Source organism: Schistocerca nitens, chromosome 1 (assembly GCF_023898315.1).
Source record: "Schistocerca nitens isolate TAMUIC-IGC-003100 chromosome 1, iqSchNite1.1, whole genome shotgun sequence".
Classification (NCBI taxonomy): domain Eukaryota; kingdom Metazoa; phylum Arthropoda; class Insecta; order Orthoptera; family Acrididae; genus Schistocerca; species Schistocerca nitens.
The window spans coordinates 245,528,922-245,673,100 of record NC_064614.1 but is presented as its reverse complement, the minus strand read 5'-3'; the positions used below and the strand labels follow the sequence as shown (position 1 = coordinate 245,673,100).

The window sequence follows — 144,179 nt, the reverse complement described above, 5'->3', positions numbered from 1 at the left end:
AGCACTGTCAACATCTGAATGGAGAATATTGTCAAACTGACAATACTTGACGCCACAGTTTCAGCATGTATCGACTGTACTGAGAATATTTTGAGGGCCATCAATACTTACCATCAATATTTATAGTATTGACAATTAGTCAACACACACCCTCAGGCAGTCAATATACTGACGGTTTGAGAATATTATTGAACATCTGAGGGCCCCTTAGAGCTTAACCCTTTACTGGCCACAGGGCCATTTCTGTCCATCTGAGTGACCCAACTTGTCGCATCCTGAAGCATGCCACCTGCCATTGTTTACATTTTCAATACCTTCCCACTCTTCACTGCAGTTAGCGACCAGTGTGTTACCATCGTTCCTGCCAGTCACTGTCCAGTTGTTGTGAGCCTGCCTGACCCCATGGGCCTGGGAGTGCATCAAAAATGGTTCAAATGGCTCTGAGCACTATGGGACTCAACTGCTGAGGTCATTAGTCCCCTAGAACTTAGAACTAGTTAAACCTAACTAACCTAAGGACATCACAAACATCCATGCCCGAGGCAGGATTCGAACCTGCGACCATAGCGGTCTTGCGGTTCCAGACTGCAGCGCCTTTAACCGCATGGCCACTTCGGCCAGCTGGGAGTGCATCAATTGGTAAGAAGGTAAGTTGCAATTAGAATTGTAATTCGCCACAAAATTTGGTATAAATGATGTAATTGTTAATGAAGTATAATCACACACACACACACACACACACACACACACACACACACACACACACACATATATATATATATATATATATATATATATATATATATATATATATACTGACAACCTTCCAGTCGCTTTTTCATAGATTTGCCCTTTCTGAATCCAGAGTATATTGCACATTTGTATAAAATTTAATATTGTGTCTTTTATTATGGTTTCTATTATTTTAGAGAGTACAGATGTAATAACAGTTATATGTCTGTAATTTCCTGGGTCCTTTTTGGAGCCTCCTTTATGTATAGGGATTACTTTACTCGTTTTTGGGTATCACCGGACATATTCCTTTTTCTATAGACAAGTTTATCAGACAGGCTAATCGCTTTGCTACCCATTGTAAACAGCACTTAATTAGTTTAGTGGATATACCATCTAGTCCCTCAGTGTTTTTTGTTTTTGGACTATGTATTATTTTTACAATTCTGATTCATTAGTTGGGGTCAGGAATAAGTATTTTGTCTCATATGGATTGTTTATTATGGTTTTGTTTTGGAGGTATTATTTTGAGTTTTTAAATTGTCCATGACTTCAGTATACTGTTTGTTTAAAGTATTGCTGACATTTTGTGCATCCCTGAGTTCTCTCCCATGTTATGTTATGTGTTTTCCACACCTACAGCTTTCCTCTTTTCATTTATGAGAGACCATATGGTCTTTAGTGATATTTGTTGAGATTGCTACCTTGTTTTTCATAATATGTCGGTTTAGTCTCTTTTATCAGTTTGGTGTAAGTTTTCTTCTTTTCCCTATATGCATCCCTATTTTCTTGGGTTGGCCTTAACCGACAATTTTCATACATTCTCATGAGAGGTACAAAATGTGCCCTAGAAAAGGCGACAAAACCTTCTCAGAAATGCTCAAGATGCAAATCCTTTATTTGCAAAGCTCTTGCAAACATAATATGTGGAGTTTGTATAAATGATTTAGAATGAATTTATTACGAGTATTAGTATAAATTCTAAATATTACGTTTGTGTTAGTGTTATTTTCACGTGTATTCAAATAAATCATTCATGTTTCTTGTTACTAAATGATTGTTTGTTTTCCCTATCTGGAAGAATATTTCAAAGACCATACAGCGAAGATTATCATTACTGAAAGCACCTAAAGTATATGTTGTACGTAGAGACATAAATGACTCCAGGCGCCCGTAAGTGGACCTCCACCTTCGCGCCTACCTAAGGATGAAATACCAAAGAGTTGCATTGATTTACTTCATCTCGATGGGTTTCATGAAATGCGACGCTCGTGTTGTGTACTCTGTTATTGGATGCATTATTTTTTACAGAAATCGGCTCTATTTATTGTTAAAAATATGTGAAGCTGTTTCTGGCAGTAAACAACTTTGTGAGCTGGAGCACGTTGGCAGAAGCAACATCAATTAACTGTAATTAAGATTTTGAAGCAAATGTTTCATAATTAGTTTCCGTAGTCTACAGACCACTTTGTGGAGTGTCAAGGTATTAGACTTTGCAGAGTTCTATGTAACAGAAAAAAAACTTCAGTAAATCACTCATGACCAGAATCGGAAGTTAATGTTCTATGTAAATTTTCGAAATTAATGTTGAGGCCGAAAATAACATTTCTCTGTGGCTTAGTCACTATTCTTTGCGTTTAGAAGTAGAAGTAAATATTTTATTATGTGAAACACCGTGAGTTATACAGTCATGGATGCTATGAAGGCATTTATTTCGAGTGCACAGAATTATTCAAAATCATTTCAAGAAGAGGACATTAACGTAATGGAGGCGCAGTTGGAGGTAAGAATTTAAGAGCCTAATAACATTTATTTTATTCTTGGCGCTACCAGGAAGGAGGTGCATCTAGAAGGAAAACAACAAGACCTTACAATGTTGTAATTATCAGTGTTATTAGGGGCGATATTAAACATTACTGCAACACACGAAAACTGTTTCGAGTATGGTATGTGACAGCGTTGTCGGCCACTTGTAGTTGTTCTCGCATAACTTCAAACGGTAAAAGACAATTTGTAAACCTGATTGATCTGTGTCGCACGCTGAGATATATGATCCTCTTTGCAATAACCTACTTGTATTTGCGATGGACTATGTGATTAAATTACGACTTAACAGAGGAAAAATGTAAATGATGTTACTTACGAACGAGTATTGTCATTGACTGAAATACTGACGATTCAACGTATCAGTTTGTTCGTTGTAATGCTTACTCGGCATTGTTCCGAATATGTCTCGATTTACTATGTTTTGTTTCGCGATTTCCTAATATAAGGGGGAAGCATATTATTATTTGTGGGGACTCCAATGTAGATTCTCTGAAAGAGGGTAATAGGAAAAATGACCTTGAAGTATTATTCGGTTCTTTCAATTTGACACCCGTTATTGATTTTCCTACTCGGGTGGTAAAGGATAGCAGCTCACTGATAGATAACTTCTTTATAGACCAAGATAAGTTTAACCAGATAAATGCTCAGCCTGTTGAGAATGGTCTTTCTGATCATGGTGCACAGCTAGTTACAATATATGACATAGCTCCATTCAGCAATACTAAACAGTCCTCCAAAGTAGTACGTTCAGTCAACGATTTAACAATTGCAAATTTCAGGGAAAGCCTACAGCAGTTAGACTGGGATGAGGTGTACCGTGAACCTGATGCCAATTTCAAATATAATTTATTTCATGACATTTTTGTAAATGCATTTGAAAACTGCTTCCCCAAGAAAATAGTTAAATATACTCGTAAGAAACCTTGTAACAAACCATGGTTTACTAAGGGTATAAAAATATCGGGTCTAGTTTAGCAGGGGATACAACCCGTCGGCTTTGACCAATGACGTCATACATTAGTCATAGATAGTAAGGTCTTCACTTCGAGGCATAGATAATAAAACAGTTCTGTGTTCCGGATAAGCGCTATCATTGTACATTAAAATAATTATTCGTAATGATATTGAGGTAATTTGGAGTATTAGTTTGTTATTGTAGAACAATTTTTAGTGTCTTATTTTCGTTTATAGAAATGGATTTGCCTGTTTGTGGGTACGTAATTTTCGTTACTGACTGTCTAGACGAGCTTCGGTTATTCCTCGATATTTCCGTGTGGTAAGCTCACTTTTCCATTTGCTTCTTTCACTGTATTTCACAATTTTGACATATTTCACAGTTTTATTCCACCAATATGTGTGTTTTCGTGTCGTGAAGTACGTAATAGAAATTCCTCAGCTGTCGATCTTCTTTCGTTTCCCAGCACTAGTATCAGTTCGACATTTTCGAATGTGTACTTGCCATATTACAGGCGAAACCCCCGACAACTAAAATTTGTATCCCGTCCTTCACGTCGCCTTTACACTGACGACACAACTATAATTTGTATCCCGTCCTTCACTTCGCTTTTACACTGACACTATATATGTCAATTGGCGAGCAAGATACAAATGTTGCGTATAGCTATATAGCTCAAGTAACGAATGGGATACTATTAGCGTCTGTACCCCATAGTGAAGTACGGGATGCAAATTGTACATGTGTCGTCTTCTTGTCTCCGTGTAGTTCAATTGAGGTACAGGTTGTAAATGTAACGTACGTGTATTTCCACCTTTTCGTTACCAGTGTACATATATCGAGGTCAATGGAAGTCTGGTATACATATATTACATACGTAGGTCCTTCTGTCATCAGTAATACTGATATGTACGTAAGAAAAGACTGTTAGTAATAGCGGAGACGAAATAAACAGCACATCTACAATTTGTATCCCGTGTTCCACTTAGGGTTTACTGAAACGGAGGATACATCGTTCAGGTGAAAAAAAGGACAGTAATGCTAGTGAAAACGAAGAAATCGACTTACGACAAACTCGTATTCCGGACTGTACTTAAGCAACACACTTCGAATGAGCTTTTAATTTGTATCGGGTGTTTCATTTGTGGTTTAGTGAAGCAGGGGATACATAGTTCAAGTGAACAACAGGACAGCAATGCTAGTTGAAAGTAAGAAATCGACTACGCTGAACTTGTATCCCGTACTGCACTTAAGCAATACAGTTCGAAAGACTTTCGAGATACAACTGACATACATGTAACGTGATGTACTCTGTGCTAGTAACATATTTCATTCATTTCTTTCCATTGTATTTCGAGGAGAAATACTAAGATACAAACACGCGATATCGTTAACGTGAAAATACTACTGGCCCTTATATATGTGAAGTACAGTTTTTCTCTCTGGCATTCCTTTGTTTCTGTACATTCTTCTCAGCTCTTTCATCTTTGTAATACATGCGCTCTGGCGAATTCTGACGTCATTGGTCAAAGCCGACGGATTGTATCCCCTGCTAAACTAGACCCAAAATATCTTGTAACCGGAAAAGGGAAATGTATCTGACAGCAAGAAAGAGTAGTGACCCAGAAACTATCAAACATTATAAAAACTACTGTGTTATATTAAGAAAAGTTATTAAAAAATCCAAGAGTATGTGTATCATGTCTGAAATCAGCAACTCTGATAATAAAATTAAAACAATTTGGAATATTATTAAAAGAGAAACAGGTCAACCAAGAGCAGAGGAAGACAGTATTATCATAAAATTGAATGAAACCTTTACGAACAAAAAGTCAGAAGTTCAAAATATTTTTAATAATCATTTTCTAAATGTTGTGGATATAGTAGGATCCAGGTGTTCATTAGAAGATGCTAGGCTGTTAATGGAAGAGGCCATACCTATGCAATTTGATACAATTGAAATCTCACCAACTTCTCCCTCTGAAATTAGGAAAATAATAAACTTGCTTAAAAGCAAAAACTCACATGGAATTGATGGCATTTCCAGCAAAATACTAAAAGCTTGTTCTCAACAGATAAGTAAGATTCTCAGCCACCTGTGTAATAGCTCTCTGGAACAGGGCATTTTCCCTGATAGACTGAAATATGCTATTGTTATATCTTTGCATAAAAAGGGGGATAGATCTGATGTCAACAATTACTGTCCAATCTCCCTTCTAACAGCTTTATCCAAAATTTTTGAGAAAGTAATGTATTCAAGAGTAGCTTCACATATCTGTAAAAATGAAGTACTAACAAAATGTCAGTATGGTTTCCAGAAAGGTTTTCAACAGAAAATGCCATATATGCTTTCACCAATCAAATTTTGAATGATCTGAATAACCGAACACCACCCATTGGGATTTTTTGTGATCTCTCAAAGGCTTTTGATTGTGTAAATCATGAAATTCTGCTAGACAAGCTCAAGTATTGTGGCATGAGTGGGAGAGTGCACAAATGGTTTAATTCGTACCTAACTGGAAGAGTGCAGAAAGTTGAAATATGTAGTTCTCATAACATGCAAAGATCAGCACATTCCTCAAACTGGGGAACTATCAAGAATGGGGTTCCACAAGGGTCAGTCTTGGGTCCTTTGTTGTTCTTAATATATACTAATGACTTGCCATTCTATATTCATGAAGAGGCAAAGTTAGTTCTCTTTGCTGATGATACAAGTATAGTAATCACACTTGAATAAACAAGAATTAACTGATGAAATTGTCAATACTGTCTTTCAGAAAATTACTAAGTGGTTCCTTGTAAATGGACTCTCACTGAATTTTGATAAGACACAGTACATACAGTTCCGTACAGGTGAATGGTATGACACCATTAATAAATATAGACCTTAATCAGAAGCATATAGCTAAGGCAAAATATTCCAAATTTTTAGGTGTGTCCATTGATGAGAGATTAAATTGCTGAAACGTTTGAGTTCAGTTACTTATGCAATAATGGTCATTGCAAATTTTGGTGATAAACATCTTAGTAAATTAGCTTACTACACCTATTTTCACTCATTGCTTTCATATGGCATCATATTTTGGGGTAATTCATCACGCAAAAGCGTGTAATCAGAAGAATAGCTGGAGTCCACCCAAGATCATCCTGCAGACATTTATTTAAGGATCTAGGGATATTCACAGTAGCTTCTCAGTATATATACTCTCTTATGAAATTTGTTATTAACAACCAAACCCAATTCAAAAGTAATAGCAGTGTGCATAACTACAATACTAGGAGAAAGGATGATCTTCACTATTCAAGATTAAATCTAACTTTGGCACAGAAAGGGGTGAATTATACTGGCACTAAAGTCTTCGGTCACTTACCAAATAGTATCAAATGTCTGACAGACAACCAACAAGTATTTAAGAAGAAATTAAAAGAATTTCTGAATGACAACTCCTTCTACTCCATAGAGGAATTTTTAGATATAAAGTAAGAAAAAAAGAAAAAAAACAAAAAAATATTTAAAAAATAATAAATAAATAAATAAATAAATAAACACAAAAAAATAAAAACGTTGTTATATTAACTTAAGTATGTTGTTAAATTAACTCAATTATGTCATGTATTGGAAAATTTGACTCGTTCCACATCATTACGAAATATCGTATTCATGATCCATGGAACTAGTATTAATCTAATCTAATGTAAGATACACTTATTCGCGAAGTAAATAAAATTTCCAAGAATCTGATTGGCTGTTTATATGGAACTGATTCGCCGTGTTGACTTCCCCTCGTCGTGGCAGTCATTATTAACAACACCAGACTGGAAAAATAAGGAAACCGTAAGCGCATTTCTAGTTTACTTTTTTGTGATACTTTTGGCCTCTTTCGTTTGGTAACACGGTTTTATTAGTCACAAGGAGTGTAATTTTAGAAAATTAGTGTTTATTTCTTAGTTCGGTAGTTACTATCTTTTTCAACCAATACCGGTAGCGACAGTTTTCAGTTGTGATTTGATTTAGTGTTCAACAATTAATCTATAGTGTCTGTAGCCTAAATTTGCAATGAAATGTTCCTTTGACAGACATGTAATTGAAGCGTATTTTCGTATAGTTTCCATTTTTACCAGACTAATTTCTTTCTACTTTGTACTGTACGATCTGACATCCAGATAGCGGTAGTGTGTGTTTTTACGATACTCCATTAATTATTTCTACAAAAAAATTCCTTTCATTAAAATATTCTTAATTCGAAGTGTTTTTTTGCGACGAGGTAATTTTTTATTCACTGTTTCTGTTTATTACGTCCACGAAATCCACAATGATATGACGTCACATTCGGCATAATATTTACTGTGCGATGTTTGTCGCATGTTTCCAATGATACTCGCCACAACCGATGACTCGTATCCAACATTTCCAAGTACGGCATGTGCCCGCGTTGTCATGTAGCTTCAAAGACCAACGGCCACTTTCAGTAGCACTCCCATAATTCGAAATGTCGAAAGGCAATTCATGACCCACATAGCGGATAGCGTTATTTCGCGGCGAGATGTTTAATTTTTGTCACGACGGCAGCGAGAAACTGTGCACATGAGCGTCAAATGGACCCAGATTCCGATTTTTTTTTTTTTTTTAAAGCTTTGTGATACCAACATCCCCTATTCCACAGTTCAGTGCTGCCAGCCCGAAGCATTATAATTACCTGCTTAATAGTGTGTTGGTCCACCTTTTAGCGGCGCCGGCCGGAGTGGCCGTGCGGTTCTAGGCGCTACAGTCTGGAGCCTTGTGACCGCTACGGTCGCAGGTTCGAATCCTGCCTTGGGCATGGATGTGTGTGATGTCCCTCAGTTAGTTAGGTTTAAGTAGTTCTAAGTATGACCACAGCAGTTAAGTCCCATAGTGCTCAGAGCCATTTGAACCATTTTTTTCTCTTCTTCTTCTTCTTTTTTTTTTTTTTTTTTTTTTTTTAGAAGCGATCCTGCGCAGCTTTGATTAGACATGGCCTTAGTAGGTTTCCGGAGGTAGGCCTATACGGCACCAGATATTTACGCTTAGAACACGCATTTCGCGTAAATTACATGACGGTGGCAGTTGGACGCAGAGTTGGTGCTCCATAGCATCCTGGATGTGCCCTGCTGGAGTCAGATCAGGCGAATTTAGTAGCCAAGAAGTCAACATGAGTTTACTATCATGCTCCTCAAACCACTGTAGCACGCTTCTGGCCTTGTGACTTGGACAAGATAGCATCGCCTTCGGAGAACACATCAAGTAAAGTATCGAAGCAAGTGACCAAGCAACAAAATCGCTCAACAGAGGAAAGACCAGTGGATCTGACGGATACCAGTACGATACCACATAGCTTGTGCGAAAAAACTTGCCCCTCTTCTAGCAGCGTGTAGATATCTGGAGAGCGAAGTGTTCCTAAGGATAGGAAAAAAGCACAGTAATGACTGGAAAAAAGCAAAGGTCCTTCCCATTTTCAAAAATGGTCGTCGAACAGAAGCACAAAACTATAGGCGGTCTGTTGTTGAATTTTGGGACATGTTTAATGCTCGTTGTGTGTGTTATGACATTTCTGGGGACCAAAAAAATCCCCTCTGCAGGTATCAACATGGGTTTCGAAAACAAAGATAGTGTGAAACCCAACTTACTCTGGTGATACATGAGACCTAGGAAGCAGTAGATACCGGCGCACGGGTAGATGCTGTGTCCTTGACTTCAATGAGGCGTTCAGTACAGCTCGCAACTGCCGTCTAATCAACAAAATACGAGACGGGGGAATACGAGACCAGCTGTGTGATGGGACTGGAAAGTTTGTAGTACCGGGTAGCTGTGTGATTGGACCGAAAAGTTTGTAGAAAGCAAAGAATAGCATGTCATTCTCAACAGAGAAGTCTTCAGATGTAAAAGTAATTTCGGGCATACCCGAAGGGAGTGTTACCGTCCATTACTTTTCACAGTACATGTCGTATAAATGACAGTAGACAACGTGGTAGTTCCGTCAGCGCTTTTGCGGATGATTCTGTTGTATACAGAGAAATCTCAACGCTAGAAAATTGTAGCGAAATGCAGGAAGGTTTGAAGAGGATCGACACTTGGTACAGGGAGTGGCAGTTGACCTTTAGCGTTAACAAATTTAACTTATGGCGTGGGACGAGACCTATGTACACTACTGACCATTAAAATTGCTACACCACGAAGATGACATGCTACAGATGTGAAATTTAACTGACGGGAAGAAGATGCTGTGATATGCAAATGATTAGCTTTTCAGAGCATTCACACAAGGTTGGCGCCGGTGGTGACACCTACAACGTGCTGACATCAGGAAAGTTTCCAACCGATTTCTCATACACAAACAGCAGCTGACCGGCATTGCCTGGTGAAACGTTGTTGTGATACCTCGTCTAAGGAGGAGAAATGTGTACCATCACGTTTCCGACTTTGATATAGGTCGGAGTGTAGCCTAACGCGATTGCAGTTTATCGTATACCGAAATTGCTGCTTGCGTTGATCGAGATCCAATGACTGTTAGCAGAATATGGAATCGGTGGGTTCAGGAGGGTAATACGGAACGCCGTGCTGGATCCCAAAAAGCCTCGTATCACTAGCTGTCGAGATGACAGGCATCTTATCCACATGGCTGTAATGGATCATGCAGCCACGTCTCGATCCCTGAGTCAACAAATGGGGACGTTTGAAAGACAACAACCATCTGCAACAACAGTTTGATGACGTTTGCAACAGCATGGACTATCAGCTCGGAGACCATGGCTGCGGTTACCCTTGACGCTGCATCACAGACAGGAGCACCTGCGATGGTGTACTCAACAATGAACCTGGGTGCACGAATGGCAAAACGTCATTTTTTCGGATGAATCCAGGTTCTGTTTACTGCATCATGATGGTCGCAACCATGTTTGGTGACATCACGGTGAACGCACATTGGAAGCGTGTATTTGTCATCGCCATACTGGCGTATCACCATGTGTGATGGTATGGGGTGCCATTGGTTACATGTCTCGGTCACCTCTTGTTCGCATTGACGGCACTTTGAACAGTGGACATTACATTTCAGATGTATTACGACCTGTGGCTCTACCCTTCATTCGATCCCAGTGAAACCCTTCATTTCAGCAGGATAATGCACGTCCACATGTTGCAGGTCCTGTACGGTCCTTTCTGGATACAGAAAATGTTCGAACGCTGCCCTGGCCAGCACATTCTCCAGATCTCTCACCAATTGAAAACGTCTGGCCAATGGTGGCCGAGCAACTGGCTCGTCACAATACGCCAGTCACTACTCTTGATGACCTGTAGCATCGTGTTGAAGCTGCATGGGCAGCTGTACCTGTAGACGCCATCCATCCTCTGTTTGACTCAATTCCCAGTCATATCAAGGCCGTTAACTGCGTGAAAATGTAATCACATGTCAATTCTAGTATAATATATTTGTCCAATGAATACCCGTTTATCTTCTGCATTTCTTCTTGATGTAGCAATTTTAATGGCCAGTAGTGTAGGTATAACAGGTGCGCCGAGATATGGGTCAACTCGCGTTACCAAACCAGGATAACTCGAGTTGAGGAGGTTTCAAGTCAATCCGAGTTAGATTGTTACTAAAGTTAACGTTTTCCTAGCTGCTGGAATATCCCGCTGCATGCTGTGTGAAACACGTGCGAGACCGCTCTCCTTACTCGCACAGTGCAAACGTACCGTGCGATTTCCTACAGCATGTGCAATGCAGTGCCGCTGCGGGCTCGGGAAGCACTTGCGGGCTTCGGAAGGTAGCTGGCCCCATGTCGCGGCGATTTACTTGCTTGGATGAGTGGGGGAAGTCAGACTGAGCAGCAGCAACTATTAGGCGACACCTGTAGTGCGGTATTCGTTTCTCATGCACGGGCAGCAAGAGAATAGGTAATTCGTCCAATTTAATTATTGAAACATGCACTAGAAATGTCGGATGATCGCTTTGCTGCCTCAGAGGATGAGCAGCTTATAGACTTGGTATCCGAAGAGCATATCATGTGGAACATGGCTGACCTCGAGTTGAAAAACTAAATGCAGAAGAAGTTAATGTAAGCAGAAATCGTAAGAAAAATAAATTAAACATGTAAGAAAAAAGTCTTTGGTTACGTCCAATGTAATACATTTGTACTGAGCCTTTAACAGCATTTGTAACGAGTTTGTTATTATTATTAAGACAGCATTAAAATTCTGCTCATTGAAGTAATCAGTGAATCTTTTCCTCATAGTGAGTCACTCAGCTTTGGCGTAACCATCGACACCTACCAAGGATGTCATGTTGTCCGTGGGAACTGGCATTTCTCCGAATTGTCGAACAACCGTTTTGTTACTAAAATATTACCCGCTTGTTCTTCATGGTGTAACAACATTTGTGTGAACTGCTCTGTCCTTTCTGATTATTCTTCACAATGATATGCACTGTTCCCTCTCTTCCCTAACTTCCATTTACTTACTGAGTGCCACAATTAACAGGTTTTATATCGATCACTGCGCTGCATGTTTTTCCGTTGCTGTTTCTGCTAATACAGTCGCACCACACTGCACCGGGCCTATGATAACAACGCGCTAATGAACCATACAATGTCGTTCTCGTCTAGGGGAAACTGTAGAACCCACAGACTTCCAACAAATTGTAAAAATCAATTATTATTTTTCCGAAACCTTTAATCAGCTTGACCCCACACAAAAAGTGTAAAGAGAAAGAGTTTGTCTCTTACTACATTTTGAATATTGGTTTGCTAAAAAAAAAATCAATACTTGACATGTTAATTTATTACTTCACTCTTATTGACTCTACTGGCCAGAAAGCTTGGACCCGTTATTGACAAGTACTGCTGAAGCCAATTATATTGTTGTACGACACATAGTTTACGAGATGTGATGTGGTAAATATCGAGTAGCGCGAATAGCCGACTTTTCTTAAAAGTTTAAACATTTCTCTGTTTCAACAGCACAAACCTTTGAGTGAATTAAAAGAAAGTGTCAGAAGGTAATTCTCGTATCACTCTATCATGTACAGTTGTGAAATTATAAAAAGCGCCACTTTAACTTCTTACCTTCTGACACGCGCCACCCCGCGCCTAGGGAAATGATTTGGGCAGCGTCCTGCGGTCCGCATCGGATAGCGAAAGACGCAAGCATATTCCGCAGCACACTACAATAAATTTCTGCACCTAGAAACACGTAGCTTAACTGGAATTCTGTTCATGCGTTGTGCGGCTGCCACCGCTGTCCTGTCCTGACAGTTTCACGTCAGGTTGTTGTTCTACATCTGCACCTACATAGATACTTTGCAAGCCACCGTACAGTGCATGGGGGAGGGCGCCCTGTGCCACTCACAAATGGAGAGCGAGAGAAAAGCGATTCGTGGTCCTTACGTGCAGTGTATGTTGGCGGCAGTAGAATTGTTTGGCAGTCAGCTTCAAATGCCGGTTCTCTAAATTTTATCTGGAGAATTTGTCGAAATGAATGTTGCCTTCCCTCCAGGGATTCCCATTTGAGTTCCCAAAGCATCTCTGTAACAAACACGTGTTATTCGAACCTATCAGTAACCAAATCTAGCAGCCAGCCTCTGAACTGCTTCGGTGTCTTCTTTCAATCCAACGTGGTATGGATCCCGAACATTTGAGCAGTGTTCAATAATATGTCGCACCGGCGTCCTAAATGCAGTCTTCACAGGTGAACCACTCTTCTCTAAAATTCTCCCAATAAACTGAAGTCAGTCATTCGCTTTCTCTACCACAGTTCTCATATGCTCGTTCCACTTCAAATTGCTTTGCAACGTTATGCTCAGACGTGTAAACGACTTGACTGTGTCAAGCAGGACACTAGTAATACTGCATCTGAACATCAAAGGTTTGATCGTACTACTTGTCTGCATTAACTTACATTTTCCCACTTTTAGGGCTAGCTGCCATTCATCACACCAACTGGAAATTTTTGTCTATGTTATCTTGTATACTTCCTACAGTCACTCAACTTCGATACCTTACTGTACATCACGGCATCATCAGCAAACAAGTGCAGATTACTGCCCACCTTGTCCGGCAAATCATTTATGTCTATAGAGAACAACAGCAGTCCTATCACACTTTCTTGGCGCACTCCTGTCTCTGATGAACAGTTGTTGTCGAGGACAACATACTGGGTTCTGTTATTTAAGAAGTCTTCACATATCTGTGAACTTATTCTATATATGCTTGTATATTTGTTAACAGCCTGAAATGGGGCACAATATCAAATGCTTTCCGGAAATCTAGAAATGTGGAATCTGCCTGTTGCCCTCCATCCATAGTGCTCAGTATGTCATGTGAGAAAAGAGCAAGCTGAGTTTCGCACGAGCGATGCTTTCGAAAACTGTGCTGATTCGTGTGTATAAGCTTCTCAGTCTCAAGAAAGTTTATTGTATTCAAACTCAGAATATGTTCAAGGATTCTGCAGCAAACAGAAGTTAGGGATATTGATCTAATTTTGTGGGTACGTTTTCTTACCTTTCTTATATACTGGAGTCACCTGCTCTTTTTTCCGGTTGCTTGGGACTTTGCACTGTGTAAGAGATTCAGGATAAATGCAAGCTAGGTAAAGGGCCAATGCTGTAGAGTACTCTTTTTAAAATCAAACTGGGATTTGCTCCGTTTTTAAGAAAATAAACGTTCCATGCTTTTATACAGCTTAAAATTGACTTAGAATTGTAAAAGTACATCTTCAGTTAACACTACTTGCTATTAAAGTTCAGCCTGCCTCAAGTCTTTCATAGCTTGTATAAAAATTGCCTCATTCATATAAAAAGAGTTAAGTGGGAATTTGTGTTACATGTGTCTCTTGTTATATGACATACTGATGCAACTCGAAGCAGATAATAAATAAATAAATAATGAGTTTTAAAGTTGCGAAGAAAAGCATCTTGCACTTTTTATTTTCGTACAAGTATGTCAATCAACAGATAAGGAAAAGGCAATGGTGCAATAAATGAAGAATCCAAAATGTAATTTATACCAAGCTACATGCTGTAGGCCTAATTGGGGATCTTTTTGTTTCAAATTTATGAAATGTCAAACACAGACGAGGTGCCTTACGACAAGTTGTGAACGTATGGTTTCAGGTTTTGAGTGCAAAAGTAACTGTCGGACACAGCGGCTAACCGGAAACTTTAATCCATTCATTCTTGTCATGAGGAAATGGTAAATTCCTGGTGTCTCAATGAGTCTCTCAATCATTCTTCTTGTGCACCATTCACAGATAGAATAGGAAAGGGTTATAGTGTTAGTGGTACACACAATAGCCAATGCCACATACTCGCAAGGTCACTTGCAAAGTATAGATGTAGATGGGATGCAGATGGTCCTCAATGATGTTCATGTAGCTGTCTCAGTGTCTTCCATTACTGTCACAGGGCGTGGAAGCGCCAGTGAATGCCTCCCGTACCAGTGCTGAATTTCTGAAATTTTAGGTGCCAGAATGTACCTCTTCAACCATACAAAAGCCCTCCCCCAGTCATAAAAATCACAAGTTTCAATTTTTGAAAGTTGAGCATCCAACTTGCTCTACCGAGGGTGTGGGGTAGGGAAAGAGGAAAAGATATTGAATGCCATGAGCAAAGGGGTTTGAGAAGAAAGATATTTATGTATCGGGTCAGAAGGTTGCCAACTTTTAGCCATGCATGCACCATGCTCATGATTGATCAGCAGCTGCTGCATAAATTATGACATGGAAGAAACAAGATGTGTGTTCTCTGACAATGACACAGTGTTGTCAGTCCCTGCGCAGTTCCTCAACTATAGGTGCTGACAGAGGTGTGAGTCACTTGCCTCCCCTGGAATTTGGAAAGCAGGCTTCTTATTCACTATAAATTTCTCATAAACTTTTAGAAGTTGTTTCCCATGAGTGCACTACACTAGGGCCGGTCTGAGAAAATTTTTCCACACAGGTGACTTTTCATTTGATGCCCCTTTCCTGTCCCTGCCTTTTCCCTTGTACAGTTCACCTGTGTCACTTTTTGCTACTAACAATGAAGAACATTGTATCTTGTACATCTTGTACATGGGCACCTCTGGTACCCATCTCAGCTTGGCACCCCAAGGCAATGGCTTGTGTTGTGTGGCTCTTAAGCCTTTCGCACTAAACCTGCCGTTTAGCTAGCTGTAGCACAACGAGGCTGATCACAGTGAGAGAGTACTATGGCCTTTTAGCAATTGCTGTTTCATTTATATAAACATGGCAATTCTAGAGTGTTGCACCCCCCTTCCCTGCCACTGGATAAATTTCTGCTGACCCCATTGTTGCTGATATGCTTATTTTGTGAGAAGCAAGTTTGGCTCATTCCTTGTTGTGGCGCCCTATGTTAGCATCAGTTTGTCTGTTCAAAATCTCGATTTATGGTGCAAAATCTTTCTTTAAGAAATTCTTAATGGTAATGTCAATTACTGCAAAGCACGCTTTTCTAGTGAATTTTACAGCAAGGGGTAAGTTTATCCCATAGTCAGTGGTCTTACCTATGTCAGTCAGAATGATTCTGACGACTTCTTTGGGATAATAAATTTAAAAGTATGTATGTTACTCTGATCCAGTGATTGTAACTACAACGCAAGAATTAAGTGCAGTTGTTACAAAGGACAAAATGGAAAAGAACAGGCAACAGCCCCTACATCAGTGGCTCAGTGAGGCACAACAAATAGCCAGAACACATAGGAGCACATGCTGGGGATGCATTTAAAACAAGATTAATATATTTCCTGGTAAATAATGTCTGAATTTACTGAAAGAATTCTAAGCTCCATAAGTTCTCAGCTATAGACTGTAAAACCAGACTATAATTGATGGCAAAATCTGCAAGCTGCTATAGGATGTAGATCTTTTTGTATGCAGTGGAAGAAAGAATACAATAAGCTCCAGAGTGTGGAGTAATATGTGTTGGACAACAAAAATTGTAATTTGGTTCCTACTACTTTAGGACCAACTTAAGGCATGGTGGCAATTTACATCCACAATACTCTTACATTATGAGCCATAGATATAATTTAATAATGTATTGAGCATCATTTTTAATGCTGTACTGTCAGATTCAAACTGGAAACTCAGACCCTCATTAATAACAGGGCACCTCACATGTGGGAACCATTCAAAAGATCCTTTGCCAGGTAAAATAAGCTCTTACAAATCTTTAAAGGAATAACAGTAATATCATGGTATGCTTACATAGTGGTTTTAACAGTAATTTTCTTTCAAATAATAATCATCACATATTGTTGGAATCATTATTCACTTTCAACCTACTCCGTATGATTTGCTTCCCAACAAGAGTATATGGGCACAGCACGATCATAATGATAATTTGTTCCTGAACTCCACAGAATACAGTGACATGATGGTCAAATGACACACTTAAAACCTGCCTGCATAAAACAGTAAATGATCACACCCAAGTTAAACATACTAGAACAGTAAGTACTGAAGCTACTTGATTGCTTAGAAATAGTTTACATCAGGAACCATGAGAGGATGTACACCCAGAAGTCACAGTGAATGAGAAATTCAATTTATACTGTAACTTATTTCCCAATCACTTTGAATTCTGCTTCTCCAGAGACAGTCAAACCAAACTGAAGTGAAAGGAATGAGTGGTTAACAATTGACATTGAAATATGTGCCAAAAAGAGTGTTACAGTATGTGTACAGAACAGAGGATATGTAGAAACCTAGCAGTGAATTATATTTACAAGAAATACTCTAAAATCCTAATGTATGTAATCTGGAACGCCAGTCAGATACATTATGCACAAAAAATTAGGTCTAACAATAAAGTAAAAACCACTAGACCATTGTAAAAACTGAGATAAATATGAACATAAAATCAGAAAAAACTAGGATACTACAGTCTTCTGGTAATGGTACAGACCAGAATAATCAAAACGTTGCAGCCTCAAAATTCAGAATTTTTCTTACTGTAGCTGAAATATAAGGGAACCATAATAACAATCTCCCATAGTAGCCATAGAGCTGCTTAATCACCTACAAACTGAACCAAACATAAGACTTCTCTTTAAAAACATAACGCAAAAAGAAATTGTAAAAATCATAAAATTGCTCTGGATGTGATAGTGTATCAAGTAGGATTTTAAAATCATGTGCTATTTGTGTAACAAGTCAATGATAACTGTGGTATTTTCATATACTCTAAAGCATGCGGTGATGATGCAAATTCACGTAACTGGAGGGTGGCATGTAATATCAAACTATTGGCCCCCTCTCTATGCTGCCTTTGTTGTCAAAGGTATTTGAGAGCTTAGTGTATTACGCTTTGCACTGAGAATCATTTCACATTGTCAACAGAGAAATAATGTTGCACATTTCCATTCTATGGTCTCTTGTAGTATAGTCTTCTGGGGAAATACTGCAAGAGTTGAAAAAGTTTTCAAATTTTAAAAAGGGGATGTCATTTGAAGCCAATGACAAGTAATAGTGATTAAAACAGAGTGTGGCATAATAGGTCCTCCCCTAACTAAAATATTCAAGCAGTCTCTTGAACAGTGATACTTTCCTGATGATTTGAAGTAAACCAAAGACAGACCTCTGTGGGTTGAGGGAAGACATGGGAAACTGTCAGCCTGTTTCTGTTCTTCCAGTCATGTCAAAAGTGTTAGAGAAAGTAGCTGCAAACCAAATCAAAAACTTCATTGTAAAAATGATATTATTATAAGTAACCAGTCTGGATTTCAATCAGGAAAAGACACTCTGGATGCAGTGAATAACTTTATTGGAAAGATAAGCAAATCATTGGATCAGAGGAGTAAAGTTGCAGATATCTTCTGCCGTCTCACAAAAGCATTTGATCCATGAACCATGACTTGCTTATTTACAAATTATATAGACGCGGGATTAAGGACAATGCTCTGAATTGGCTAACATCGTAATGACACAACAGAAAACAGAGAGTAACTATCACCTCAGATGCAGTGAGTTGTTATTTTAAATGGAGTACAGTACCACAAGGTGTGCCTCAAGGCTCCATTTTGGGGCCAATCCTGTTTCTGCTCTACATAAATGACTTACCCATAAACATAAATTCCCATCAGTCCTGTTTGCAGATGATACTTCTCATTTAATTGAAGATAACAATGCAGAAAAAATTCAGAGCTCCATTGTAAGCACACTGGATGTCTTAGAACTGGTTCCGTTTAAATGTGTTGAAACTGAACATTGCAAATACCCATTTCAAAACCAGACATTCAAAATGTGTGAAACTTGAATATAGCATAACATCAATTATCTTATGAAAGAAGTTGACATGGTCAAATTCCTGGGACTAAGTGCAGACAAGAACTTAAGCTGGAATACACATATTGACTCCGTATCAAGTAAACTAATCAGTTTTGCATTTGCTCTGCATATATTAGCAAATTCCACTGACTTGAGTACACGAAAAATTGCATATGATAGTTATTTTGAATCTGTCATTAGAGATGGGATAATTTTCTGCGGGAGTTTAAGTAGAGTACCTCGAATACTGAAACTACAAAAGAAAATTGTCCAATACATATGTACTGCACAGCAAACAGAGTCTTGTTGCCCATTATTTTGGAAACTGCAAATCCTAACTTTCCTCCATATACATCATGAAATTATAATTTTCCTACACATAAGACAAGAAAAATTTGAGGAGAATCATTTTAACCATATATATAACACAAAAATAATTTTGTGCTACCCACAAACCAGTTGAAATTATATGCATGGACTCCACACTATATGGGGATGACAATATATGACGAGTTAATGAGCAAAAACGTATTCAATATGAAGCCAGAAATTATAAATATGACGCTACCGCTGATTCTATGGGAGAAGTGCTACTATTCAATAGAGGAATTCATAGAGGATGAAATGATCATTTGAGCAATGGGTAATTAAGTGTTAGATTTTGTTGTATGCATAACAAAATTGTATTATTATCGTGATGCTGTCTGTTAACGTGAGCCGTTCTTTGTTAATGGTGAAATTTTACTACCATTTGATGTCTCCTGTACCCGAATCAAAGGATTTCAATTATGTGTATTATGAGACAAATAAATTACAATTCACAAAAAACTCTTTCAGACAAATTGCAACATTCACAACCAAGATACAAGTCATGTGAAAAATTTCCACCATGGCTCTGAAACTCTCACGAATATGCACAAGAGAATAAATAAGTTGGCATAGAAAAGGGAATTATTATTTGAGAGGAAACTAAAAACATTCTTCACAGATCAAATTTTTTATAAAAAGTTGATAAAAAGTTGTTTAATTTATTTCAATTATAATTATAAAAATGTAAATTTATTTACATCAGTAGAATCAAAATGTGTAGACCTACTTTAATCTATTCTCCATGTTTAAGCACTCACTTAAACTTAATCCAGTAAACTGCAGGTTGTAATATTATATGCAACTAATTGTTCTTAGAAAATGGCTACAATAATATATTTATATGGTATCTAAAATGATCATGTAATACTGTCACACCATAACCACAATGAAGTCCAAATCTGAAAGCAAGTGCACCAGTGAAGTAGAATGCTTAGTAATAACACCACACTCATTACATATTCCACTCAAAATGATGGTGAATTATGGTAAAAATACATGTAGGTGCAAATTTTTTATGGCCAGTGGGATGTGAGCATGAGGGTAAGAGGCATTAAAAAGTAACTTATTTTTTACGTTTCTCTTGAATGTCTTGAAAACAGTGGCTTCCAATGAAAATATTTTCCAGTAAAAAATGTCCTACAAAGAAGTTCTATTCCTATTCATTTTTTTCTAGGACTAATAGCTTGCAGGTTGCAGTGGATGGGGTTACAGATTATTAAAAATAAAGTTCTAATGGTATAAAATTAATGTTTACTTTTGAAAGAAGTGGGCTAAGAACAAATATTAAATGTGTGTACCACATATGTGTGCAGTAAAGCCATATTAAGGGATGATCTGGTGGTGTAACAAGGTTGAAAGAGAAGGGGGGGGGGGGGCGGGAAGGTGATAGGAGCATGAGGGAAGGTAAACCGCTGGATTGTAGTTATGCACCACCTCCTTCATAGGTGTGCAATTTAAAGAGTGAGAAGGGATTCCCCATTCTTTCTCTATGTGACTACATCACAAGAAACAACTAAAGAGTGTTTCACAAAGTTATACTGACCCTTCTGCAACCCACCTTATAAATCACATGCAATGCAGTGCACAGAAATGCCCGTGAGGTGTTTATTTTGCACAAAGTGCATCAACACTACACAGAATATAGATACACTATGTGATCAAAAGTATATGGAAACCTGGCTGAAAATGACTTAAGTCCGTGGTGCCCTCCATCGTTAATGCTGGTATACAATATGGTTTTGGCCCACCCTTAGCCTAGATGACAGCTTCCACTCTTGGAGGCATACATTCAAGGTTATGTTGGAAGGTTTCTTGGGGAATAGCAGCCCGTTTTTCATGGAGTGCTGCACTGGGGAGAGGTATCGATGTTGGTCGGTGAGGCCTGGCACAAAGTCAGTCTTCCAAAACATGCCAGAGGTGTTCTATAGGATTCAGGTCAGGACTCAGTGCAGGCCAGTCCAATGCAGGGTTGTTATTATCATTTAACAACTCTGCCACAGGCTGAGATATGAACAGGTGCTAGCTGGTGTTGAAAGATGCAGTCGCTATCCCCGAATTGCTCTTCAACAGTGGGAAGCAAGAAGGTGCTTAAAACATCAGCCTAGCCCTGTGCTGTGATAGTGCCATGCAAAATAACAAGGGGTGCAAGCCCCCTCCATGAAAAACATGACCACACCATAACACCACCACTTCCGAATTTTACTGCTGGTAGATGACATTCACTGGGCGTTTGACATACCCACACACTACCATTGGATCGCCACATTGTATACCATGATTCATCACTCCACACAACGTTTTTCCACTGTTCAATCGTCCAATGTTTATGCTCCTTACACCAAGCGAGGTGCTGTTTGGCATTTACTGGCATGATGTGTGGCTTATGAGCAGCCAGCCGCTTGACTATGAAATCCATGTTTCCTAACCTCCTGCCTAACTGTCGTAGTACTTGCAGTGGATCCTGATGCAGTTTGGAAATCCTGTGTGATGGTCTGGATAGGTGTCTGCCTATTACACATTATGACCCTCTTCAACTGTTGGCAGTCTGTCAGTCAACAGATGAGGTTGGCGTGTACGCTTTTGTGCTGTATGTGTCCCTTTCATAAGGAGTACCTGGCAGTATGTGGCAGCACAATCCATCTAATATGAAAAACGTATGTTGTTGGGGGTGTCCAGATACTTTTGATCACATAGTGCATGAGTTACTAATAATACTAACAAGATAGTCTAATTTGGAAAGAATCCACATAAATCTCTGCACACTGTTCTACACTGCTATAGAGGAAATTAATTCTTTATAAACCTGTACAGGAGCTGTAACATTCTTCTGGGAAAGGTATCTTCCCCCACCAGGAGCACTGTTCACCTTTTAAATTACAGGCAGGCTACAACTCTCCAGCATTTCCTGTCCAGTTTCATATGTGAGTAAACAAAATAACTTCTCTGAGCTCTTGTTACTATAAGTGAGTACTTCACTGCAGTTATTAAGTGAGATATTATATAAGAGTCCAGCTGGAGCTGTCAACTGTCTAGTATGCTGAAGAGTCTGCCCCTAGTGTAAATTGCCAACACTGTATATTTGACAATTTCTTCATTGTCTTCACAACCTCTTGCTGGAATACGTTTCACAGCATGAGAAGTATCAGTCTCAGTTCTCCCAACATCTAGAGAGACCTATACAACCTTGGCATTTGAGGCAAATGTATTTGTTTGGATGCAGACTATTTACAGCAATACACCATCACTCTCACTTAAGCCTTCACTGTATGTAATTATCCCAACAGCATAAGCAGGTTTCCCGTGCCATCACATCCAATCCCGGTACTGGTGATACCTCTAAAAAACTACTTTGGAGCACACTGCTTGTCACCCAGTAATTATCATGGTCTTCAATGTATCACTCAGCTTTTCGAGAAAGCCATGACTTCGTAAAATCAAGCTCTGAAATGAGATCCATTCTGTCTGAGATTATGCCCACCACACCTAGAATAGCTTTTTGTCACCCTCCAAATCTCCGCAATATCCTTGTCAGACCCTATGCTCTTTCTGCACCCATCTCCATACCCTATGGCTCCTACCCTTGTGACGACCATCCCCACTGTAAGACTTGCTCTGTGCACCCTCCTACCACAACCTATTCCAGCCCTGTAACTGGCAAAACATATACTATCAAAGGGAGAGCCACCTGTGAAACAACATGTCATACACCAGCTGTTATGTAAACACTTTGACGTTTCACATCGGCATGACTACTGCCCAGTTATCAGTCCGGACAAATGGGCATAGGCAGAGGGTGTAAACAGGCAACACACAATATCCTGTTGCAGAACATGCTGCACAACATGACAGTCATGACCTTAGTGCCTGTTTCACCACAGGTGCCATCTGGATTCTTCCCCCCAGACACCAGCTTCTTAGAACTCTGCAGATGGGAACTAGCACTACAACATGTCCCTGGTTCCTGCCACCCACCTGGCCTTGATTTACATTAATTCCTTCCGTCTCAGAATTTATTCACAGTAACTACTTCTTTCTTCAGCCCATTTTAGTTTTCCATATCTTTTATTTTCTGAGTTGTCTATTTTTCGCCTTCCCCCATCCCACATCTGTTGCTCACCTAAGGGAACTGGATAGGAAATGTTGGGAAGGTATAGCCTGCCTGTAAAGTGAAAAGCAAGCAGCATTCATGGTGGGAGAAGTCACCTTCCCAGGAAGAACATTACAACTGCCTTACAGAGGACTGAGAATCAATTTCCCCCTCTAGTAGCATAGAACAGGGTACAGAGATTTTCATAGAATCCCTCATATACTTTTCTTGTGTCAGTATTACTTATAACTCATACCTGTATCCATGTAGTGTTAACACAGTTTGTGGAAAATAAAAATTCCCATGCATCTCTGCACACTGTGTTACCAGTCATTCACAAGGTGAACTGTAAGTGGGTTGGTATAATTTTGGGGTCAACTAAAGAATGGGTTACAACTCGTCAGCTTTGACCAATGAAGTCTTATTTAAGTCACAGATGATACGAGGGTTGTTTTTTAAGTAAGGGCTGTTTTTATTTAAAAAAAAAAGATACAAATACTTTTGTAAAAAAACTTTTATTTTCTGATTCTACACACTTTTACCTATTTTTCTACATAGTTGCCTTGTTTATTTAAGCACTTGTCATACCGTACAACTAAGTTTTTAATTCCCTCTTCAAAGAATTCGGCCGCCTGCTCCGACAGCCAAGAGTTCACGACCGCTTTCACTTCGTCGTCATTGAAGCGCTGCCCACCAAGATGGTGTTTCAGGTACCGGAAAAGGTGAAAATCACTAGGAGCAAGGTTGGGGCTGTGTGGTGCATGGTCCAAAACTTCCCAGCCAAAAGAATCAATCAAATCCTGAGTCTTTTGAGAGGTGTGAGGCCTAGCGTTATCGTGCAGGAGCAAAACTCCTTTTGTCAGCATGCCGCATCTTTTGTTTTGAATTGCTCTGCGGAGCTTCTTTAGAGTTGCACAGTAGGCATCTGAGTTGATTGTCGTTCCTCATGGCATAAAGTCCACTAGCAAAACACCGTCCTGGTCCCAGAACACAGTTGCCATAATCTTGCGCTTTGACAGCGTCTGTTTGGCTTTGACCTTGACGGGTGAGGTTGTGTGTCGCCATTCCATCGATTGTCGCTTGCTTTCGGGAGTGATATGGGATACCCATGTTTCATCTCCAGTGACAATTTGACTCAACATGTCATCCCCTTCTTTCTCGTAATGAATCAAAAGGCCAATGAAGTGGCAAATCTCTTCCCTTTGTGGTCCTCTGTGAGGAGTCTGGGTACCCACCGAGAACACAGTTTCTTAAAGTTTAGGTTTTCAGACACAATTTTGTACAAAACCGATCTTGTAACTTGTGGAAATTCCAAAGAAAGAGTGGAAATTGTGAATCTTCTGTCCTCACGAATCTTTGTTTCAACTGCAGCCACCAAATCATCAGTGATCACAGAGGGCCAGCCTGAGCGTTCTTCGTCATGGACGTTTTGACGGCCATTTTTAAACTCTCTAACCCATTGACGCACTTAACCTTCACTCATTGCATTCAAGCCATAAACTTCTGTTAACTGATGATGAATTTCTGCAGCTGATAGGCTTCTTGCGGTCAAAAAACGTATCACTGACCGTATCTCACATGCGGCGGGCGATTCAATAATCGTAAACATTATAAAGTAGCACAGCGATGCGTACACGTCAGCTACAGAGCTGCAACTTGCATCAGTGTGAACGGGAAGGATGCCGGCTAGTGGCGTGGTGGCTTGTTGTGGCGTCCGCGCGAACTACGGGGCAATACGCGCGAACGGCGCTTACTTAAAAAACAACCCTCGTATTTATTTAGTTCTGAACCAGAGACAATAAATTGGTTCTCTTGGAAAACAAAGCGTCAGTTCTTAAATTTATATAAATGAATTTAGCATTGAAAAAAGAAATTGTGTATGCATTTTGTTGTTGGTCATCATTTAAAAAAAAATTTCTTTACTATCATTTGCCCTGACAGTGAATGTTTGGAGTCTATTATGTAATCCTAAATGAATTTTAAGTGTCATTCTGAACAATTTTTAGGTATTTGAGTAGAGTTATTTTTCATTCTGGGCAATTTTGAGATGTTTGTTGATTGCTTGTAGCTAGGGATTTATCTTAACCAGTGGAGGAGGATTTCTTGACTGTTGTTACAGATGTAGATATGTTGTCAACAATTAGTTTTTTACAAATATCAGGATTAACTACTGAATTTGTTCGGTGGGGTAGTGGCCAAAATATGTAACTGATGAATGATTATGTAGTTCTTTCCATTGTTGATAATACTAGTATCTTGTTCTTTAGTTGACCTAAGTAGCTCAACTGAAGTACGGGATACCAATGTTCAATATATCATTGTTCTGTTGGTAAAACCAGTCTATGGTTGGTCACTTTTTCCTTCAAGGGTAACATTGGTATCCTCTTCCTCAGTTGAAGATGGGATACCAGTGTTTGGTTCATTGTATTTTTCGTGTTGGGTAATATGCTTTCCTGATAGTTTTGTTAGTTTCCTTGTTTTGTGGTAATGTTTGTAGCACTGTTTTTAGATTGACCCACACAAAACCCCCCAATTCCTGCATCTGTCCTGTTAATTTCATTTATTTTATTGGCTTTGATTAGCCATGGTTTCTTATTATTTTTTATTATGTAAGATTATTTTGCACCTATGTGTTTATGTGATGTAGGTGTATGATCTCTATTCTCTTTGCTACATTTATCGTTTTGTTTTTCCTTACATTATGAGATTATATTACAATTAAGATTTACATGATGTAAGTCTACAATCTCTGTTCTCTGTGCTACATTTCTTTGCTCCTGAATGCTCATTTATGCTGTCAGTTGCTTGTCATTTATCATCTGTGGCATGCTTGTGAAGTCATTGGTCCTCTTCTTCAGTATTCCCTAATTTTGTAAAAACCCTGTGGTTGCATATTGTGGGGTATTATGGTGCAGAGAGTGTGAATCGCCTGCTCGTTCTTTGGTTTATGGACCTACGAATGAGGGGAGTTTGTGAGACATGGCGACTTGGCTTCCCCCACGTAACTACACTCTACCCTCAACTCCTCTCCAGCCCTTCACACCACCCTAACATTTCTCAGTACAGTTCTACTGCACTTAGATGTGGTACACATCTTTATTATTAGTTCTTAGCCCATTTCTTTTAACAATAAACATTAATTTTATACCATTAAAACACTATTTTCAATAATATTTGATTTTTCCATCCCCAACAACATGGAAACTATTAGTCTTAGAGAAAAAAATGAATAGGACATTTCTTGTAGGAAATTTAACATTGTCTACTTTTGTAGTTGGGAGCATTTTTGCTAGAAGCTGCTTTATTCTAGATTTTGAACCGCCACTCCCTCACTGTCACCCCCATGTTCACACCCTGTCGGTCAAGATTTTTAGTATGTGCTTGATGGTATTCCCTACTGCCACAAAACAAAAATTTATAATTACCCCAATTTTTCCCACTATTCTATCTTTTTCACTATTTTTGACTAAGGTGACAGACACCAGTGTACAGACAGAACAGAACTGGCAACCTGCCACACACCATCCAGTGTTGCTAACCACTATTCCATGTAGTGTACAACACAGCTAGTGGCAATACTGTATTCTTTCACTTGATTTGTCTTATATTACACTACTTGTACAGCATGTAATCTACATGACCAATAAAAAATCAGATCACAGAATTTCAAAGAAAGAAGATAGTCTATGTGACATGGACTTCATGGAAATCACTTGGAGAAACCATATCGGCAAAAATAATTTCAGCAGAAACAAACTATATTGCTGAAAACACTACACTCCCAGTGCCACTGACAGTAAGTGTTTGATATGAAAGTGGGTTAGTATCAGTAATAGAAGAATGGAAAGTTGTAATGTTGAAAGATCTAGTCACTATGGTAGAAAAAAAAAAACAAAAGAATCATTAAATGCAGAACTATTACCCACCCAACTGCGACCAGTTTGCAATGATGTAGTAGCTATGTGAGATGTATCAACTCCACAAAAAGTTTAAAATGTATCACATGAACACAGTTCCACTGCTTCTACTGAATTTTATGATCATGTAGCAACTGTGTTATTATTAGATTTACTGATTTGTCTATTGAAAACTCAGAATTAACCCCAAACAATGAGACCCCAGGCACCACAAATCAAATAAAATTACCATCTACTTGGGAAAAAAAAGGGCTACCTACCCAGTCAAGAAGTCTGCCGTCCACATAAACAGGGTGTCCATGAAATATGAGTACATAGGGAATTCTAATAAATAATAATAAAGCACATTTTACTCACTTTAATGTTAATTAATGATATTTTCAACATGATCTCCATGCTTTTCAATGCATAATTTGATTCATTTTGCGAGATTGAGGTGAACTCGATGAAATAAGTCTGAATTGCCATCAATTTTAGCACACTGACTGGTAATGCATTCTTTCAGGTGGTTTAAATTTGTAATCTTCATGGAGTAAACTTTCTCATTCAGCGTATCCCAGCAAAGTAAACCATGGGGAGAAAGGTGTGGTAAATGAGAAGACCACTCCTTATGACCACTCCTTATGACCCACGAAAGAAGTGACCACTTTCTACAGAATATTTGAGATATTAGGAGGAAATGGAAGAGGATGTAGATGAAGATGAAATGGGAGATATGATACTGCGTGAAGAGTTTGACAGAGCACTGAAAGACCTGAGTCGAAACAAGGCCCCCGGAGTAGACAACATTCCATTCGAACTACTAACGGCCTTGGGAGAGCCAGTCCTGAGAAAAATCTACCATCTGGTGAGCAAGATGTATGAAACAGGTGAAATACCCTCAGACTTCAAGAAGAATATAATAATTCCAATCCCAAAGAAAGCAGGTGTTGACAGATGTGAGAATTACCGAACAATCAGTTTAATAAGCCACAGCTGCAACATACTAACACGAATTCTTTACAGACGAATGGAAAAACTAGTAGAAGCTGACCTCGGGGAAGATCAGTTTGGATTCCGTAGAAATACAGGAACACGTGAGGCAATACTGACCTTACGACTTATCTTAGAAGAAAGATTAAGGAAAGGCAAACCTACATTTCTAGCATTTGTAGACTTAGAGAAAGCTTTTGACAATGTTGACTGGAATACTCTCTTTCAAATTCTAAAGGTGGCAGGGGTAAAATACAGGGAGTGAAAGGCTATTTACAATGTGTACAGAAACCAGATGGCAGTTATAAGAGTCGAGGGACATGAAAGGGGAGCAGTGGTTGGGAAGGGAGTGAGACAGGGTTGTAGTCTCTCCCCGATGTTATTTAATCTGTATATTGAGCAAGCAGTGAAGGAAACAAAAGAAAAATTCGGAGTAGGTATTAAAATCCATGGAGAAGAAATAAAAACTTTGAGGTTTGCCAATGACATTGTAATTCTGTCAGAGACAGCAAAGGACTTGGAAGAGCAGTTGAACAGAATGGACAGTGTCATGAAAGGAGGGTATAAGATGAACATCAACAAAAGCAAAACGAGGATAATGGAATGTAGTTGAATTAAGTCGGGTGATTCTGAGGGAATTAGATTACGAAATGAGACACTTAAAGTAGTAAAGGAGTTTTGCTATTTGGGGAGCAAAATAACTGAGGATGGTCGGAGTAGAGGAGATATAAAATGTAGACTGGCAATGGCAAGGAAAGCGTTTCTGAAGAAGAGAAATTTGTTAACATCGAGTATTGATTTAAGTGTCAGGAAGTCGTTTCTGAAAGTATTTGTATGGAGCGTAGCCATGTATGGAAGTGAAACATGGACGATAACTAGTTTGGACAATAAGAGAATAGAAGCTTTTGAAATGTGGTGCTACCGAAGAATGCTGAAGATTAGATGGGTAGATCATATAACTAATGAGGAGGTATTGAATAGGGTTGGGGAGAAGAGAAGTTTGTGGCACAACTTAACTAGAAGAAGGGATTGGTTGGTAGGACATGTTCTGAGGCATCAAGGGATCACCAATTTAGTATTGGAGGGCAGTGTGGAGGGTAAAAATTGTAGAGGGAGACCAACAGATGAATACACTAAACAGATTCAGAAGGATGTAGGTTGCAGTAGGTACTGGGAGATGAAGAAGCTTGCACAGGATAGAGTAGCATGGAGAGCTGCATCAAACCAGTCTCAGGACTGAAGACCACAACAATAACAACAGGAGGAAGTGTCAGTGGTGCATTTCAGGTTGAACTTATGTGGAATTGGTGGTCACAGTAAAAAATATTAACAATTTAAAGGTCTTGGTCATAGGGTGTTTGACTGGTATTCATATAAGAGGGGAATCACCTACTACCACAAGAAACCTTCTACCTTCCAATAAAGCTTGGGAGATTATTTCAAGTCATTTGCTGACCGAGTATGTGCCATTTCCTGCTGAACAAACATGCTGGGAATGGGTGTGGCATGAAATAAAGTTTTTTTTAGAAGAGGTCAAGGTGCAAGTTGTGGGCACTTTAATTAAAGGAATAAGTCCACAAATAGGGCAATAAATCAAGGTGCTCTCACAAAACTGTGTGTATGGAGCAGTGTGTGCAGCATTTGTCTGAGAGGAGGCACTCCACTTTGTTTCCTTCTCTCCCTGTGGGGATGGCCCCAGCCATGTACCTACCGCCAAGGTCAGTTGTGAGTGCTACAAGAAGTGAGACCACACTGCTGATAAATGTTGGGCACCCTACTGCCTGTTCTCTAAGGAAGTCAGTCATTTGGATGTGAACTGCCACAGGGGCACATTTCAGAGTTTTGGAATTGCCGAAGGCAGGCACAGCCACCCAACCCCACCCCAGTAAGAGCAGTAAATCTGGTAAATTATTGGGGTTTAGATGAGATGGGAAGTGTGACTGTGGTGGGTGGAATACAAAGGAGAAAGTCTGAGTATTGGCTCATACAGGCACCCAAGTAAGTTTACTATTTTTGTCTCCTGGCAACAAGTGGGCACTGAATCTGCCCTCTGCTGTATTATTAGCTTGGGTTCTGAAATAATAAACCCTACAGGAGCATGTTCCATTAGACTGGTAATTGATGAGAGATTACACGAGTTTGAGGTAGAAGTCATAATGATACTAAGGCCTGATTTTTATGTCATCCTGGGAAGTGATTTTCTACATCTGTTCCAGGATGTGGTTGACCACTGTCACTTACTGTTATATTCAGTGGAGCAATTCAATTTGTCAGTCACAGCAGCTCACAGTTGTGAGGAACTCCTGGGAATGGTACCACTCCACAAAATTTCAATATACTGCGTGTCTTGCAGCTAAAGGCAACAAACCCTGTACCAATAAACGGCAGCACTGTAATTGTTTCAGTGACAACAAAAGTCCAAGGCATTAAAGAAACTTTGTTCTTGGTTCTGCTCACTCAGAATGAAGTTTCGGATGGAATTCATGTCCACATGCAGAGAGGCCTCTGCATTGGCAAATTACAAATGGGAGAATTAATGCTAGATAATTTTGGTGTAGCAATATTATGAAAAGGAAAGTTGCTACTCACCATATAGTGGAGATGCTGAGTTGCAGATAGGTACAATAAAAAGACTGTTACAAATAAAGCTTTTTGGCCATTAAGAGCTCCATCAACAATAGATGACACACACACACACTCACACACACACACACACAACACACAAATGCAACTCATACACATGACTGCAGTCTCAGGCAACTGAAACCACACTGCAAGCAGCAGCACTAGTGCATGATGGGAGTGGCGTTTGAGTGGGGGTAAGGAGGAGGCTGGGGCGGCGAGGTGGAGGGATAGTATGGTGCGGGTGGAGGGCAGTGAAGTGCTGCCAAACATGAAATCCTTCATTTAAGTGACTGCTTCACAGCCTGTGCCATATGGATCCTATCCACCAACACCAGATTTTTCTGAATTGCGCAGGTGGGAACTTTCTCTGCAACACATCCTATGTTCCCGTAACCCTCCTGCCTCAACCTTCATTAGTCACTGCCCTCACCCATCCAGCCCATTCCAGCACTACACAGCTGTCATTCCACCATCACACCCAGTCTTTTCACTTCTCTCCTTTTCTGCTACTTTTCCCCCTCCCCCTCCCCATCTCTCCCCTGTCCTCCGTCTAACCTACGGTACTTCACTGTTCGCCACCCCCACCGTACTATCACTCATCCTCCCCGCCCCAGCCTCCTCCTTACTCCCACACAGTTGTCACTCCCATCATGCAATGGTGCAACTGCTCAGAGTGTGGTTTCAGTTGCCTGAGACTACAGTCTTGTGCGTGAGTTGCATTTGTGTGTGTGTGTGTGTGTGTGTGTGTGTGTGTGTGTGTGTGTGTGTGTGTGTGTGTGTCATGTTGATGACAGCCTTAATGGCCAAAAGGTTTATTTGTGACAGCCTTTTTGTTGTACCTATCTGCGACTCAGCATTTCCGCTACGTGGTGAGTAGCAACTTTCCTTTTCATAATATTATTACATTCCATCTGTTTTCTCCATTGTTTAATTTTGGTGTAGGTAATATTATAATAGCCCATGGAACAGTACTGGCCAGTAGGCAGAAACTAGTTACTGAAGAGATACCTCCTTAAGAGAAAAACAATTTATGAAGAAGCCATTGCCTATCAGAGAAATATACAAAATCACACAATCCCCTAAGAATCACTTGCAAGGAAATTTGGTGCATTAGGCTGTCTCTGAACAGAGATTGTTGTACCAGGTCTGAGAGGATTAGACTATGCACAGTTGTTTGAAGAAAGGAAATATTTTCGAGCTAATGACCCTCCTTAATATGAGATCCCAATGGTGAATGTTAGGCCAATAGTGCAGAAATCATACAGTATTCTGTATCATTTACAGACTGTTGTGAAAGAAATTATCCACCAACAACTTTCTGCAGGAATTATCCAAACATCTGCCAGTCCCTGGTCATCACCGATAATTATTATGTAAACATGTGCGGTAAATAAAATCACTACCTCTGACACTATTCTTTGCCTCGAATACTGGATCTGGAAAGATTGAGAAACTGAAAATTTTTCACTGTTTTACACATGAAATCAGGATATTACCAAATTCCAATAGCCTCTCAATACCAACCAAAGACTGCATTTTAACCTTGTTATTTTGAAAGGAAAGAAATGCTCCCAACACATTTAAAAGATCTGCTGACTTGGTGTTTCGAGGGTTGAAACCCAAGGCAGTTTTGGTTTATTTAGATAGCATTATAGTGTTCTCTTGAACCATCAAGGAGCACACTGAGCTATTAAAAAGTGTTTTGGCGAGACTTCAAAGCACCCTCCTGAGTCTGAAGTAGTTGTTGTTGTTGTGGTCTTCAGTCCTGAGACTGGTTTGATGCAGCTCTCCATGCTACTCTATCCTGTGCAAGCTTCTTCATCTCCCAGTACCTACTGCAACCTACATCCTTCTGAATCTGCTTAGTGTATTCATCTCTTGGTCTCCCCCTACGATTTTTACCCTCCACACTGCCCTCCAATACTAAATTGGTGATCCCTTGATGCCTCAGAACATGTCCTACCAACCAATCCCTTCTTCTGGTCAAGTTGTGCCACAAACTCCTCTTCTCCCAATCCTATTCAGTACCTCTTCATTAGTTATGTGATCTACCCATCTAATCTTCAGCATTCTTCTGTAGCACCACATTTTGAAAGCTTCTATTCTCCTCTTGTCCAAACTATTTACCATCCATGTTTCACTTCCATACATGGCTACACTCCATACAAATACTTTCAGAAATGACTTCCTGACACTTAAATCTATACTCGATGTTAACAAATTTCTCTTCTTCAGAAACGCTTTCCTTGCCATTGCCAGTCTACATTTTATATCTCCTCTACTCCGACCATCCTCAGTTATTTTGCTCCCCAAATAGCAAAACTCCTTTACTACTTTAAGTGTCTCATTTCGTAATCTAATTCCCTCAGAATCACCCGACTTAATTCAACTACATTCCATTATCCTCGTTTTGCTTTTGTTGATGTTCATCTTATACCCTCCTTTCATGACACTGTCCATTCTGTTCAACTGCTCTTCCAAGTCCTTTGCTGTCTCTGACAGAATTACAATGTCATTGGCAAACCTCAAAGTTTTTATTTCTTCTCCATGGATTTTAATACCTACTCCGAATTTTTCTTTTGTTTCCTTCACTGCTTGCTCAATATACAGATTAAATAACATCGGGGAGAGACTACAACCCTGTCTCACTCCCTTCCCAACCACTGCTCCCCTTTCATGTCCCTCGACTCTTATAACTGCCATCTGGTTTCTGTACACATTGTAAATAGCCTTTCACTCCCTGTATTTTACCCCTGCCACCTTTAGAATTTGAAAGAGAGTATTCCAGTCAACATTGTCAAAAGCTTTCTCTAAGTCTACAAGTGCTAGAAATGTAGGTTTGCCTTTCCTTAATCTTTCTTCTAAGATAAGTCGTAAGGTCAGTATTGCCTCACGTGTTCCAGTATTTCTACGGAATCCAAACTGATCTTCCCCGAGGTCAGCTTCTACTAGTTTTTCCATTCGTCTGTAAAGAATTCGTGTTAGTATGTTGCAGCTGTGGCTTATTAAACTGATTGTTCGGTAATTCTCACATCTGTCAACACCTGCTTTTTGGGATTGGAATTATTATATTCTTCTTGAAGTCTGAGGGTATTTCACCTGTTTCATACATCTTGCTCACCAGATGGTAGATTTTTCTCAGGACTGGCTCTCCCAAGGCCGTTAGTAGTTCGAATGGAATGTTGTCTACTCCGGGGGCCTTGTTTCGACTCAGGTCTTTCAGTGCTCTGTCAAACTCTTCACGCACTATTGTATCTCCCATTTCATCTTCATCTACATCCTCTTCCATTTCCATAATATTGTCCTCAAGTACATCGCCCTTGTATAGACCCTCTATATACTCCTTCCACCTTTCTGCTTTCTCTTCTTTGCTTAGAACTGGGTTTCCATCCGAGCTCTTGATGTTCATACAAGTGGTTCTCTTATCTTCAAAGGTCTCTTTAATTTTCCTGTAGGCAGTATCTATCTTACCCCTAGTGAGATGAGCCTCTAGATCTTTACATTTGTCCTCTAGCCATCCCTGCTTAGCCATTTTGCACTTCCTGTCGATCTCATTTTTGATACGTTTGTATTCCTTTTTGCCTGCTTCATTTACTGCATTTTTATATTTTCTCCTTTCATCAATTAAATTCAATATTTCTTCTGTTACCCAAGGATTTCTACTAGCCCTCGTCTTTTTACCTACTTGATCCTCTGCTGCCTTCACTACTTCATCCCTCAAAGCTACCCATTCTTCTTCTATTGTATTTCTTTCCCCCATTCCTGTCAATTGTTCCCTTATGCTCTCCCTGAAACCCTCTACAACCGCTGGTTCTTTCAGTTTATCCAGGTCCCATCTCCTTAAATTCCCACCTTTTTGCAGTTTCTTCGGTTTTAATCTACAGGTCATAACCAATAGATTGTGTTCAGAGTCCACATCTGCCCCTGGAAATGTCTTACAATTTAAAACCTGGTTCCTAAATCTCTGTCTTACCATTATATAATCTATCTGATACCTTTTAGTATCTCCAGGGTTCTTCCATGTGTACAACCTTCTATCTTGATTCTTAAACCAAGTGTTAGCTATGATTAAGTTGTGCTCTGTGCAAAATTCTACCAGGCGGCTTCCTCTTTCATTTCTTAGCCCCAATCCATATTCACCTACTACGTTTCCTTCTCTCCCTTTTCCTACACTCGAATTCCAGTCACCCATGACTATTAAATTTTCGTCTCCCTTCACTATCTGAATAATTTCTTTTATTTCATCGTACATTTCTTCAATTTCTTCGTCATCTGCAGAGCTAGTTGGCATATAAACTTGTACTACTGTAGTAGGTGTGGGCTTCGTATCTATCTTGGCCACAATAATGTGTTCACTAAGCTGTTTGTAGTAGCTTACCCGCATTCCTATTTTCCTATTCATTATTAAACCTACTCCTGCATTACCCCTATTTGACTTTGTGTTTATAACTCTGTAGTCACCTGACCAGAAGTCTTGTTCCTCCCGCCACCGAACTTCACTAATTCCCACTATATCTAACTTTAACCTATCCATTTCCCTTTTCAAATTTTCTAACCTACCTGCCCGATTAAGGGACCTGACATTCCATGCTCCGATCCGTAGAACGCCAGTTTTCTTTCTCCTGATAACGACGTCATCTTGAGTAGTCCCCGCCCGGAGATCCGAATGGGGGACTATTTTACCTCCGGAATATTTTACCCAAGAGGACGCCATCGTCATTTAATCATACAGTAAAGCTGCATGCCCTCGGGAAAAATTATGGCCGTAGTTTCCCCTTGCTTTCAGCCGTTCGCAGTACCAGCACAGCAAGGCCGTTTTGATTATTGTTACAAGGCCAGATCAGTCAATCATCCAGACTGTTGCCCTTGCAACTACTGAAAAGGCTGCTGCCCCTCTTCAGGAACCACACGTTTGTCTGGCCTCTCAACAGATACCCCTCCGTTGTGGTTGTACCTACGGTACGGCTATCTGTATCGCTGAGGCACGCAAGCCTCCCCACCAACGGCAAGGTCCATGGTTCATGGGGGGCTGCTGCCCCTCTTCAGGAACCACACATTTGTCTGGCCTCTCAACAGATACCCCTCCGTTGTGGTTGTACCTACGGTATGGCTGAAGTTAGAAAAAATATTTTTTGCAGAGACACAAGTTCAGTACTCAGGATGTGTTGTTAGCTCCACTTCTGTAATACTAGATCCTTGGCTGATGGAAGTGGTAGACAATTTCCTAGCTTCTACTACTGTAAATGAGTTACAGACCTTTCTAGGATTGGTGAATTGTTATCATCATTATGTAGAAGACTATGATACAGTAACTGAACCTTTAACAAGGTTATTGAAGAAGTGAGTGGCCTTTGAATGGCCCACAGAATGCAAAAGTGACATGTAACAAATCAAATATGTGCCCTTGTTTGTACACCCTGACTTTGATAAGCCATTCATGTTGTCGTATGGTGCCTCATTTTTCTGTAGGTCACATTTTGATCTAGGAACAAGATGGGGAAGAAAACTGATTGGTTATGCTTCTCATCACTTAACAAAGCTGAAGTTAATTACAGTACAACAGAAAATGAGTTGTTAGCCTTGGTGTTGGGAGTAATTTATTTTAAAAGTTATTTGTTTGGTAGAAAGTTCACTGTGGTAGGTTACCATGCTGCCCTTTTATGGCTCCTGAATTAAAAGACCCTAGCAGCCACCTGACATGCTGGGCTCTAAAATTGAGTGAGTATGATTATGAAGTAGACCATAAACCAGGCAGACTTCACCAAAATGCAGATGCTTAAGCAGAGGGGCCTATGTATTACAGGTAGACAAAGTACTTACTGGAGAATTGAAGGAAGTACGCAGAGATGACACCGAATGTAAACAGTAAGCCACACTCGTAGATTTTACATCTGAAGATTGCAAACAAACCATGAGACTCATCTTGGAAATCACTTCAGTCTCATATCATTACTCAATGTCACAAAAGCATTCAAGCTTGCCACAGAGGTAAGCAAGCCACAAATGCTTGTTTTGCAGCCTGTTACTGGTAGTGTAATAGGCTCCATGATGTAGAGAGGTATGCAGACACTCACTCACTGTAAGTGAAATAGGCACAACACACACATCCACAAATTCCACTTGATATTGTTGGAAGCTTCTGTGCCTTTTGAAACCATGGCTTTGGATGTAATGGGCCCTTCCCTCAGAGACAGTAAGAAAGTAAGTATACCCTGTCAATTATTGATCACTTTTCTCGATACTTTGTGTCAGTGCTGATTGCCAATGTGATGGCAGAAACTGTGACAAAAACATTTGTGAATCACTTGGTACTACCCTTTGGAAGTCCTGAGGTTCCAAACTTCACAGAAGCTCTCCTGCAGACCTTGCAGAACTAGCACTCCTGGAAGAAAGGATATTGCAGAGACATGGCTTAGCCACAGCCTCAGGGATGTTTCCAGAATGAAATTTTCACTCTGTAGTGGAGTGTGCACTGATACAAAACTTTCCTGGCACATTGAAACTCTGTACCAGACTGAGACTCAAAGTTGGACTTTTGCCTTTAACAGGCAAGTGCTTTACCATCTGAACTACCCAAACACTACTCAAGACCCATTATCACAGCATTTGGAAGGTAAGAGGTGAGATACCGGTGGTATTAGAGCTGTGAGGATGGGTTGTGAGTCATGCTTGGGTGGCTCTGATGGTAGAGCACTTTCCCACAAAAGGCAAAGGTCCTGAGTTTGAGTCTCAGTATGGCATACAGTTTTAATCTGCCAGGAAAGTTTGATATCAGCACACATTCTGCTGCAGAGTGAAAATTTCGTTCAGCAAGAAGGTGTACTGAACTGTGAAAGAAAACGAAAATAGAAACAGTGAACAGTCGAAGAACAAGACATGCAATATAAAGCGGCCTAAAAGAACAATGGTGTCATGGTTAAGTGGTCACGCTGTTGAACTGCCACACAGATGAGCCATGTTCAGAATGCCCTTGTGCCATTTATTTATTTACATTTCACAACGTTATGAACTGTCCATCCGATGACTGAAATGTTTATTCTACTTCTGTCATCTTGGCAGTTGTTATTATATATTGGTTGTAGAATATGAGTCATGTGATAAGAGTATGTTACCATCGAAAGTAAATGTGACGAATAGTGAGAGCAGGTGAGATACTACATAGACGCCTCACAGAAATGAAAACAACAAATAACTTGGTGTGAACTGTGTTACAACAAAGGAATTCCAGAGTCAAAACTTCCAAAATGGAACAGAGCTTCAAAAATGATAAAAACATATGTTCTGACATAGCACAAAGAAACTGTGTGATTGCGAAACTGATGAGTATATTTGTTGCAGGTTATGTAACACATTTTGTGTTTCCGTCATTTCCTTGGGAGTGATCACATTCACACTCATACGAACACCTATATCACGCAAGGAGGCATATCTCACTCACCTACAAGGTGGACAAATTATTTGCATCGATAAGAGATTCCTATCAAATGCTATTGTGAAAAATGCTGTGTATGACACACCAGACATGTTTTCTGGTGGAAGATTCGGTTGACTTGTCACCTTCTCATCAAATGTTTGCAGTTCCCATTTGAAAGCCATTTGCTTCCTTTTGGCAGCTAGTAGAGTAGTTGTGCAGAATCAACTGTCATTATAGATTCCTACCTTACACCTCACTGTTGCAAATGGACAGTATACCACAACATAGAAACAAATTTGAATACACTGAACAGTGAGGGGGAGGGGGGGTTGGAAACGGCAGAGAGAGGGATTGGTGTATGGGAGGTTTGAACACAGCTCGCCCTCTTGGCTGTGCAACATCTTGACCACTTAACTACAACACAAGTGCTCCTTCAGGCTGCTCTATGTTACACTTTTTGCTCTTGGACTGTTCACTGTGTCTATTTTGCCTTTTTTTTCTCAGTTCAGTCCACATTTTTCCTGTTTTTACTCTTGATCTGTGATCAGATTTTGACAGGCCCTCTTACTATTAAGTCTGAGGGGGATGTGATGGGGAGTTTCCCTTGTAAGATCCAAAGAAATATACAGGTCATGTAAAAAGTAACTAATTTACATACTTATAGAGTACATGTCATAATGACTGATTGAAAGAGAATTTAACAGCATTGCTCTGCTCATGCAACACAATATTATTAATGTTCAAAGACATTATACATGATGTTGCTGTTGGGTTTGAATCCAAACACATGGACCCTGATGACCAAGCACTTGAAGAAATTCGGTAACTTTAAGAAGCCATTCAGGCTAGGGCCTATTTCACAGAAATGCTGACAAGAACAACTTCACTGCTACCTTAATTGGGAATATTGGCTAGCTGCTCCCTTTTTCCCACAGGTGACCATGCCCTATAGTTGAAGCACTTGGTGGCACTTACTTATTCACTGGGTCTTGGATTATAGTTTCATGGATATGATTGGACATCTATTGTAATCAGATTTATTGTTCCACTTATTGTTGCCATTAAGATTTAGATATGGCACAAGAGAACAACTTGGACCATCCCCCTTAGCTGTACAAACACATAGACACACACACACACACACACACACACACACACACACACACACACACACAATATATCAAACAATGGAAATTCCAGGATGGAATTTAACAGTATTATGAAAAGGAAAGTTGCTAGAAAAGGAAAGTTGCTACTCACCATATTGTGGAGATGCTGAGTCACAGATAGGCACAACAAAAAGACTGTCACAAATAAAGCTTTCGGCCAGTAAGGCCTTCATCAAAAATAGATGGCAGACACACACACACACACACACACACACACACACACATATAACTGCAGTCTCAGGCAACTAACCACGCTACCTATATATATATATATATATATATATATATATATATATATATATATATATATATATATATATAGACCTTTTTTAAACACTCTAGTAGTAGTACTAGGAGTAGTAGTAGTAGTAGTAGTAGTAGTAATAGCTTTATTCATCCATAGATCTCTTTTTACAAGTAAATAAAACTTGTCAAAATATTTACAAGTTTAGACCAATTTAAAATAAGCTTATTTGTATACACATACATTTACAGAGTTCTAGTTAGAGGCAATCATTAGATTTACTCCTGGTATACAATAGTTTTTTTTTTTTTTTACATGTAACTTATTAAATAATGTAATGCCACACTGTTCACTCATATCTCACCATCAGTCACTGCACACACTATACACACATTGTTTTACAGCACTTCACTCATTACACACACAACCACACAGACACGGCTCATCTCGGGGCTATTTTCTGTACCGCAACTTCCCATTTCCTATCCTGAAAAACTGAGTCAGCATCCCTCTATAACACTGAATATCAAATTTGAAATGAAAGTGTGTAAATTGCGTGATTTTGAGTTAGTTATGTTTATTTCAGTATAAAATGATACAAAATCATCATCTTCATGAATATTGAGCTCAATTAAAAAAAAAGTAATCTACATTTTTGTATAAATAACTCATTAACTAAATATGCATTCATGTCCAAGATTCGGGGTAACAAATTTTAAGTGAATAATTACTTGAATGATGTGTTATGCATTGATAAATTTCAGTGCCGTTCTGGAAGTACAAAAGTAAAATATTAAGAAAAAATTAAGATAATATTACATGAATGAAAATACTTTGTAAGCCTACTTTGTACCAGAACTATGTAAAGCATAAAAGAAAATATATGAATTAACAGGTCACAAATGTTCATGAAGGATTACAATTGTTATGTGTCCATATGTACAGTATATACAATTACAAATTTTGTTCAGAGATAAATTCAGAAGATGACTGTTTTCGCTTGGCTTTATACACATACTCAGGAACATCCCTTATGACAGTCCAGCAGTAATCTGCTAAAATAGTAGGGCTCCACTTTCTGGCATACCTCTTCTCAAATGTGGCAATATCTTGATAAAATTGCTCCCCATGTTCATCACTTACTGCACCACAATCTTTGTGGAAGAAGTCAAGATGACTATGTAAGAAATGCATTTTCAATGACATGTTGCAACCAAGTTTTTCATAAGATGACAAAATGTTATCTACAATCTCCTTGTAATTTATTGCTTGTTTGTTCCCTAAGAACTGTAAATAAACTGTCTTAAAACATTCCTATGCAAGCTTCTCATCTCCTGGTATGATCCCATCAAAAGTATGGTCTCCAAAAAGCTCTCGAATCTGTGGGCCTACAAAGATGCCCTCCTTTACTTTGGCATCATTTAAGTAAGGGAATTTTTGCCTTAAGTACTTAAATGCATCACCATGAGCTCGGCTATCCTATTCACAGAGAAAGCAGCAATATAAGGTATACCCTAACTGCATACCTAATACCAGTGCAACCACTTTCAAGTCACCACAAGTCTTTATACTTGATGGCTTCTAGTAAAATTTTCATGTTTTGGTATTACCCTTTCGTATGCACACTATGCCCAACTGGAATAGAAGGAAGCTCATTACCTATATGTAAAAGCACTGCTTTTAGTATAAACCTTGACAAATCAATAAAGAGTCTCCACTCATCAGGGTGTAATTAATTCTGAGAAATTTCATTAGACCAGTTATGTTAACATGTGCCACAAGACTTATTTTGCATGTTAAAAAAAAATACAACTGGACGCTGCTGCAATCTTGATGCTAAAATCTCAGTCTTAGCTTACTTAACTCATTTTGAGACAATTTTTGTGGATCACCAGTTGATGATATATTTGGAAGAAACTCTGGATCTTGTGATGATGTACATGGCTCAGGACATTCAGAATCCCCATCAGAAGTAATCTCGTACTCTGTCGGTGGTTCAGGTATTGACAATCTTTCCCCATGTAGAACTGGATGTATGGCAGATGGAATGTTAAGATAGGTCACTGTCCGCTTTTTCTTCTTAGATATTCCCTTCTTGATAGGAGAAACCATAAGAAAGTAGCAGTCACTGACATGGTTAGTTGGCTCATGCCAGATCATGGGCACTGCAAAGGGCATTGAACATCCTCTCCCATGCATCCAATTCCTGAGGTTGCTGGCACAAGTGTTGCAGATCACATGTGGAGCCCAGGGTTTATCCTGATAACCTATTTTGCATCCAAAATAACAACTGCAAGCTTTTTTAATCATTGGGGTTATTTGCAGTTTTTGTGAAGCAAATGTCACTTCACCATACACATAGCAAAATGTGTCAGCACTGTTAACACATACTTGTAGCATTTTTATTCACTTCAGTAGCAGTCAACTTGAACAACTGGTAGTTAAACTGGAAACAAATGTGCAAAAATTATTACATGCATTAATAAAGTCACTGAAGTTGAAGAGGAGTCAGACAAAAAGAGCACTAAAATTGGTATCAGATTCTTTATATCCAAAATATTGCACACAAGTAAGACCAGGGACAATAAAATAATCCATTGATACTAGTTATTATGACTTTGGCAAACCATTATAATATTTGATTTTAAATTTAACATAAAAATTCATATATAATTATCTCACTGTAATAAAACAGTGTAAAATGAAAACTAGATTAATTTTGAATTGTCTTTGAGATATTCACAATCAGCACATTAGAATTGATAGGAATTTGCTATTTTCATTCGATTTACATTTTAATTGTTGCATAGTGTAATGAGTGAGATCTCGAGCTCAGAAAGAGGAAAAGGTGTTAGGACGACACAGTTTTTGTTAACATAGGAGCTCTGCCATCAGTAATGATCAGATTTGCATTCACTAGATGACACTGAAACTGTCTTGATGGTAGTGTCAATGGAAGTTAACTTGTGGGATAGTTCTCTTTGTTTTCACAATTTCCACCAAAGTTCTCACAGTTGCCTAAAACATACTCCCAAAATACTTTGATTGTATTTCGTTTGTTAACTGAAAGGGAACTGCAAGTGTCTCAACATCTTTTTCACCAAAATTTCTATCACACCACATTTCTAAATCTGCAATTCTGATATTTTCCCATCAGAGGTACCAATACAGAGTACTGATGTGTACCGTCATGAATCAAGCACTGTGTGTGTGTGTGTGTGTGTGTGTGTGTGTGTGTGTATGTGTGTGTGTGTGTGTGTGTGTGTGTGTGTGAAAGTAAAAAACAGCAACAATAGCTTATATTATTCAGCATGTAGCCATGTGTACAAATAAATTTGTGATGTGAAAGTAAAATGAATGCATTATGATCCATGAAACATGGAACTAATTTACTTACTAACTCTCCCATTTCTCTGTTTCTATCTCTCCATTTAAGTAGGTCTCAGAAGGTGCAGTGATATTGACTAACCACTGTGTCATCCTCAGCTGACAGGCATCACCAGATGCAGATATGGAAGTGTATACAATCAGCCCACTGCTCTCCTTGCTGTTGTCAGTTTTTGTGATTGGAGCTGCTACTTCATAGTCAAGTAGCTCCTCAATTGGCATTGCAAGGGCTAAGTGCATGCCACTTGCCAACAGCACTAGGCAGATCAGACAGTTATCCATCCAAGTGCTAGCCAAGCCTAATGGCACTTACCTGTGGTGATCTGATAGGAACTGGTGTTATCACAGCACAAGGCCATTGGCTCTATTTCTATTCATTCTGTTTAACATACTCAGAATTACGTGTTCTGCCTTTTTCAAAGTTTATCAATCATCATGATCTTTCCAGTTCTGAAATCACTGACCACTCTCTTTCTAGTTGTCTCACTTTTATTCTTTTTGACCCCTGGGCCTCCCTTTTTTTCTTATGTTATCTCATTTTTACTCTTTCCAATGTCACAATAAATAAAAAATTGAAGATCCTGGTATTTGAATGGGTTTCAGTGGTATCATTTTATCTCATTGCATTTAAATGGCCCAGTGATGCTGTTCATTTCATTTCCACGTATTTGATTCATGGGTTCAAGATCCTGTCAGGCAAAATTGGTGAATGTATTCAGTTTATATCTTTATGCCTCCCTAAAGCAAATCACTAAATTGCACTACATTTTTACTCATGTCTTCCACTGGTAAAAATGCAAATGTGTCCAATTTACAACTTCTTCATCTCATTAGAGAGAACTGATTGATTTATGTTTATGATTCTTCCTTCTGTATTTCACACAGTATATGTGGGTTAAGTGTTTAGAAATTTCCAATCCTGGAAATAAATAAGTGCATAGAGTTTGACAATATGAAATCTGCTTTCACTGTGCTGGTAAATTGCTAAATAATAAGTAAGTTAAGAAATAGAAACCATGTCTGATGAGTTGTTCATTTCATTACATAGTGCTTTGAATACATTTAAATTATTGAAACAGACAGGTAATTCTTGCATGTGATAAATTAAAATGTGTGCTATGCAAGAGCTCTAACCCCTATATCATTCGTCTTTTGGAACTGCTCTCTCAATTCAGCCTGTGTCACAGACCTTCCCCTGGTTTTATCATCTCAGATATTTGAATATCACATTATGAAAAGGATAGTTGCTTCACACCATATAGTGGAGATGCTGAGTCGCAGAAAGGCACAACAAAATGATTGTCGAACAAGTAAGCTTTTGGCCAAAAATGCCTTCACTGGAATTAGGCAACGTGCACATGCATGTGCGCGCGCGCACACCCACACCCACACCCACACCCACACCCACACCCACACCCACACCCACACCCACACCCACACACACACCCACACCCACCCACCCACCCACCCACACACACACACACACATATGATCATAGTCTCTGGCTGCCAAGACCAGAACTCCTTTCGTTGCACCTATCTATGACTCAGTGGCTCTGCTATATGGTGAGTAGCAACTTTTCTTTTCATAATATTGTCATTACTCCATCCTGGATTTTCCATTGTTTGATTTTTAATTACCAAGTTTTCATGATTGCCTGTTGTTGCCTTTTAAGTTTGTGTAGCATGTATGTAGTAGTAGTAGTAGTAGTAGTAGTAGTGGTATTAGTAGTAGCTTTATTCATCTGTAGATCTCCTTTTACAAGGATATAGGACATGTCAAAGTATTTACAAGTTTAGACCAATTTAAAATAAGCTAATTAATGTACACAAATATTTACAGGCTTCTAGTTAGACATAATCATTAGGTTTACTCCTGGTATACAATAGTTTTTTTACAAATAACTTATTAAAGTAATGTAATGCCACTACGTTCACTCATATCTCACTGTTAGTCACTGCACACATTACACACACATTGTTTCATAACACTTCACACACACACACACACACACACACACACACACACACACACACACTTTGGTGATCTCTGGGCCTTTTTCTGTACCACATCTTCCCATTTGCTATCTTGAAAACCTGAGTGAGATGTTAAGCTCAGAAAGAGGAAGAGGTGTTAGTAGTGTGCTGTGCATAGCTTGGGGGTAAGCATTTCTGGAAAGGAAAAAAACATAAAGTGAAGGTGTTACGTGGAAAGTTGGATGTTTATAATCATTATTATTATTATTATTATTATTATTTACTTGTACAATGTTTTTCTTATCAAACCCCTTCTCTGTTTTATCTAAGTAATCCTTCAAAGTATAAAATGTATTGCATAACAGGTACTTTTTAGCTGCCTTTTTAAATAAGTTTATTTTTGCAATTTCCTTAATCTCTTTTGGTAATTTATTGTACAATTTTATTCCTTGCTAGAAAATGCTGTTTTGAGTTTTATGTTTATTTTTTCTTGTTAAATGTAAGTTCAGTCTAGCTCCTGTTGCATGGTCATGGGCAGAGCTGTTTGTTCAGTAATTACCAATGTTATTTTTGATGTGTATAACTGACTGGTAAATGCATTCACATGGAGCAGTTAAAATCTGCACTGTTTTGAACAGATCTTTACAATGAGCTCGACTAGTATTTTTAATTATCATTCTTATGGCTCTTTTCTGGAATTTGAAAATTGTGTTCAAATTTTGTGCATGTGTTCCCCAAAAAAGAATGCCATAGATAAGTATTGAGTGTACATAAAAATAATATGTAACTAAAAGACACTGGATGTTACACACTGATGATACAATTTTAAGGGCATAACATGCTGAGGACATTCTGTTTGCAAGTACCTTTGTGTGTTCACTGAGAATCAATATTCATTCCAAGAAATTTTGCATTTGTTACACAGTCTATAGAGGTGCCATCTACATTTAATTTAACATTGTCATTTTTCCTTTTCAAACTGAAAGTCATGGCATTAGTTTTCTTTATGTTCAGTGTCACTTTATTGCTTATGACCAGTCATAAACTCCCTTGAGAGTTTCATTTGCTTTCTCAGCAGGGAGTTCTCTTGTTTTTTCAGTGACTATAATATTGCTGTCATCAGTGAAGAGAATTTTTTCACCATGAGTAACACTAGTGGGAAAGTCAGTGATGTATATCAAGAATAGTATTGGTCATAATATGCTACCTTGTGGAACCCCTAAATTAATATACACTCCTGGAAATTGAAATAAGAACACCGTGAATTCATTGTCCCAGGAAGGGGAAACTTTATTGACACATTCCTGGGGTCAGATACATCACATGATCACACTGACAGAACCACAGGCACATAGACACAGGCAACAGAGCATGCACAATGTCGGCACTAGTACAGTGTATATCCACCTTTCACAGCAATGCAGGCTGCTATTCTCCCATGGAGACGATCGTAGAGATGCTGGATGTAGTCCTGTGGAATGGCTTGCCATGCCATTTCCACCTGGCGCCTCAGTTGGACCAGCGTTCGTGCTGGACGTGCAGACCGCGTGAGACAACGCTTCATCCAGTCCCAAACATGCTCAATGGGGGACAGATCCGGAGATCTTGCTGGCCAGGGTAGTTGACTTACACCTTCTAGAGCACGTTGGGTGGCACGGGATACATACGGACGTGCATTGTCCTGATGGAACAGCAAGTTCCCTTGCCGGTCTAGGAATGGTAGAACGATGGGTTCGATGACGGTTTGGATGTACCGTGCACTATTCAGTGTCCCCTTGACGATCACCAGTGGTGTACGGCCAGTGTAGGAGATAGCTCCCCACACCATGATGCCGGGTGTTGGCCCTGTGTGCCTCGGTCGTATGCAGTCCTGATTGTGGCGCTCACCTGCACGGCGCCAAACAAGCATACGCCCATCATTGGCACCAAGGCAGAAGCGACTCTCATCGCTGAAGACGACACGTCTCCATTCGTCCCTCCATTCACGCCTGTCGCGACACCACTGGAGGCGGGCTGCACGATGTTGGGGCGTGAGCGGAAGACGGCCTAACGGTGTGCGGGACCGTAGCCCAGCTTCATGGAGACGGTTGCGAATGGTCCTCGCCGATACCCCAGGAGCAACAGTGTCCCTAATTTGCTGGGAAGTGGCGGTGCGGTCCCCTACGGCACTGCGTAGGATCCTACAGTCTTGGCGTGCATCCGTGCATCGCTGCGGTCCGGTCCCAGGTCGACGGGCCCGTGCACCTTCCGCCGACCACTGGCGACAACATCGATGTACTGTGGAGACCTCACGCCCCACGTGTTGAGCAATTTGGCGGTACGTCCACCCTGCCTCCCGCATGCCCACTATACGCCCTCGCTCAAAGTCCGTCAACTGCACATACGGTTCACGTCCACGCTGTCGCGGCATGCTACCAGTGTTAAAGACTGCGATGGAGCTCCGTATGCCATGGCAAACTGGCTGACACTGACTGCGGCGGTGCACAAATGCTGCGCAGCTAGCGCCATTCGACGGCCAACACCGCGGTTCCTGGTGTGTCCGCTGTGCCGTGCGTGTGATCATTGCTTGTACAGCCCTCTCGCAGTGTCCGGAGCAAGTATGGTGGGTCTGACACACCAGTGTCAATGTGTTCTTTTTTCCATTTCCAGGAGTGTATTTTGGTTCTGATAAGTGTTTTACTAAATGTATAGGTCTATTTGAAGTATGTGTTATCTTTACTCTGTGTACGCCATCTGCTAGGTATGTTCGAAACCAGTCATTAGCTACCCCTCTTATTCCTAATGCTTCTTATTTACTTAATAGAATCTTGTGGTCAACTGTATCAAACATCTTAAAAAGATCCAAAAATATGCCTGTGACACACTCATCTTTATCAAGAGCATCAAGTACAACTTTTGTGAATTCTACTATGGCTGACTCCGTATTTTTGCCACTTCGGAAACCAAACTGTGATTCGCTTAAAAGATTGTATTTATTCAGGTAATTCATTAACCTGTCTTTCATAATTGCTTCTATTATTTTTGAGAATGCTGACAGCAGGGAAATGGGCTGGTAATTTTCTAAGTCTTCTGCATTACCTTTCTTAAGCAAAGGTACAGCTCTTGCCTGCTTTAACTGCTCTGGAAATGTCCCTGGTGTGAAGGATTCATTTATTATATTTGTTAAGGGGCCTTGTATAACCCCTATGCATTGTTTCAGTACGCACATTGGTACTTCACCTAAGCCTACTGACTTAATTTTTTAGTTTTTGAACAGTTTTATCGACTTCATTCCCTGTGGTTGGAAGTAACATCATTGTATTTAGTGCAACATTATTTACAGGTGTTATATTTGTTTTAGTATAAAAGACTAAATCATTTAGTATGACAATATTAAAGTACAGATATTTCAAAGTATATTTTTTTACAATGCCCTACCTCTCCTGTTTCAGGTGTTGTCTGTATGTACAAATCTGAGTATATTTGATCCAGATAGTATACATGCAACGAAGTTTTACTGTCATCTGCACCAGTTACTGCAGATTTTTGTGGCAGCACCGAGATCAAAAATTGTGTGGAATTCAGTATCAGTCTTGCAGCAAGCCACTCAAAATCCAGCTGCTAAGACAGCATTACTTCATGTACATCGTTTTGCAAGTGTACTTGGACGTCTTCTTGTTGCTGGTGCAGCAACATTGTTAATTCAACAGAAGATACAACTTTTGAAACTGCTGCAGGTTAGGTAATAAGCAGGTAGAAAAAAAAATAAAATATGTCCTTTATATCTATTTTTTGTCATTATTTTATTGCTTTTGTTGATGATGAAGTAAATTCATGCAGTAAAGTGCCTGTACAAATACAGCATGTTGCAAACCTGTAGAGTCAGAATTATACAAATAATAAGAGTATCCTGAACTGAGTGTTGTGGTTAAAGAACCCATATTCAGATATAAACATTTAAGATGATGTGATTTCTTGAATGAGAAACATGTCTGAGACATATTTTTGTAAAGTGCTTGTGTTTCTCCATTAATGTTGGTTTGGCAGTAAGTTCTTCCTCATAAACCCAACATGACTAAACCAAATGTCCTGCCATGTAATTCAGACTGTTACAATACTGCACCGTGGGATATATCTGCCTGTGAGAGCCTGTCAGCTCACCCTATAGGCAGGCACAGGTAGAATAGTCAACCCGCCAGGTGACCCTGTGCATGTGCGAACCACTAATCAATCGGTGGGCTGAGCGCTGTGTGATCACATAGGCCATGGCCCACCTGTCTGATGGCATACATGTCAGCTATTTGCCAACTCCTGTCCATTGCTGCCCGATTGTACTCACTCCTTGATCATGAACAATCAAATGTAATTAGTACAAATCACACTTTTGCTTATGTTAAGACAGTTGAATTTCTAGCAATAATTCACTATTTAATTAATAATGTTTTTTAGGTTGTGCAATCAGTAATTGATTTACAGCATTTTTTAAGCCAAATGTTTAATATATGGTCACAAAATATTGATGCTATAGAATCCCATGTGAACATAAATTTCTATTTTTCTCTCATTAACGCACTTTCTAAACACAGAAAATCCACGTATCTCCTTCAGCCAACTAATAGGTTTTTTAAAAGTAAATAAAGGCTTAATAATACAACACAAATTTGTGTCTCTTTAATGTGCATTTATTACTGTAAACCAATTGTGATTGGCTCATTGTTAGTGATTTTGTTAGTTAATATACCACAGGTCAGCACTTCACATAATCTATGAGTGGCTTAATAGAGTTTTTCAAGTGGTAACACAGGTAATCAGTGCACTAACCTTACATCGATTAATAACGTAGTCACTAAGTTACTAGTTTAACAAGTGGACTCAATCTAACTCACATAGCTGGTCACATTTTGACTATTACTCATGAACTTCTCACGAATGTTTTCATTTTGACCATGTACTGTGAACTGAACAATAGCAACATGATGTTTACTTTTTCACTCTTGGACACTGACTGTCTGATAACAGAGTGACGTATAGATTGTTTATGTGATAACTCCTAATCCCTTCCTCACTGTGACTTTATTCATGGTGTCTATTTATAGACATACATATTACATAAAATTGCAGATTGGCAAAGTACTAAGCTGTTCTGTTTTAAGTATTGACATAACAAACAGCAAAAGTAAAAGGAACAAATACAGGTATACAGTAAGGAGTGAAATAAGTTTGTTTAACTAATAATGTACAAATAGAAATGGAAAAATCATCATTGCCTTTTTATGTAAGAGCAACTTAATGTGTACAGGGCTACCCAAAGTTCACCAAAACGTTTCTAGAAAGTGAAATACTATAATTAGAATAATTAATAAACTAACAATTTTAAGGAAACAGAAAAGTCCGGGCTATGAAATCATATCCTTGGCACTCAGAAAGAAGCACATTTTAAGACTCAAACATTCTGGAACCAAAAAATTTTGTGTATGAGTAACTTTTGAAATATTACATTTTTGGAAAATGTTTGTTGGAACTTTGAGAATAAGGGCTTTTAAATGAGCTATGCTAGTCTTGGATTAAACAGTTTTTTGCAGTATGGAATTTTGAAATGCACGTGATATACCGGTACCGGTATCGTGAACTATGAATGTATTGCTTTAAATAAATGTTTCCATAAGAACGAAATATACTATTGTCATCTGTATGAAAAATGTCCTGTGAACAATAAAGTTTTGTGAAATATGACATAAATAACAGACTAGTTCATATAACTATTGTGTATGTTGGGGAGAATGTTGTAGCTACCTTGGAACACTTTATGGAATTTCACTTCTAGCCAGCCCCATAAAAAAGCTTTTATTTCTATTCTTATTTCATTTTTAAATGATGACATTCACTTTTTGTGTGCTGCAGTCCTTTTCTGAAAACGCAAAGGTAAGGTTTTTCCAAATATTGAAAATGTTCCAAGTTACAAAATTGTCATGTAATTAGTTGTGGTCAAGAAAATCTTGGCAGTACTGTATGTAATAGTCTATTTGTTGTGTTATTACTCTATTAGACACCAATAATCAACAAATCAAATTAAATCAAATTAAATTAAGTAGAAGTATTATCAAAAACCATTTGCAAGCTAACCCCATGTTTCCAAACTACATGAAATTTTCAGTTTTTATGGATTACCATTGCTAATAGTAAGAAAACAACAGTGAACTTTTATCAGAATTCTAATTTTTTTTACCATTTTATAAAAGTGGTACTTTTGAGTACTGTCTGGTTCTCTAGTGGGTTGCTGACTGATAATTCTCAGTACAGCACTTTTCCTAAAAAACATATCAAAATGTTTTACAATGCTCTAAGGCTACAAATCAGTGAACATTAGCAAGGTAATTATGCATTTACTAAATGGAATTCAGTAAAAATATTTTTGTTTTCATTGCATCAGAGAAACCCTCTGCAAAATAAACATTTTGGGTCTGGTCTAAATTGAATGTTTCTTTTACTCCATGAGGATGGTTTCCTATAATCAAAGTCATCTCATTCCATTTTTTAGAATATGAAAGTTCTGATGAGAAATTATTTCTGTTTATACTCATTAAGTCACACACCAAAGTTTTATCTGCTTTTATCCTTCAGAACAGGGCAAAGTAAATAAAAAAGATATCAGAGTCTAGTATCCCGTTTTTGCCCCTAACCTTCTTGGGTGAGGAGACAATCCACACCATGAAGGAATTATCTGGTTGGCACAGTAATTGGTATATGTGATGTACATCCACAGGCAAACAAACTATTACAATTTTAGAAAAATTGAAAGTTTTATTCAAGAGAAAGAGCTTCACAAAGTGAGCAAATCAGTAATTGATAGAGTTGTTGGCTCTGCTTAGGCAAGCGACAATCTGGTTGGTATGCCACTGCTGTCCGGGGCATCTCCAGACATGTCTGCAGCTGGGAATTTCATTGTCTGTAGTTGAATTGTCTTCATTGATGAGTCCCCTTCAAATTAAGTGCCAGTGACCAGTGAAGACATGTCTGGAGATGTCCCAGACAGTGGTGGGATGCAAACATGACTGTTGTCTGACATACAGCCTGATAGCCACATGTGATGGTCTCTCCTTATTATTGATTTATGTCTTTGGTTGAAGGCCATATTGATTTTTAATCATTTCTTATCCTACATTTTTAATTTTTTTTCATTTTCTATGTTTTCTGTTTAAAGGACAGGATCTGGATGTGATATTTTGGGTCCAGAGTTATCGGACTTTTCAAAGCATACATAAAAACATGAAACCAAGAAAAAGAAGTTTAGAATGATTAACCTGAAATATTAAAGCACAGTTAAATTTTTCTTTGAATGTCACATAGATTTACTCATATCAAGAGTTAATTTACTTAACATGTGATCATATGAATTACATTTTTGTTAATTTATTTTTTATTTTGTACATAATAAAATTAACTCTCTCAATGTAAAATTCAGAGAACTATGTGAGCCATTTGCAGTTAAAAAAGGACTAAAGCAGGACTCAGAGAGGGTTATGTTTTGCCACCACTACAGCCCATCTGTGCTCTGGATTAGTTGATGCGAGAATGGTACAAGGAAAATCCTAAGAAAATATAGATCAGAACAAAGAAAGATCAAAAAATTTAAATAGCTAAGGATTTGCAGACAATTTAGCATTACAACCTAAATACACTACATACCAGTAGCCAAGAATCAGATATTAAGCATACATGATATAGAACAAAAAATAAGACTCCAGATATTCTAAAACACTGAGATGATGATAACAGACGAACAAGTAATAAACCACATAACAGTAAACTGCAGAAAAGAAAAATTCAGTTAAACAATTTAGATACTTAAGAGAAATTAGAAGATACAACTTGGATGAAAAACTTGCTTGGCAAGAAAGATCTAATAAAATGATTAAGGCTTAAAAACTGACATGGTCTACATGAAAAAAAAAAAAAAAAACGAAAAAAAAGCCTGTCAATCAAAACAAAATAAAAATAAAAACACTACAATATATTGGTTCAGTGTGAGGGAACATACACAAGTTAAAATTTTTAAAGTCACTCAGAGAAACAGAACTGACAACGAGGAATAGCTAGAACACACATAAATAAAAAAAATATCAGGATCAATGAAGGATAGTGCCAAACAAAGAGGTGTACAGGGAACTGGAGACAATTGTGAATACTATAGGTAAAATGAGGATATCTTTCTTTGGCTACATTAAAGGACACCAGAAACCAGGTTAACAAGAAGAATTATAGAAAAACTCTGAAATCGGGAACAACAAGTAGAATGGATCAAAGAAAGGATATGAAAGAGCTAGAAGAAAGTCTGGATAATCTGGTAAACAAAATAGAACAAACTGAAAAACAAGAACATAAGAGTTAAACCAATGATAGACAAACAACATACAGTGAAAAGGATATTTTAGAGATGAGGAAAAATGCAAAATATCAGAACGAATGAAAAGATATTGGGTAATTTGGAAGGAACAAAACATCACTTATCTAAGAAGATGGCCAGCAAGTGATTGACTAAAGTGGTAGAAATATGCCATAAAACTGTAGGCCTTATAATAATAATAATAATAATAATAACATGAGGCTGGACTGTTTCTTAGCCCTGGATGAAAAGTTTCTTATGTTGCTCCACCATTTGGTCTTGTGGAAAACCAGTAAAACCACAAGCAGAGCCGTCGACCTCATGTGGCATTTAACTTTCAATACATATTTCATTTTTGTTACAATACTATTGTTTTTCGATGAATTATCCTCTTCTTATTACAGAAAATGGGACTTTTTAAGTTTTTCATGTGAATGATGTCTTAAAATATGATCTGTCTAGTTTTTAAGTGGAGTACATGAATTTGCACAGTTTCAAAGATCAACAACAAAAGTTGCTCTGGTAAAAAGTTGTTGATGACAAGGTAAATCACAATGTAACTGATTAGTAGTGTTCAATGTGTATATGGTTGCCACTGTCTTGATCATCCAGTCAAGGATGGTATATCTTGATTCCACATAAGACTCATGGGATTATTTGATGCACAGCTCTCATAATCACCATCCAGCACACCGGGTGGCAGGAGTACATGAAACATTCATGCAACAAGTGTTAACAAACTTTATTTACATAATATAAAGGTAATATGTTCCTGAAACGAATCTGAATTATTGTTCCAAATTCTTTAAAGTGGTTGCAGAGGTTGTCCTTACCATAACATAAACTGCAGTCATTCAGGTAATGCAGTATGCAGCACAGCTTGATTCAACTGTGGCTGGTATATTTTGTCTCTTGACTGAAGCAGTTCACTTTCTGTCATATTATGACTGTCAGCACAAATTGCAGTTACTGGTGGCTCAGGACTGTTCATAACATGTACAGTCACATCCACAAACACCATACAGCTTTATAATCATAATATTTACACTTATACTTATACAATGAAGGTGCCCATCTCAGTCAGTTTAATATCAAAAAATGTAGTCTGGTCAGTTCAGTTGTCACCTTCAGGGCAGCTATAGTAGAGACACATATTTCCCAGAGTTTGTGTGTGGAATGTTCATTACACATTTTAATTGATGTTTGTGGATAGTTTAGCATTCATTGTATACAAATGGAGATTTTTTCATTCACTATCAGATTTGCTGACAGAAAATAAGTGACACCTCTGCTTCTTAAATTTGATTTTGTTGAAACACCCTTGCATGGCATTACACACATGTACCTCTTGTGTACACATTATAGGAGGCAGTAAAGAGGGCATCATTTACCATTACTTATTCCTGATCTGTACTATCAGTACTTGCTCCAAGGCTTGACAAACTTGCTAATGACTTCAGGAGTAGCTAAAACAGTTACATTATCAACATCAGGTGCAAAGTTCAGACTAACTTATATTAACTTGTCATGTTAAAACTGATCAAAATCCAGCCAAATTTGAGCTTATACCAATATTAGTTGGTGAGCAGCATTTGTTACTAAAACCACCCATGCCAGTTTATACTTGCAGGTGCCACCATACTTTGCAAACTCTGAACATACTTAATGACTCCATCATTTTCTTCAGGAGCTGTGAGCAATGTTGTTATGTGTATTTGCTGCCTGGACCCCAACCACTTAGTATTGCAGATGTCAGCCACTACTTATAGCCAAGACTGACTCCAGTGCTGAAGCCATATGTTCCACTGTTTTCTTTGTTCGTTTGTCTCAGGGTCATAGCAATACACCCAGTACTCATCCATTGCAATTAGGCAGCTAAAGAGGTCATCTGGATTGGCTTACCACAGTTGCCTCATCTCCGCTGCTGCCTTGTTCTGATGCGCTTTTGAATGCGTGTGAGAAGTTTATTGGAGACTGTCAAGACAAAGGGTGTTTTCATTATGTGACAACATTCCAACTCATTCTGCTCAGGCACAGTCACATTTGCTTCTTCTTAGCCTATTACATTCTGCCCCCCCCCCCCCCCCCCAATCCCACTATCATCACCACCAACACCACACCACCACATATGCTCCTGGCATGGCATCCAGTGACTTCTCGGCCTTCCTTGGATAAAGGAACCATTGTGTGACATGAATTTCCAGAATGATAATAAGGTGTAAGTGTGTTTAATGTTACATTGATCTTCTTAACATACGGGGGAAAAAATGAATGATTTATACGTAGGGCATAATTATATGAAAATATTATGCCAAACTATGCTTCATTCTACTCATGTTAACTGTTATGTTTTACTCATTGTTCAGCTCTGGATTATTCAGAATTGTAATTTTTACGTTAATCAGCAAATAGAACATACTCAAAGTTGTATTTCATAAATTGGATTTATGTGATTTCGTGCTGTGTATTTGGAGTTATCTAAGCAATTGTCACATAATATTATAAATATACTACACTGATGGATTGATTCTGGTTGCATTATGTCTACAGGAATTGAAATTTTTCTCTCACAGGAATTAACATATGACATAGAAGTCACATGGCAAGAGGCACTAATACCAGGTCTTATACATACACTGGTCTTATGGGTATGTGGTACTACTTATGCAGATGATGGAAGCCAAGAACTTGTTGGTCCTTCTCTTGGTGTCCTTGTAAATCTGTGCCATAAAAATTTGGTAGGCTTTTGCATTCTGGCACATTGCATTGATACTAGAGACTTCCTAAAAATTGTCACACGTATGTCTATGTCTAATTGTGATACACATCTGAGTATCCAGGTTTGTAACAGAATTTCAAAAGTTTTTTGCATATATTGTCATATGTGTTTTGATTTAACAAAATTTATACCTTCCACTGTTATTTAATATTGTAAGACATATTATTAATTAACTTAACAAAAATATGAAAATTAATCAATGTAATAGCAAACAATGTTATATAGCTTTTATGAGTCCAGTTTCTGATGCATTTAAAATTTACAGAAATTATTCAGATGTATACTTCCAGATTGTTGCAAACTCTGACTTTCCTCCTCACTCTGCCACCCCAACCCTTCCCTCTTCTTTTAAATAAAAAAGGAGCCTGCTAATATAATAACTATCCTAAGAAGGAAGGTGGCAGGTAATGAAGTACAAAAATTAAAATTTAGGGCATAAACAATTTGTGTTGTTCTACCTTAATGCAAATGTGGATTTAAATTCAAATGTGGATTTAAAATTTCACTTAATTTTACTATCATTCATTTTTAATTCACCCATCCATTCAGATGCCCTATATCTTGCCAGTACCAGGTTGGGACTGCTTTCTAGCTAATACTGGGTCAGTTCTGTTATGATACTTCTCCAATTTTATGAAGAACTGTACCTGTATACAGGCTATTATTCTGTGAATTATTATGACAATGAAAAGTTTTAGATGGAATAATAATAATCATGACCTTAAGGACAAGAGAGAGAGAGAGAGAGAGAGAGAGAGAGGGAGGGAGGGAGGGAGGGAGGAGAGAGAGAGAGAGAGAGAGAGAGAGAGAATGGCGGTTAATCAATTTCAATAATCAGAGTGGTATTCCATCCAGTTTTGAGCTTGTATCTAGGACAGCGATATTTCATCTTCTGATATTTCAGCTCTTGACCATAGAGCCATCTGAAAGGCGAGTGTCCATGTTTGCTGATTTATATGCTCAAATGCTAAAATAGGGGGACACAAAGTTGCAGGGCTGAGTCCTTTGGCCATCACCTAGATTTCCTCATGATCTATGGAATGACCACTGGAAAAACAATGTTCAGGCATTGCAAATTTTTTGGGCTGTAGAAGGCAGGTGTGTCATGGATGTTTGATGTACTATTCTTGTAAAGTGGATGTTGTTTGTCCTGTGTAGCTTTTACTACACAGACAAGGAATTTTATAAATATTTGACTTTTTAAAAGTAATCATGATTCATAGGTCCTGTGACAGCTGCCATCTTAACTAGTGGGCAGAAGAACACATACACTTTATGATACTTCTTCATTATTCTGACAGTTTTTGAAGAAACATTTCCCACAGATTTAAGACAGGCTGTAGACTTTTCATATCTTAACTTTGTTTGGTCTAGTCTCTCTTAATCTGTTGTTGAGCTTATCCATTTTTACTGAATACTTTCTCCAGGTACACCAGTTCATCCTGGTAAGCAATCATCATTAGACATTACCTGGGCCCTAAGAAATAAAGTTTTTAAGTACTCTTATGTTTTCAGTGGACAGTAGCAGTTGAATGCCTCCAAGTATAAATCAGTTGGGTGGAAGCATGGAACACACAATGGTAGGTAGCCATTCATCTCCTTCTCCACAGTAAGCTTAGTATTTTCCTGAATGGAGTTGAGATGCCCAAGATACTTCACCAATTTGTCCTCCCCATAGAGTCAAACTATGAAAGTGTCATTGACATATCTCCAGAAAACTGTCAGCATTAAAAATGCAAAGTTAAGAGTTTTTTCTTCAAAATCCTCCATTAATAAATGATTCACAATGGACAGAAGAGTGCAACACATTCAGTCTGTTCAAAATATTGGTTATTAAATAAGAAGTAAGTGAAAGTTAGTGCATGTTTAAATAATGCCATTATGTCTTCCTCAAACTTGCACCTAATTAAAGATAAAAGGTCTACAAAAGGTACTCTAGTAAACAGGGAGATGATGTCAAAACAAACTAATAACTTAGACCTGTTAAGTTTCAAAGTTTTTAAACTATCAATAAAATATGTTGAATTGTGTTCATTATTTCATGTTTGTCCACAAAAGTACTCAACCATAAGGCTGAATAAGTGCCATCTAGTAAGTAGGTCCATCTATGCTTTCATTTAAAAGTCAACATGTTAGCATCTGCTCTAAGCATGGTTTATGACTTCCATTTTCCTCTGAACCATTGGTTTGGTAGCATATAACTTTGTATTTCCGCTGGCCATCCCATGGATTACAAGAAAGTCGAGATTCTGGCCTGAGCATCATCCTATTGGGATTAAGTGGTCAAGGAAGCTGTGGGAATCAGAAAATTTCAGTTCTATTTTGTCTATGTTCCTAAATCATATTGTAATAGCTACACTGATGGACAAGATTAAATACAATGCAGAATCATTGCATAAGCATCCTCTGTATCTTACCTGGAAGTGCTAGCTTAGAAACGTATTATCTTTGTCGGTAATAATTCGAAGTAATCTCTTTGAATATGTACACATATAGACTAAGATCACTAATAATTGTCTAGATGTAGCAAAATTTATCATCAAGGTGCATTGGACTTCTCTAGAAAGAGATATGTGAAGTATTGCTTTTAACACTTTTATTTTCCATGTGCTTCTTTAACTCATAATATACTGAATTGTAATGTTGTAAATAGATTTCTTTTATTATCATAATAAAATTTCATAACTAAAGTAATACTACATTACTACATTTGAATTTTTATTTGGTACATTCACCATTTTCATCACACAGGCTTTCAAGATGATGAGAATTTTGAGGGCTAATGACATACCAGAAGCAGAGATTCTCAGCTTTTGCAAATCATCATTTAAAACAGCCCTTGATGCTCTTCAAAATGGAGAGATATTTGTGCTAAGACAGACTGTTGACTTCTGTGTAGAACTTTTCACAGAAACTGACTCAAAGGATGTAATAATCCATAAGTATAAAAGGTGTGCAATGACTCGTTGAATGTACGTCTTCGATGGTATATGATTAGATTAGATTAGATTAGTACTTGTTCCATAGATGATGAATATGTCACTTCGTAATGATGTGGAATGTGTCAGGTTAATAAAAGGTGTCTATACAAGGTATTACATTACACAAAATATAACATGGGAAATTACCCACTTACTATATCCAAAAATTCATCTAATGAGTAGAAGGAGTTGCCATTAAGAAATTCTTTTAATTTCCTTTTAAATGCTATATGTCAGACTTTTAATGCTATTAGGTAAGTGACTAAAGACTTTTTTGGCTGCATAATTTACCCCCTTCTGAGCCAAAGTTAGATTTAACCTTGAGTAGTGAAGATCATCCTTTCTCCTAGTATTGTAGCCATGTACACTGCTATTACTTTTGAATTCATTCATATTGTTAATAACAAATTTCATAAGTGAATATATATATATTGTGAGGCTACAGTGAAGATCTCTAGTTCTTTAAATAAGTGTCTGCAGGATGATCTGGGATGAGCTCCAGCAATTATTCTGATTACATGCTTTTTTGCAATGAACACTCTTTTACTCAAATGATGAGTTACCCCAGAATATAATGCCATACAAAAGCAGAGAATGAAAATAGGTGTGCTAAGCTAATTTACTGAGATGTATATCGCCAAAATTTGCAATGACCCTAATAGCATAAGTAGCTGTACTCAAATGTTTCAGCAGATCATCAGTGTGTTTTTTCCAGTTCAACCCCTCATCAATGCATACATCTAGAAATTTTGAAATTACTACCTTAGTTACCGATTTCTGATCAAAGTCTATATTTATAAATGGTGTCATTCCATTTACTGTGTGAAACTGTATGTACTGTGTTTTGTCAAAGTTTAATGAGAGCCCATTTGCAGTGAACCACTTAATGATTTTCTGAAAAACATTGTTTAAAATTTCACCAGTTAATTCTTGTCTGTTGGGTGTGACAGCTATACTTGTATCATTGGCAAAAAGTACCAGCTTTGCATCTTCGTGAATATAGAATGGCAAGTCATTAATGTATATTAAGAACAGCAGAGGACCCAAGACCGAACATTTTCCCAGTTTGAGAAATCACCAGTTTTTTTTGCATATTAACTGCTTATTTCAACTTTCGGCACTCTTCCAGTTACATATGATTTAAACCATTTGAGCACTGTCCCATTCATACATCTAGAAGTATTCCATGATTTACACAATGAAAAGTCTTTGAGAGATCACAAAAAATCCCAATGGGTGACTTCCGGCTACTCAGAGCATTTAATATTTCATTAGTGAAAGTATATATAGCATTTTCCGTTGAAAAACCTTTCTGGAAACCAAACTGACATTTTGTTAAAACTTTATTTTTACAAAGGTGTGAAGCTACTCTACAATACATTACTTATTCAAGAATTTTGGATAAGGCAGTCAGAAGAGAGAAGTTCTTTTCGAATATTTTATAAAGTTAATCTATTGCATTTGGTTATTTTTCAATTATAAATAATATGATTATGTTTTACTGATAGATTATGCTGCCAGGATCTCTCAATAATCTTTTTAACTTTCTGAATATATAAATGTAAGAAAGATAACATCACTTGAGCTCACTAATACGTATAGTGTACAAAATGTATTTGAGAGAATTGTTGAGAAAGAATGCTACATTATACACATTGACTTACTGATTTCTTCATGACAAACTGTCAGGAAGGTTACGCTTTTAATACTACCAGACATACCGAGGGATCAAGCGATATAATTATGAATGTATCTGACAAAGCCATCAGTCGTGGTGCAGCATGAAAGGATACATCTGCCAGCACAAGGTCACATTGTAAAACACATGTGGCCGATTTAAGGACTACCATAGAATTCCACTGTTCCACTTCTTATCCAGCTAGTTTATAGCAAGCTCTCCAGTGTGCTTATTTACAATGATGCTGCACTTCATGGTTCATAACTGAGTGCTTCCCAATGAAACCTACAAACAGTTCCCCAAGACAGACATGTGAATCATTCAACAAACTTTCCGAGTACTATTGATGATGAGGTATTCACCTCCAGAAGTCTTTTGTCTTTGGGCACTATTATTTTATTTGATTTAACTTTAATTTGTGTTTCATGAAATCTGTACTGTTGAAGAAGCAGACTCACAACAGTGGTGATGAAGATTTTTTGGAACTGAAACTCATTTCATGCAGGAAAAGGACTTGTCAAGCTGTTTTGATGAGTGTTTATCCATGATGGCAAGGCAGTTTTCTGAGCTCAGGAAACAACAAATTTCAACGGCAGCATGAGTTCATAAAGCAGTAGATGAGTCCAGCATGTCTACAACTGCTTCTGGCATTTCAGCTTTCCAGCCATTAAGTGAAACTCAGGAGGACTGGGGAGTGTATCGAAAGCCTTTAGCACTTCATTTCAAGGAAAGTGACCTTAAGTGCCAGAGTGACAAAAAGTTTTTCTATTATCTATAAACCTGACCATAAGTGTCCTGAGTGACAACAAGCCTTTCTATTAACTACAAACTCATAGCTATATTATCTTGTGTAAAAATTGGCCTCTGTCACTGATCCATCAATGCTGACCATCACCACTAGTCACTGGATTTAACATTTTGTGACAAAAATGCATCTGGTGGCTGCTCATTTAGAGTTTCTTCAATGTTGTAAGGCAACATCAGACAGTTATGCATCATGGACTGCAGATCTACAGGGTAAGAGCAGAAAATAGAAGTTTGTGTGTTCTTATGGACTGTCAAATACAGAATCAGTAATACATGGTGTGGTGATTAGATTTGCACTGGAGGGTGAAGCACATGCTCAAGTTTTATGGCAGTCAGATCCTTCTTTAGCTGAAGTTTTGTATATTTGTACGGCATTTGAGATTTCTCAAGCAGCTCTGGCTGTCATTTCCACAGACTGTGAAGTATCAGAACTGGCATCCCAATTGGCAAATGATGGTGAAATTGCAGAAATGTCACACAGTCCAGTTGATAGTAGAGTGGCTCCCCCTTGACTGGACAGGAATCAAACTCATCATAACAATTTTTCCTCCCGGCCTTAATGGAATTTCAGCAGACTACATAGGTGTCCTGATTGTTTTTCTATACATGTTAGATGTAGTTACCCACATCACAATGTCCATCAACAATGTTTTCACCAAGGTCAGATAGCTGATGGCCATGCTGTTGGCAGTCGAATGGGCCAATGCAAATAAATGACATCACAAATTCAAAGGTACAGTGCTGTCTTTTGTTGTCAGCAAATGCTTGTTGTATTGTCATTTTATTGCTTTTTGATACTGCGGCCGCTGTCTCAATTATTAATCAGCCTATACGTCTCTGACTGTGGTCTCCACCTTCAAAATCAGTGGCAGCTAAGCTGTGGACTTACGTTCATTATGAAATTCTAATACTTGATCAGGGAGTTTTGGAAATAATGTATAAGCAACTAACCAGAACCCTTCATTTCTTTGTACTAACACAATCATCAGCGGAAAATACATTTGACCCAAATACATATACAGCCTTTGGGTTTTCTATCCAACACTCAGTCAAATCAGTTTAGAACACTGTTCCACGTACACAAGTGCATTCTTTGCACCTCCAATATACTCCATTGTCTTCTCCAGGCTTCAGAATGGGTTTTTTTCACCAACATTTCATTAAAAAGCCAGCAGTATTGAAATTTTTCAAAGTCTGTCTCATACCTTTAGCATTGCACCATAAAGTTATAGTAGAACTTGATAGCTTAGAGGAATGAAAATACTGTCCCCAATTCCTCATAGCAGATGGTCATTACCTTCATTCATTGTTCACAAACCAGTGTGTTAAGCACTTTTGGGGACTTCAGAAATACAGTAAATGCTCAGTTTGTTGCGAAGCAATACGTGTTCCATGTCCTGATGAATTTTTTCGAGGTCAGTCAGTGGTCCATATTTCTCTTAAGACCAGCCTTTAATAAGTTTATTTCCAACTTACTTGGAATGATACTTCCAAAGCTATTCTGCTGTTAAACACTCCTTTTGGCCTGTATCAGTATAACAAATACATTTCATCATTGCTAGTGCATCAACAGTGTTCCAGAAATTTTTAAAACAATGTGTTGCCAGTATTCCACAAACTGTCAATTATCTGGTTGATATGGTGATCACAGGATGGACTTTGGTGGGAGATATGTCAAATCCTCTTTGAGTATTTTTCTTCACTTCTGCAAGCTAGATTAAAATATAATTTGTCAAAATGCTCTTTGTTTCAGCCTTCCAATAAGTACATAGAATTTATCCTTAACAGAGATGCCCTCAAAATGATGTCAGAGAATGTGGCAGCCATTTCCCATATTTCTGCAAATAAAGCTTTTTGGGTATAACTCTCCTGTTCTTAATGTTTCATCCATAATTATGCTAGACATCTTTAGAGGTGTTGCTTCTCCATTGAGTCTTGCTGACTGATTGGTTGGGTGTCAGAGATCAACATACATACTGTAGAAAAAGGGGTGTGGCAAGACTTACATGTGATAAGCAGAAATGATCCTTGTCAAAGATAAAACTTAACTATCAATTGTCAACTTGTCAAAGATAAAAACTGTTTAGCAATTCTGCAGAACTACTGTCCATATGTCACAAAGTTTCATGGTCTCTTCTTTCCTATTAAAAGTAACCATATGTTTATATAATTTAATGGCTTCTCTACATAGCTGTGGATAATAATTTGTTATCATAGATAAAATTTTTGTTTCAGAAATATTCACTTTGTGACTTCCTGGGTTAAGAGCATGCTCTGCTACTTCTGATTTGTCTATTTTCCCTAGTTGGCAAATACTTTTGTTTTCCTTTAGCCATGTATTCACACTTCTCTTGGTTGTTTCAATATAAACTGACAAGGATATCTTCAGGAGTGAGAAATGTTGGTTTCACTATAGTGTCTTTATTCACTATGATCCCAGTCAGTGAAGCTATGACAATTAGAATGGATATTTTTCCTGGAGATTTGTCTGCTCTTTTCAGTTATTACTTTACTTCCAGTGGGATGATGAATTTTATGAAGAACTTGATAGTGTAGCAATGGGTAACACTTTAGATCCTTCTACAGCTAATTTCTATATGTAGAAATTCAAACAGTCAGCTTCAGAAAATGCATATAAGAAACCATCTGGCTTATATTGGTTTATTGATGACACATTTTTGGTCTGGATGCATGATAAAATAGCTTTGGATGAATTCTTTGGTTTTCTAAATAATATATCCAAAAATCCAATTCGCCATATAAATTGGAAATGGCAACAAAATACCTTCCCTGGATGTTTTAGTAATGAGGCAGACCAATGGAAGTTTGGAACATAAGATTTTTCAAAAAGTAATGCACATGGTCAGATATTTACATAAGAACTCTAATCACTATACACAACAAAGAAGCAGTGTCATTAAAAGTCTTGCCAATAGAGCCAAAGGTGTTTTCTTGCCAGAATATGTGCATGCTGAATTAAAACTTCTAAATCAGGCTTTCAAGAAAAATTGCTTCTCAGAGAAAGAAGTGAACAGAATTCTATGCTCAAATAACAGAAGGCTGACAAGCACAAAAAACAAGGAAAGAATAGTCTCTCTCCCTTTTATTAAAAAAGTAACAGATCAGATTGGAAAGATTTTACAGAAACATGACATTAGACCAGTTTTTAGACCACATAGAAAGTAGATGAAGTACTCCAATCAGTGAAGGATAAAAGCCCTCCTCTGTCAGCATGTGATGTATATAAAATTCCATGTATGTGTGATACAGTTTATATTGGAACAACCAAGAGAAGCTTGAATACATGGCTAAAGGAACACAAAAGTCTTTACTGACTAGGGAAAATAGACAAATCAGCAGTAGCAGAGCATGTTTTTCAGCGTGGAATTCACAAAGTGAACTTTCCTGAAACAAAAATTATATCTATGACAACGAACTATATAATGTTGTTGATCAACACCACCCCATTACATGCAGTCTCCCATCCTTCATCAAAGACACCAACCACTTTCTCGAACGCCTGGAATCCTTACCCAATCTGTTACCCCCGGAAACCATTCTTTTAACCATTAATACCACTTCCATATACACAAATATTCCGCACGTCCAGGGCCTCGCTGCGATGGAGCAAATCCTTTCACGCTGATCACCTGCCACCCTACATAAAACCTCTTTCCTCATTACCTTAGCCAGCTTCATCCTGACTCACAACTTCTTCACTTTCGAAGGCCAGACATACCAACAATTAAAGGGAACAGCCATGGGTACCAGGATGGCCCCCTCGTACGCCAACCTATTTATAGGTCACTTAGAGGAAGCCTTCATGGTTACCCAGGACTGCCAACCCAAAGTTTGGTACAGATTTATTGATGACATCTACATGATCTGGACTCACAGTGAAGAAGAACTCCAGAATTTCCTCTCCAACCTCAAGTCCATTGGTTCCATCAGATTCACCTGGTCCTACTCCAAATCCCATGCCACTTTCCTCGACGTTGACCTCCATCTGTCCAATAGCCAGCTTCACACATCCGTCCACATCAAACCCACCAACAAGCAACAGTACCTCTATTATGACAGCTGCCACCCATTCCATATCAAACGGTCCCTTCCCTACAGCCTAGGTCTTCATGGCAAACGAATCTGCTGCAGTCCGGAATCCCTGAACCATTACACCAACAACCTGATAACAGCTTTCGCATCCCGCAACTACCCTCCCGACCTGGTACAGAAGCAAATAACCAGAGCCACTTCCTCATCCCCTCAAACCCAAAACCACCCACAGAATAACCCCAAAAGTGCCACACTTGTGACAGGATATTTTCCGGGACTGGATCAGACTCTGAATGTGGCTCTCCAGCAGGGATACGACTTCCTCAAATCCTCCCCTGAAATGAGATCCATCCTTCATGAAATCCTCCCCACTCCACCAAGAGTGTCTTTCCACCGTCCACCTAACCTTCGTAACCTCTTGGTTCATCCCTATGAAATCCCCAAACCGCCTTCCCTACCCTCTGGCTCCTACCCTTGTAACCGCCCCCGGTGTAAAACCTGTCCCATGCACCCTCCCACCACCACCTACTCCAGTCCTGTAACCCAGAAGGTGTACACGATCAAAGGCAGAGCCACGTGTGAAAGCACCCACGTGATTTACCAACTGACCTGCCTACACTGTGAAGCTTTCTATGTGGGAATGACCAGCAACAAACTGTCCATTTGCATGAATGGACACAGGCAGACAGTGTTTGTTGGTAATGAGGATCACCCTGTGGCTAAACATGCCTTTGTGCACGGCAAGCACATCTTGGCACAGTGTTACACCGTCCGGGTTATCTGGATACTTCCCACTAACACCAAACTGTCAGAACTCCGGGGATGGGAACTTGCCCTTCAATATATCCTCTCTTCCCGTTACCCACCAGGCCTCAACCTCCGCTAATTTCAAGTTGCCGCCGCTCATACCTCACCTGTCATTCAACAACATCTTTGCCTCTGTACTTCCACTTCGACTGACATCTCTGCCCAAACTCTTTGCCTTTACAAACGTCTGCTTGTGTCTGTGTATGTGCGGATGAATATGTGTGTGTGTGCAAGTGTATACCTGTTCTTTTTTCCCCCTAAGGTAAGTCTTTCCGCTCCCGGGATTGGAATGACTCCTTCCCCTCTCCCTTAAAACCCACATCCTTTCATCTTTCCCTCTTTCCTAATGAAGCAACCGTTGGTTGCGAAAGCTTGAATTTTGTGTGTATGTTTGTGTTTGTTTGTGTGTCTATCAACATGGCCGCGCTTTCGTTTGGTAAGTTATATAGTATATGCAGTAGCTTGGACTTAGAATATTTTCACAGTGCCAGCGGAGTGTTATCCCAGACGTGCACACTGGGTTTCTAGATGTGCGTGTCCGCTGGTGCGCCGCCACGATATATATATATATATATATATATATATATATATATATATATATATATATATATATATATATATATATATATATATATATATATATATATATATATATATCTAAAAAGAAAGATGATGAGACTTACCAAACAAAAGTGCTGGCAGGTCGATAGACACACAAACAAACACAAATATACACACAAAATTCAAGCTTTCGCAACAAACTGTTGCCTCATCAGGAAAGAGGGAAGGAGAGGGAAAGACGAAAGGATGTGGATAGTTAAGTTTTATCTTGGACGAGGATCATCTCTGCTTATCACGTGCAGCTCTGGCTACACTCCTTTTCCTACAGTATATATATCACTCACAGATGTGCAACTCATCAGCCAGCTAAACGCGAGAGGGAAGCAACACTTCTGAAGATGTCCAGCACAGTTCTGAATGAAATGTTCGGAACAGGAGAGTTCTGTGTACCAGGACCGTATATCCCGAAAGATTTACCAGCAACAATGTCATCCAGTCATGAAAGCCTTGTTTCTATCATTCCCATATTCCTGCACTGACGAACATGAAGGACCTGAAGGGTTTTATGGTCAGAGTTACGTTTTATGCCCAATTTATGACCCAAATTTCACAGTAGTCCAACTTTGAATCAGTTGTGGAGAAAATGTATTTCTCTGTTTGTTTCTAAGGATCCATGGATTGACACCAAGTATTTCTTAAGTTGTACCAATGGCTTCAAGCTAATCCTCATCTGACCTTGTATTAGCCTCATTCGTGCTAGTACTGGCCGTGGATGTGTCACCCTATTGTGTTGGGGCCATTCTGTTACATAAATACCCAAACAGATCAGAATGGTCTATCACACTTGCCTCTAACATTCTCACCATGGCACAAGAAAATTACTACCACATAGAGAAGGAAGTACATACAGTTAACTTTAGTCTCCAAAAGTTTAGCATTTTCCTTTATGGCAACAATATGCTTGATTTCATTGGTTAAAGATCATGACCCTAAGTCAAAGTTGCATGAACAGACAGACATCTTGAAGATTATGATGCTGGGCTCTTTTCTTATCAAATTACCAATATCCCATCTATTATCATACATCAGTCTAGCAAGAGAATGCAGATCCATTATCACTGTTCCCTATTAGGACTTTGATAAATAAGAAAATGTTTGCTTTCACATTGATTCACAGTTGGAACTGTCAGTGGAAGAGTTTTCCATCATTTCCAGAGATGTCACAGCAGACACCCATCAAAATCCACTCTAGAAACGGGTTTGCTATTTTGTACAAACCAGGTGGCCTCAGGCCCTTCCTGGAGCAGACTCCCAGAAACTTCGTTGTTTCTTTTTGCCATGCCATATGTGTATTTTTTCAAAGATGTCTCAGTATTGAATCTAGATTACCATCAATGTCAAGTGGTGCTTCATGGAGGTTCTGCACTCTCATATCTTGTCACTCCTGCATCATTCCCACTGGGACCTTTCTAGTGTGAAGTATCTGGCTCAACACTATGTATATTGGCTATAGGTTGATGATATTACATGCAGGGCTCAACAACACTGAGCTCATGGACACAGCAATGAGCACTGCCCCAAGCCTAATGGCTGTGGCCTACACCTACTTATCCTGGAACATAATCAAGTGAGAGACAAGAGATTTCAGGAGAAAACACCTGAATTCACAAATTAGAAATAATGATGTACAAATACGTCATCCAAAGAACTGATTATGAATACATACTTCAGCAGCATTACTAAGAAATTACAGCAGCAATTTCCAGAGTCTGTAGTTCTATTTATTAGGGACTTGCCAGAAAACTTATGGTACTCGTGCCAACAACTAGGAGAAATTTATCATTCAGATCTGGGTGCTTTGCCAAATACCTAAAACAAATTAGAGTACTACCTTTACTTAAGAAAGGTAAGGTGGAAAATGTAAAAAACTACAGTGCATTTGCAGTACAATTTTCCAATACTAAGATAATGCAAGCAATGAAGGAAAATAGGTTAATGAACTGCCTAAACAAATATAATCATCTTATCAATGAACAATTTGGTTGTAGGCCCAAAAAAGGCACAGAGTCTGCTATATCACAGTTTAAAAAAGTAGTTCTTGAAGCATTGGGCAAAGGCTACCATGTAACTGGTATCTTCTTGGATCTGTCGAACACTTTTGATACTGATGAGTACAGACTCCTATTACATAAAGTGGAAATATTATGAATAACAGGTGTGGTAAGTAAGTAGTTTGAGTCTTATTTAAAAAACAGAGTGCAGCGAGTTAAAATTTCACATATCTCAAGAAGCTTAGTAGTAAAATGTTTGTCAGACTCAAAATATATTAATATATTTATACCAAAGGGGAGCATACTGGGCAGAATCCTTTTTGCAAATTATGTTAATGATTTCCCACAGTGTGTTAAATCTGGAGGAAAAATACAGTTTGCACATGACAGAACCATAAGGTACTGATTAGAAATAAAACACCAACACAGCGGACCAAAAAAAGCTAATGATGCACTAAAAGATGTCCAGAAAAATTCATTTGACAATAGACTAATGCTAAACATAATGAAGACAAACTGCATGAACTTCTGATTCATTAAAGTACACAATGGTGCTAGTCTAAAAGCCAATGGTGCTCTATTAAAATGTGTAAATGAGACCAGATTTTGGGGGATGAATGCAGACTGCCAGTTTAAATGGTCTGCATATGTAAGGGTTTTGGCAAATAGAGTACCTACAGCTCTTTATGCCCTTCAAATCCTTGCTTCAGTTTGCAACATTTCATGTCATAAAGTGACCTGTTTTGGATATTTATATTCAATCCTCAGTTATAGTATTGTGTTTTGAGGAATGGCTGTTGGGGACAAACAGACTCTGTTCATGGTGGAGAAAAGGACCATGCTGATAATGACAAATAGCAGCTGTAGGGATCATTGTAAATCTTATTCTCAGCTATTTGTTTGTAATGATTAATTGTCACATACTAAGTTATAACTTAAATTTGCTTTCTTCGACTAATTTCTTTCACAGAAACTGTTCTTGTTGGACGAGAAATTCCATTTTACCTTACCTATAAATGGCTGGCTTTCAGGAATGAAATAATGAAGGCAACAGAGGAATAACTGGGCAAAAATGCAAGATCTGGTAGAAATATTTGAATAATACAAGATATACTAAATTTATTGTTCCTGTAAAGAAACTTCCAAAAATTCTCCAAAACATCTTAAAAAATCCTTTAATTTTTAGTAATGAGTGAAAATCCTTCAAGGATGCATTCGCTGAAGAATTTTTGTTTATTTTCAAAAAGTATTTTAAAAAAATTTAGGATTTCTTGCAAAATGTTTGGAAATTTCTTTACAGTTGTTGTTGTGGTCTTCAGTCCTGAGACTGGTTTGGTGCAGCTCTCCACACTACTCTATCCTGTGCAGGCTTCTTCATCTCCCAGTATCTACTGCAGCCTACATCCCTCTGAATCTGCTTAGTGTATTCATCTCTCGGTCTCCCTCTACGATTTTTACCCTCCACGCTGCCCTCCAATACTAAATTGGTGATCCCTTGATGCCTCAGAACATCTCCTACCAACCGATCCCTTCTTCTAGTCAAGTTGTGCCACAAACTCCTCTTCTCCCCAATCCTATTCGGTACCTCCTCATTAGTTATGTGATCTACCCATCTAATATTCAGCATTCTTCTGTAGCGCCACATTTCGAAAGCTTCTATTCTCTTCTTGTCCAAAATAGTTATCGTCCATGTTTCACTTCCATACATGGCTACACTCCATACAAATACTTTCAGAAACGACTTCCAGACACTTAAATCTATACTCGATGTTAACAAATTTCTCTTCTTCAGAAACGCTTCGTTGCCATTGTGTCTACATTTTATATCCTCTCTACTTCGACCATCATCAGTTATTTTGCTTCCCAAATAGCAAAATTCCTTTACTACTTTAAGTGTCTCATTTCCTAATCTAATTCCATCAGCATCACCCGACTTAATTCGACTACATTCCACTATCCTCATTTTGCTTTTGTTGATGTTCATCTTATACCCTCCTTTCATGATACTGTCCATTCCGTTCAACTGCTCTTCCAAGTCCTTTGCTGTCTCTGACAGAATTACAATGTCATCGGCAAACCTCAAAGTTTTTATTTCTTCTCCATGGATTTTAATACCTACTCCAAATTTTTCTTTTGGTTCTTTTACTGCTTGCTCAATATACAGATTGAACAACATCGGGGAGAGGCTACAACCCTGTCTCACTCCCTTCGCAACCACTGCTTCCCTTTCATGTGCCTCGCCTCTTATAACTGCCATCTGGTTTCTGTACAAATAGTAAATAGCCTTTCACTCCCTGTATTTTACCCCTGCTGCCTTCAGAATTTGAAAGAGAGTGTTCCAGTCAACATTGTCAAAAGCTTTCTCTAAGTCTACAAATGCTAGAAACGTAGGTTTGCCTTTTCTTAATCTAGCTTCTAAAACAAGTCGTAGGGTCAGTATTGTCTCACGTGTTCCCATATTTCTACGGAATCCAAACTGATCTTCCCCAAGGTCAGCTTCTACCAGTTTTTTCATTCGTCTGTAAAGAATTTGCGTTAGTATTTTGCAGCCGTGACTTATTAAACTGATAGTTCGGTAATTTTCACATCTGTGAACACCTGCTTTCTTTGGGATCGGAATTATTATATTCTTCTTGAAGTCTGAGGGTATTTCGCCTGTCTCATAGATTTTGCTCACCAGATGGTAGAGTTTTGTCTGGACTGGCTCTCCCAAGGCTGTCAGTAATTCTAATGGAATGTTGTCTACTCCGGGGGCCTTGTTTCGACTCAGATCTTTCAGTGCTCTGTCAAACTCTTCACGCAGTATCATATCTCCCATTTCATCTTCATCTACATCCTCTTCCATTTCTATAACATTGCCCTCAAGTACATCTCCCTTGTATAGACCCTCTATATACTCTTCTACCTTTCTGCTTTCCCTTCTTTGCTTAGAACTGGGTTTCCATCTGAGCTCTTGATATTCATGCAAGTGGTTATCTTTTCTCCAAAGGTCTCTTTAATTTTCCTGTAGGCAGTATCTATCTTATCCCTAGTGAGATAATCCTCTACATCCTTACATTTGTCCTCTAGCCATCCCTGCTTAGCCATTCTGCACTTCCTGTTGATCTCATTTTTGAGACGTTTGTATTCCTTCTTGCCTGCTTCACTTACTGCAGTTTTATATTTTCTCCTTTCATCAATTAAATTCAATATTTCTTCTGTCACCCAAGGATTTCTACTAGCCCTCGTCTTTTTACCTACTTGATCCTCTGCTGCCTTCACTACTTCATCCCTCAGAACTACCCATTCTTCTTCTACTGTATTTCTTTCCCCCATTCCTGTCAATTGTTCCCTTATGCTCTCCCTGAAACTCTGTACAACGTCTGGTTTAGTCAGTTTATCCAGGTCCCATCTCCTTAAATTCTCACCTTTTTGCAGTTTCTTCAGTTTTAATCTACAGTTCATAACCAATAGATTGTGGTCAGAGTCCACATCTGCCCCTGGAAATGTCTTACAATTTAAAACTTGGTTCCTAAATCTCTGTCTTACCATTATATAATCTATCGGAAACCTTTTAGTATCTCCAGGCTTCTTCCATGTATACTACCTTCTTTTATGATTCTTGAACCAAGTGTTAGATATGATTAAGTTGCGCTCTGTGCCAAATTCCACCAGGCGGCTTCCTCTTTCATTTCTTCCCCCCAATCCATATTCACCTACTATGTTTCCTTCTCTCCCTTTTCCTACTGACGAATTCCTGTCACCCATGACTATTAAATTTTCATCTCCCTTCACTACCTGAACAATTTCTTTTATCTCGTCATACATTTCATCAATTTCTTCAATATCTGCAGAGCTAGTTGGCATATAAACTTGTACTACTGTAGTAGGCATGGGCTTTGTGTATATCTTGGCCACAATAATGCGTTCACTATGCTGTTTGTAGTAGCTAACCCGCACTCCTATTTTTTATTCATTATTAAACCTACTCCTGCATTACCCCTGTTTGATTTTGTATTTATAACCCTGTAATCACCTGCCCAAAAGTCTTGTTCCTCCTGCCACCGAACTTCACTAATTCCCACTATATCTAACTTTAACCTATCCATTTCCTTTTTTAAATTTTCTAACCTACTTGCCCGGTTAAGGGATCTGACATTCCACGCTCTGATCCGTAGAATGCCAGTTTTCTTTCTCCTGATAACGGTGTCCTCCTGAGTAGTCCCCGCCCGGAGATCCAAATGGGGGACTATTTTACCTCTGGAATATTTTATCCAAGGGGACGCCATCATCATTTATCCATACAGTGAAGCTGCAAGCCCTCGGGAAAAATTACGGCCGTAGTTTCCCCTTGCTTTCAGCCGTTCACAGTACCAGCACAGCAAGGCCGTTTTGGTTAGTGTTACAAGGCCAGATCAGTCAATCATCCAGACTGTTGCCCCTGCAACTACTGAAAAGGCTGCTGCCCCTCTTCAGGAACCACACGTTTGTCTGGCCTCTCAACAGATACCCCTCCGTTGTGGTTGCACCTACGGTACGGCTATCTGTATCGCTGAGGCACGCAAGCCTCCCCACCAATGGCAAGGTCTACGGTTCATGGAGGGGTTCTTTACAGTAACAATGTATAATCTAAGCTGTGGTTGCCCTAACTATAAAATATATTGAGGTGACAAAAGTCATGAGATAAAAATATCAGTGTCGAAGCGTCTGGGGAGACTTTGAGACTTAGTCTCCTCTGTATTTCTGCTTAAAAAAGATGCAATAGTAATTCATAACAAAAAAATAAATAACTTTCTACTAAGAGCTCTAAATGTACGAAGACATCAGTTTTGTAGCCCGTGCCGCATCCTGAGTGTTGGTGTATTTGCCTGCTTGAGACTTGACTGCTCCCAGTCTCTGCCTCCCTTCCCTTACCTGGCTGTGTGCGCCTGTGCGTTTTAGTGGCATTCTCCGCTCCTCTCCACTTTCCCTCTTCCACGAAGGGTGGTGCACTGCACTTGCTAGCAGGTATCGAGACTAGTCTCTGCCGCTTCTATGCTGGCTTTTAACATGGAAGTGAACAGTCGCGCGGTTTGTGTTCATAGTCATTCTTGTGTGATTTTAGCACATATTTTCGTTGTGTCGCCAACATGAGTGAGCACCTTATAGTAAAAACGCCTTTTTCTACATTAATGAACGAAAAAAGTGCGAATTGAAGGACAAATGACCTGTTCCTATACTCAGTGTAGTTTTAAGTGAAGCCAAACAAAAACGCCCTTTTCAGACAAGCAGTATGAAAAGTATACTTGACTGACTGCGAATGCAGTTAAGAACAGATTATATTGTTATATATGTCTTCTGTTCAGTGGTGAAAAGGAATGGTGCAGTGAGGGCATTTGTACAATAAAGAACTTTGACAGGAAAGCACAAAAGCATCAGATATCAAAACGTCACCTGCAGAACAAAGAATCATTTCAGTTATTGGGCAAAAGTAGAATTGAGCACGCCCTTTCTGAAGCCGCTCGTCTGATGGCAATGAAATAAAATGAACAAGTTGCATCCAACAGGAGAGTATTGGCTCGTCTTATTCAGTCAATTGTATTTATTTGTAAGCAAGAACTAGCCTTTGCGGCCATCGAGAAGACGAATCCTCTAGCAACTACGGTAACTATATGGAATTGTTGGATTTACTAGCTCAATGAGAGCAGTTAATCCGAGACCATCTGTCATCATCTTCAACCTTTAAAGGAACTTCTCCAGATATACTGAATGATGTAATAGAAATGATAACTTTGGCGGTTAATGAGAAAATAAAATCTGAAATTCAGAACTGCAATTTCATTTCGATTCAGGCTGATGAAACATTAGACACATCATGCAAGAGTCAAATGATTATAATATTCAGGTACTGTATTGCAGACAAAATTGAGGAAAGATTCATTGTATTTTACAATGATTCTGGAGATAAAACTGCTGAAGGTTTGTCAAACATTATTCATGCAGTATTGAAAGTATGGAATGTGGAAGGAAAAGTGGTTAGTCAAACAGATGATGGCGCTTCAGTAATGGAGGGTAGAGAAAGAGGACTGCAACAATTGGTGAAGCAGTTCTGTCTCCATGCGCTGTTTATTCATTGCTACGCACACCACCTGAAATTGGTACTTTTACATGCCTCCAAAATCATATGACAAGTATGCATGATTGTAAGTGATTGTCCTACATTCCATTCGTTTTTCAGCAAATCATCAAAACGGACTGTATTGCTAACTGAGAAATGATTTAAACTGCCATACACGAGCAACACTCGCTGAAACCTTCGTTACAGGGCAGTTTCAACAATATCTAGTCATTTCTCAGGGTTATATGGTGCTTTTAATTATATAATTGGTGATACAGACTCTCAGTGGTACCCAGAATCTTTGAGCTGTGCTGCGGGAATGAAACGATGAATGGATGATCCTACACTTGTCTACTTGCTTTGCTTCTACTGAGGGTGCTTTGTATATGTCGATCATCTCTTTAATGTTCTTCAGTCAAAATCTGTCAGTATAATTGCTTGCCACAATGAAATAAGAACTGTTTTGAGAAACTTATGACAATTAAGAACAGAAACATTCGTTGATGAATGGCAACTTATCATCCTGTGACAGTCAAAAGGCACCTCTCAGGGCATTAACTTACGAGATAATGGATTTGCAAATTGTGCAGATGGAAAGAAGATTTAAAGACTTTATCCCAAATTCAGTTTGTTGAACTTCTGAACGAAAAGTGTTTCCCAAACTATCAAAAAGAATTCCCAAAGTTGAAACTGCTTCAGTTATTAGAACAGTGTCCTTTTTACGAACAAGAACAACTTGAGCATGAACTGTGTAACATATACGCTGATGAGAAAAAACACTTATCTCCAAGAATCCTCTTAAAGTACATTGTCAACAATGATTTAAACTCTGTTTGTGAAGAAACAACGAAGTTCCTGCTTTTCGTTTTGACCCTACCCGCAATTATTGCAAGCATAGGACGAAGCTTGAGTACTCTTAAACGAGGGAAGAATTATTTAAGGAATTCAATGTCCAACACCTGGCTGTTGTGTTTGAGCACGTTAACAATAGAAAAGACACTACTTGGAGAGCTCTCCAGTAATCAGATCTTTGTAGACCGAGTTACAGACTTATTCATGTAAAGAAAAGACAGGCGCATTGCACTTGTGTACAAGAAAATATAAGTGCTTCTTCTCTTGCTGCTGGAGTTCTACAAATTTGTCATCCTTTCTTGAACAAGTTAGTTATTATTATTATTATTATTATTAATATTATTATTATTAGTGGTGGTGGTAGTGGTAGTAGTAGTTGTTGTTTTATTTGATGCATTTTGTTTCATTTGTTTAAATTATTGTTTATTGTACTATTTTGTCTCCCTATAAAATCTGTAGAGTCTCCCCAACCTTTACAACCATGCTACACCACTGAACAATATACAGAGAGCAGTAGTTTCCAACACACAGGGTATGAAAGGGTGGTACATTGGCAGAGCTGTCACTTGTACTCAGGTGATTCATGTGAAAGGTTTCAAACATGATTGTATGTGCATGACAGGGATTAACAGACTTTGAACAATGACTGCTTCACAGCCTACACCATCTGGATCCTTTCTACCAACACCAGTTTTTCTGAATTGTGCAATTGGGAACTCACCCTGCAATATATCCTACTTTCCCACAACCTCTCTGGCCGCAACCTTTGTTAGACCCTATCCTTCCCTGACCTATCCCCTTCCTTGCCCCCACTCCAGCACAACCAAGGTTGCCCTATCTGTGGTCAAAGGAGTTTTGGGGGATGGGGTCACAGCCTCGACCTCCCCTCATCTCTCAGAGATATGGAAGAAATATAGTGCATTCAGGTGCTTTTCTTTAATAAAAATGATTTAAAAGTCATGAAAGAGATAGTTGCTACTCACCATATAGTGGAGATGCTGAGTCGCAGATAGGCACAAGAAAAAGACTGTCACAAAATAAGCTTTTGGCCAACAAGCCTTTGTCAAAAATAGATGACCAAAACACACACACACACACACACAGACACACACACACACACACACACACACAACACACATGACCACAGTCAGTGGCAATTGAAGCCACACTACCACACACAACTGCTATAGTGGTCATGTGCATGTGAGTTGTGTGTGTGTGTGTGTGTGTGTGTGTGTGTGTGTGTGTGTGTGTGTGTGTGTGTGTGCGCACGCACGTGCGTGTCAGTCATCTGTTTTTGACAAAGGTGTTATTAGCCGAAAGCTTATTGTGTGTGAATCTTTTCATTGTGTCTATCTGCGACTCAACATCTCCACGATATGGTGAATAGCAACTAACCTTTTCATAATATTGTTACTTTCCATCCTGGATTTTCCATTGTTTGACTTAAAAGTCAGTGTTACACAACTTTCTAATATGGTCAGATATGAAACCTTTTTTTGGATACTTACAAGTCACCATTTGTCTTCCAAAATATTGAAAATACTGTAAATCACCAGGTCTAGCTACCCTCCTACCCTGCAAGCTATTGTATGGGCCCCCTGAGTACTACACAGACTTCTATTCCTTCAAGAACCCATGAGTCTTTTTTTCCCCTTCCTCTACCTATCTCCTTTTCTGCTCCCCCATCCTCCCCCCTATCATGGCAGCACCTAGCTTTCCTACCCTGTCCCCAGCACGTCCCTGGATGCTCCTACAAGTAGTACTTTAATATCCCCTACCCTTATCTTACTACTCCTTCCCCTCTTTGCCCTGGGCTCTTCTTTATCCCCACCACCCAGATTGCTTCTCCCATCATATGCAGTACTCACAGTCTGGCTTCAGAAGCAAGAGACAGTACTCATGTGTTTGTGAGCTGTGTTTGTGTGAATGTGTATGTGTTGTCTACTTTAGAAGACAGACTTGTGACAGAGATTTCACATTAATAGGAGTCTTTTTGTTGTGCACATCTTCAACTTAACATCTCCTCTATATGGTCATAAATATATCGTATTTACTCGAATCTAAGCCGCACTTTTTTTCCGGTTTTTGTAATCAAAAAAACCGCCTGCGGCTTAGAATCGAGTGCAAAGTAAGCGGAAGTTCTGAAATATGTTGGTAGGTGCCGCCACAACTAACTTCTGCCGTCGAATATATGTAGCGCTACACAGGCATGCTTTGCAGGCACAAAGATAAGTACTGGCGCCAAAACCTCTGCGTCAGTAAATAAATTTAAAAAAAAGTGGAAGACGAGATTTTTTTCTCCGCCCCGAATTTCGACCACTGCATTTTCATACATTATCCAACGAAGTAAATACAAATTCTGTATTGTTCATCTTCGAATGTAGCAGCTTTTCAATGTACTACGAAAATCCGACTGGCAAGACTGTTTGCGATGTTTGTCAATATGGCCAATTCTACGTTCTGAATTTTTTCCTACCTGTGAGAAGAGATGGTTGCTAATGGGAACTTTTATGAATTGTGAATCACATGCAGTATTCTCTTCACCATAAGAATAACACGAATATTAACATTTTGCCATGTATTCTTTCGTGTTTGCTGCTATCTCATTTAAATCCTGTCTGCCTAATAAACTACGAAACTAGAGTGAGACAACAGCAATTGCGGGAGTATACACATATCATGTCATGTTTATATTTGTATTATTCTTATGCCTAATAGTGATACAGTCAGAAATAAAGCATGGCAATTAATCTAAGATGACTCTAATTTCTGTGCAGAAAGTAATGTACTAAAGAGGCGTCTGCAAAGATTTTCAAACGGTGAAAAATTTTCGCTAAACTCTCGTTCAGAACATCTTCTGTCATACGCAGTTTATTATTTGGTTCTTGTTGATTATTATCAAAGAAAGCAGCAGTGTAAATAACAACAGTTGTTTCGCAACTGAGACAATTCCTCTTTTTTTTTTTTATTGTAAAGGCGGTAGCACGCACAAAAGCAAACCATGCCACGAGCTGCGACAGGTCGTAAACACTCATCATCAGAATGCGACAAACAATGCATGACACAGTACAGTTATGTATTTTCAGCTTAGAGAGACGTAAACACCTATAACAAAGACAACGGCACTTATCAGACCAAAGAAAAATAACCAATCAATTCAAACCAGGCGAAGCACGTGAAAAACGAAGGGTACCCATTTAAATACGGACGGAGCACCTGACGCATAGCAATGGCTACCTGGTAAAACTTAACTACTAAGCTTACGGCTTGAACCAAACTACTGTAGCTGTATCGTCATTCATTCGAACTAAATTGTGTCTCATATTACAATGGACCAACTTTGTTTCGATTTGGAGGTGTGGCCTAAAACTTTTCTCTCCCCTTGAATTTCGAGTCTCAAATTTCAGGTGCGGCTTAGATCTGGGAAATTTTTTTTTCCTTTATTTCGAGACTCATTTTTCAGGTGCGGCTTAGATTCGAGTGCGGCTTAGATTTGAGTAAATACGGTAAGTTTGTCTTTCTTTAGTCTGTCTTGTAAGCCTAAAGAGTCAGTATGTCTTTCCATGTTTCTGCATCTCACTGGACCCCAGCAGATCTTCCCCTAGATTGAATTCTACCACTCATTCCATTCTTCTGTGAACAATTCACATTAATATCTTGCAACCATAACTTACTTTGAGTTTCATTAATAGTGACATCTATCAGCTCCTTGGTACTGGTGTTACTAAATTCTTCGTAAGGGCTGAGAGAATTTGGTTTGTCATGTATCACACATGCCCAGTTTAACACTCCTCCTTTCTCCATTTCTGATCTACAAAATGAGCTGCTAACCTAAACCTAGTAACACTCTCTCAGAAAGAAAGCAAATTTTAAGAGAGGGTAGGACTGAGACAAACCTTCAGTTTGAGAAAGAAACCAAAAAGCATAATTCTAGCTTATCACATCAGCATAAACAGCTATTGGTTAAGAATTTTCAACAGTCAGCAGATATTTTAACTGCACCCAATTTTAACTCGGTCGATGTGAAATGTCAGCTATCTTTATTGCATCAAAATATTCGAGGACTGAGAAATAAAATTAATGAATGAAGTATCTGCATAGATGAATTAAGAGTCTACAAACCCAGCTGACATAATCTGCCTCTCTGAATATCATGTGACCACTGGTATAGAACTTTTAAGTGTTACAGGGTTTAGGTTGGCAGCTCACTTTTGTAGATCAGAAATGGAGAAAGGAGGAGTTGCCACATTCATCAGGAATTGTCATAAATTTAAGAACATAGATATTCATAAATTTTGCCTAGAACAGCATATGGAAGCATGTGCAACAGAAGTAGAATTTCACAAAAAATCCTTCATAATATTAAGTGTATATTGAGCACCTGCAGGTAACTTTAATCTGTTTGTAAACCACCTTGAAGCTGTACTGGCCCATTTAACAACCAAAAACAGAGAAATAGTGGTTGCTGGTGATTTCAATGTAGATTTCCTGAAAGACCCTCCCAATAAGAACTTATTTGAATTAGTAACACTATTATTCAACTTCATTCCAACTGTAAAGTTCCCCACTAGGGTAGCCAATTCCTCACAAATAGCCATTGATAATATCTTTATAGAAAAGTCCAATGCACAAAATTATATTACAAAACCAATAGTCAATGGCCTCTCAGACCATGTCATGCAGTTCGTTCTGTTAAATGTTAATACTGAACAGGATATAAAACCTGTTAAATCTGAGCTCAAGAGGGTAATCAGTAAGCCAAAAATTAATTATTTTAGGACACTCCTCTGAGACATTCACTGGACTGATGTTTACAGTGCTCATGGCATGAATGAAAAATATAACACTTTTGCTTACCTTATTCGAACCCTTTTGCTTACATTATTCCAACACTGTTTTCCCCCAAAACTTACCAAGGTTAGAGCAAAGTCTTCAAAGAAGCCATGGATTACTCAAGGAATAGGGGTATATTGTAAAACAAAAAGAAAACTTTATCTGTCAATCTGAAACAGTTCCAATGTTGATGCTATAGCACATTACAAGAAATACTGAAAAATATTAAAGACTGTAATATGGACATCAAAGCAAATATATTACAAGGAAAAGATAGTCATATCAGATAACAAAATAAAGACTATATGGGATATAGTGAAGGAGAAGACCAGTAGAACCAGACATGAATAGGGGCAAATAGCATTCAGAGTAAATCATACATTGGTGACAGATGTGTATAGCATTGCAGAACTTTTTAACAAACATTTTATAACTGTTACTGAAAAGATTGCGTTGTCAGGTTCTGAAGATGCTGCCATGGGATACCTCAGACCAGACATTGCAAGTAACTTCCATAATATGAATTTGACCCTCACTACCCCAGCAGAAGTAATGTCCATCATAAAATCTTTAAAATCAAAAACATCTAGTGGGTATGATGAAATATCAACAAAGTCAATTAAAAAATGTGATTCTGAGTTAAGTAACATATTAAACTATCTGTGTAATCAGTCGTTTATCAGTGGAATATTTCCTGAATGGTTTTAATATGCTGAAGTTAAGCCACTGTTTAAGAAGGGAGATAAAGAAATAGCATCAAATTTTTGTCCAATTTCACTTTTGCCAGCATTCTCAAAAATTGTAGAAAAAGTAATGTGCAATCGGCTTTGTAACCAACTTATCTCAAATAACATATTGTCAAAGTCACAGTTCAGATTTCTAAAGGGTTCTGATATTGACAAGGCTATCTATACTTACAGTGAAAATGTGCTTAATTCATTAGACAAAAAATTGCAGGCAACTGGTATATTTTGTGATCTGTCAAAGGCATTTGACTGTGTAAATCACAATATCCTTTTAAGTAAATTAGAATATTATAGTGTAACAGGAAATGCTGCAAAATGGTTCAAATCTTATATCTCTGGCAGGAAACAAAGGGTGTTATTAGGAAAGAGACATGTATCAAGCTATCAGGCATCATCAAACTGGGAACTAATTACATGTGGGGTCCCACAATGTTCCATTTTGGGGCCCCTACTTTTTCTTGTGTATATCAGTGACCTTTCATCAATAACATTACCAGAAGCCAAGCTCGTTTTGTTTGCCAATGCTACAAACATTGCAATAAATAACAAATCAAGTGTCGTCTTAGAAAGGTCAGCTAATAAAATATTTGTGGACATTAATCACTGGTTCCTAGCCAATTCTTTGTCACTAAACTTTGAAAAAACACACTACATGCAGTTCAGAAATTGTAAGAGGTGTCCTACGAGTATATGCCTAACATACGATGACAAGCAGATAGAAGAAGTAGACAGTGTTAAATTCTTGGGATTACAGCTTGATAATAAATTAAACTGGGAGGAGCACAACACAGAACTGCTGAAGCGTTTTAACAAATCTCTATTTGCAATGCGAATTGTGTCAGACATAGGGGATATAAAAATGAAAAAGCTGGCATACTATGCTTACTTTCATTTCATAATGTCATATGGGATTATATTTGGGGCTATTCATCAAGCCAAGCTAAAGTTTTCCAGGCACAAAAACGTGTAGTAAGAGTTATATATGGGGCGAACTCAAAAACATCCTGCAGAAGCCTGTTTAGGGAATTATGGATACTAACTACTGCTTCCCAATATATTTATTCCTTAATGAAATTTCTCATATACTAGAAATAAGAATAATCATCACAGGGATTTAAAGTCACTTAGTCTTGTACAAAAAGGTGTGCATTATTCAGAAACACACATTTTCAATAACTTGCCAGCAACCATAAAAAGCTTAACAACCAATGAAATTCAGTTTAAGAGAAGCCTAAAGGATTTGTTGGTGGCCAACTCCTTCTACTCCATTCATGAATTTCTCAGTAGAACCAGCTGATTTTTGTATATATATATATATATATATATATATATATATATATATATATATATATATATATATATATATATAAACAAAGATGATGTGACTTACAAAATGAAAGTGCTGGCAGGTCGACAGACACACAAACATATACACAAAATTCAAGCTTTCGCAACAAACTGTTGCCTCATCAGGAAAGAGGGAAGGAGAGGGAAAGACGAAAGGATGTGGGTTTTAAGGGAGAGGGTAAGGAGTCATTCCAATCCCGGGAGCGGAAAGACTTACCTTAGGGGGAAAAAAGGACAGGTATACACTCGCACACACACACATATCCATCCACACATACAGACACAAGCAGACATATTTAAAGACAACTCTTTGTCTTTAAATATGTCTGCTTGTGTCTGTATGTGTGGATGGATATGTGTGTGTGTGCGAGTGTATACCCGTCCTTTTTTCCCCCTAAGGTAAGTCTTTCCGCTCCCGGGATTGGAATGACTCCTTACCCTCTCCCTTAAAACCCACATCCTTTCGTCTTTCCCTCTCCTTCCCTCTTTCCTGATGAGGCAACAGTTTGTTGCGAAAGCTTGAATTTTGTGTGTATGTTTGTGTTTGTTTGTGTGTCTGTCGACCTGCCAGCGCTTTAGTTTGGTAAGTCACATCATCTTTGTTTTTAGATATATTTTTCCCACGTGGAATGTTTCCCTCTATTAATTTATATCATTAATTTGAACCCAACAATTACGTTTGTTATTGTCACTGTTGTATTTCGAAATCTTTTCTGTCATCTTATTTTCTCCTTTTGTTTGTGCCAGTAGTTTCAGATAACTTTCGCTTTATTTCCATTTCCGTTCTTCCCACATCACTGATAATTTTTAGCCGCTTCCCACAGGTTTTAACGTCATTATTGCTTCGCCAGACAATTGTTAGCCTCATTTTCATAATCTGCCACCACAAAACCACTCTTTTTAATATATTTACACGCCGTTTTTTCGAAATTTTCCCGAATCTCTCCATCCTTTAACGTGTTTTGGCGGCAACACAACCACCTAACCTATGTGCACATCGTTCTCTACCAACCCAAGTTCACCACAGGATCAACATAGCCCAGCTTTAACCAACACTTTTTCGCCTTTTTTCACAACAGATCTCCAGTTACTTTCTCCAGTTATTTTCATTTTCATCTCAACCTCATGTTACACTTTCCACCTTCTAATACCATGTCACCCTCACAACACCCCCACAACGACCCCATTAAGTTTTATTTACATTCCCTCCACAAACATTACTTCACCCTAGCCAGGTTACACTCACATATTTTATTTTCTCAGGCTTGTCTGACATTTGGCATTACCCCCAAAGGCCTCACACTTAAAGTTCCCATCTCTGGCTGCAACCCTTCTTTCCATCAGTCCCTATACCAGTTCCAAACTGAACAATCCATTGCCCTCACCCACCTAATCCTACACATCAACTCAGCCAATGAACACACCCATCAACTCCTATCCTTAATAAAAGTCCTCAATCTTTCCTCTCCCACATCCACACCAGCTGTTCAGAGCATCCTCCTACAGGCCAACCGCAAATTAGAACAGCATGCCACCCTTCACCTCAAAAAACTATCCAATCTCCTGGTTTCCCACCTCCAGAAAGGCAACTCACTCACCCTTCACAACCTTTCCAGCAAACCTCAACCTCCTCTCATTGCACACAAACCCAGTCTCTCCCATCTACTCAATCTCCCACTTCCAGCTCCACTCCCTCCAAAACCTCAAAATTCCAATCAACACAATCTGGAACCACAACACCCTAATTCAGTAGTTAACCTTTCCTCCAAACCTCTCTCCCAATCCGAAACCTCTGTCCTATCCAAAGGCCTCACCTTCAGCCCCACTCCCAGATTCAACCAAATAGCCCTCGTCAAAGATTTACTGTCCTACACTCGTACTCTCTGCTGGAAGTATCACTTTGCCACAAAGAAAAATGATCCTAATCCTACTCCTAATGATCCAACTCCCCAAGACACTATCCAAATTGAACCCTGCCTGGAACAGTTCCGTCGTCCGTCACAGCGGGACCCACCTCCTCTAGATCAACACCTTCAACCCATTACATGCAGTCTCCCATCCTTCATCAAAGACACCAACCACTTTCTCGAATGCCTGGAATCCTTACCCAATCCGTTACCCCCGGAAACCATCCTTGTAGCCATTGATGCCACTTCCTTATACACAAATATCCCGCACATCCAGGGCCTCGCTGCGATGGAGCACTTCCTTTCACGCCGATCACCTGCCACCCTACCTAAAACCTCTTTCCTCATTACCTTAGCCAGCTTCATCCTGACCCACAACTTCTTCACTTTTGAAGGCCAGACATACCAACAATTAAAGGGAACAGCCATGGGTACCAGGATGGCCCCCTCATACGCCAACCTATTCATGGGTTGCTTAGAGGAAGCCTTCTTGGTTACCCAAGCCTGCCAACCCAAAGTTTGGTACAGATTTATTAATGACATCTTCATGATCTGGACTGACAGTGAAGAACAACTCCAGAATTTCCTCTCCAACCTCAACTCCTTTGGTTCTATCAGATTCACCTGGTCCTACTCCAAATCTCATGCCACTTTCCTTGATGTTGACCTCCACCTGTCCAATGGCCAGCTTCACACGTCCGTCCACATCAAACCCACCAACAAGCAACAGTACCTCCATTACGACAGCTGCCACCCATTCCACATCAAACGGTCCCTTCCTTACAGCCTAGGTCTTCATGGCAAACGAATCTGCTCCAGTCCGGAATCCCTGAAGCATTACACCAACAACCTGACAACAGCTTTCGCATCCCGCAACTACCCTCCCGACCTGGTACAGAAGCAAATAACCAGAGCCACTTCCTCATCCTCTCAAACCCAGAACCTCCCACAGAAGAACCACAAAAGTGCCCCACTTGTGACAGGATACTTACCGGGACTGGATCAGATTCTGAATGTGGCTCTCCAGCAGGGATACGACTTCCTCAAATCCTGCCCTGAAATGATATCCATCCTTCATGAAACCCTCCCCACTCCACCAAGAGTGTCTTTCCGCCGTCCACCTAACCTTCGTAACCTCTTAGTTCATCCCTATGAAATCCCCAAACCACCTTCCCTACCCTCTGGCTCCTACCCTTGTAACCGCCCCCAGTGTAAAACCTGTCCCATGCACCCTCCCACCACCACCTACTCCAGTCCTGTAACCCGGAGGGTGTACACGATCAAAGGCAGAACCACGTGTGAAAGCACCCACGTGATCTACCAACTGACCTGCCTACACTGTTATGCATTTTATGTGGGAATGACCAGCAACAAACTGTCCATTCGCAGGAATGGACACAGGCAGACAGTGTTTGTTGGTAATGAGGATCACCCTGTGGCTAAACATGCCTTGGTACACGGCCAGCACATCTTGGCGCAGTGTTACACCGTCCGGGTTATCTGGATACTTCCCACTAACACCAACCTATCCGAACTCCAGAGATGGGAACTTGCTCTTCAATATATCCTCTCTCCCCGTTAACCACCAGGCCTCAATCTCCGCTAATTCCAAGTTGCCGCCACTCATACCTCACCTGTCATTCAACAACATCTTTGCCTCTGCACTTCTGCCTCGACTGACGTCTCTGCCCAAACTCTTTGTCTTTAAATATGTCTGCTTGTGTCTGTATATGTGTGGATGGATATGTGTGTGTGTGCGAGTGTATACCCGTCCTTTTTTCCCCCTAAGGTAAGTCTTTCCGCTCCCGGAATTGGAATGACTCCTTACCCTCTCCCTTAAAACCCACATCCTTTCGTCTTTCCCTCTCCTTCCCTCTTTCCTGATGAGGCAACAGTTTGTTGCGAAAGCTTGAATTTTGTGTGTATGTTTGTGTTTGTTCGTGTGTCTATCGACATGCCAGTGCTTTCGTTTGGTAAGTCACATCATCTTTGTTTTTAGATATATTTTTCCCACGTCGAATGTTTCCCTATATATATATATATATATATATATATATATATATATATATATATATATATATATATATATATATATATATATACAAAGTTGCTGTGACTTACCAAACGAGAAAGCGCTGGTAGATAGACACAATAAAAAACACACAAACACACACACAAATTTTAAGCTTTCACAACCCAAGGTTGCTTCGTCAGGAAAGAGGGAAGGAGAGGGAAAGATGAAAGGATGTGGGTTTTAAGGGAGAGGGTAAGGAGTCATTCCAATCCCGGGAGCGGAAAGACTTCCCTTAGGGGGAAGAAAAGGACAGGTATACACTTGCACACACACACACACCACACACACACACACACACACACACACATATCCATTGGCACATATTGAGACACAGGCAGACATATGTAAATGCAAAGAGGTTGGGCAGAGATGTCAGTCGATGCGGAAGTACAGAGGCAAAGATGTTGTTGAATGACAGGTGATGTACGAGGGGCGGCAACTTGAAATTAGCAGAGGTTGAGGCCTGGTGGGTAACAGGAAGAGAGAATATATTGAAGGGCAAGTTCCCATCCCCAGAGTTCTGACAGTTTGGTGTTAGTGGGAAGTATCCAGATAACCCCGACAGTGTAACACTGTGCCAAGATGTGCTGGCCGTGCACCAAGGCATGTTTAGCCACAGGGTGATCCTCATTACCAACAAACACTGTATGCCTGTATCCATTCATGCGAATGGACAGTTTGTTGCTGGTCATTCCCACATAGAAGGCTTCACAGTGTAGGCATGTCAGTTGGTAACTCATGTATGTGCTTTCACACGTGGCTCTGCCTTTGATCATGTACACCTTCCGGGTTATAGGACTGGAATATGTGGTGGTGGGACAGGTTTTACACTGGGGACGGTTACAAGGGTAGGAGCCAGAGGGTAGGGAAGGTGGTTTGGGGATTTCATAGGGATGAACCAAGAGTTTATGAAGGTTAGGTGGACGGCAGAAAGACACTTTTGGTGGAGTGGGGAGGATTTCATGAAGGATGGATCTCATTTCAGGGGAGGATTTGAGCAAGTCGTATCCCTGCTGGAGAGCCACATTCAGAGTCTGATCCAGTCCCGGAAAGTATCCTGTCACAACTGGGGCACTTTTGGGGTTCTTCTGTGGGAGGTTCTGGGTTTGAGGGGATGAGGAAGTGGCTCTGGTTATTTGCTTCTCTACCAGGTCGTGAGGGTAGTTGCGGGATACGAAAGCTGTTGTCAGGTTGTTGGTGTAATGGTTCAGGGATTCAGGACTAGAGAAGATTCATTTGCCACGAAGACCTAAGCTGTAGGCAAGGGACCGTTTGATGTGGAATGGGTGGCAGCTGTCATAATGGAGATACTGTTGCTTGTTGGTGGGTTTGATGTGGACGGATGTGTGAAGCTGACCATTGGACAGATGGAGGTCAACTTCGAGGAAAGTGGCATGGGATTTGGAGTAGGACCAGATGAATCTGATAGAACCAAAGGAGTTGAGGTTGGAGAGGAAATTCTGGAGTTGTTCTTCACTGTGAGTCCAGATCATGTAGATGTCATCAATAAATCTGTACCAAACTTTGGGTTGGCAGGCTTGGGTAACCAAGAAGGTTTCTTCTAAGCGACCCATAAATAGGTTGGCATATGAGGGGGCTATCCTGGTACCATGGCTGTTCCCTTTAATTGTGATATGTCTGGCCTTCAAAAGTGAAGAAGTTGTGGGTTAGGATGAAGGTGACTAAGGTAATGAGGAAAGAGGTTGTAGGTAGGGTAGCAGGTGTGAAAGGCAGGGTAGCAGGCATGAAAGGAAGTGCTCCATCACAGCGAGGCCTTGGACGTGCAGGATATTTGTGTATAAGGAAGTGGCATCAATGGTTACAAGGATGGTTTCCAGGGGTAACAGATTAGGTAAGGATTCCAGGCGTTCGAGAAAGTGGTTGGTGTCTTTGAGGAAGGATGGGAGACTGCATGTAATGGGTTGAAGGTGTTGAGCTATGTAGGCAGTGGTACATTCTGTGGGGGCTTGGTAACCAGCTACAATGGGGCAGCCAGGATATTTGGGTTTGTGAATTTTAGGAAGTAGGTACAAGGTAGGTGTGCGGGGTGTTGGTGGGGTCAGGAGATTGATATAGTCAGGTGAAAGGTTTTGTAGGAGGCCTAAGGCTCTGAGGAATCCTTGAAGCTCTGCCTGGACATCAGGAATGGGATTACCTTGGCAAACTTTGTATGTGGTGTTGTCTGAAAGCTGACGCAGTCCCTCCGCCATATACTCCTGACGATCAAGTACCATGGTCATGGAACCCTTGTCAGCCGGAAGAATGACGATGGATCAGTCAGCCTTCTTCCTCAAAATCACCCTCTCCAAACCCTCCAGGAATTTCTCACTTTCACCCTTGGCTCTCAATCTTTCTTGAAAAACCTTAATCCTACTCCCAACATCACCACAGCTGAAGCACAGGCTATCCGTGAATCAAGGGGAATCAGCTCCATTGTTTGTTAATTTATTTTGTGTAAATCCCTCAATTATGTTGATACTACTTCTTTGAATTCAAGCCACATCTGTCTACACTTACATTGTTAATTTGGAATGAGAGTAGATTGTCTCCCAGGAAGGTATCAAGTGCATTTTAACTGCTCTTTTGAATAGGTATATTTTTTGAGGCTTTGGGGGTTACAATACGCTGTGACAACCATGTGTTTACTAATCCCTGTGTCGATTATGATGCTTGTCATTAGCTCAGGATTATTGGTTGCTAAGAGGTTGTTGCTACATTCTGCGTGGGCGTGATAACCATCATGATGTCTGTCCGCATGAATGGCCACTGACAAACTATGGGGTAGACAGAGCTAGACCATCTAGTTGCTGAGCATGCTGCCCAATACCACGTTCTTCACTTCAGTGACTGCTTCACAGCCTGTGCCATCTGGATCCTTTCTACCAACACCATTTTTTCTAAAGTGCACAGGTGGAGGCTCTCCCTGCAATATATCGTACATTCTCATAACCCCTCTGGCCTCAACCTTCATTAGTCCCTGTCCTTCTGTCACCCATCACCTTCCCTGCTCCCAATCCAGCACTACACAGCCTTATATGCCACCGATGCATCCACTAGTCTTTTCCCTGCTCTACTTCTCCCTTCTCATCTCTGCCCCCTGTTTCCTCTCTCAACTGTACCTAGCTACCCTACCTTATCCCCATCAAGTTCCTTTATGGTCCCACAAGTAGCACTTTACCATCCCTCACTCTTATCCTGCTATCCCTCATGCTCCCCATCCCAGTCTCCTTCCTACCCTCACTATCCAGACTACTTCAATGTGCAGTTGCTTGCAGTCCAGCTTCAGCAGCCAGAGACAGTGGTCAAGAGTGTAAAAGTTGTGCTTGTATGAATGTGTGTGTTGCCTAATTTAGAAGAAGGCCTTTCAGCTGAAAGTTCACGTGATAGCAGTCTTTTTCTTGTGCCTGTCTGTGATTCAACATCTCCTCTACATGGTGAGTAGCAAATTAACCTTTTCATAATACTATCATTGTTCCACACTGGATTTTCATTGTTAAACTTATATGTTTGAAATTTATAGAGTTGTAAGTAAAATGCATATTGGCAATAACATGAATAGCTTTTCTGTAAAAGAGAAATGTGTTAACATCAAATATGAATTTAGCTTTTGTAAAGTCTTTTTCTGAAAGTATTTGTCTGTAATGTAGCCTTACAGCAAAGTGAAGCTTGGAGGGTATATAGTTCAGTCAAGTATAAAGCAGAACTTTTCAAAATGTTGCACTTCAAAGGAATTTTGAAGATTAGTTTGGTAGATTGAATAATTAATGAACAAGCAATGAACTGAAATGAGGAGAAGAGAATTTTATAGCAAAACTAACTAAAAGAGGAAAAGATTGATAGAATGCATCTTGAAGCTTTGTGGAGGAATAGTTACACTGAAGAGCCAAAGAAACTGGTACACCTGTGTAATATCGTGTAGGGCTCCTGCGAGCAAGCAGAAGTGCTGCCACAAGACATGGTGTGGACTCAACTAATGTCTGAAGTAGTACTGGAGGGAACTGACACCATGAATCCTGCATGGCTGTCCTTAAATCCGTAAGAGTACGAGGGGGTGGAGATCTCTTCTGAACACCATGTTGTGAGGCATCCCATATATGCTCAATAATATTCATATCTGGGGAGTTTATTGGCCAGCGGAAGTGTCTAAACTCAGAAGAGTGTTCCTGGAGCCAATCTGTGGCAATTCTGGACATGTGGGGTGTCGCATTCTCCTGCTGGAATTGCCCAAGTCCATTGGAACGCACAATGCACATGAGTAGATCCAGGTGATCAGACAGGATGTTTACGTACGTATCACCTATCAGAGTCGTATCTACATGTATCAGGGGTCCCATATCACTCCAAGTGCATGTGTCCCATGCCATTGTGGAGCCTCCACCAGCTTGAACAGTCCCCTGCTGACCTGCAGTGTCCATGGATTCATGAGATTGTCTGCATGAAGGTACACATTCATCCACTCGATATGATTTGAAATGAGACTTTCCCAACCAGGCAAAATGTTTCCAGTCATCAACAGTCCATTGTTGGTGTTGTTGGGCCCAGGCAAGGTGTAAAGCGTTGTGTCATGCAATCATCAATGGGGCACGAATGGGCCTTCAACTCAGAAAGCCCATATCAATGATTGTTTCATTGAATAGTTCACACACTGACTCTTGTTCTACATCTATATCTTCACGGTTACTCTGCAGTTCACACTTAAGTGCCTGGCAGAGGGTTCACCAAACCATTTTCATACTACTTCTCTACCATTCCACTCTCGACTGGCTCGTGGGGAAAAGGAACACCTAAATCTTCCCGTTTGAGCTCTGATTTCTCATATTTTATGATGATGATCATTTCTCACTACGTAGGTGGGTGTCAACAAAATATTTTTGCATTCGGAAGAGAAAGTTGGTGATTGAAATTTTGTAAATAGATTTCGCTGCAAAGAAAAGCGCCTTTGTTTCAGTGACTGCCACCCCAACTCACATGTCATATCAGTGACACTCTCACCCCTATTGCACGATAACACAAAACGAGCTGCCCTTCTTTGCACTTTTTCAATGTCCTCTTTCAATCCTACCTGGTAAGGATCCCATACTGTGCAGCAATATTCCAACAGAGTACGAACAAGTGTAAAGTAGGCTATCTCTTTACTGGGTTTGTCACATCATTTAAGTAATCTGCCACCAAAGCGCAGTCTTTGTTTTACCTTCCCGACAATATTATCTATGTGATCTTTCCAATTTAAGTTGCTTGTAATTGTAATTCCTAGGTATTTAGTCAAATTGACAGCTCTTAGATTTGTGCAATTTATCGTATTCCCAAAATTTAAGGGATTTCTTTTAGTACCCATGTGGATGACCTCACACTTTTCTTTGTTTAGTGTCAATTGCCACTTTTCACACCATACAGAAATTCTCTCTAGATCATTTTGTAATTGGAATTGATCATCTGATGATTTTACTAGATGGTAAATTACAGCATCATCTGCAAACAATCTAAGGGGGCTGCTCAGGTTATCACCTAGATCATTCATGTAAATCAGGAACAGCAGAAGGCCTATGACACTACCCTGCGGAACGCCAGATATCACTTCTGTTCTGCTCGATGATTTACTGTCTATCACTACAAACTGTGACCTCTCTGAGAGGAAATCATAAATCCAGTCACACAACTAAGATGATACTCCATATGCAGGCAATTTGATTAATAGTCTTGTGAGGAACAGTATAAAAAGCCTTCTGGAAATCTAGGAATATGGAATCAATCTGAGGTCCCTCATCGACAGCACTCATTACTTCATGGGAATAAAGAGCTAGCTGTGCTGCACAAGAACAATATTTTCTGAATCTGTGTTGCTTATATATCAATAAGTCATTTTCTTCAAGGTTATTCATAATGTTCAAGTACAGTATATGTTCCAAAATCCTACTGCAAATTGAGGTCAGTGATATGGGTCTGTAATCCATTGGGTTACTCCTATTTCCTTTCTTGAATATTGGTGTGACCTGTGCTACTTTCCAGTCTTTAGGAACAAACCCATCGTTAAGGTTGTTGTTGATGGCCCTGCATTGAAATCTGCAGCAATTTCCAAAAGAGTTGCACTTCTGTCATGTTGAATGATTCCCTTCAGTCGTTGTTGGTCCCAGTCTTGCAGGATCTTTTTCTGGGTACAGCGATATTGAAGATTTGATGTTTTACCGCATTCCTGATGTTCATGGTACACTCGTGAAATGGTTGTTCGAGATAATCCCCATTTCATTGCTACCTTGGAGATGCTGTGTCCCATCACTCGTGTGCTGACTCTAACACCACATTGAAACTCAATTAAATCTAGATAACCTGCCATTGTTGCAGCAGTAACTGATCTAACAACTGCATCAGACACTTGTCGTCTTATATAGGCATTACTGACCACAGCGCCATATTCTGCCTGTTTACATATCTCTATATTTGAATAAGCATGCCTATACCAGTATATTTGCTGCTTCAGTGTATGTTGGTACTGGTGGGGAGGCTTGTGTGCCTCAGTGATAGAGAAAGCTGTACCATAGGTGCAACTGCAATGAAGGAGTATCTGTTGAGAGGTCAGACTAACATGTGGTTCCTGAAAAGGGGCAGCTGCCGTTTCTGTCATTGCAGGGGCAACAATCTGGATGATCAACTGATGTGACCTTGTAACATCAACCAAAATTGCGTTGCTGTGCTGGTTGCAAACTGCTGAAAGCAAGAGCAAATTACAACTGTAGTTGTTCCAAGGGCATGCAGCTCTACTGTATGGTTACATGATGATGGGATCCTTTTCAATAAAATATTCTGAAGGTAAAGTAGATTCCCATTTGGATCTCCAGGCAGTTACCACTCAGGAGGATGTCATCATCAGGAGAAACAAAACTGAATCTAGGATGGAATACATATAGGAGCATGGAATGCCAGATCTCTTAATTGAGCAGGTAGGTTAGAAAATTTAAAAAAGGAAATGGACAGGTTAAAGTTTGATATGGTGGGAGTTATTGAAGTTTGGTGGCAGGAGGAGCAGGACTTCTGGTCAGGGATAATGCAGGAGTAGTTTCAATAATGAATAAAGAAAAGAGGAATGCGGTTCAGCTACTGTGAAAGCACAGTGGACGCATTATTGTAGCCAATATAGACATGAAGCCCACAGTCACCACAGTAGTACAAGTTTATATGCCAATTAGCTCCACAGACGATGAAGAGATTGAGGAGATGAAAGAAATTATTCAGATAGATAAGGGAGTCAAAACTTTAATAGTGATGGAGGACTGGAATTTGATAGTAGGAAAAAGGGAGAAAAGAAAAAAAATAGTAGGTGAATATGGACTGGGGAAAGGAATGAAAGAGGAAGCTGCCTGGTAGAGTTTTGCATAGAGCAAAATTTAATCATTGCTAACATTTGGTTTAAGAACCATGAAAGAAGTTTGTAGATGTGGAAGAGATCTGGAAACACCAAAAGGTTTCAGGTTGATTATATAATGGTAAGAGAGAGATTTTGGAACTAGATTTTAAATTATAAGAAATTTCCAGGAGCAGATGTGGACTTTGACCTCAATTTACTGGTTATGAACTGTAGATTAAAATTGAACAAACTACAAAAAGGTGAGAATTTAAGGAGTAGGGATCTGGAAAAATTGGAAGAACCAGAAGGTGTTGAGAGTTTCAGAGGGACCATTAGGGAATGATTGACAAATACAGGGGAAATAAATGCAGTAGAAGAAGAATGGGTAGCTTTGAGAGATGAAATAGTGAAGGCAGCAGAGGATGAAGTACGTAAAAAGACAAGGGCTAGTAGAAATCCTTGGATAACACAAGGGATGTTGAATTTGATTGATGGAAGGAGAAATTATAAAAATGCAGTAAATGAAGCAGGTGAAAGGCAATTCAAATGTCTAAAAAATGAGACTGACAGGGAGTGTAAAGTGGCTAAGCAGGAATGCCTAGAGGACAAATGTGAGGATTTAGAAGAATATACCACAAGGGAAGATAGATGCCACCTACAGGAAAATTAAAGAGACATCTGGAAAAAAGAGAACCTGTATGAATATCAAGACCTCAGGTGGAAAATCACTCTTAAGCAAAGAAGGGAAAGCAGAATGGTGGAAAAAGTCTATAGAAGTGCGATACAAGGGAGATACACTTGAGAGCAATGTTATGGAAATGGAAGAGGATGTCGACGAAAATGAGGTCTGAGTTGTGATTCTGCAAGAAGAATTTGACAGAGCACTGAAAGACCTAAGTCACAACAAGGCCCCCAGAGTAGACAACATTCCGGTAGAGCTACTGATAGTCTTGGGAGAGCTAGCCATGACAAAACTCTTCTATCTGGTGAGCAGAATGTATGAGACAGGTAAACAACCCTCAACCTTAAAGAAGAATATAATAACTCCAATTCCAAGGAAAGCAGGTGCTGACAGGTGTGAAAATTTCTGAACTGCCGGTTCAGCAAGTCATTGTTGCAAAATCCTAACACAAATCCTTTACAGACGAATGTAAAAACTGGTAGAAACTGACCTCGAGGAAGATCAGTTTGGATTATAGGAAAATGTAGGAATATGTGAGGCAATACTAACCTTATGATTTCTCATAGATGATAGGTTAAGGAAAGGCAATTCTACACTTACAGCACTTCTAGCCTTAGAGAAAGCATTTAACAATGTTGACTGGAATACTCTCTTTAAGATTCTAAAGGTGGCAGAGGTAAAATACAGGAAGCAAAAGGCTATTTACAATTAGTACAGAAAACAGATGGCAGTTATAAGAGTTTAGGGGCATGAAAGGGAATTAGTGGTTGAGAAGGGAGTGAGACAGGGTTGTAGCCCATCCCCAGTGTTATTCAATCTGTATATTGAGCAAGCAGTAAAGGAAACAAAAGTGAAATTTGGAAGAGGAGTTGAAGTCCAGACAGAAGAAATAAAAATTTCAGTGTTTGCCAATAACATTGTAATTCTGTCAGACACACCAAAGGAATTGGAAGAGCAGTTTAACGAAATGGACAGTGTCTTGAAATGAGGATATAAGATGAACATCAGCAAAAGCAAAAAGAGGGTAATGGAATATATTCGAATGAAATCAGGTAAAGCTGAGGGGACTAGATTAGGAAATGAGACACTTAAAGTAGTAGATGAGTTCCGCTATTTGGGAACCAAAACAACTGATGATGGTCGAAGTAGAGAGGATATAAACATAGACTGGCAATGGCAAGAAAAGCATTTGTGAAAATGAGAAATTTGTTAACATCTAAAGTGTCAGGAAGAGTTTTCTGAAAGTATTTGTATGGATAGTAGCCATATATGGAAGTGAAACATGGACGGCAAACAGTTCGGACAAGAAGAGAATAGAATCTTTTGAAATGTGGTGCTACAGAAGAATGCTGAAGATTATATGGGTAAATCATGCAACTGAGGAGGTACTGAATAGGACTGGGGAGAAGAGAAATTTGTGGTACAACCTGACTAAAAGAATGGATAGGTTGGCAGGACACCTTCTGAGGCATAAAGGAATCACCAATTTAGTACTGGAGGGAAGCATGGAGGGTAAAAATCATAGAGGGAGACCAGGAGAAGAGTACAGTAAGGATGTAGGTTGCAGTAATTACTTGGAGATGAAGAGGCTTGCACAGGATAGAGTAGCATGGAGAGCCGCATCAGACCAGTCTTCAGACTGAAGACCACAACAACAACAACCTGCAGTGCAAAGCAGGGGGAAATTGTAAGGTCTTTCTATGCAATGGATAATATCACATATAACTACAACTATGGGCCAGTCTTTCCACCCACATCATTTCATGAAATTTTTGGAAGGTAACTACTAACACTGGTCTACTAAAATTCAACTTTGTAAAATTTCTAAGCACCAAAATATGTTATCCTTATATATTTTGACCTGCTGAACATTAATCTGGCACTGGTTTTTGCACAGTTCCCACAGTTTTTGTGGGAATTGTACTAGTCACTGTCTAATCGTATTCAGTTTTTGTGTTGCTGAAACGAAATGATCTCGTCTGTAAATGCTAATTTATAAACACAAAGAGCATGAAATGCTAGTGAAATACATTTTCACACATATCTAAATTATATTGGAACATTTGATATATCTCTTATATGTGGCACTACTATCCTGCAGTAGTTTCCAACAGTAGTCATCCATGATACTTTTTGCACATTGCCCCTCATAGTGCTGCTTCAATGTAGACATGATCTGATGAAATCTTCCCCCATGTTCATCGGAGACTTGTCCAGCAGCACCAGCAGGAAAAGAACCCAAGTGTGAGTGGAGAATTAACAGTTTTGACAACATGTTATAGCCGTCATTGTAGTAAGACAGTAGTAGTTCATTGACTTAACACATCACTATTGCCTGCTCTCTTGTTTTTTAAAATAATTCCAGCAGTCCAATTCAAGAGGTCTCAAAGCTGTGGCAGAATCAGGATCGCAAATAAATTATCTAATTTGAGGGCCAACAAACACACTTGCATTCACTTTATCTTCACTCACTGAGGGGAATTTCTGATGTAAGTACATAAAACCAGGTCCACCTTTGTCCATTGCAACAATGACGACTCCATAAGTCCAAGTTTTATGTGAAGTGGTGGTTACAAAATTTCTTTCAAATTCGCCAGTGGAACATATACTACATTCTTCCAAACAAGTTCCATTGGTACATGGGCAGGCCAAATCCATTATGATGACTCTTCAAATCATGGCTATGCGATTTGCAAAGAAAACAGTAACGCTTCAAATACCCAGATTGTAATCCTGTAAGTATCCTGATTACTTTGAAGTCAGAACAGATTTGCCACTGGTAGTTGTTATGTTGAATTTTATTTGACAAAATTTCCATACTGCTGTATGTTTCTTTCAAAATAGTGGCAAAGCTATGGACACAGAGGGATATACATTGCTATCATGAAGGAGTACCACTATGAGGCTAGTTTTGGAGCCGTCAATGAATAGTCACCATTCTGCTGAAATGTGTTCCATTCCCATAGCATTAAAGAGACCATTCATGTCATTGCAGTAACAGAGTGAGTCTTCCATGTCAAAGAATGGTGCGAAGGCAGCCGGACAATGTCGAAAGAAATGAGCTGTAGCATCTTTGTATAATAATTTCCACTGTTTAAGATGTGAACCCAAAAGTTCAGCTTGTCCTTTAGAAAGATTCAGGTCCCTAACAAGGTCATTTGGACCTTATTGTATCAGGAGATGTGATATCATTTCTTCCTAATTGAAATCAGAGCTTGCAGTCTCCACATCTGTACTAGATTTGACCTGGGATTAAATTTCCATTAAGCATGTGCCTAGAGGAATGGGGCATGTAAGGAAGAACTGTGCACCATGGGTCAAATAGCTGTGTTGATGGAGGTATATTTGATTGTCTTTGTAACCCTTGCCCTTCATCCCTGCCATTTTAACCATGCAGAAATAGCAATCATCCATGTGATTGGTTGGTTACCTCCACATCATCATAATTGAAAAAGGCATTGCAACTTTACCTTTTTTCTTCAGCCAACCATTAAGACAAGATGAATAGTTCACATAGACAATACTTGGTGCCCATTTGCGGTCCTGATCACCTAATTTGCACCAAAAATTAAAGTCATACAATTTCTTTACTAAGGGTATCGCAAACTGTCTGCATGATTTAATAGTGTACTCCCTACAAATGTAGCAAAAGTTGACTGATTTAAACATACCCATGGTATTGTACAAACACTTAACACAAATGCCCCACTGAAACAAAATGGAACACCCAGTACAAGGTATATTTAGATTGCACTACTAACACTTATGAATGCACAGCCAGACAAAGGAAGCTTTTCCTCACGACTGATAAGATCATGGTGTTTGCAAGCAACAAACGGTGAGTCACATGCATTGGTGCCATGTTGTAAAAGATTAATTACAAGAAATCTTTGTAGTAGTTGCATCATGAGTGCAGCCTTAATAGGTTTCATTTCTTAAGAAATCTACCTATTTGCTTTTTATAACCATTCTGATGTGATGAAGTTTTTTTTTTAAAACTGAGGTCTCTACAAAAAACAAACAACATATTCAAAAAACAAAGATGATGTGACTTACCAAACAAAAGTGCTGGCAGGTCGATAGACACACAAACAAACACAAACATACACACAAAATTCAAGCTTTCGCAACAAACGGTTGCTTCATCAGGAAAGAGGGAAGGAGAGGGAAAGATGAAAGGATGTGGGTTTTAAGGGAGAGGGTAAGGAGTCATTCCAATCCCAGGAGCGGAAAGACTTACCTTAGGGGGAAAAAAAGGACAGGTACACACTCGCACACGTACGCATATCCATCCACACATACACAGACACAAGCAGACTTTTTACAAATGTATCTTATTTTAAAAATTTCCCGAGACTTGTACAATACCTGTGGTAGCACACACTAAAGAACAAGATAAGTGCATATATAGCTATGTGAATTCTGACCATTAACAAGACAACTGACCATTACAGGTTGTGTTCAAAGGGACCAGTAGTAGGGACAATTCACACTTCCAGCCTAGTATGGGACGACAACTACTCCTTATGTGATAGCATTTTGGCAGAGATGTTTGGGCAGGATGCAGTAGTACATCATTTCATATCATTGAGTGTAGTTGTGTATGTCATTGTAGACAGCATCTTTCAGCTCTCACCACAGAAAAAAGTCTACGGCTGTGAAATCCAGGGAATGGGCTGGCCAGGGTACACGTCCTCTGCATCCTGTGCAAACAATTTGGAAACAATTCATGAAGACATTGTGGAGTTCACATGCTTTATTTCTTCGTTGATTGTACTCGATGTCCATGTACTGCGTTGCTACACTGGCTGAAAAATGGGGGTGGGGTGGGGGGGTGGGGGGTGGAAGATCAACACTGACTACTTTAAATGATGTAGCCGACACATGCACATTTTTGTTTCACAATTCTATACTTTCACTGTTCACAACCCCCCAATACTACAAAGTTATATGGCCAGTGCACTATTGTTTAACTTTCAATAAGCCTCATTAGTAGTTAGCAGGCAAACATCCACATACTGCTACAATAGTTTACTGTTGAACATCTACGAGCAGTAAAAGCCTAACCACACATTTCACAGTTCTTGAAGAATAAAAAGGTATGTATGGAATAGACACTGTCATTGTTTTAACACATGGCCTAATTGTGTTACACTTATTTCACAGTTAACTTGATGCATTGTTGTTAATCTAACCATTACAGGTTTCTTATCTGAAATTCGACTATGGACTGACTGTCTCAGGACCAAAAATCAAGCCCTTATATATCATCACAATAATACGCACTGAAACTACACATTGTTTCATGTTTAATTTACAGAAATTACTATTAAAAACTAACTCACTAAATTAACTTAATACATCAGAAACTTCCTTCTTTTTAACAGTTTCTTTTACTATCCTTTAAGAATACTATTAGTTGTTCCTCCAAATGCTTATAATTAGTACAGAATTTGTATTTGTTTACAAGTCAACAATAGAATTTATGTTACGAAACATTTACTGATTTCACCCTATAGTGAAATTTACTAACTATGAATAGTCAAAATAAATTAGAAAATCAGTTACATACATAAAATTAAGCAAAAATTAGATCTGGTTGTATATTCTTTAAAACTGACGGCCGAAATGAAAAAAATTGAATTTTATGGAAGCAGATGGCAAAACAAGAGAGGAAGTAAAAATATGCCAGCTCGCTTTGTCACAACATGTTGTAGTACTTCATACACTATGCGTTGGACAGCCATCATGTTGGTACCGCAGGTTCCTCATAGTGTACAGAGGAACCTCTTCTGGCAGTCGTGGAAAGTGGTCTGTTAGGAGGTGGTGATACTTACATGCATTCAGTGTTCCACCTATGAATAACAGGCCTATGAGGTGCTGGTTCACTCTCCTGCACCACATGTTTACACTCCGTGGGTGATGATGGCCCATCTCATGAAGCCAATGGGGACTGTCAACAGACCAATAGTGCAGTTTGGTGGTTTACCAGGCCATTGTTGGTAAATGTGGCTTCATCACTAAACAAGATATATGATCCATCTGGAGTATCCTGTCATAATGCCCATGTAAAGAATTCAACTTGATTCTCATAATTGTTTCCATGCAGCTCTTGAAGGAGAGAGATGTGATAGGGACGGAACCTATGTTGATGGAGAATGTGTAGGAAACTTGCTTGACTCATGCCACTTCCTCGTGTAATTGTGTGGGAGCTAACGTGCAGATAAACTGCAACAGCAACAAGAACATTAATTTATGTGTCATCTATCTTCACTTGTTTTCTTCTATTACATTATCTAGATGTTACACTACCACTTTCATATAACTAGTTAAAGACATTGATACCGAGCGAGGTGGCGCAGTGGCTAGCACACTGGACTCGCATTTGGGAGGACGATGGTTCAATCTCGCTTCCGGCCATCCTGATTTAGGTTTTCTGTGATTTCCCTAAATCGCTCCAGGCAAATGCTGGGATGGTTCCTTTGAAAGGGCATGGCCGGCTTCCTTCCCTGTCCTTCCGTAATCCGATGAGACCAATGACCTCGCTGTCTGGGTTCCTCCCCCAAACAATCCAATCCTTAAAGACATTGATAAATAATTGCCAAGCTGTTGATGTTTATTGGGGTATCTTGCCACACAGACCACACAAGAATGAACTGCTTTCTTTCTACACTCTCCATACACAATTAGCATGTCAGCTTTCTCTGCATTGGTAAATCCTATAGTCCACTCATGACCTATTGCTTGGGTTGTCACACACTGACTAGCAAGTTGCAATACACTCAAGGAATTTACAAGCACACTGTAAGCAAACGTAACAACATCAAACCTAGCAAACACACAGGTTGAATGTTACGAGCAAGTGTCAGTGTGGAAACAGTGCACAGTATAAAATTTCATAAATGACTCGCTCTAGATTCCTGCAACAAACACCACTGACACTCTAATCTACCCTACTTTTAGTTTGTTAATGTAAATAGGCATTGTTCCATTTTTAAAAATAATCTATCTTTGCAAAAAAAAAAAAAAAAAAAAAAAAAAAAAAAAAAATTCAAAGTGTTATTACAGTCTGTTTATTGACTAACAATACAAGCCCCTGACTACTAGTCCATTCGGAGAAAACTGCACATTAATAGCACTTTCCATTTCCACATTGTGCAGTAAATGGCAAATAAAACTTCAGGAAGCACAAACTACACTCCTGGAAATGGAAAAAAGAACACATTGACACCGGTGTGTCAGACCCACCGTACTTGCTCCGGACACTGTGAGAGGGCTGTACAAGCAATGATCACACGCACGGCACAGCGGACACACCAGGAACCGCGGTGTTGGCCGTCAAATGGCGCTAACTGCGCAGCATTTGTGCACCGCCGCCGTCAGTGTCAGCCAGTTTGCCGTGGCATACGGAGCTCCATTGCAGTCTTTAACACTGGTAGCATACCGCGACAGCGTGGACGTGAACCGTATGTGCAGTTGACGGACTTTGAGCGAGGGCGTATAGTGGGCATGCGGGAGGCCGGGTGGACGTACCGCCGAATTGCTCAACACGTGGGGCGTGAGGTCTCCACAGTACATCGATGTTGTCGCCAGTGGTCGGCGGAAGGTGCATGTGCCCGTCGACCTGGGACCGGACCGCAGCGACGCACGGATGCACGCCAAGACCGTAGGATCCTACGCAGTGCCGTAGGGGACCGCACCGCCACTTCCCAGCAAATTAGGGACACTGTTGCTCCTGGGGTATCGGCGAGGACCATTCGCAACCGTCTCCATGAAGCTGGGCTACGGTCCCGCACACCGTTAGGCCATCTTCCGCTCACGCCCCAACATCGTGCAGCCCGCCTCCAGTGGTGTCGCGACAGGCGTGAATGGAGGGACGAATGGAGACGTGTCGTCTTCAGCGATGAGAGTCGCTTCTGCCTTGGTGCCAATGATGGTCGTATGCGTGTTTGGCGCCGTGCAGGTGAGCGCCACAATCAGGACTGCATACGACCGAGGCACACAGGGCCAACACCCGGCATCATGGTGTGGGGAGCGATCTCCTACACTGGCCGTACACCACTGGCGATCGTCGAGGGGACACTGAATAGTGCACGGTACATCCAAACCGTCATCGAACCCATCGTTCTACCATTCCTAGACCGGCAAGGGAACTTGCTGTTCCAACAGGACAATGCACGTCCGCATGTATCCCGTGCCACCCAACGTGCTCTAGAAGGTGTAAGTCAACTACCCTGGCCAGCAAGATCTCCGGATCTGTCCCCCATTGAGCATGTTTGGGACTGGATGAAGCGTCGTCTCACGCGGTCTGCACGTCCAGCACGAACGCTGGTCCAACTGAGGCGCCAGGTGGAAATGGCATGGCAAGCCGTTCCACAGGACTACATCCAGCATCTCTACGATCGTCTCCATGGGAGAATAGCAGCCTGCATTGCTGCGAAAGGTGGATATACACTGTACTAGTGCCGACATTGTGCATGCTCTGTTGCCTGTGTCTATGTGCCTGTGGTTCTGTCAGTGTGATCATGTGATGTATCTGACCCCAGGAATGTGTCAATAAAGTTTCCCCTTCCTGGGACAATGAATTCACGGTGTTCTTATTTCAGTTTCCAGGAGTGTAACTTAGCGAAGTGGAATTACAAAATAGCAGGACATTTGAGCATTCCCAAAAAAACTTTTGGGCCAGCTGGACATTTTAGGAAAAAAGGATGGGACTGTACTAGGAAAAACAGGAAAAATGGACACCCTGATAGTTGTGAACTTGGCTGTTTTGTGCTGAAAATTTCTTGTGTTATTTCTGGATTTCATTCTCATATCTCTAAAGCGCGTACCATTTTCTTTTATTTACCACACTGCAAATGTCTCTTAATCATCTTACTGCTCTTTTTGTTGTCTCAGAGACCTTCTACCTAACATTAAGCCTTCAGCTACTTCATAACTAACTTTCAAACACTGGAAAGTCCAGGATGGAATAACAACATTATGGAAAGAGTAGATTACTACACATATATAGGGGAGGCACTGAATTGCAGATAGGCATATTGAAAATTAATGCTAAAGTATTTAACTTTTGGACGTAGTTCTTCTTCCAATGTAGAAACATGCATACATTCACAAAAGGACGACTCACAATCACATGCATGCGCACGTGGGTAACCTACGAGACCTCAATCTCTGCTAATTTCAAGTTGCCGCCCCTTGTACATCACTTGTCATTCAACAGCATCTTTGCCTCTGTACTTCCACCTGCGAAAGCTGTTATCAGGTTGTTGGTGTAATGGTTCAGGGATTCCGGACTGGAGCAGATTTGTTTGCCACGAAGACCTAGGCTGTAGGGAAGGGACCATTTGATGTGGAATGGGCGGCAGCTGTCATAATGGAGGTACTGTTGCTTGTTGGTGGGTTTGATGTGGACGGACGTTTGAAGCTGGCCATTGGAAAGATGGAGGTCTACGTCAAGGAAAGTGGCATGAGATTTGGAGTAGGACCAGGTGAATCTGATGGAACCAAAGGAGTTGAGGTTGGAGAGGAAATTCTGGAGTTGTTCTTCACTGTGAGTCCAGATCATGAAGATGTCATTAATAAATCTGTACCAAACTTTGTGTTGGCAGGCGTGGGTAACCAAGAAGGCTTCCTCTAAGTGACCCATGAATAGGTTGGCGTATGAGGGGGCTATCCTGGTACCCATGGCTGTTCCCTTTAATTGTTGGTATGTTTGGCCTTCAAAAGTGAACACACCTTCCGGGTTACAGGACTGGAGTAGGTGGTGGTGGGAGGGTGCATGGGACAGGTTTTACACTGGGGGCGGTTACAAGGGTAGGAGCCAGAGGGGTAGGGAAGGTGGTTTGGGGATTTCATTGGGATGAACTAAGAGGTTACGAAGGTTAGGTGGACGGCCGAAAGACACTCTTGGTGGAGTGGGGAGGATTTCATGAAGGATGGATCTCATTTCAGGGCAGGATTTGAGGTAATGAGAAAAGAGGTTTTAGGTATGGTGGCAGGTGATCGGCGTGAAAGGAAGTGCTCCATCGCAGCGAGGCCCTTGATGTGTGTATTATTTGTGTATAAGTAAGTGGCATTAATGGTTACAAGGATGGTTTCCGGGGGTAACAGATTGGGTAAGGATTCCAGGCGTTCGAGAAAGTGGTTGGTGTCTTTGATGAAGGATGGGAGACTGCATGTAATGGGTTGAAGGTGTTGATCTACGTAGGCGGAGATACGTTCTGTGGGGGCTTGGTAACCAGCTGCAATGGGGCGGCCGGGATGATTGGGTTTGTGAATTTTAGGAAGAAGGTAGAAGGTAGGGGTGCGGGGTGTCGGTGGGGTCAGGAGGTTGGTGGAGTCAGGTGAAAGGTTTTGTAGGGGTCCTAAGGTTCTGAAGATTCCTTGAAGCCTGGACATCAGGAATGGGATTACCTTGGCAAACATTGTATGTGGTGTTGTCTGAAAGCTGACGCAGTCCCTCAGCCACATACTCCTGACGATCAAGTACTACGGTCGTGGAACCCTTGTCCACCGGATGAATGATGATGGATCTGTCAGCCTTCAGATCACAAATAGCCTGTGCTTCAGCAGTGGTGATGTTGGTAGTAGGATTAAGGTTTTTTAAGAAGGATTGAGAGGCAAGGCTGGAAGTCAGAAATTCCTGGAAGGTTTGGAGAGGGTGATTTTGAGGAAGAGGAGGTGGGTCCTGCTGTGACGGAGGACGGAACTGTTCCAGGCAGGGTTCAATTTGGATAGTGTCTTGGGGAGTTGGATCATTAGGAGTAGGATTAGGATCATTTTTCTTCGTGGCAAAGTGATATTTCCAGCAGAGAGTACGAGTGTAGGACAGTAAATCTTTAACGAGGGCTGTTTGGTTGAATCTGGGAGTGGGGCTGAAGGTGAGGCCTTTGGATAGGGCAGAGGTTTCGGATTGGGAGAGAGGTTTGGAGGAAAGGTTAACTACTGAATTAGGGTGTTGTGGTTCCAGATTGTGTTGATTGGAATTTTGAGGTTTTGGAGGGAGTGGAGCTGGAAGTGGGAGATTGAGTAGATGGGAGGGACTGGGTTTGTGTGCAATGAGAGGAGGTTGAGGTTTGCTGGAAAGGTTGTGAAGGGTGAGTGAGTTGCCTTTCCGGAGGTGGGAAACCAGGAGATTGGATAGTTTTTTGAGGTGGAGGGTGGCATGCTGTTCTAATTTACGGTTGGCCTATAGGCGGATGCTCTGAACAGCCGGGAGATGTGGATGTGGGAGAGGAAAGATTGAGGACTTTTATTAAGGATAGGAGTTGACGGGTGTGTTCATTGGCTGAGTTGATGTGTAGGTGAAGGATTAGGTGGGTGAGGGCAATGGATTGTCCATAGGAGGGACACATCTTCTGGTAAATCTTCCGCAATGTAATGTCGTGGTCCATGAAACTCTTCAGCTCCGAACGTTTCGTCCAGAGCTGCACTGGACATCTTGAGGGGTGTTTCTCCTCTGGTGAGTCTTGCCGACTGACGGGTCGGACGTCTGAGAGTGACTTATATATCGTAGACAGTCACCTCTGTACGACGTATTGACATGGCTGGCAAATTATTCTAATATTGAGATTTAGTTTTGAGTCCGCACCTACCGCAGCAGTCTTTGGAAACGATTTAAATACAAAGTCCGATTATTTGAATCACATTTCATGGTCAACTACGAATAACATTGCATTTACGGAAAAGCCATTGTCGAGCGTCTGATACCAAATAATTAAACGTCCACGTTCCAGTTAAGCAAATATTAATTACAACCAATCACTATCATAAATATACAATAATTAATATTTTATTTTATTTATTTATTTTATATATTGGGTCGATAGACACACAAATAAACACAAACATACACACAAAATTCAATAAGTCGCTCTCAGACGTCTGACCCGTCAGTCGGCAAGACTCACCGGAGGAGAAACACCCCGCAAGATGTCCAGCGCAGCTCTGGACGAAACGTTAGGAGCTGAAGAGTTTCATGGACCATGACCTTACATCCCAGAAGGTTTACCAGAAAATGGATTGTTCAGTTTGGAACTGGTATAGGGACTGATGGAAAGAAGGGTTGCAGCCAGAGATGGGAACTTCAAGTGTGAGGCCTTTGGGGGTAGTGCCAAATGTCAGATGAGCCCGAGAAAATAAAATATGGGAGCATAATCTGGCTAGGGGGAAGGCATGTTTGTGGAGGGAATGTAAATAATACTTAATGGGGTCATTGTGGGGGTGTTATGAGGGTGACATGGTATTAGAAGGTGGAAAGTGTAACATGAGGCTGAAATGAAAATGAAAATATATGGGGGGAGATAAAGGTGAACTAGAAAGTAACTGGAGATCTGGTGTGAAAAAAGGCGAAAAAGTGTTGGTTAAAGCTGGGCTATGTTGATCCTGTGGTGAACTTGGGTTGGTAGACAACGATGTGCACAAAGGTTAGGTGGTTGTGTTGCCGCCAAAACACGTTAAAGGGTGGAGAAATTCGGGAAAATTTCGAAAAAAATGCGTGTAAATGTATTAAAAGGAGTGGTTTTGTGGTGGCAGATTATGAAAATGAGGCTAACAATTGTCTGACAAAGAAATAATGACGTTAAAACCTGTGGGAAGCGGCTAAAAATTATCAATGATGTGTGAAAAACAGAGAATGGAAATAAAGCGAAAGTTATTAGAACTAGCCGAAATGGTTGTTTAATAGGTGAAAGGAACTGTTTGTGAACTAGAAACAGTGGATTTTATAGCAATGGTAGTGTTGAAAATGGATTTTTTTTTTTTTTTTTTTCCCGGATGGATATGTGTGTGTGTGTGTGTGTGTGCGAGTGTATACCTGTACTTTTTTCCCCCTAAGGTAATTCCTTCTGCTCCCGGGATTGGAATGACTCCTTACCCTCTCCCTTAAAACCCACATCCTTTCGTCTTTCCCTCTCCTTCCCTCTTTCCTGAAGAAGTAACCGTGGGTTGCGAAAGCTTGAATTCTGTGTGTGTGTTTGTGTTTGTTAGTGTCTCTATCAACATACCAACACTTTCGTTTGGTAAGTTACATTGTGAATTTATTATAAAGCTGTAATCCCAAGAATTTAACGCTGTCCACTTCTTCTATCTGCTTGTCATCATATGTTAGGCATATACTCATGGGACACCCCTTACAAGTTCTGAACTGCATGTAGTGTGTTTTTTCAAAGTTTAGTGACAAAGAATTGGCTAGGAGCAGGGATTAATGTCCACATATATTTTATTAGCCAATCTTTCTATGCACATTACCTTTTCTACAATTTTTGAGAATGCTGGCAAAAGTGAAATTGGACAAAAATTTGATGCTATTTCTTTATCTCCCTTCTTAAACAGTGGCTTAACTTCAGCATATTAAAACCATTCAGGAAATATTCCACTGATAAACGACTGATTACACAGATAGTTTAATATGTTACTTAACTCAGAATCACATTTTTTAATTGACTTTGTTGATATTTCATCATACCCACTAGATGTTTTTGATTTTAAAGATTTTATGATGGACATTACTTCTGCTGGGGTAGTGAGGGTCAAATTCATATTATGGAAGTTACTTGCAATGTCTGGTCTGAGGTATCCCATGGCAGCATCTTCAGAACCTGACAACCCAATCTTTTCAGTAACAGTTATAAAATGTTTGTTAAAAAGTTCTGCAATGCTATACACATCTGTCACCAATGTATGATTTACTCTGAATGCTATTTGCCCCTATTCATGTCTGGTTCTACTGGTCTTCTCCTTCACTATATCCCATATAGTCTTTATTTTGTTATCTGATATGACTATCTTTTCCTTGTAATATATTTGCTTTGATGTCCATATTACAGTCTTTAATATTTTTCAGTATTTCTTGTAATGTGCTATAGCATCAACATTGGAACTGTTTCAGATTGACAGATAAAGTTTTCTTTTTGTTTTACAATATACCCCTATTCCTTGAGTAATCCATGGCTTCTTTGAAGACTTTGCTCTAACCTTGGTAAGTTTTGGGGGAAAACAGTGTTGGAATAATGTAAGCAAAAGGGTTCGAATAAGGTAAGCAAAAGTGTTATATTTTTCATTCATGCCATGAGCACTGTAAACATCAGTCCAGTGAATGTCTCAGAGGAGTGTACTAAAATAATAAATTTTTGCTTATTTATTACCCTCCTGAGTTCAAATTTAACAGATCTTATATCCTGTTCAATATTAACTTTTAACAGAAGGAACCACATGTCATGTTGTGAGTGGCCATTGACTGTTGATTTTGTAATATAATTTTGTGCATTGGACTTTTCTATAAAGATATTATCAATGGCTGTTTGTGAGCAATTGGCTACCCTAGTTGGGAACTTTACAGTGGGAATTAAGTTGTATGGTAGTGTTACTAACTCAAATAAGTTCTTATTAGGAGAGTCTTTATGGAAATCTATATTGAAGTGAGCAGCAACCACTATTTCTTTGTTTTTGGTTGTTAAATGGGCCAGTGCAGCTTCAAGGTGGTTTATGAACAGTTTAAAGTTGAAACTTCGTGGCAGATCATAACTGTGTGGTGGACCGAGACTTGAACTCGAGACCTTTGCCTTTGGAAGGTAGGAGACGAGGTACTGGCGGAATTAAAAGCTGTGAGGACGGGTCGTGAGTCGTACTTGGGTAGCTCAGTTGGTAGAGCACTTGCCCACAAAAAGCAAAGGTCCCGAGGTCGAGTTTCGGTCCGGCTCACAGTTTTGATGTGCCAGGAAGTTTCGTGTCAGCACACAGTCTGCTGCAGAGTGAAAATCTCATTCTAGTTTAAAGTTACCTGCAGGTGGTCATTATACACTTAATATTATGATGGACTTTGTATGAAATTCTACTTGTCTTCCACATGCTTCCATATGCTGTTCGAGGCAAAATTTATGAATGTATGTTCTTAAATTTATGACAGTTCCTGTATGTTTTTTGTTTACTGGTTTTACTACCCTCTCTCCCTCTCCCGTGTCCCTCCTTTTTCTCCCCTCCCCCACCCTCCCCCCCCAAACATACACACACACACACTCACACACACACACACACACACACACACACACACACACACACACACACACACACACAAATCAGTCAGCCATATGTGAGCAGTTGCCTTTCCTGTTTTGATGTATAATTTAATTAGACACTTAGGAGGACTCATAAAATTAAAAGTCTTATTTTTCAGTTTTGTTTGATAAATGTTACACGGCTTTTCCAATCAATATTAGTCTTCCTTGGAACTATATCAATATTATGTAAAAAAGCCTACTTTGCACTAATGTTCTCTTTACATTTACCAAATTCTTACTGCAGGAATGTCACATTATAAATTATTTTTAAGTATTTTATAGCATTACTCACAGAGGATCCTAGTTCATTTTTCCACAATGTTTTTTTTTTTTTTTAATTTTGTAGCTTGCAGTTGGATATTCAGGATCTTTTGAATCAAATGTCTGATGGAAAGCAGCCAAGCAGTATTGCATTATGCTTAGAACTTCTTGCAGCTGTTGCCGCAATGGGTGCGAAGGCAGTTAGAGCTCAGTTTGCTGCTATGGTTGCATTAGCACTACGGTTAGTATAGAGTAAGTCATGTTAAGTCTGCTCAATGACAACTCTTGTTACACTAAGAACACAGTTGAAATAATCCAAATTAATAGGTTCAGGTGGATAGAGATATCTGTTCTCATTTCTAGGATGATGTTTTTTTTCTTCACTTGTGAAAAAGAAAATGATGATGTAGTTTTATTTTCTACTGAAAATGCCTTAACCATGGCTACTATAACTAGAAGTATGTTACAGTTGGAATGCAAGTAGATCTAAAGAATTTTCTATGACTTGTATACAGCTGGTTCACTTGTATTCTTAGAATTTGTCCTCATTCTTAGGTCTTTTTTTCATCTAATAACAATTACATGTCACGTCATTACTGCATTATAAAATTTTTATTTTGTTTTGATTATTTTATGTTTATATTCAGTATTTTAAGTTCTATTATCAAAAGCTGTACATTGTTAAACATGATGACACACTTCTGTCATTATGTAATTTCTTAAGTATGTTGTGTACAATCAAGCCATTTTAGAACATGAGGTTGGTTCATTAGTTCATTGTTTATTCATCCACACACCAACAAATTATGTGCTTTTTTAAAAACTATTATGATTTCGTTCTAGACTGGGACTCAAACCAGGAAGGTTACCTTTCAAGGGCAAGTCTCATACTGACTGACTGCAGCTCACTGCAGCTCACAATCTTCCCTCGTGGTTTCACTTGTGCACATACCTCTCTCCTAACATCTAAATTTCACAGCATGTGGGCATAGTGTCCACCTGGAAACTACTGTCCCAGTTGATAAAGACTTTAGCCAGCCATGCTTCCACTGATTATTTAATGAAGGAGCTCCAAAATTTTGATGCATGGGCCATTATAGACCATCAAATGACCTTTAGAAATTTATATTTTGGTAACCATAGATTTTTGACTTGGTCGAGAGAAATATGCCACTAGGCTTTCACAATGTATTCCTGAACAGGGGAAACAGGGGGAAGGAATTCAACAGGAGATGAATGAGTAGCTTTGAGAAATGAAATAGTGAAGACAGCTAAATATCATATGGGTAAAAAGACAAGGCATAGAAGAAATCTATGGATAAAACTGGAACTACAGACTTTAATTGACAAAACTAGAAAATTTAAAAATTCAGCAGATGAAGTAGGTGAGAAGTAGCACAGATGTCTAAAAAACTGAGAGTGAAAAAAAGTGCAAAATTATAAAATCAGGTATGGCTAGAGAACAAATGCAAGGATGTAGAACCAGGCATGACCAGAGGAAATATAGATGCTTTTTATAAGAAATTTAAGAGATGTTTAGAGAAAAGGGAAGCAACTGTATGTGGCAAGACAGTACTAAGCAAAGAAGAGACAGCAGTAGTATGGCTATGCACATGTGAGTGGACAGATTAAAAGGATATAAAATGTTGGTTCCTGTTCAAAAGGTACCACACAGTGGAACTAAAAGAGAAAGTAATGTTTGCTATTGAAAATAAGCTTGTTGTAGTTCTGTATTTAATTCGCAAGACCATTTACTTCTCATATACAAAGTCATTGGTTTTGGTTATGATGTAAATACTTTTCAGAAGTGAATGTTAAAATAATACAGTCACCAAGAAAGACTTCTTTGCAGCTTCTGAACATTTATTGCTTTTCAAGTTTGTGATAAATATGAATGTATTTACTACAGTGAACTGTTTCTGATTCATTATAACTGGTCGATAGTTGCATTAAGAGTATATTATTATTCATATTGTATACTGGCTGCCCAGAAGAGCAACTCATTGTCATTTCTGTTTTATTAAGGCAGCTACAAATGACTAAACTTGGTTAGCTGGTGGAGATGTTTCCCATATTTAATCAGACAATGACAGCAGAACTGACATACATTCAGGAGCATCAGAGCTTCCTTTTTGTGTTATGGAAGCCATACTGCAACCCCACAGTGGACTAGAATTAGTCACTGTACTCATTGCAAAATAAGAAAGGACAAACATGATGAAGGAATATAAAATACAAAGCAAAGTGGAGAACACAAAGTATTTGGTAATGGCTGTCGCTCACTAACTGCTGAGTTTGGCAGTATCATAACTGTAGTATTTCAGGATTAACCTCTGTCAGTACCTGCTGTAGACATAGTTAAAAACTATAAAATTACTGTGTTAAAGAGTGAGTATAAGGCTTACTTCTATATTTCCAACTCTATTAATGTGATGCATAATAGGTGTAAAACAAAGTGTAGTGCTGTTGCTAGAGAGACACTGAATGAAACACGTTTGGCTGTCAAGAGAGGAATGCATGATGCCTTCAGTGACTGCTGTAGCAGAATATTGTCACGTGATCTTTCACAGAACCCAAATAAATTATGGTCATACAAAAGCCATTTAGTGGCACCAAAATTAGTGTCAAGTTCCTAATGAATGAGACAGGAACCAAAACTTAGGATAGCAAAGCAAAAGCTGAAATACTTCACCCAATTTTCAAATGCTTATTTACAAAGGGAAACCCATGAGAATTGCTGCAGTTTAATCCTCATACCACTGAAAAAATGAATGAAATAAGTATCAGCGTCAGCAGTTTTGAGGAACAGCAGAAATTGTTAAAACTGAACAAAGCTCCAGGCTTCGATGGAATTCCTGTCAGATTCTATACTAAATTTGTAGCCGAGTTATCCCCTCTTTTAATTATAATCTATCATAGATTTCTCGAACAAAAACATATCTCCAGTTCTTGGAAAAAGGCACAGGTCAAATCCATCTACAAGAAGGGTAGAAGAAGTGATCCACAAAAGTACCATCCAATATCCTTGAATTTGATTTGTTGTAGAATCTTAGAACATATTCTGAGATCAGACATAGAGAAGTACCTTGAACAGAATGACCTCCTCAATCCCAACCAGCATGGATTTCAAAAAAATCAATCATGTGAAACCCAAGTGACACTTTTCTCACATGACATACAGAAAGCTTTGGATCAAGGCAACGAGGTAGCTGCAGTTTTTCTTGATTTCTGAAAAGCATTTGACACAGTACCATACCTAAGCTTATTGTGAAAAGTATCATCATAAGGGGTATCAAGTGAAATTCATCACTGGGATGAGGACTTTTTGGTAGGGAGGACACAGCATGTTATCTTGGATTGAGAGTCATTGTCAGATGTGGAAGTAACTTCAGATGTGCCTGAGGGAAGTGTGTTGGGGACCCTTGCTGTTCATATTGTGTATTAATGATCTTGCAAACAATACTTTTTGCAGATGATGCAGTTATACATTCAGTCCAATCCTGATAAGATTTCAATGTGGTGCAGAGATTGGCAACTTGCTCTAAATGTTCAGAAATGTAAAACTGTGCAGTTCACAAAACAAAAGAACATAGTGTCGTATGACTATGATATCAGTGAGTCAGTGTTGGAATCCGTCAACTCATACAAATATCTGGGTGCAAAACTTTGTAGGGATATGAAATGGAATGATCAAGTAGGTTCAGTCGTGGGTAAAAGAGGTGGTAGACTTCATTTTATTGGTAGACTACTGGGGAAATGTAATCAATTGACAAAGGAGATTGCTTATGGATCACTAGAGTACTGCTCAAATATGTGTGACCTGTAACAGACAGGACTGCTAGGGGATATTGAACGTATACAGACAAGGGCAGCATGAATGGCCACAGGTTTGTTTAATCCATGGGAGAGTGTCACAGAGATACTGAAGGAACTTAACTGGAGGACTCTTGAAAATAGATGTAAACTATCCTGAAAAAACAACAAAAACACTTTATTCAACATCAAATTATTCATTATATACATACAGAAGCAGTAAAGATTGCATTTCTCGATACAAAACACATCAATAAATTTTTATGATATGTCATTGATTAACATGTGATATGATTTAAATGAATTGCATTTACATTGTTATTCTAGAACTTTTTCTTATTCTCCATTTAACTATCATATTCTTGTAATGTTTAGAAAGGGTTTTGTAAAAGGAATTTCTTAAGCTGAGACTTAATGTTCACTATGACAAGAGTGAGCCATTGGCTAGAAAAGTGCTATAGGCACAGAAAGGAGCATAAGAATCACAAGAGGAGTCTGCTGTAGGAATCATGCAGAAATGTTTTCAAGGAATTTGAAATTTTAACATCGACTGCACAATTTATATTCCCTCTCATGTTTTCCATACGAGTAAAAGATCCATTTTTAAACCTAATAGTATACAGCATAATTGTAATACTAAAAGGAATGAAGACTTCCACTGTGTGGATACAAACCTCAGTATGCTACAGAACAGGGTCAATTTCAGTGGCTGTTAAGATTTTTAATGCCATTTCTTCGTAAATTAAGTGTTTAGTGGATGATGAGCTCTTCTTCTCCTGGATTACACAACTAAGGGCACCTGAATGCCAACCTACTCTTGGACCATCTAGAGCAGTTCTTTGTAACCACCCAGAATTCCAAACCTCTCACCTAGTTGAAATTCATTGACGACAACTTTGTTATGTGGATCTAGGGTCAGAACACCCTATCCACATTCCTCCACAACCTCAACAGCTTCTCCCCCATTCTTTCACGTGGTCCTCCTTAACCCAACAAGCCACCTTCCTCAATGTTGACCTCCACCTCAAAGATGACTGTGTCAGTACCTATGTCCACATCAAACCTACTAACCACCAGCAATACTTTCACTTTGACAGCTGCCATCCATTCCATATCAAGAAGTGCCTTCCATACAGTCTAACCACTCACAGCTGTCACACCTGTAGTGATGAGCAGTCTCTCTCCAATTACACCAAGGGTCTCACCCAAGGCTTCACAGGCTATAATTACACTCCCAATCTTGCACAGAAGCAGAGTTCCCCTGCCTTACCTCTCCAGTCACACACCACCTCCCAAAGTTTCACCATCCAGCCACAGAGGAACATATCCTTCATGCCTCAGTACCACCTAGGACTCGAGTAACTGAATCACATTCTCTGCCAGGTTTTCAACTACATCTTGTCACACCCATAAATGAGGAATGTCCTACCCACTATCCTTTCCACGTCTACCACAGTGGTATTCTACCAACCACCAAACCTACACAATATCCTTGTCCATCCCAACACAACACCAACTCCCAACACCTTACCTCATGACTCATATCCCTGTAATAGACCTAGATGCAAGACCTGTCCAATACACCCTCCCGCCACCACCTATTCCAGTCCAGTCATAGGCATCACCTATCACATTAAAGGCAGTGCCACCCGTGAGACAGTCTTATGATCTGAAAGCTAAGCTGCAACCACTGTGCTGCATTCCTTGTGGGCATGACAACCAACAAGCTGTCTGTCCACAGGAATGGCCATTGACAAACTATGGACAAGAGATAGCTGGACCACTCAGTTGTTGAGCATGCTGCCCAACACAATGTTCTCCTTTCATTGGCTGCTTCACAGTCTGCACCATCTGGAGCCTTCCCACCAACACTAGCTTTTCTGAACTGCGCAGATGGGAACTCTCATTCTCTGCATTCCTGTAATAACCCTCCTGGCCTCAATCTTTGTAAGTCATTGTCCTTACCCACCTTTTCCCTTTCATGTCCCCATTCCAGTACTACACAGCCCACTATTCCACTAACACATCCTCAGTCTTTTTCCTTCTATGCTTTTCCGCTTTCCTTGCCCTCCATCTACCATTGCAGATGCATCTGCCTGCCCTACCCTCTCCCCACCTCATCCCTGTATGCTCCCACAAGTAGCACATAACCGTCCCCCACTTCTGTCTTGCTAACTCTCCTTCTCCTCACTCCAGCTTCTTCCATATTCCCACCACCCACTCATGCTTTGCTGCTCTCAGTCTGACCTCGGCAGCCAGAGACTGGTCAGTTGTATGTGTGTGTGTGTGTGTGTGTGTGTGTGTGTGTGTGTGTGTGTGTGTGTGTGTTGTCTATTCTGATGAAGGCCTATTTGGCAAAAGGTTTGTTTCACCGTCTTTTTGTTGTTCTTATCTGTGACTCAGCATCTCTGCTATAAGGTGAGTAGCAAATACCCTTTCCATAAATTTGTTATTATTTCATCCTAGATTTTCCATTGTTTGATTTTGTATATTCTTAGTGCATCATCAGATATCATCCCAATGTTACATTTGGATATCCTTAGAATTTCAGCAGTGTGAAAACAGTTGGCTTCATGGAAGCTGATGTTAAAAACAAAAAGAATTTCAATATAGTAATAATTGAGTGATACATTGCAGGAGCAGAAATGTGTGACTACATGTAATACTCACCAATTGTATTTGTAGATGCTGCTTTCTCCCATAATGAATCAAGTTGCTATACTTTTTGTAATTGTGTTCATAATTAACTTGAACTATAAGATCGGAGGTATCACTTACATGTGCAGGGTTACTCAAATATGTTCTCAGAAAGAACACTTCATAATTTTTTTCTTTTATCTGTAGGTGGATTCATATCCAAACAGTATCTACCAGTGCCTTGTGTGTACTACATGCTGTTATAATGGAAATATGGCCTGATCAGGACATTACTTACAGTATCACAGATGAAAAAATTGACACAAATGACAGTGCTGGAAAAGATGAAACTGATTCAGAGCAGCTCACTTCATCCACTGTTCTGGAGGAAACTGTACTTGAACAACTTGAAACAGGATTACTGGTAAGATTTTTCACCTGAACGAAGTTCAAGGTACAATACATTTGACAAACATTGTTTAATTCAACAATGACCTTCAGTTTTCTCACAGTGTCTTATTTAATTAAAATTCTGGTATATTAAAATTATGTGCCAGACCTTATCTCAAACCCAACTGATAACTGCTTTGCTTACAAAAAGTTCTAAATTCTACTCATAGCCCAGCATATTGTATTAATATGAGAGGAAGAATCAAATTTCACTATATTTACTTTGAAAATAAGTATTTATTAGGTCCAACAATAAATGAAAAGTGTACTGAAAGTTTAATTCGTGTTATACACTTATAAAAAGCCACATTCTGAGACAATTACAACACCATTGTCATGATAATTTTTCACTAAAAATATCACTTGTTTTATACTTCCAGCCTCCCACATAAGATACTGTGTATACAAAATGAGTACAATACTGATCATTCCATCACACAAACACACACATGCACACATATACCTTGTGTGTACTTCATACTGTTGTAATCAGTGCTTTTTTTCTAAAAAAAAAAAGTTTGAAGGCACTATGACATTTGATGTAAAGCAGTGAAAATTACTTATAACTGTGTCATGGGATACCACCCACCAGCTTTTAACCATGACATCATCAACATCATCATGTAGCGAGACCATAGAGACATCTATCGGTAGCTCAGCATTTGGACGTACACATATCCGTTTAGCACTACCATCGCCCACTATTAGTGGGCGAGGGCACTACATGCTTGTTGAACTGACTGTCAGTGATTCAGTTGTCGAGAACAGCTGCCGCAGCTTTGAAATGCTTGAAACAGTCAATGACATTGCTTTTCCCACCACAAACTGCACTGGTTTCATTCGTATTGCATTTACAAACATGAAAAAATGAAATAACAAATTTACGTCTGTGAAATAAATCTTTGGCACTCTTCCAAGTTCTCAACATCGTAAAAAAATTATTTTGTCAATAAAAAAGTTTAGGGGTATGCATCCCCCAGCGTTCCCCCAGAAAAAACAGCACTGGTTGTAACGCAAATATGGCCTGATCAAGACAGTACTTATGATGTCACAGATAAAAAATGGACAGGATACACTAGTACTTAAAAAGGAAAGCAAACACTCCAAAATCTAGCTCAGAAGAAATGTAAATACAAAAGATACTTTCAGTAATGTAGAACCAACAGATTCCATTCAGATTCTAGAGTAACAAAGTTAAAACTGGTCAATGAAAACTGACTGCTTCTAATGTATGGGAAAATCTTTGGTGGAACTGCATGAGGAAAAATGACTACTCCTCATACAATATGTTTCTAAATGCTTGGAAAAAAAAATTCTACCAGAGATGATTTCTGTGATCAAGAGCAGAAAAAGCTTCTGTGAGTTATGTTGCACCACAAACTGTTATCACTTAATTGTGTGCTACAGGTTAACAGCACATCCTCTCATGAAGAATGATGTATCTGTGTGACTGGTATAGGAATTAGGCCTAAGCACAATGAGAAACTCAGACAGGAGAGTACTGCAAATGTTAGAATAAGGAAAGGTTCTCATAAAAGTATAATTAAAAATAATGTAAGTATATTTCATCAAAATATTGGGAGTTTAAAGAATAAAATAGATGAGCTTCTGGTTTGTTTAGAAGATTTAGAAGCTGAGGATGAAATAGATATACTATGCCTGTCGGAGCATCACATTGTTACTGATATGGATAAGGTAAATGTAAGTGGATATAAGCTCTCTGCACATGTAATTAGAGAAAATATGGAGAAAGGAGGAGTTGCCATATATGTCAAAAGTTATAATTGTGCAAAAAGTATAGAAACAAAAAAGTTTTGTGTAGAGAAACATATAGAAGCATGTGCCTGTGAGCTTAAATTAAATAAAGGCACATTTATAATTGTGACTGTATATAGGTCCCTATCGGGAAATTTTCATCTATTTCTGAAAAATTTGGACTCCTTGTGCTATCTGTCAGACAGGGGGAAGCAAATTATTATTTGTGGGGACTTCAACGTAGATTCTCTGCACGAGGGTAATAGGAAAAATGACCTTGAAGTATTATTCGGTTCTTTCAATTTGACACCCGTTATTGATTTTCCTACTCGGGTGGTAAACGATAGCAGCTCACTGATAGATAACTTCTTTATAGGCCAAGATAAGTTTAACCAGATAAATGCTCAGCCTGTTGAGAATGGTCTTTCTGATCATGGTGCACAGCTAGTTACAATATATGACATAGCTCCATTCAGCAGTACTAAACAGTCCTCCAAAGTAGTACATTCAGTCAACAATTTAACAATTGCAAATTTCAGGGAAAAGCCTACAGCAGTTAGACTGGGATGAGGTGTACCGTGAACATGATGCCAATTTAAAATATAATTTATTTCATGACATTTTTGTAAATGCATTTGAAAACTGCTTCCCCATGAAAATAGTTAAATATACTCGTAAGAAACCATGTAACAAACCATGGTTTACTAAGGGTACAAAAATATCTTGTAACCGGAAAAGAGAAATGTATCTGACAGCAAGAAAGAGTAGTACCCAGAAACTATCAAACATTATAAAAACTACTGTGCTATATTAAGAAAAGGTATTAAAAAGTCCAGAAGTATGTGTATCACATCTGAAATCAGCAACTCTGATAATAAAATTAAAACAATTTGGAATATTATTAAAAGAGAAACAGGTCAACCAAGATCACAGGAAGACAGTATAACCATCAAATTGAATGAAAACTTTACAAACAAAAAGTCAGAAGTTGAACATATTTTTAATAATCATTTTCTAAATGTTGTGGATATAGTAGGATCCAGGTGTTCATTAGAAGATGCTAGGCTGTTAATGAAAGAGGCCACACCTATGCAATTGGATACAATTGAAATCTCACCCACTTCTCCCTCTGAAATTAGGAAAATAATAAACTTGCTTAAAAGCAAAAACTCATATGGAATTGATGGCATTTCCAGCAAAATACTAAAAGCTTGTTCTCAACAGATAAGTAAGATTCTCAGCCACCTGTGTAATAGCTCTCTGGAACAGGGCATTTTCCCTGATAGACTGAAATATGCTATTGTTATACCTTTGCATAAAAAGGGGGATAGATCTGTTGTCAACAATTACCATCCAATCTCCCTTCTAACAGCTTTATCCAAAATTTTTGAGAAAGTAATGTATTCAAGAGTAGCTTTACATATCTGTAAAAATGACGTACTACAAAATGTCAGTTTGGTTTCCAGAAAGGTTTTTCAACAGAAAATGCCATATATGCTTTCACCAATCAAATTTTGAATGATCTGAATAACCAAACACCACCCACTGGGATTTTTTGTGATCTCTCAAAGGCTTTTGATTGTATAAATCATGAAATTCTGCTAGACAAGTTCAAGTATTGTGGCATCAGTGGGACAGTGCACAAATGATTTAATTCGTACCTAACTGGAAGAGTGCAGAAAGTTGAAATAAGCAGTTCTCATAATATGCAGAGATCAGCACATTCCTCAAACTGGGGAACTATCAAGAATGGGGTTCCACAAGGATCGGTCTTGGGTCCTTTGTTGTTCTTAGTATATATATTAATGACTTGCCATTCTATATTCATGAAGAGGCAAAGTTACTTCTCTTTGCTGATGATACAAGTATAGTAATCACACTTGACAAATAAGAATTAACAGATGAAATTGTCAATAATGTCTTTCAGAAAATTACTAAGTGGTTCCTTGTAAATGGACTCTCACTGAATTTTGGTAAGACACAGTACATACAGTTCCATACAGTAAATGGTATGACGCCATTAATCAGAAGCATATAGCTAAGGTAGAATATTCAAAATTTTAGGTGTGTCCATTGATGAGAGATTAAATTGGAAGAAACAAATTGATGATCTGCTGAAACGTTTGAGTTCAGCTTCTTATGCAATAAGGGTCATTGCAAATTTTGGTGATAAACAGTTAGTAAATTAGCTTACTATGCCTATTTTCAATCATTGCTTGCATATGACATCATATTTTGGGGATTAGATTAGATTAGATTAGATTAATACTTGTTCCATAGAACATGAATACGACACTTCGTAATGATGTGGAACGTGTCGGTTAATAAAAGATGTCTGTACGAGATATTACACTACACAAAATATTGCATGACACAATTTTTTTTTTTGCCCCTCTTAATTTATATCTAAAAATTCAGCCAATGAGTAGAAGGAGTTGTCATCTAGAAATTCTTTTAACTTATTTTTAAATGTTAGTTGGCTATCTGTCAGGCTTTTGATGCTGTTTGGTAGGTGACCAAAGACTTTTGTGGCAGCATAATTTACCCCTTTCTGTGCCAAAGTCATATTTAACCCTGCATAGTGAAGATCATCCTTTCTCCTAGTGTTATAGCTATGCACACTGCTATTACTTTTGAACTGGGCTGGATTATTAACAACAAATTTCATAAGTGAATATATATACTGTGAGGTTACTGTGAGGATCCCTAGATCCTTAAATAGATGTCTGCAGGATGACCATGGGTGGGCTTCAGCAATTATTCTGATTACACGTTTTTGAGCAATGAATACTTTTCTACTCAATGATGAATTACCCCAGAATATGATGCCATACGAAAGCAGTGAATGAAAGTAGGCATAGTAAGCTAATTTACTGAGATTCTTATCACCAAAATTTGCAATAACCCTAATAGCATACGTAGCTGAACTCAGACGTTTCAGCAGACCATCAATGTGTTGCATCCAGTTTAACCTCTCATCAATGGACACACCTAAAATTTTTGAAAATTCTACCTTAGCTACAGACTTCTGTTCAAAGTCTATATTTATTATTGGAGTTGTGCCATTTACTGTACGGAACTGTATATTCTGTGTTTTATCAAAATTTAAAGAGAGTCCGTTTGCTGAGAACCACTGAATAATTTTGTGAAAAACATCATTTACAATTACATCACTTAGTTCTTGGTTTTTGGATGTTATTACTATACTTGTATAGTAATCACTTGTATATTCATGACTGAGGAATAAAGTATTGTTGCACAAAAGCGTGTAATCAAAATAATAGCTGGAGTCCACCCAAGATTATCCTGCAGACATTTATTTAAGGATCTAGGGATATTCACAGTAGCTTCTCAGTATATATACTCTCTTATGAAATTTGTTATTAACAACCAAACCCAATTCAAAAGTTATAGCAGTATGCATAACTACAATACTAGGAGAAAGGATGATCTTCACTATTCAAGATTAAATCTAACTTTGCCACAGAAAGGGGTGAATTATACTGCCACTAAAGTCTTCGGTCACTTACCAAATAGTATCAAAAGTCTGACAGATAACCAACAAATATTTAAGAAGAAATTAAAAGAATTTCTGAATGACAACTCCTTCTACTCCATAGAGGAATTTTTAGATATAAATTAAGGAAAAAAAATTAAAAAAAAAACAAAAAAATAAAAAAGTTGTTATATTAACTTAATTATGTTATTAAATTAACTTAATTATCTCATGTATTGGAAAATTTGACTCGTTCCACATCATTATGAAATATCGTATTCATGATCCATGGAACTAGTATTAATCTAATCCTTTCTTTCAGGAGTGCTAGTTCTGCAAGGTTCGCAGGAGAGCTTCTGCAAAGTTTGGAAGGTAGGAGACGAGGTACTGGCAGAAGTAAAGCTGTGAGGACGGGGCGTGAGTCGTGCTTGGGTAACTCAGTTGGTAGAGCACTTGCCTGTGAAAGGGCAAGGTCCCGAGTTTGAGTCTCGGCCCGGCACACAGTTTTAATCTGCCAGGAAGTTTCATATCAGCGCACACTCCACTGCAGAGTGAAATCTCCTTCTAATTGATCCTTGTTTCCAGCATTAGAGCGCAAAGCAATACACCTGAATTCCTTATGTTCTCTTAAAAAATTATCATCCATTTTGACACTTTTGACATCCTGAGTGACGGTAACACACTCCATTTCACCACTTAATTGTAGTGTATCGACTTCCTCCTCTCTTTTTATAGGATAAACATAGCTACACACACCATCATTCAACATCTCACAAGAATTAGAATTTACACTCATCTTACTACTATCATTTACATTACCCTTACCAGTGATTACAGCACATTTATATACATGTGGCTGTTCATCACTACCTGCTCTAGTGCAAGCCAAAACTGGAACATTATCTAGTTTAAATGGTTGGATCCACAATTACCACCTTGTCCTCCATTTCTGTTCCTTGAATTTCTCCTACCATTTCTGTGTCCATTCTGGCTATCTTCCACCCAACCATTCCTTGAATGTGTAGTAGAATTAGTTCTGTTCATCCTATTTACCTGAAACTCTCTCCGTGATTAATTGTTATCAGCAAAATTTCTCCTACAGTCTCCCACTGAGGGCTTCACCCTCTCCACTTTATCAACATAATTAAAAAAATCACTAATATTACCCCTATAGACAGGTACAAGCAATTCTCTAACTTTCTGAGGCAACGTAGTTTCTAAACCCATAATTATTGATTCACCACCTATTTCTTTGTCCAAGTATTTCAGTTTTCTTATCCAAAACTGCCAGAAACCTTTCACAGTACACATCCTAGAGTCAAATCTCTCTCCTCCCCAGTATTCACTCAAAATTCTCTGCTGCTTCTCTTTGGAGCAGTATTCATCTAAAACTGCTTTCTTAAGGCTGTGCCACGAATTACAACTATCAGCTACCTGAGCTGCCCATCCATAAGCATCCCCTTTCAAAAAACCTCTCACAAATGACATTTTTTCTTTGTCAGTCCACGTTTCAGACAAATGATTAAATTCACTATTGAAATCCAGTGGATGCACTTCCCCATATGGTCCAAAATTATTATATTTCTTACAAGTAACAAATCAAGGACTGTTTGGGGCACTACACACTCTATGTTTTATACTTTGTACCTCTTCCACCTCTTTCTCAAGTTCAGCCAATTTTGAACCTACATTTTTATTTGCTTTTACCAGTTTTTCCTCTACCACTACTGCACACTTGGTTTCTATCTCGGCTTCTAAATTATTTTTAGTCTGATTGATTTGGTTGTCAAGTTTAACCCTGTTTTCACCACAAAATTTCCTCGTTTGCTTTGACTTCGTCTTTACACTGCTTCTTGGAAGCCTCTACCCTACTATTATAGTCATCACAAAGTTTCTTTCTCTCTTCTATATATTTACTGCCCATTAATGTTAATTGCTCATTAGTATCCTGTACTACTTTCTTATCTTTTCATCACAATCTTTCACTACCACCTCTACTTTCTTACTTAATTCTGTAAGATTACAGATTTTTCCACCCTACTAATGTCTTTTTCATACTACTAACATCATTTACATACTATTTTCCACACTAATAATTACTTCTTTCATACTCATACTACTCAAACTACTCATAATTTGCCTTAACATCACTTCCAATTTTCCATCTGCCACAAACGTTTGCCTTTGCTAACTTTTGCTACTAGATTCTTTCTCCTTAGCCTTAATGATTTTCATCCATTTTTCTCATATCACCACACAAGGTCAATGATGCTTTTATCATCTCACCTACAATATGACTTTCATCCTCATCATTCAAAGTTACATTCATGTCTGATTTATAACCACTATTGTATACTGAATCAGTCCCCATTAAGCCTTTCTGTTCATTTAAAAACTTAACCTCTACAGTTTGTTATCAGTCACATCACTCCCCTGTTTTCCATTCTCCCCCATCACATTATCTTGTCCGTTAAGGCCACTCATTATGTATCACTTAATAAAAAATGGGTTTTGTTATGAATTACCTTATTTTTATTCACTTGTCTCCTGCTGCTGCTGCAATTACTCCCACTCATCCAAAACACACTTGTTTGCATCAGGTGGGTTGAGTCCAGCTGGCACGCTGATTGGCTGCTGCGGCTTCTCTTCATAATGACTGCCCCAGTGAGCTTGATTTCCAGTTGGTTGCTGTGGCTGTCCTCCTTAGTGGCTGCTCCGACAATCTAGATTCCAGATTGGCTGCTGCGTCCAACATTTGTACTGGCTGCCTCTATAACCTTGAACAATGATCTTCCGTTGTTAAGCTGTGTTGTTGATGCTTCCTATTGCATTACTTGTTCATGCGCTATCAAATTTTTGGAATACTATAATTACTTTTCACTGTCAATTAGTCTGTTTACTGTTCTCAATAATACTGGTGCCACACGTACTTTAAATTCAGTCACTCCATTCAAACTGCACTGTTCACTGTTCTGAGTTCGCAAGTCCTTATTTATTATGTCCAAATACAATAGCCCTCACCCAAAAGGGCACCAAATGTGACGTTTGCCTGCTTTATTTCTTCATTGATAGTTCTTGGTGTCAATGTACTGCATTATTATACTGGCTGAAAAATGGGGGTTCGAAGTTCAACACTGACTACTGAAAATGATGTAGCCGACAGTTCCACAATTGCATTTCACAGTTCTTTACTTTCACTGTTCACAAACTACCAATATTACACAATTATATGGCCAATTCACTATTGGTAAATGTTGATAAGCCTCATCAATAGGTTGCAGGCACCATCAGCATACTGCTACAATAGTTTGCACTGAACATCTATGAACAGTACAAATCTAACCACACAGTTCACAGTTCTTGCAGAATAATAAGGTATGTGTGACACAATTTCTCAAATATATTGAACAGAAATTGTCATTATTTGATCTAACACACAGCCTATTTGTGTTACACTTATTCCACTGGTAAATTGAGGCACTGTATTTACTTGAAACAGTACTTAATTCCCCTCTGAAAATCGGCCGTGGACTGACTGTCTCATGACTAAAAATCTGTCCTTTATATATCCTCACAGTAATAGGCATTGAAACTCTACATTGTTTGTTGTTTAATTTACAAAAATTACAATCAAAACGTGAGAAAGAAACCAAAAAACATAATTCTAGCTTATTACATCAGCATAAACAGCTGTTGGTTAAGAATTTTCAACAATCAGCAGAAATTTCAACTCTACCCAATTTTAACTCAGTCAATCTGAAATGTCAGCTATATTTATTGCATCAAAATATTTGAGGACTGAGAAATAAAATTAATGAATTAATTATCTGCATAGATGAATAAGAGTCCTCAAACCTAGCTGACATAATCTGCCTCTCCGAACATCACGTGACCACTGGTATAGGACTTTATAAGTGTTTTAGGTTTTAGGTTAACATCTCACTTTTGTAGAGCAGAAATGGAGAAAGGAATTGCCACATTCATCAGGAACTGTCATAATTTAAGAACAAAGACATTCAAAAATTTTGCCTAGAACAGCATATGGAAGCATATGCAGCAGAAGTAGAATTTCACAAAAAATCCTTCATAATACGAGGGTCAGTCAAAAAGTAATGCCTCCTATTTTTTTTTCTACGTTTAATTGTCAGGAAATTTAAATGCAATTACATAGGTTGAAAACCACAACTTTGAGGATCATTTTGTCATTTTTCAATGTAATCTCCGCCCATCTCTACAGTTGTGGTCCATCTTTGAACAAGGGCATGTATCCCAGCACGGTAAAAATCACAGCTCTGCTTCCTAAGCCATTGACGCACGGATGTTTTGACGGCCTCCTCATCTTCAAAATGAATCCCACGATGAGCTTCTTTTAGTGGCCTGAACAGATGGAAGTCTGATGGTGCCAGGTCAGGGCTGTATGGGGGATGAGGCAAAACTTCCCATCCAATTTTGACAATCTCGTCAGAGGTGTGACGACTGGTGTGTGGTCTTGCATTGTCATGCAAAAGAAGAACATCTGCCATTGATTTTGTTGGGCGAACTCGCTGAAGACGTGCTTTAAGTTTTTTGAGGGTTGTGACGTATTGAACAGAATTTATTGTGCATCCCTGCTCCAAAAAATCAACCAGAATCACACCCTCTGTATCCCAGAAAACTGTTGCCATAACTTTCCCTGCCGATCGCACAGTTTTGAATTTTTTCTTCCTCGGCGAGCTTGTGTGACGCCACTCCATTGACTGCCTCTTTGATTCGGGTTCAAAAAGATGCACCCATGTTTCGTCCCCGGTCACAATTTTTTTCAGAAACTCATCTCCCTCCAAACGGAAGCGCTGCAAGTGTTGGGAGGCTATTGTTTTCCTTGCCTCTTTATTCTGATCGGTTAACATTCTTGGAACCCACCGTGCACAAACTTTTGAGTACCCCAATTGTTTAATAATCGTGATCACACTGCCTTTACTAAGAGAAATAATGCGACACACTTCATCTGCAGTCACCCGACGGTCACCACGAATGATGTCATCAACTTGCTGAATGTTGTGTGGAGTCACTGCACTCACCGGCCTGCCGCTCCGCTTTTCGTCAGTCAACGGTGTTTGCCCTTCAGCTTCCTTACAACGACGAACCCATCGTCTAACAGTGCTGACATCCACTGTCACAACACCATACACCTTCTTCAGTCTTTCATGAATGCGTATGGGCGTTTCACCATCTGCATTCAAGAATTCAATCACACAACGCTGTCTCAAACGAACATCGATGTCGGCCATCTTACAAACTTCTGCTGTGCTGCCACCTGTTGACACAGAAAGTTACTACTGCAGTGGATTGCAGAAGAAGGTTTGAGGAATGGCGCCAAATTCAAATTTTTCACTTAACTTAATTTCTTTAAGTAGAAAAAAAATGGGAGGCATTACTTTTTGACCGACCCTCGTATTAAGTGTAACTTTAATCTGCTCATAAACCACCTTGAAGCTGTACTTCCCTATTTAACAACCAAAAACAAAGAAAGAGTGGTTGCTGGTGACTTCAATGTAGATTTCCTTAAAGACTCTCCCAATAAGAACTTATTTGAGTTAGTAACACTATCATTCAACTTAATTCTCACTATAGAGTTCCCCACTAGGGCAGCCAATTGCTCACAAACAGTCATTGATAATATCTTCATAGAAAAGTCCAATGGACAAAATTATATTACAAAACCAGTAATCAATGGCCTCTCAGATCATGACATGCAGTTCCCTCTGTTAAATGTTAATACTGAACAGGATATAAAATCTGTTAAATCTGAACTCAAGAGGGTAATCAATAAGCGAAAAATTGATTATTTTAGGACACTCCTCAGAGACATTCACTGGAATGATGTTTACAGTGCTCATGGCATGAATGAAAAATATAACACTTTTGCTAATAAAGTGCTTACCTTAGTTCAACACTGTTTTCCCCCAAAACTAACCAAGGTTAGAGCAAAGTCTACAAAGAAGCGATGGATTACTCGGGGAATAGAGGTATCTTGTAAACCAAAAAGAAAACTTTATCTTTCGGTCCGAAACAGTTCTGATATTGAGAAGGCTATCTACACTTACAGTGAAAATGTACTTAATTCATTAGGCAAAAAATTGTGGGCAACTGGTATATTTTGTGATCTGTCAAAGGCATTTGATTTTGTAAATCACAATATCCTTTTAAGTAAATTAGAATATTATGGTGTAACAGGAAAAGCTGCAAAATTGTTCAAATCTTATGTCTCTGGCCGGAAGCAAAGGGTGTTATTAGGAAAGAGACATGTATTAAGCTTTCAGGAATCATCCAACTGGGAACTAATTACATGTGAGGTCCCACAAGGTTCCAACTCAGCGCCCTTACTTTTTCATGTCTGTATCAATGACCTTTCATCTGTAACATTACCAGATGCCAAGTTTGTTTTGTTTGCTGATGACACAAACATTGCAATAAATAGCAAATCAAGTGTAGTCTTAGAAAGACCAGCTAATAAAATATTTGTGGACATCAATCATTGGTTCCTAAAGTGCGGGTCATTTATGACGGCGACCGAGTCTAGGTTCGTTCTGCACATATGACATCACAAAACACAGTCAGCCAATGAACAGAGAACGACGTTGCCAGAGCTCGACTGTAGTGCAGAGCACGGACGAGTGCTTTCAGTTTTAGAAACTTTCAGTCATAAATAAAGTGATTGAACAAAAGCAGTGTCTTGATAGCAGACTTTCTTTTATAGAACGTTTGGAAAAAGCATTCTTTATACCAATTGCTTCATATTCTATTACCTAATTAAACCAAACAAGCAATAAGCCTCCTAATTCAGGCGATAGCAAGGAAAGGTGTTTGTACCATTCTCACTAACCGCTTTTTTGCAATAAAGAACAGCGGTAATTGTTGATCTCCTATTGTACTTCGACGAAACGTGAGTAATTCATAGTCATACCAACAGTGTTTGTCGGTATTTTGCGTGATGTTTTAAAGTCCTCCGGCAGGTGAATTGAATGGTGAGCTGCATCAGCGTAATGGTTGTAGTGTAGGGCTGCTAAGCGAAAGGTTATGAGTTCAAGCCTTGTTCAGTGCTTAATATTTTCTTTATTTAAAAACAATATTGAAGTGTCTTACTTTATAAATTTTATTCGTTTGAATGTAATTTTTTGAAATTTCTAGTGGCAACTAAAATCGACCATATGCAAAGTGTACGCTATGGACTTTTACCTCTGCAAACTCTGCAATGATTTACTACATCTAATGCTGCACAATAACTGGGTTCAACTTCGAAACAAAATTAAGTCATTTATGGGGGGGAAGGTATCAATCAAGAAGATGTGTAAAAATAAAATTTTTGGACCAAATAGTTTTTGTGAAATCGAATGATACGTGTGTCAAACCAGTCGAAACACCATGTGTCTGTACAGGCTAACAGTGCAATGATGATAAAATCGTGCACATCGCGGAATGCGGGGAGCACGTCTCTGTAGCAGCGAAAGGGTTAATGCGGCCATGGTGGCTTTACTTCATAAACTGCGCGCTCACCCCTAAACATAAGTTTGCGAACTATACTATACTATGGTGCTGCTTCTCTTGCGGCGTACAACTGGCAATGCAGCAATCTCCCGCGTCAGGGCGGGCATGCGCAAACCGCCAAGATAAAGGAATTGAACTATAGCCAATTCTTTGTCACTAAACTTTGAGAAAACACACTACATGCAGTTCAGAACTTGTAAGGGGTGTCCCATGAGTATGCACCTAACATATGATGACAGGCAGATAGAAGAAGTGGACAGTGTTAAATTCTTGGGATTACAACTTGACAATAAATTAAACTGGGAGGAGCACACCACAGAACTGCTGAAGCATCTTAACAAATCTGTATTGGCAACGTGAATTGTTTCAGATATGGGGGATATAAAAATCAAAAAGCTGGCATACTATGCTGACTTTCATTCCATAATGTCATGTGGGGTTATTTTTTGGGGTAATTCATCAAGCCAAGCTAAAGTTGTCAGGGCACAAAAACATGCAATAAGAGTTATACATGGTGCAGAAACCTGTTTAGGGAACTATGGTTACTAACTACTGCTTCCCAATATATTTGTTCCTTAATGAAATTTGTCATTAAAAATATATCACTTTTTCAAAACAACAGCTCAATTAATGGAATCAATACTAGGAATAAGAATAATCTTCACAAGGATTCAAAGTCACTTACTCTTGTAGAAAAAGGTGTGTATTATTCAGGAACACACATTTTCAGTAACTCATCTGCACCCATAAAAAACTTAACAACCAATGAAATTCAGTTTAAGAGAAGCCTAAAGGATTAATTGGTGGCCAACACCTACTCCATTGATGAATTTCCCAGTAGAACCAACTGATTTGTGAATCTAACTTCTGCGCCATTTCGGTGCAGTAATGTGTTCATTGTAAATGAATATTGTAGTAGGTCTATTATATGTTTATTACCTTATAAAAATTTTTTTTTTAATTTTAATTCTGTGCATTAATGCGATCTTAGTAAATGACTGTTTGTAAAAAAAATGACGATCATTCCACTTGGGACCTGTGCAAGGTAAATTAGCTTATTTGTTTCAGTTGTAAATATTTGTCATGTATTATTGTTTTCCTGACATATTCTACATCCTTGAGGACCTGCTCACTATGGATCAATTGGATTGAAAGTACATCTAATCTAATCTAATTGTAACTCATTCAGTTGACTGAATACATAAAAAAATTCCTTCTTTTTAACAGTTCCTTCTACGATAAAGGTTAGGCCGAATCATTTGCTTAAATAATGAAATTAACTGATATAGTTATAAAAACAATACTTTTGACAAACCTGGTACTTATTTTGGAATTGAGTAAGGGCTGGGTTTGCAAATAAACACATTAAAAAATATTTTTCATCACCTTGGTTCCGAGAGTTCCTGAACCTGTACAGAAAATTGGAATAGAGATCAGCATAAACATCATTTCCACCCTTATTATACCTCATGAAAGCCACACATTGCATGTTGTACCACCATACAGTGAGACCCTCAGAGATGGTGGTCCAGATTTCTGTACTCACCGGTAGCTCTAATACCCAGTAGCATGTCCTCTTGCATCGATGCATGCATGTATTCATTGTGGCATACTATCCACAAGTTCGTCAAGGCACTGTTGGTCCAGATTGTTCCACTCCTCAACAGTGATTCAGCGTAGATCCCTCAGAGTGGTTGGTGGGTCATGTCGTCCATAAACAGCCATTTTCAATCTATCCCAGGCATGTTTGATAGGGTTCATGTCTGCAAAACATGCTGGCCACACTGGTTGAGCATTGTCATTATCTTGAAGGAAGTCATTCACAAAATGTGTGTGATGGGGGTGCGAATGGTTATCCACAAAGATGAATGCCTCGCCAATATGCTGCCAACATGGTTGCACTGTCGGTCAGAGGTTGGCATTCACGTATCATACAGCCATTATGGCACCTTCCATGACCACCAGCGGTGTACATCAGTCACTTATAATGCCTCCCCAAAACATCAGGAACCTCCACCTTGCTGCTATTGCTGGTCAGTGTTTCTAAGGCGTTCAGCCTGACCGGGTTGCCACCAAACACATATTCAACAATTGTCTGGTTGAAGGCATATGTGACACTCATTGGTGAAGAGAACGTGATGCCAATCCTGAGCGGTCCATTCTGCATGTTGTTGGGCCCATCTCTGCCACGCTGCATGATGTTGTGGTTGCAAAGATGGGCGTTGCCATAGATGTCAGGAGTGAAATTGCACATCATGCAGACTATTGCACACAGTTTGAGTCATAACATGATGTCCTGTGGCTGCACAAAAAGCATTATTCAACATGATGGTGTTGCTGTCAGGGATCCTCCCGACCATAATCCATAGGTAGCAGTCATCCACTGCAGTAGTAGCCCTTGGGCAGTCTGAGCAAGGCATGTCATTTACAGTTCCTGTCTCTCTGTATCTCCTCCATGTCCAAACAACATTGCTTTGTTTCACTCCGAGACGCCTGGACATTACCCTTGTTGAGAGCTCTTCCTGGCACAAAGTAAAAATGCGGGCTTGATTGAACTGCAGTATTGACTGTCTAGTCATGGATAAACTAGAGACAACATGAGCCATGTATCTCCTTCCTGGTAGAATGACTGTAACTGATAAGGTATCGGACCCCCTCCATCTAATAGGTGCTGCTCATGCATGGTTGTTGACATCTTTGGGTGGGTTTAGTGACACCTCGGAACAGGGAAAGGGACCGTGTCTGTGATACAATATCCATAGTCAATGTCTATCTTCAGGAGTTCTCTGGAACCAGAGTGATGCAAGCCTTTTTTCAATGTGTGTATATTTTTGATTTGAGCCCAATAACTACTTTAAAAATCCTAGTAGTTCTTCTTCCAAATGTTTATAATTATTACAGAATTTATATTTGTTTATAACTTAACAATAGAATCTATGTTACTGATTTCACCCTATAAATATCTGTAGCAAAAGATAGTAACTAGGAGTGGTCAAAATAAATTAGGAAATTAATTAACTACACAAAACTAAGCACAAAATTGTACCTGGTGCTTATTCCTTAAGAGTGAGGGCCAACCTTTCTCTTTTATGGAAGTGCAGATTATACTCATGCATGTTAATGGTAATTAGGCAAAAATCAAAATATAATAAATTTAAGGATGCAGTTGGCAAAACAAGAGAGGAACTAAAGAGATCCCAATTTGCTTCATCACAACCACGTTCATGAGATCAATGTAAATTTCCTGTTTCATTGCGTAACATTAATGGTGCTGTTAAATGATTTAGCAATAGTGATGGATGTCCAATTAAACCATGGATCATGGATTTTGAGGATACAACATTTTCAATGGGTTGGAGTGAACCGCAAATGCTTGTTTTCTCAAGGAATTGCTGGAAGGTTTGTCTAAGCTTTTTACTTAGGGTGAGAAGGACCTTACTTCCTTCAAGGGCTGCACTGAAGAAAGCTTTGCAAGAAGAATTCAATGAAAACAATTGCTGCGGAGATCAGCCAACAGCTGTCTTAGCAAAAGAAGAAACAGGAAGAGTCTCTTCAAGAATACTTTGTTGTAATGAAAAAAATTGCCAGGCGTGCTGATATTTATAGTTACTCAATATTTATGTATGTGATTGATTGAACAGAAGATGATTCAGGGACAAGAGTTCTACTTATGGCATTTGGGGTGGAAAAGAATTAAGGAAAAAATGAGAGGTTAGGAAAGAACTGTGAAGTCATTGCTGAAAAGAAGTAACAGAAGCTACAGCAATAAAAGTTTTGAAACTCAAGGAAGAGAAATGCAAAAGACTCAAGTAACAGAAATATAGTACTAAAAATACAGCAAAAATACAGCTTGGGATCCAAACAAAAATTGCTTCAATTGTGGTGCCAGTAAACATAGATCAGGTTATTGCAACTGCAAAAGTAAGGGAATGAGATCCTTCAATTGCAACAAGTTTTGTCATATCTCACCTAAATGAATGAAGGAGAAGAATAATCAAAAGGTGACAAGGCTGTTAAGAACAGTATTAACAACTACAAGTTAGAAATGTATGCAAGACCTAATTGATTATGGGAGACGTTTATAAGATTATGAATGCTCCAAGTTTGCAAGATACAGATGTAGTCATAACAGGATTGGGAAGAAATTCATCTCCACAAGGTATTTTATGGGCATTATTGAGACTGATAATGCATTTTTTTTACTAGTTATAACCTACAATAATTTGGATGCACCAAGTTTTGCATCTATTCCCATGGATCTGCAGAGTTTTGCTTCTGTAGAGATGGATCTGTGTACATTACGTAATAGTAAAAAGCCTCCTTAACAGTGTTAAAAGAGAGAAAAGAAGACAATGTAATGACTAAAATTATCTGTAATTACAAAATATGTGATGTTGTACAAAATTTTGAAAGGAGGTAAAACATTTAAACTCACAAGTCATGTCCTGTCCCATTTAAATTACACTGGCAACTCATTATCTTCTGGATGAATTTCAAAGTAGAGCCCTCCTCTGATTGTTCACAGCTATTTGACAATTGATTATATTCTTGTAGATAACAAGATTTTAGTTGTTTCCCAAGTCCACCTGAAATGCTTTTTGAGTATGAAATCAGTCCCTCACCTTTTCTGCCTTTAAGACTCTTCCAGTTTGGATAACATTTGGTTCCGTAAATAAGGAGGTTTTGTCTCATCTGCATATACCTCTTCCTTCACCAATGGACCAGTGTCATTCTGAAGGCCACTTCAGCACTTATTAGTGTGTTTCCGCATTAACTTCTGGTAACCACAGCCTGTTTTACAGAGGCAAATCTGAAGTGCCACTGAAAGGATGACTTAATGATAACAGAAACTGCATCCCTCCAACACTGATTATGGACATGTATTCCTAATTGGAAAAATATTCAGTGACCCTTGAACACTTTTTTACACACTCAGTGAGGTAATTATGACTTTAGACTTGAGAACTTTTCTCCTCGACAAAAAATTCTGGTCACGAAAGTGGTCACCATCACTCCAGTCATAAAACCAACTCACGGAAGATGTGTCCAGCTTCTGCTCAGCACTCCCTACCAGACAGTCTGAGCATTGGCTTCCGCCCATCATCATGGAGGTTAAGAAGAACTACAAAGGGTTCCTGCAGTGCCTCAATCAGTGAACAACAGCCTTCTTCACTATGGAGCCGCAGGAGATGAAATTGTGTGGGTCCGGCTCTAAAAAGTCAAAGACTTCAGGAAGATCACAAGTGAGGCAGCAGGGCTCTCACTTCCTTTTTACACATCTACATCTACATCTACATACATACTTCGCAATCCACCATACGGTGCATGGCGGAGGGTACCTTGTACTATAACAAGCATCTTCTCTCCCTGTTCCACTCCCAAACAGAACGAGGGAAAAAAGACTGCCTATAAGCCTCTGTATGAGCCCTAATCTCTCTTATCTTATCTTTGTGGTCCTTCCGCGAAATATAAGTTGGCGGCAGCAAAATTGTACTGCAGTCAACCTCAAATGCTGGTTCTCTAAATTTCCTCAGTAGTGATTCACGAAAAGGACACCTACTTTCCTCCAGAGACTCCCACCCAAGTTCCTGAAGCATTTATGTAACACTCGCATGATAATCAAACCTACCAGTAACAAATCTAGCAGCCCATCTCTGAATTGTCCTCCCTCAATCCGACCTGATAGGGATCCCAAAAGCTCGAGCAGTACTCAAGAATAGGTCATATTAGTGTTTTATAAGCGGTCTCCTTTACAGATGAACCACATGTTCCCAAAATTCTACCAATGAACCAAAGATGACTATCCGCCTTCCCCACAACTGCCATTACATGCTTGTCCTACTTCATATCGTTCTGCAATGTTTCGCCCAAATATTTAATCGATGTGACTGTGTCAAGCACTTCACTATTAATGGAGTATTCAAACATTACAGGAATGTTTTGGGTATTCATCTGCATTAATTTACATTTATCTATATTTAGAGTTAGCTGCCATTCTTTACACCAATCACAAATCCTGTCCAAGTCATCTTGTATCCTCCTACAGTCACTCAACGACGACATCTTCCCGTACACCACAGCATCATCAGCAAACAGCTGCACATTGCTATCCACCCTATCCAAAAGAACATTTATGTAGATAGAAAACAACAGCGGACATACCACACTTCCCTGGGGCATTCCAGATGATACCCTCATCTCCGATGAACACTCACCATTGAGGACAACGTACTGGATTATATTACTTAAGAAGTCTTCGAGCCACTCACACTTTTGGAAACCAATCCCATATGCTCGTACCTTAGTTAGGAGTCTGCAGTGGGGCACCGAGTCAAACGCTATCCGGAAGTCAAGGAATATGGCATCCGTCTGATACCCTTCCATGGTTCGCAAGATATCTTGTGAAATAAGGGCGAGTTGCGTTTCGCAGGAGTGATGCTTCCTAAAGCTGTGCTGATGCATGGACAGCAACTTCTCTGTCTCAAGGAAATTCATTATATTCGAACTGAGAATATGTTTGAGAATCCTGCAACAAACTGATGTTAAGGATATTGGTCTGTAATTTTAAGGATCTGTCCTTCTACCCTTCTTATATACAGGCGTCACCTACGCTTTTTTCCAGTCGCTCGGGACTTTATGTTGGGCAAGAGATTCACGATAAATGCAGGCTAAGTAAGCAGCCAATGCAGTAGAGTACTCTCTGTAAAACCGAATTGGAATCCCATTAGGACCTGGCGATTTATTTATTTTCAACCCATTCAGCTGCTTCACAACCCCAGGGATGTCTTATCACTATGTCCTCCATACGGGAATCTGTACGAGACTCAAACGGCGGTATGTTTGTACGATCCTTCTGTGTGAAAAATTTCTCAAATGCTAAATTTAAAATTTCAGCTTTCGTTTTGCTGTCTTCCATTGCCAGGCCAGATTGATCAGTGAGTGACTGGATAGAAGCCTTCGAACTGCTTACTGATTTTAGGTAAGACCAGAATTTCCTTGGGTTTTCAGCAAGATCTTTTGCTAAGGTATGACGGTGGTAGTGGTTGTATGCTTTGCGCATCGCTCTTTTTACAGCAGCACAAATCTCTACTAACTTTTGCCTGTCCTCGTTCTCCCTATCTTTCTTGTACTGTGAGTGCAACTGTCTTTGCTTCCTGAACATTCTCCGAATTGCGCTCTTAAACCACGGTGGGTCTTTTCCGTCCATAACCCACTTTTTTGACACATACTTCTCCAATGCGTGGTTCACAATGTGTTTAAAACATAATTCTTCCACGTCCATTGTACCGGAAGTAAATGAAGTCAATTCATTTACTAAGTGGGATGCTAACAACTGCTTATCTGCACTTTCTAGTAAGAATACTCTCATAGCCTTCTTGACCGACTTTTTAACTTTCATAACCATAGTCGTAATGACATCATCATGATCACTAATCCCTGTCTCAACACTGACACTGTCGAGGTCTGGTCTGTTCGTGGCTACCAGATCTAAAATATTTCCATTACGCGTTGGCTGTCGATTTAGCTGCTCAAGACAGTTTTCGGATAATGTGTTCAAAAGTAATTCACACTAAGGCTTGTCTGTACCACCTGTAATGAATCCATAGACATCCCAGTCTATACTAGGTAGGTTGAAGTCACCTCTGACTAATATAGCATGATCCGGGTACTTATCCTGTTGTCTCAGACCTTTCCATCAAGGTGGTCTTCAAGGGTTTCCCAAAGTTCAGAGACCCTGGCCTCCTAACAGAAGGCCTGGAGGACATCAGATTTGGTGTGCTTGCAGTGACACATTGTATCCCCCGACACAGATAGGCTCACCTCCACTGCTGGTAATCAGCAATAACAACCAGGACAACAAGAAGCTCTCTTCAGTGAAGAAGGTGACTGGCACTCAGGTCAATGTTGAAGGTGTGCAGAACAAGAAAGCCTCACCCTAGAGCATCTGCTGCCAAGGGATGGGATATGCAGCCTGCCACTGTACCACGCATAAAGTGCACGGGCAAACATGCAAGCTCAAGATGCCCATTAACCAAGATGTGCTCTCCCATTTTTCAAGAATTGTGGTGATCCACACATAATGTTCTACCATGACTGTGAAACGTTTAAGGCCACAGAGGTCCACCAATGCAAAGACCCACTCAAGAAGAAGGCCAACCATCTGATCTGACATCCATACCCAGGGAAATACGAAAGCGTCCGTCTGCTTTGACCCATGACGTCACAAATATGGCGGAAACAACCATAAACCCCGATTCCAATATGGCGCATATAAAGTCGTTACACATTATGAGGACTAAAATACATTGAAAAACGAACACACACACGTTCCACAAAAAGCCTAATGACACTAACGGGACAAGCGCGGGAAATAGGGTTTTTTTGGGTGGGGACAAATTAAATATAAACAAATTTAGACACCCACACCCATACAAAACCACGCAAAATGACGAAAAAATCCGACATCACAAAACTCCCCAAATACCACTAAACACAATATCATCTGGAATCGAACACTTCCCTTGACCTATATAGCTCAACGGCAGCTCCCGATCTCATAAATTGGGATCGAACACTTCCCTTGACCTATACAACTCAACAGCAGTTCCCGATCCCATAAATTGTGATCGAACACTTCGCTTGACCTATATAGCTCAAAAACATCTCCCGATACCAATACCAATAGCCACATATTGGGATCGAACACTTCCCTTGACCTGTTATCCTTACATCTCCACATACAGCCGTCCCTGGTCCGAGATGCCGGAACTTTAAGTAAGCCTCATTTCTTCACAACATACTGAACACTTCACGACTTCATCCAAAAATCTGAATAGTTGAAAAAATGTTTTTAGAGACAACGCACTGCCCCCCATCCTAGCCGACAACCGAAAACTGTTGATCCTGTCAGTGATATCCATACCTACCAAAGACATAAAAAAAGCAATTAACCAAAATTCACACACGATGCCACACTCGCAAACTAAACCAAAAACATCACCTAACACACCACCAGAGAGCACCACCGATCACATCAAAACGACACCTACAAACACGCCACTCTCACAAACTAAATTCTGCGCCGTCGTGACGTCACACACCACAACAGCCTTACGTCACGGGTCAAAGCCGACGGGTGGGAACGGGTGCTTCGGTCGACCCATTCCCAGGCCAACCAGCACCACCAACAATGAATAAATGATGGCCGCCAATGCCTCCTCATCTTCGGACAGCAGAAGACAGCATGCATGCACAAACAAGCATCAAGGGCGAGTACTCTGAGGAACAGAGATCAACCTCCCCAGGGGGAGAGTCCACCATCCTGATGAAGACACCATCACAATGACAGGCTTCAGTAATGCAAATGCTACCAACAATATCTGTGCTGATGCCATATCCTATCACACTACACCACCCACCACGACCAAGGAAGACATGGCCACAATTGTCACCTTGCTGTTCATGGTGCTGGGGTAGATCACACACTTTGCTAAGACGCTGCAGAGAATTCCTGAGGCAATGTCAGCTGCCCAAGCAGCACAGCCAACTATGCAGTGGATGGCATGCGATGCATGTTTTTAATCCTGTTGTCAGGCCAGACATTGTGTTGTGTATATTGCGCTGTCAGCACCGCTGTCAGCCTCAAGCGAGGCCAGACATGCTGTATGTTGCACTATCAGTGCTGTTGTCAGCTGCAGGTGACACAGGAAACTGAAAGTGGAAATCAAGGAGTGAAACAAAAATGTGACCGTACACAAACATTTGTATTGCTGGATCTGGAGGTGGTACACCATTTGCAGGCAGTCCACAACAATCATGGGGTGAAAAGAAACTCCTGGAGAACTTAACAAATCACAGTGTAAATTACTGTTTATAGATATGCCGGTAATGAAGTTCTTATTGTTTCCGTGCAGTGAAACAGCACAAAGTATGAGAGCTGATGATTAAATCTTACCTCATGTGTTTTGCTTTATTCATCTTTCATTTAGGATGATTTGCTGATCTTTTATGACCATTTCCTTTTGGAACTGATTGTACACATATTTGATCATTAACATCTATGATTATGCAGGAAATGATAAAACAGTCTTGATATTTTATTGAACAAATACACCGTAAACATTCTCTATGCACTCACAAACAAGCCAAGTCAAGGAGTATATGCCAGTGTGCTACTGTATCTGTTTCACAGTGGCATGCAGTAGGGATAGCTTGATGAAACTGCCACACATAGGCTCGAAACTAGCATTTATGAAGTTCTAAACTGGGAAAGCAGCATTATTTATGAAGTTCTAGGCTGGGAAAGCAGCATTATTCAGACAAAATTCATAATGGGTACAAAACGAGTTTTGCATCTTCAAACCTTCTCAGATAATGATGCTTGCTAAGAACACATCAGAATCTGCTTCTTTATCATGCAATGGATTCACTGAGTTTTGCTTTGCAACCAGAAGTGGATATACCAACTTTTGTTCCTGTAGCCTATTTTGCATTTAAGGGTTTGATTGATAGAAAACAGTATAGAGAACAAAATGGTGGCAGTAACCCATTTTTAAGAAAAAGTGGATTTATCACAGTTTGCTTCTGGATGCCTCTTTTGTGTGGTTTCTAGAAAAACTGTGAATTTAGAAATGGTAGTTGAAAATGATCTTTTAGACCAAACTGAAGTTTTAGTAAACAGAAACAATTACTATTAGGAAGCCAGAAGAGAAGTTCATCATATGTGTATCCACATAGCAGACAAATCAGAATTAGATACTGACAGCCCTGTTAGTGATGAAACAAAGGAATATACCAAAGATTTAGTGATTCCACAACAGGAACAAAAGTTCACTGATGTAAGAAGAAAGATTATTGTGAAAGAAGAGCAACCAAAATGCAGCAGACCCAGAAGTTTGTCATCAGAAGAGAAAGAAATTGTTTAAAACCGAGTCCAGATGTGGCTTGATCAAGAAATAATAGAATAAAGTTCATGTGAATTTGCTAGCCAGGTTGTAGGTGTAAGAAGGAAAAATGGAGAGTATCAGATCCATATAGACCATAAAAAACTAAAAAAAAAATCACAGTGAAAAATTGGCACCCATTGCCCCTCACACAAGATTTTTTAGATGACATGCAAGACACCTATGTGTTTTGCTAGACATCAAGAATAGTTTTTTTATGCTGATGTAGGAGAGGAAAGCCAAAAATAAATCTCATTTGTGACACACTCAGGGCTGTTCCATTTGGATTATTAAATTCACTTGCAATGTTCCAGAGTTTTTTTAAACACAGGTTTTTGACATTGGTTCAAGATAATATTAGATTTATGTATGTGGATGATGATATAATACCAACAAAAAGTGATGATGAGGCACATCAGTAGCTAGGTTTAATGTGGAAAACTGCAGCAGAATACAGCTTGGAAATTAATTTTGCAAAATGCCAGTAACTAAAGACAGGTGAGCTGCTTGGACTAATCCAACCTTATTCTGAGACAATAGCTGTTCAAAACTTTCATTAACTGAAATATATTGCAGCAATACAAAGTTTCCTAGGTCTTACAGGATACTTCAGGAAGTTAATCTCAAATTGTTCTACAACTGTCAGATCTATGAGTGATTTTCTGAGGAATATTCGAGAATATAAGTCTTAAGAAGAGCAGAGACACTGAAAGACATACTTTCATTGGATACAGTTGTAAATATCTACAACCCTAAATGTGAAACTGAACTACACACAGATGCAAGCATAGAAGGTTTTCGACCCATGTTATTACAGCAGTTCCTCATACATGGTTATTGGCAGTAACTGAATTAGAATGACAACAAGTTTTCTTATTGAGTTGTTCAAATGCCTTTGATTACAGTCACCTATTTGTTCACTTAAGGTCACCAATCGGACTTCCTTCTTGGGAAGTTTAGCTTTGTCTCTCAAAAGCCAGTGGTGGAATGTGATGGGTTACTATCCCAAAATCAAACACTTACACTTTATATTTTGATACATATGTATATTTAAGTACAAGCATCTACATGTGTATATACAAGTCACATAAACAGACTGAATTATCACAAACTTCTCGCCCAAAGAACTCGCGAGTGGAGAGAGAGTCCTTGTGATTAGATCTTGGGGGAGGGGGTTATAGTGTCTACATCATGTTCAAGGACGTCCTGGGGTCTGGGAACTGGATGACTGGTACCTCCATGTCGCCCATTGATGAAGTCGGTGGGGGAACACGAAGTCCTGCAGATAGCTTGGTTGGGTGAGATGTCAGCCAGCTCAAGAGAAAGCCAGTGGGTCAAAGTGTAGAGAAGAACCAAAGTGTGGAGAGACAATTCAAATCTCACCAAGTGGAGAGATGAAGGCATGTGGGAGGGCAAGTTCCCAATGCTGAGGGAGGCCAAAACACCTTAGTACCAGCCGAACGTCTTCCACATCGCGTGGTGGAACTGAGGTGCGAAACGTGATCGTAGGAGGTTCGACCTCAACATGGGTGGCAAGTGTTGGAAAACCTGCAAATGGAGAGCCACTTGAACTGTCTGGGAAACCAGCAAAAGGAGAGTCACTAGGGCTGGTCACTGGTGAGGGACCATGGGCCTGAGTGATTTGTGCCGTATCATTCAAGGAGACTGAAACATGGTGGGGGCCTAGGTCATCAGCTGTGTCAGGAGATCCTAATGCCAGAGAGTCAGAGTCTGCAAATGTGGGTTTGACTGATGCAGTGAAACTGTCGGTGAGGTATCCTTGACAAGAATGTCACATGTTGAATCCCCAAATTGCAGAACCTTGAAGGGGCCCCAGTAGGGGAGCTGTAAAGGTTGGCGTATGGTGTCGTGCCTTAACATGACATGGGAACAGACTTGAAGAGAAGCAGGCATGTAGGAGACCAGTGTGGTAGTGGATAGAGGTGTAGGTGCTTGAAATGCGTACACAAATGGCTAATGAAGTTGAAGGGGGGGGAGACCCTCCTGAGCGGTGGACGACTAGTTCACCTGACAGGATGGGGTTCTCCCTGTAAACCACCTCTGAAATGGTGCCCTGGATGTCTGGTTTGTGTGTTGATCTCAACCCTAAAAGGACCCAAGGTAGAGCTTCCAGCCAAAGGCCGTTATGGCATCTGAGGGTGGTCTTTAAAGTGTGGTGCCACCAAACTGTTGCTCTGGGGTTGGTACGAGGTGGGGTGGATTTTCTGGATACTGCACATGCGGCACAGCAAATTGAACAGGGACTACTCGAATTGCCAGCCTGGTCATTGTGATTGTGTCTGGTTAGCCGAAACGGGAGATCCAAGAAAAGACGAAAACTTTGGCAACCGTCTCGGCCATGATGTTCGGCAAAAGTATGGCTTCCACCCATCAGGACAAGCAATCAATAGAAGACAGGACTATAGAAAACATTCTGATGAGATCGATATAGACATGCCTGAAATGTACTGGAGGTTGCGAAATATACCCAGTGGGGGGACCATATGGCGGCCGACTTTGTTGTGCTGGCAAGGGTCACAATTTTGAGCCCACATCTGGCATTCTCCTTTTATATCTTTCCAGATAAAGCAAGGTTGTGTAAGGCATCAAAAACTTGACAGCATAAGGGAACCGGTAACACCGAGCATAAGACCCCAGTCAAAGAATCATGCCAGACCTTGTTGGCTACACCAGAGAATTGTGCCTTGGTGAATATGAGCGAGGGGGTCAGGTCTGCAAGGAGTGCTTGGATGCCCTCATCTGTTGCCTGAAGACTAGCTAGATTAGACAAATCGATGATGTTGAACACTGCATTGACGCATGAGAAAAAATTGGCAGCAATATTATTTGCCCCTTGATATAGCGGATGTCTGTCATAAACTGAGACATTAGATTGAAATGACGGAAAGGACAAGGGGGCTGGTCTGAGGATAGAGAATATGTGTCCTTCAACGTCAGGGCTGAAATGTTTAACAGCCTTGTAGATGGGCAGGAGCTCCCTGTCGAAAGTGGAGTATTTCTTCTGTACAGCAGACAGTTATTTAGATAAGAAATGCAGGGGTGAGATGTTGTCACTAGAGCATTGTTGAATGACAGCTCCCACTGCTGTGTCACTAGCATCTGAGGCTATGAACAGTTTGGCCGAGTGGTCCGGGTGGGCGAGTGTCACAGCCTGAGCCAGGGAAACCTTTAGCACCATGGAGGCTTTGAGCATGGGGTCAGTCCAATGGATGGGTCATAGTCCTGAGGTTTGCTTCCACTCCGACAGCAAAATGTCCACTCACCTCAGAATGTCACCCGCAAGGGCAGAACACCCGTGAACCAAACTATTCCCTGCGAGAACACTTGAGTG

General features: G+C 39.4%; 1 protein-coding gene across 1 annotated transcript; it reads left to right on the top strand.

Moving 5' to 3' along the window:
• Positions 1 to 36,917: 36,917 nt before the first annotated feature.
• Positions 36,918 to 140,809, top strand: LOC126240001 (uncharacterized). Its single transcript, XM_049947901.1, has 7 exons — positions 36,918 to 36,962; positions 48,383 to 48,667; positions 55,887 to 56,153; positions 58,844 to 59,043; positions 110,295 to 110,450; positions 116,867 to 117,083; positions 140,582 to 140,809. Exons 1-7 carry the CDS (start codon positions 36,918 to 36,920, stop codon positions 140,807 to 140,809), a joined length of 1,398 nt encoding a protein of 465 aa, XP_049803858.1.
• The last annotated feature ends 3,370 nt before the right edge of the window (positions 140,810 to 144,179 follow it).

Coding starts and splice junctions, on each gene's coding strand:
- LOC126240001 (XM_049947901.1), top strand. CDS start 36,918: ATGGCTTTGGATGTAATGGGCCCTTCCCTCAGAGACAGTAAGAAA. Junction 36,963..48,382: donor CCCTCAGAGACAGTAAGAAA/GTAAGTATACCC, acceptor CTCCTGTTTCAG/GTGTTGTCTGTATGTACAAA. Junction 110,451..116,866: donor ATGGTTGCATTAGCACTACG/GTTAGTATAGAG, acceptor TTTTATCTGTAG/GTGGATTCATATCCAAACAG.